General features: G+C 39.7%; 2 protein-coding genes and 2 long non-coding RNA genes across 6 annotated transcripts; 3 read left to right on the plus strand and 1 right to left on the minus strand.

The window, feature by feature from the left end:
* Window positions 1-28,904: 28,904 nt before the first annotated feature.
* LRRC8C (leucine rich repeat containing 8 VRAC subunit C) lies at window positions 28,905-113,744 on the minus strand. 3 transcript variants are annotated; one of them, XM_002810619.6, is made up of 3 exons: window positions 113,431-113,744; window positions 61,065-61,206; window positions 28,905-35,739 (listed from the first exon to the last, which is right to left on the minus strand). In XM_002810619.6, the coding sequence occupies exons 2-3, from the start codon at window positions 61,200-61,202 to the stop codon at window positions 33,466-33,468; spliced, it is 2,412 nt and encodes an 803-aa protein (XP_002810665.1). In that variant the 5' UTR covers window positions 61,203-61,206; window positions 113,431-113,744; the 3' UTR covers window positions 28,905-33,465. The 3 variants fall into 3 exon arrangements, with proteins under 3 accessions (XP_002810665.1, XP_054387445.1, XP_054387440.1); XM_054531470.2 differs by lacking the exon at window positions 61,065-61,206; XM_054531465.2 differs by lacking the exons at window positions 61,065-61,206; window positions 113,431-113,744 and adding an exon at window positions 58,711-61,051.
* On the plus strand, window positions 67,827-69,986 carry LOC129050111 (uncharacterized). Its single transcript, XR_008513589.2, has 3 exons — window positions 67,827-67,964; window positions 68,693-69,095; window positions 69,825-69,986. It is a non-coding gene; the product is annotated as an uncharacterized LOC129050111 (long non-coding RNA).
* LOC112134886 (cytochrome c oxidase subunit NDUFA4) lies at window positions 85,632-85,880 on the plus strand. Its single transcript, XM_024251946.2, has one exon. It carries the CDS (start codon window positions 85,632-85,634, stop codon window positions 85,878-85,880), a length of 249 nt encoding a protein of 82 aa, XP_024107714.2.
* Window positions 113,745-113,875: 131 nt separating the features above from the next.
* LOC100462296 (uncharacterized) lies at window positions 113,876-114,875 on the plus strand. The gene is made up of 2 exons (XR_656338.3): window positions 113,876-114,096; window positions 114,544-114,875. It is a non-coding gene; the product is annotated as an uncharacterized LOC100462296 (long non-coding RNA).
* Window positions 114,876-144,179: the final 29,304 nt, after the last annotated feature.

Genomic DNA, 144,179 nt, shown 5'->3' on the forward strand with positions numbered 1-144,179 from the left:
AACTACCATCAGAGTGAACAGGCAGCCTACAAAATGGGAGAAAATTTTTGCAACCTACTTATCTGACAAAGGGCTAATATCCAGAATCTACAATGAACTCAAACAAATTTACAAGAAAAAAACAAACAACCCCATCAAAAAGTGGGCAAAGGACATGAACAGACACTTCTCAAAAGAAGACATTTATGCAGCCAAAAAACACATGAAAAAATGCTCACCGTCACTGGCCATCAGAGAAATGCAAATCAAAACCACAATGAGATACCATCTCACACCGGTTAGAATGGCAATCATTAAATAGTCAGGAAACAACAGGTGCTGGAGAGGATGTGGAGAAATAGGAACACTTCTACACTGTTGGTGGGACTGTAAACTAGTTCAACCATTGTGGAAGTCAGTGTGGTGATTCCTCAGGGATCTAGAACTAGAAATACCATTTGACCCAGCCATCCCATTACTGGGTATATACCCAAAGGACTATAAATCATGCTGCTATAAAGACACATGCACACGTATGTTTATTGCGGCACTATTCACAATAGCAAAGACTTGGAACCAACCCAAAGGTCCAACAATGATAGACTGGATTAAGAAAATGTGGCACATATACACCATGGAATACTATGCAGCCATAAAAAATGATGAGTTCATGTCCTTTGTAGGGACATGGATGAAATTGGAAATTATCATTCTCAGTAAACTATCGCAATGACAAAAAACCAAACACCGCATGTTCTCACTGATAGGTGGGAATTGAACAATGGGAACACATGGACACAGGAAGGGGAACATCACACTCTGGGGACTGTTGTGGGGTGGGGGGAGGGGGGAGGGATAGCATTAGGAGATATACCTGATGCTAAATGACGAGTTAATGGGTGCAGCACACCAGCATGGCACATGTATACATATGTAACTAACCTGTACATTGTGCACATGTACCCTAAAACTTCAAGTATAATAATAATAAAATAATAAATAAATAAATAAATAAAATAAAATGCAAATCTGATCATATCATGACCATGCTTATAAACCTTTAGTGGATTACCATGGTTCTTGGGACTTCATGTATTTAGATTTTAACAAGGCATTTAACTAAAATATTTTTTAAATTGATAAATAAAAACTAGGCTGGGCGCAGTGGTTCACGCCTGTAATCCCAGCACTTTGGAAGGCCGAGGAGGGTGGATCATCTGAGGTCAGGAGTTTGAGACCAGCCTGGCCAACGTGGTGAAACCCCGTCTGTACTAAAAAAAAAAAAAAAAAAAAAAAAAAAATAGCTGGGCTTGGTGGCGGACGCTTGTAATCCCAGCTACTTGGGAAGCTGAGGCAGGAGAATCATCACTTGAACCTGGGAGGCAGAGGTTGAAGTGAGCTGAGATCACGCCATTGCACTCCAGCCTGGGTGACAAGAGCGAAACTCCATGTCAAAAAAAAAAACAAACCAACCAAACTATATGTATACATATATATATATAAAATATATATATACACACACACATATACATATACACACACACATACACATATGGTGTATAACATGATGTTTTGATATGTATTCATTGTGGAATGGCTAAATCAAACTAATTTGACATATTCATCATTTACCTAAATCTTTAATGATGTTTTTGGGTGGAAATGAATTTGTAGCTGATACAAATTTGAATTAACAGAATATAGTCAAATGTCTTTAATGTATTGCCACAGGCTCATGTAAGCTCCACCTACAGTTATGTCTAGAATATATGGCGTTCAAGGTCTCTGCATCAGGGGAATAGAGGAATAGAAGAATCAGATTGTCTCTTAAATGCCTTGGCCCAGAAGTGACATCAACTTTACTCACTGTCCATTGGCTGGAGGAAGTCACAAGGCTCCAACCCAATTGCAACAGCGTTTGGGTAAAGTAAGGGAGTACATGGCGTATTTGGCAAGAATTGTCTTTGCCACAGTGTGCTTATTGAGTCTATGTATATCATAAAACATGGATGGTTAGTTAATATGTTTTATAGAATTAAAATTCAAAAATATCTCAACCGGGTGGAAAGATATACTAAATTAACAAAGAGATATTTAGGAAGATTAAATATAAAGTCCTACACTTTGGTTAAATTAAAAATGAACTATTTTAGTACAAGGTGGAAAATATCTTCCTTAACACATTTCAAGTAAAAGAAAACCACACAAAACAAATGGTTTTAGTTAACCACATGCTCAGTGTGAATCACCAGGGCCTGCCAAAGAAATCTAAAGTAATCATAGCAGCATTAATGGATGTATGAAGTCTACAATAAAATCGATAACAATCCCTTTGTTCTGTTGGTTGGCTAGACCACATCTGCTGGTGGGTTCAACAAAAGGGGCTCCATTTAAAGAAGAAGACTGAGAAGCTGGAATGAATCCAGAGGAAAGTGAGTAGGATCCTGAGGTTTGTTGAAAGATATGGGGAAAACACTAGACTTCAGATGAAGAGATTCAGGTTTAAGTTTTGAAATTGCCACTTCCAGATGACATTGGGCAAAATCTGCTCCCCACCTCTACCCAAAGCTGCATTTCGTCTCTCTAAATCTTATCTTCCTCCCGGGCAAAGAGGGAGATCTGTACTTGAATTTCTGAGGCCCTTTCCAACTTGAAAGTTTGGAAGCTACAAAATTACATCATCTGAGAACAGTTGAAGGAATCAGGGGAGATGTAGCCTAGAGCAGGAAATATTGAACGGGAACATAGGATCTGCTTTAATTATTTGAAAGGTCGTCATGAGAAAAAGAAATTTAGATTTGCTTGCATGTCATGCAAGAGCAGATCTATGGCCAGAGGGAAGAGGGTGTGGAGAATATTCTGATTGTCGGCACTTCCTAATGATGGAATGGGCTACCATCTGAGAGAGGGATCATTTAGCAGAAGCAAGACAGAAGTTCCCTTCTAGACCCTCCAAAAGTACCTGGCACAGTTATATAAATCTGTGTGAGAACTATATAAAAAATTTATCATGAGAACCTGCAGAAATCCCTCCAAGTGTGCTCACCTCCAATCCACTTAGCCCATATTTGTCACCCATCAGCATCTTGGGTATCTTCTTGTTCTGGCCCTGTATACTTGATGCCCTTCTTCCAACTTGATGCTGAGATTGACAAGCTTATTTAGTGTTCTCCTTCTGGGTTGTGACCTTCACCCCTCTTTAAGACATAACTTTTTCTATCTGCTATTTGGCCCTTCAGACTGCAACTTTGGGCAATAGATGTCACAGTCGATGGCCTTCCCTAGCCAACAGAACAGTGTGCATTTAAACTGACTCCTCTGATATTTTTATGTGATATGGGAGGGACATAGGACATTAGACTCCCTGTCAGGGCCACATAGAATAATCCTACCTTGGGTGGGAGGTTGGACTTGATGACCACCGAAGTCCTCTACCACTCTCAGATTCTATGACTTTAAGATTTATATTTACTTTACCACTGTTCACAGAAATAGAAAGTTTCAATGATTCTTTATCAGTGGTGATGCTCTTCCCAGAATGCCACCATTTAATAAGTCTCATATATGTATACATACTTCTGCTCCTGGACTTTGCAACTGACCTACTTTTAAAGCTCTTGGAGCAGCTCATGGAGATGAACTAATGCTTCTTAGTTTATTTGTTTCTGGTGTCCTGAATGACCAAAGGGAGCTCACGAAGTACAGCTGGCTAGAGAAGAATGGAAAGCAGCATCAGTCGTGGAGCAGTGCTGATGAGCCATGTGGTCCAACCATGGCTTTGGACTCTTTGGCTCTTGAGTTACCAAGAATCCAAGGCTGTTTGAAGAATGGCAAGGAGGAAAATCTGGCCACAGCTGTGTTGACCCCTAGAATGGTTAGATTCCAGTGGAAAACAACAGAAGATTAAGACCCTGGTTCCACAGGTATCCTGTACAATGGCTCTTCCTCTTCACAGTGATCTTATTAAAAACCCTGAATCTGATCATCACTCCACTAATACTCTCCAACTGTGTTATAATAATATCCAAACTCCGTATCATGGCCTTAATGGTCTGATTCCTGTGTCTCTCTCCAGCCCTATTTCATATACTTATTCTAATATTTACTTCTTGAGGGCAGAAACCTTTTCTTATGTCCTGCTGCACCTGCAATATTGAGACCAGCACTTGGCACAAACCTCAATACCTGTTGGTTAAATAAATGAAACCAGGCTGGGCGCAGTGACTCATGCCTGTAATCCCAGCAGTTTGGGAGGCTGAGGCGGGTGGATCACTTGAGGCCAGGAGTTTGAGACCAGCCTGGCCATTGTGGTGAAACCCCATCTCTACTAAAATACAAAAAATTAGCCAGGTGTGGTGGCACGCACCTGTAATCTCAGCTACTCAGGAGGCTGAGGCAGGAGAATCATTTTAACCCAGGAAGCAGAGGTTGCAGTGAGCCAAGATTACGCCGCTGAACTCTAGCCTGGGTGACAGAGTGAGACTCTATCTCAAAAAATAAATAAATAAATAATAATTAAAAAAATGAAACCAGTCTTGACTTCCAAAGGACTTTACTAAGTTCGTATAATGGAACCTCTCATCACTATGTTCTTAAGAAGAAACGCTTTTTTGAACTCCCACCCCTATATTTCCATGACGCTTCAGGGATGAAAAGCACTCGTTTGATTACTGAGAGGATAGCCGGAGAAGTGAAGAATAAAGTGATGTTCAGTTCAAACTCCTGGGGGGAATTCAGTTGTGAAAATGGAATTACCCAAGTTGGATTCTGCCCAGGATGCCAAGCTTAAGTTATTGGGTAAGTGCACATTAGAAAAATGAATTTTGGCAGCTGCCAAAATATTCTCTTTATGTGAAAGTAAGTGACCTTGGATTTAGTTTCTGTTAACGGCTGGCTTTTTCTGGCAGAGGCAAGAGATGAATACTTTGAAGGAGCCATGGTTTTGCAATGACAGCAGCGGTACCAGGAAACTTGCGGGTTGTTACAGTGCATCCATTTCTCAGCATCCATTATAGTTAGGAATGTGATGGACCAAATGTGCTTTTTATTTTGCCAGTTTGGACTCTTCATTTGGAGAATAACCCATGATTGTAGCTGACTATATTCCAAGATTCATAAGCTTTGGCGCCTGAATCAGATACCTATGGAGAAAAAGAAGCAATTTATTCATTCCTTTCTTTTTTTTCCTCTCCCATTTAACTGTCCCAAATGTCAGTGAATGAGTCAAATGTTCAATATTTTTCCACAGGGGCTGCTTTGGAGAAGCCAGTACAGTCCATCATACTGTTTTCTCAACTAGTTCATCGTGACATTCTGAGATTTTGAAAGGACACCTTTTCTGTGTCAAGCCGTCCTAGGGTGGCTAATACGCCTTTGCTCATTTTTGACAAGACAGAGGGAGGACAGGGTGATAACACAGCAGGATAAAAGGGAGAGAGTGGCTGGATGCTGGCTGTTTATGCGTGGATGTTGAGAGTGGAAAATGCAGATGGAACTGAGGGTAAGATGCCAGAAGGTTGCAAGAGGGCTCCTTCTCTGAATAACCTCATATTCCAGCAAACTCATAAAATTGGAAAATAGTTTTAAACAGTGGAAGCCTTCTTTGAGGCATTTATATTCCCTGTTAATAAGGTCACAAATAATCACCTTTATTATGAATCCAAATAAAGTATATGATGCTGCTCATGGTAGGATTGGGAGAGAACCACCCCAAAATACCTCCCCGACTAGCGTAGTAAGGTGCCTACAGGTTCTACCCATACTCTTTCTTTGAGTAAAAGCACTAGCTTTCAAATATTCTGAGAAAATGCTGGTATTTTAAATGGGAGAAGAAGATCAATGGACAGGGACAGGGTTGGTTTATTTAGCTGTCTGCTAAGAGTGCAAGAGATTTGCAATGGACTGAATGTTTATGTCTCTCCCAAATTCATGTATTGAAACCCTAATCCCAAGGTGGAGTGTTAGGAGGTGGGGCCAGTGCGCAACAGCAAGTGCTCTCACAGTGGAGAGCTCTGGGAAGGCAAAAATATCCATGTGTTTGGAGGACCCAGCAAATGAGCCAGCAGATTCATGCCAACATAGACATGTGTGAGCTACTTAACGGCTGTGGCTTCACTACTTCCCTCCAACTTTCACACAATATCTCCTGTGGTCCACACTAATGGGAAACACGCAGCAAAGGGAATTCTGGGAAATGCAGTTCAGCCTCATCAAGTTGACACCCATCAAGCCACCATACCAGGTCAGTTGATTCCAGGATGTGTGGCCTTTCCATGACAACACATTGCCCCTCCTCAAACAGCTCTGTCCATTGCTCGCTCAATCTTTACACCCAAGAAAGGCATTCTTTCTAGGTCAGCTCAGTTTAAGTATTGATACCATAGGCCTGGAACAGGGCAAGGCACGGTGGAGAAGGATCAGGAGGTGAGCGTCATCCTGAGGAGACCTTACAACAATTAAACTGCAGTTGGAAAGAAAAAGAGTCTCATCCTTGGGGTGAGCACAGTAGGGGTGAGGCACTTTGTCTTCCACATATCGCTGGCCCTCCAGTACCACTTTCTCCCATAGCCAGCCACCAGGTACAGCTGTGCCATCTCTGTACTGCGCTAAAGTGTCCAGCCGAGGGGGAGGGAAGACAGTGGGCTGAATTATAGCCCTGCTTCTCTCCCTAGTCTCAGAGATGTTTCAGCCCAGAGGAATAAAAGCTTTTTTCCCAATCCATGGGCCTGAAGGAGCCACCTTTTTATAATTTGCACAAAGGCATTAGAGGTATAACTGTGCCCCTTGAATCATCTGCCTATAGCTGTCTGACATAATAAAAAATATATATTTCGTCTTTTACCCCAGTTCCTGACACATGGGTCTTAAAACCCTCATCATTTCCTGAATGATAGGAGTAAGAGGAGCACCATTTGTTATATTTGGTCTTATTCTCAGTTCCCTGGCACAAGAGCTTTTAAGAACCTTGGAATCTCCAGAGTGATGAGTGTCTTTTTTATGCTAATGAGATGACTAGTACCTGGGGTCCCTAGCCAGCTTCAGGATGAGGGCTGGTCACCAGAAAGACCAAGCCTTGATGACAGGGTTAGAACTTTCAGCCATATCTCCCTTCCCCATTCTCCACCTCAACTTCCTGGGAGGGGAGAGGGGCTGGAGAGTGAGTCAATCACTTACAGCCAGTGATTGAACCAACCATATCTACACAATGAACCCCCATAAAAACCCTAAACAATGGGGTTCAGAGAGCTCCTGGGTTGGTGGACACATTCACGTGCTGGGAGGGTGGTGCACCCCAACTCCATGGGGACAGAGCTCCTGTACTTGGTACTCTTCTGGACCTCCCTCCAGGTACTGCATTGTCTGTGTGCTCATTTGTATTCCTTATATTCTTCTTTATAATAAACTAGTAATGGTAAAATGTTTCTGAGTTCTGTGAGCCACTGCAGAAAATTATGAAAGCTTAGGGGATTGTGAGAGCCCCTGATCTGTAGGCAAGCCAGAAGTTATGGGTCACTTGGAGACCCACTACTTGCAATTGGCAAATGAAGTGGGTGCAGTCTTGTGGGACTGAGTCCTTAACCTGTGGGGCTTGTGTTAACTGTCAGCACAAGCTAACCAGTGTCATAATTGAAGTAAAGTGGACATCCAGCACCCAGTTGGTGTCCCCAGAGAATTGGAGAATTGCTCGATATGACCCACACATTTGGCATCAGAAGCGTGAGTAGAGAAAAGGGTTTGTTGTTATTGTTGTTTGTTTGTTTTTCATTTGAGAAAGCCAAGCCAGGACAGTTTGCCCAGACTTCAGAGACTGCCTTCAGGCTAGCTCAGCCGCTGGTCTACCTGGCTGAAGCCTGAGAGGACCTCCATGTGAGGAAAGTAGGAGCAGAGATGAAAAACTAAACAACTAGTTTCACACTGGTCCTCCCAAAGCATCAGGACAATGCCACCTTCGTCAGGGCTTTGAAAAGAAAATAAGTAGTCGTTAACAGGATCACATACTTGGTATTGTGCTGAGGATGTTTATGGATTATTCATTCAACAAGTGTTTATTGATGACCTACTATATGCCAGAAAATATTCCAGGTGCTGAGGATATAGAAGAAAATAGACAAAAATCTCTGCCCTCATGGAATTTACATTCCAAAGGGAGAGAGAAAAGAGAATTTAAAAAGTAAAATATATGATATGGAAATGATGATAAATGTTATATAGAAAAATAAAGAAGGGTGCTAGGAAATGCTGGTGAGAGTTGAGGAGGGGAAGGTAGCTCTTTTAAATGTGGTGACCTGGTAAAGATCTCACTTCAAACTGATCTGGGGCCAGGTGCAGCGGCTCACGCCTATAATCCCAGCACTTTGAGAGGTGTAGGCTAGAGGATCGCTTGGGTTCAGGAGTTTGAGACATAACGAGAGCCTATCTGTATTTAAAACAACAAACACAAACTGATCCAGAGGACATCACATCAGACAGATGATATTGTTATCATTTCACAGATTAGGGAACTGAAGCTTAGAATATGAAATCTTTTTCTTAGGGAAAGATCTGTTTTCAGCTATTCATATGTTAGAGTCTATCTCTTCCCTAAGTATTTGCATGGCACTTGTTCCTTAGCAGTAGAATGCAAAGAAATTTGTACATGGTTAAGGAATTTTAACACCAAAAGTTGTGATGAAGTTCTGAGAGAAGAGGAGAGCTTTCATCTCTTGGGACTCCTACAATCACAATGCCTTGGTTGGTGGGTCCTGCGTATCTAGTCTTGCTCTTGACCTAGAACACACCACTTCTGATGCTAGGCAGGGCTCTGTGGCCACAGAACAGCTTTATGTTGTTGTTTTCTCAGCCAACTTTTAATTAGACTTTGTTTTCGTTTTAGCGGTTTTAGGTGCACAACATTGAACAGGAAGTACAGAGTGTTCCCACAAACCCCCTACCCTCACATCATACAATCTCCCCAACTAATGACATATTGCCAGAACAGACTTATTTACAGGGTTAACTTTTTCCCTGTCCTGCCCCTTTCTCACAGACCAAATCTGGGCTACAGGTTCCGTTGATATTGCTCTTTGGGTCCTGAGTCCCCCATTGCCTACCTGGGCTGCCCAGGCTGTCAGGGGCCTGCCATTCTCTCCTTGCAAATGCACAGTACCTGCAGAGGATGTACAACGGTGAGCAGGGCGCATGGGCAAACAGACGTCATGGCTCCACAGTACTTTCGGGGCTGCAAGCTGTGGGGCTGAGGGCTGTTCCTGCCTCATCCTGTCAACTCAGAGAACCTTCTCCCAGCCAAAGTTATAAATTCTTTTCTAGGAATTTCTCGGCCCTGGATTTCCCCTTTTGCTTTTTAGTTTCTCATCCTGAGTTGGCTCAGCCTCTTCTTCAGACTTGCCTAAAAACTCCCCTTTTAGCGTTGAGCCTTGAATAAATTTTTGTCTGCTGCCACAGCTGAGTCACTGCCTAGGTGCTGGGTCCATGCTGTCTCTAGATGGCTGCCTGGCCCTGGGGCTGAGAGGAAGCAGCGTCCAGCCAGACACCCACACCTTCAGACAGAGCCGCTTCTGAGAAGCAGTGGGGTAGGAGTGTGTCATCTGCCAGAGGGCGGGATGGGGAGACTCAGGCTGTGGGGAGGGGGAGGAGGAACCGAGTCAGATAGGGGTGGAGGGATTGGGAGGTGGGGGGTGACATCAGGCTTGATCTTGCCTGGACTAGGGGGAGCCATGGGTGAGCTTGCTTTTTGAGGGAAAAGGAGGTGAGATCATTGACGAGCTTTCCTTACTCGAGAGTCAGGGGATGAGGTCACACCTGGGTTTGTGTTATTTGGGAGAAGAATGAGTGAGATCATGCTGTTTCCCTTACTTTGTATCATTAAGTGAGGGGAGGAGGTATACGGTGCCCAGTATACCTTATTTAAGAGGTTGAGGTAGTTTGGATGGCCTTCTGCCTCCAAACCGAGGGTTGCGCTGACCAGGCAGAGCCTGGGAGCAGCCCCTCCCAGGGCAGTTCAGTGCTTGGCTGGTTTTGCTGTATTGCTCAGGTCACCGAGGGCTGCACTATGGCTTTCATGAGCCCTGATGGCTTTTGCCTTCATGAACCTTTTCCTCCATTAAAATTTTAAAAAATTTTACAACTGTGTTGGTATAAAAATTAATATAATACAGGCCAGATTTATTATTATATAAGCAATTTGTTTTTCTTCTGATTTGAAAAGAAATTAAAATTAAAACGTTTTCGTGGGCCTCTAAAAGCCCTCTGTGCCTATTGCTCCCAATGGATGAATTAGTCCTGAGGTCACTGGGACAGTCAGGGCCCTTCTGGCCTTCAGAAAGAAATCTGGGGCTGGAGCCAGAGCAGAGAGGGCCCCACCCACTCCCTAACTTCACTTTACCTGTCTGAGACACTTTGCCAGGGAACTGGCTAAGAGAACTGCGCAGAACTGGCCTGTCTTCTTGTACAGTCACACACCACATAACGATGTTTCAGTCAGCGGCAGATCACATATACGACAGTGGTCCCATGAGATTATAATGGAGCTGAAAAATTCCTACTGCCCTCAGCCCCACGGCTCGCAGCCCCAAAAGTACTGTGGAGCCATGCCGTCACTACTGCCTAGTGATGCTGTAGCTGTTGTAACAATGTAGTGCAGCATTGTAGTGCAACACATTACTCACGTGTTTGTGGTGATGCTGGTGTAAACAAACCTATTGCTAGTCATATAAAAGCATAGCACGTAGAATTATGTACAGTACATAATGCTTGATAATAAATGACTATGCTACTGGTTTATGTGTTTACTATACTATATGTTGTTATTTTAGAGTATACTCCTTCTACTTATTAAAAAAAGTTAACTGTAAAGCAGCCTCAGGAAGGTCCTTCGGGAGGTATTCTAGAAGAAGGCATTGTTCTCATAGGAGATGACAGCTCCATGTGTGTTATTGTCCCTGAAGACCTTCCAGTGGGACAAGATGTGGAGGTGGAAGACAGTGATATTGATGATCCTGATTGTGGGGAGGCCTAGGCTGATGTGTTTGTGTTTTAGTTTAAAAAGAAAAAAAAAAAGAAAAAGCTTGAAGAACAAAGATATAAATAATATTTTTGTACAGCTGTACAATATATTTGTACTTTAAGTGTTATTATAAAAGAGACAAAATGTTAAAAAAATTAAAAAATTTTTAAAGTTAAAAAGTTACGGTAAACTAAGGCTAATTTATTATTGAAGGAATAAGAAAATATTTGTTTATAAATTGAGAGTAGCCTAAGTGTGCAGTGTTTATAAAGTCTATGGTAGTGTACAGTAATGTCCTAGGCCTTCACATTCATTCACCACTCACTCCCTGACTCACCCAGAGCAGCTTCCAGTCCTGCAAGGTTCATTCATGGTAAGTGCCTCATACAAATGTATGCTTTTTAATCTTTTATAATATATTTTACTGTACCTTTTTTCTGTTTTTAGATACGCAAATACTTACCATTGTGTACAATTGCCTACAGCATTCAGTAGAGTGACATGCTGTATAGGTTTGTACCTTGGAGCAATAGGCTATTCCACATAGTCTAGGTGTATAGCAGACCATATCACCTAGGTTTGTGTAAGTAGGTTTGTGATGTTCCCATAATGATGAAATCACCTAACGATGTATTTTTCTGAAGGTATTCCTGTCATTCAGCAACACATGACTATACTAAGAGGGTGCTGTGCAAAGGCAGGATGGTCCGTCAGGCAGCAGGCTAGCTGAGGAGAACTTGCTTAAGATGAAGTGCCCTCTTAGACTAAGTAATCCATCAAAGAGCAGATACTGGCCATTTCCCTAGGCAAAGGCAGAGACCAGTGGTTCATTCATTCATTAAATAAATATTTATTGAACCTCAACTAAGTGCTAAGTAATATTCCTTGGGGATACAGATAAGTTCTGGGTCTCATGGAACATATACACTGTACATTTAAATCCCTCAAAGTGTCTATTTACAGCCACAGATAAGTTAGAAAAAGGGGAGAGGGAAACAGAATTCAATTGTTAGAAGCCTTGTCACCTATTACTGCTAACAGCCTGACATGCATTATGTCACTCGACCCTCTTAACAACCCTATGAGGCAGGTATTATTATTTCTGTTTCATAAATGAGGAAACAGAGGCTCACAGGGGTTAGGAAACATGTTCACAATCTCACAGCTCACAAGCCTGGGTTGGAAAGCAGTTCTCATTCATTCCAAGGTCTGTGATATTCCACCTGGTTACTCTGCCTCACTAGTTATAATTTATGTTCAACAGGAATTTGATTACTAATAGTTTTCTCTGAGGGTTTTTTACAGTACAAAGTTATACATACTGCTTTTTGGCAAAGGTGAAGGTAAATCACACCAGGAAGAAGCTAAATTCAGAACGAATGGAAATAGAGCCTAGGTTAGAAATGTAGGAAAGGCAGAACCTTCTTAGTCCATCTGGGCTATAGTTTGTAAAGGATGAGGTCCTCAATGTCTGGGGAAGACCACCATAGTCAAGTGGAGAGATCACTTAGGTTTCAGGAGACATGTGTTTTCATATGAGTGAAATACTGAAGTAACGTGTCTGTTAAGGTATGTTTCTGCCATCCGGTTAAGATATGAACTGTAGTTACCATAGGTACTGAATATACCAACATACAGACAGTAACTGGTGCAGTATACAGTACAGCATGAGAAGAAAATAAACATAAAGAAGAAAATAAAGATCACCTATAATCACACTACTAGGTAATAAACAGCATTAACATTTTGGTGAATATAGCTCAAGTATTTTTTCTATTCATATCACTTAAACAAACATACAACTAAAATCTTATATTCTAATAGGGGCTTGATATTTTTCTACTAAAAAATATATCACACACATTTACCCCATAAGTATTCATATACAACATGATATTTAATGGCTACGTAGTGTTCAGTTATGTAGATGTATCATAATTTATTTAAGAAATCCCCTGTTGGGAACTACAATTAATTTGTTGTCATTTTTCTCACTGTTGTATGTAACACAGACGTGAACAGCTTTATGCATAAATCTCAAGAATCCCTAATTACTTCCTAATGGCAAATTCCCAGAAATGGAATAGCTGGCTGACAGAGCTTAAATATTTTCAAGTCTTTTGTAAATAGAAGTCAAGCTTCAAGGAACAAACCCAATTGGCATCAAAATCCTGGGATATACAGGACAGAATCTCAGATCAGCTGAGACTCCTTCAGGCAGGCACCAAGGCTCTGGGTACACATGGTTCAGAAGCCAGGAGTCAGAGACCATTGCACTGGAGACCTAGACACAGCAGGTGAATGTCATTCCTGGAGCAGGAGCTGTTGCTGTTGACTTGTATTTGCCACATGCTGGGTGTGTGTGTCTATGTGTGTTTGTGTGTGCATGCACACACACACATCAAGTGGGGGAAGGGGCAGGAAACTGGGTTCCAGGAGTTCACAGGAGCCAGAAATCTAATGGCCTCTGGATGAACCCTGCTGCCAACTGAGGCAGGGTTAGACTTGCAGTGTGATGTCTCAGACATGTGAAATTTTTCATTCATTTTATGCTGCCTCTGCCTACAGCATCTACCAATCTCAAATATTTACAATCCACTTTGAAATAATATAAGCAACTATTTCTTCACAGTTCTTTTCTACTGTCCTTGTTTTTCCTTATCTATTGAGACCTACATATAATCCAATCCTGTTCCACACAGCCTTGGCCACATAATAGTAACTCGGACAGAATAATCATCTTCTGAGACCCATAGTTGCCATCATATGTCCAACAACTGTCCTCTGTCTCTGCTTCTAAGCCCAAACCCCATTACCCACCCAAGTCGTTTTAGAAATAGAAGACATATCTGTTAGAACCAGGAGAAGAAGGGAAAGTCACTAAGTTTCCAAATGCCAAAGCACAAATAATTTCTGTAACTAAAGGCAACAGGAAGGGAAATGTCCAAGCAGAATTGTCTAGATAGTTCATCAGCTACTCCTGAAAGAGCATCCAGGGAGATTCAGAAGCAACATTGGCAGTGAAACTAAGGTAGGTGCAATGACTGATGGGCATGAGGAATGGGAATGCCATTCAATAACCATGAGCCTCCAAACCAGTTTGTGAAGGAAAAGGCCCTTTCCTTCTCTCTGGAGGAGGAGGGAGGCTGTGAGATAGCAGGACTCTCATTTTCCAGGGAAATTACCAAAGTGTGATGCTAGGCATCTGGCCAGACTGCATAGGGTGTACCTCACTCTTGGAAGCCAGATTTCTGACACAGTCTTGAGAGTTTTTGGGTGGGGCCAGTCTACATAGTCACTTTCTTTTCTTTTTTTCTTTCTTTCTTCCCTCCTCCTCCCTTCCCCTCCTTCCTCTCTATCCTTTCTCTCTCCCTCCCTCTCTTCCTTCTGCCTGGTAAGTAGAGTGTGTAGAACATGATTTAATCTATTTTCATTGATTCTGAAAATTCTCCTGGAATCTCACATTTACTGTTAGAAATTGTTTTCATTGGATAGGATGAGTATATTGACATAGAAAATCTGGAGACTAGTCTGAGTTGGTAAAGTCCTGAGAAATAGCCTGAAAATTGGTTATGGGCAAATCTCAGTTCAGAGTTGCTTTCTTGAGATCTTCCATTTTCTTCTGAAAGTCAAAGGCAGAAGAATTTCAGATTAGCTGAGGTTTCTGGTTGTTGAGTCTGGTTAAATCTTTCCTTGCTACTCTCCTCTCTCCTTTTCCAGGTACTGGGAAACTTTTCTGGGTTAAAATATTAGCAAGAACCTAACAAACAGAAAATCCCCTCTATTTTTACAAGACATCCGCATCTTTGGCTGCAAGATGAACTTCATATACATAATGATCTCTTGCTGAAAACACTTTATCTTGATTAATTAAAGCACTTCTGCTGCTACTAAAAGCAGGGAGGAATTTCTGGAAAGGACTCCAAAGGCACTTAGCCTCTTTAAAAGCTCTACTGCCTACAAGTCTAGACTAGCCAATGCCTGCTGCTACTTTAATCATTTTATCTAGTGTGGCACTTCTGCAGGTGGCGGTTGCATACTTTCCTTCTGTTACAATTTAACACTACCAACATAATCGACAAACTTAATTTTAAAAAATGCTTTTCTATTTTAAATGTCATAGATTTTCATTGTAGAAAATTTAAAAATACAGAGAAACACAAAGATGAAAATAAAAATCACCTATAATCACACCACTACGTTATAAACGACATTAACATTTTGGTGAAGATCCCTCAAGTATTTTTTCTATTCATATGATTAAAAATATACACAACTAAAATCTTATATTCTAATAGGGTTTTGATATTTTTCTACTAAACAATATATCACACATATTTCCCCCAAGCAGTTAAGTATTCATATACAACATATTTAATGGCTATGTAGCATTCAATTGTGTAGATGTATCATAATTTATTTAAGAAATCCCCTGTTGGGAACCACAAATAATTTGTTGTCATTTTTCCCACTGTTGTATGTAACACAGACACGGAACAGCCTTATGTGTAAATCTTCTCAAGAATCTCTAATTACTTCCTAATGGCGAGTTCCCAGAAATGGAATAGCTGGCTGACAAAGCTTAAACATTTTCAAGTCTTTTGCTATAATCTTGCCAAACTGGCCTCCAGAAAGGATGCACCAATTTATTCTCCTGAAGAGTTTTAAAGGGAGTAACTCTTTATCTACATTCTCAACAACATTCAGTCTTCAAAGTGAAAGTTTACCAATTTGACAGTTGAAAATGAGAATCTCATTTTTATTGAAATTTCCTAGAATCCTATTGAGGTTGAATCCTGTTTCATATGTGTAACTGGCCATTTGTATGCAGGCCCTAGGGAATGGTTCCCTAATTCTGTGTTCTCAGTTTCCTACTGGGATGGTTATCTGTTACCTTTCAGTTTTCAGGTGAGCTAATTGTTTGGTAGTTTCCACTGTCAGATTATTTCTAAAAATAATTTTTTTCAACCTTTATTTTAGAATCGGGGTACACGTGCAGGTTTGTTACAAAGCTATACTGCGTGTGCTAAGGTTTGGAATATGAATACATACATCACTCAGATAGTGAGCATGGCACCCAATAGGTGTTTTTTTCAACACTTACCCCCACCCACTTCCTGTATTTCCCAGTGTTTATTGTTCCCATTTTTATGACCATGTGTTTCCAATGTTTAGCCACCACCTATAAGTGAGAACATGCAGTATTTGGTTTTCTGATTCTGTGTTAGTTTGCTTAGGATAATGGTTTCCAGTTCCTGCAAAGGACATTATTTCATTTATTTATGGTGTATATGTACTCCATTTTCTTTATCCAGTCCAGAGTTGATGGGCATCTGGTTTGATTCTACATCTTTGCTATTGTGAAAAGCATTGTGATAAACATATGTGTGCATGTGTCTTTTTGGTAGAATGATTTATCTTCCTCTGGGCGTATACCCAGAAGACGGATTGCTGGGTCAAATGGTAATTCAACTCTCAGTTCTCTGGGAAATCTCCAAACTGCTCTCCACAGTGGCTGAACTAATTTACATTCCCACCAACAGTGTGTAAGTGTTCCCTTTTCTCCACAGCCTTGCCAATATCTATCTTTTGACTTTTAACAAAAGCCATTCTACTGGTGTGAGATGGCATCTCATGGTGGTTTTGCTTTGCATTTCTCTGATGATTAGTTATGATGAACACTTGTTCATGTTTGTTGGCTACTTTTATGTCTTCTTTTGAGAAGTATCTGTTCATACCCTTTGCCCACTATTTAATGGGGTTATTTGTGTTTTGCTTGTTGATATGTTTTAGTTCATTCTTGATTGTGGATATTAGACCTTTGTTGGATGCATAGTTTGTGAATATTTTCTCCCATTCTTTAGGTTGTCTTTTTATTTCCTTGGTAGTTTATCTTGCTGTGCAGAAGCTCTTTAGTTCAATTAGGTCCTATTTGTCCATTTTTGCTCCAAAAATGAATTTTATGGCAATATTTGTTTTATATATGCTTCATTTTTTTTAAAAAACATCTTCTCTAAGAAGGTCGTGGAAAGTGAATGCATCTTAAAAACTGTCCAAATTACTCTGCTTTCAAATTTGCAAGTAATCTTTCTTCCTAATCTACTCATGTAATTACTCTGTTTTGAAATTTTGTACTGACTCTTTTTCACTTCTCAAATGAAAACAAAACCTACTTTGAAAAACTAGGTAGAGCCACACTGTTCAAGACAGTAGCCACTGGCTACATGTGGCTATTTCCATTTAAATTTTAAAAATAAAATAATTAAAATTTCACTTCCTCACTTGCTCAACAGCCACATGTGACTAGCAGCTACCATTTGGACATCACAAGATGTAGGACTTTCATAGATAGTTCTGGACAGCACTGATCAACATTTTTAACTGTTCCCATCCCTGGACCTGCTCCCTTCCACATGTGGTAGCCTCTTCTTAGAATACCCTTCTCCCTTTCTTTGGCTAATTCTCGCTTATTCCATGTGGTGAACAGGTCTGTGCAAACCTAACTCCGAAGGCCAAGGGAGCTGACAGGCCAAAGAGAGAGATTGACAAATCTAGTTTCTTGGAAAAAAAAATTTTTTTTAGGGACTTAGGAACAGAAGCAAGGTCTCTGGTGGCCATGAGACAGTGAATTCCTACACTTGTAGCAAGATTTTAGAGTAAAACGTGCAGTTGGTCATGTTTCAGATTTTCTTGTGAAACTTGTGACTACTGGGAAGGTTGGGGAAGCATCTTTTTCAGGCTATCTACACTATAACATTGTTTAAAGACCTTGCTGCATAAAACCTTGCTATGGAGGAGTCAAATATTAGCCATCACGGCGATTTCACTTCAAGATGGCGTCACTCTTGCCATGTAACAGGCTGTTTTCCTATACCACTTGTCCTTCAACATACAGCTCAGATATCACCCACCCTGGGGAAGTCTTTCCTGACTACATGTTTCCCCACCTGGATTGCATGCCCTTCTTGGGCCCGTTAGAGGCCTGGGTATAGAGTACTCATTGTAGTCCATCTTGGATGTTTGTTCACTGGTTCTTGTCCCCTACCAGCTCACTGAGGGAATTGTATGTGCCTTTACATTCTGATTCTTTAGTTCCCAGCTAAGTTCTGAAAAATAGACAGAACTTTGTGTATGCTGAATAAATAGACTGCTCACCATTTGCCCTACCCTGTGCAGAGGCAATGGTTTATCCTTAAAAATTCTTAAGAACTAAAAACATAAAAAAAAATTCAAGGAGCAACATATTTGTATTAGGGACAATTCAATTATTAAGAATAATAAAATAATGAAATACACAGGTATATTTTATGAGCTGCCTCACAAAGGACAGTGACCACAACAGTACTATAACATTGCTCTTGTTTATATACATATATACACACATGTATTACCTTTATGCTTGAACAAGTATATATTATTGGAACAATACTAAACAATATCATTCTAATTATTCTCACCATAAATAAAAGCCTATGTGAAAGCATATCTTTTATCTTTAGTCCTCCAGAGTCTTTCTGGGTCTTCATCTAATTTCCCTTCTAATGTTACAGCATATTGCTGGCAGAATGTGCATTTGCGAGTGCCAAGCCTAGATACTTTTTTCTCTCTTAAATAAAAAAATCACAATTAACATATAATTCTTAGAGGAAAAATTCTAAAATACTGATATATATAAAGAATAAAAGAGAGCCCACTTATAATCCCACCACTGAATGACAATCTCTGTTTGCATTTGGATGCATATCTTCTTCCATTTTTTTTTTTTTTGAGACGGAGTCTCACTCTGTTGCCCAGGCTGGAGTTCAGTGGCGTGATCTTGGCCCACTGCAATCTCTGCCCCCCGGGTTCAAGTGATTCTCCTGCCTCAGTCTCCTGAGTAGCTGGGAGAACAGGCGTGCACCACCACGCCCAGCTACTTTTTGTATTTTTAGTAGAGATGGGGTTTCATCATGTTGGCCAGGATGGTCTCGATCTCTTGACCACAGGTGACCCGCCTGCCTAAGCCTCCCAAAGTACTGGGATTACAGGCGTGAGCCACAGTTCCTGGCCCCAATTTTTAAATATATATATATATTCTTTCTTGCATAAGTGAGATCACACTGTGCTTAATTTTTAAAATTTACTTTTTTCAATTAACACATAATGAATTACATGTCAATAAATATATTTGTAACATTATTTTAAATGTCTACCTAGTGCTTTATTGTAAAAATGTATCATTCTCATTTTTGGAAGCTTAGATTGTTTTCATTTCTCCCCCACATCGTGTTGGTGATGTGATGGTTCTCCCTCTGCCTAAGTGTTTTCAGGGATCTGCCAATCTGACTCTATTCTCTTCCAAGGGAGAAACAAGGAGTGACCTCCTTTTGGGGCCTTAGCGGGTGTCAGGGAAAAGTAATTATAAGCCTGCTTAGACCAACCCAGGAACAAACCAGCCAAATTAATGGGTTCGGAGTGTTATTCTGAGTTCAGTGGGCAAGGGTTAGTGGATTCTCCAAAAAAGCTTATCTGCTAATGCTTTTTTGGTAGGCGCCATGGCAGGGTTGCAAAAATAAGAGAAAAGGAAAATCCAGGCTGGGAGGAAGGAAAGTGAATATTCATCAACGAGTTGGTCACAGCTTCATGACAAAACAGCCGGTTGCTTGGTGGTATGAGACATCCCTGGCAGGACAAACCAAACCACTGAGCCTAGGAATCACCCACAGGAGGAAGGGAGGGCGTAGAATTTATTGGCAGCCCCCTCAGGTTTTTTTTTTTTTCTCTATTTGGTCAAATTTCACCCTATGGGCATAAACTGCCTCTCACTTTCAGGTTGTGTCACCTGGTCCCTCTGAAGAGCCACTGTAAGGGCCAGTCTCATATTCCAAATTGCGGCACTTCCTCTGTAACAGAAAGTGGTGGGAAGAGTCAGAGTCTCCCAGGGTGTGGTCAGGGGAGCGTGGGTGCCAGAGATGCTGTGGCTCCCTGCTATGGCAGAGAGGGTCCTGCCAGAGGCTGAGGCAGGGGTTGCAGAATAACTAAGCAATGGCACCATCAGAGGAGAAGTGTGCTCTCTACCGTTTCAACCTGTGGTCTTCCCATTAGTATCAAAGCCCTCGGTTGGGAGAACCAAGGCATTCTGCAGAGTGCTGTCCAGAAGAAACACTAAAGCCCGTGCTACCCAGAAGGGTAGGGCAGGAACACAGCATTAGAAAGAACGGGAAAATGAAACTAAATTCTGTGGGCAGGAAAGCTCCACCTTTCCTCTGGAGACAGAAAAAGAGCAAGAGTTCTAATGCGGACACTTGGCTAACCAAGCTACGTCTTCCACTGTGTCTCTCGCCCTGGGTTATCCAGCCCACAGGGCTCCAAGCAGGCAGACTGGACTTACCCGGGGAGCAGGCTTGAAGGAGGATAGGCAGATACAAACTTTTGCACATCCTCATATACCCTGAGAATGGCACCTCACAAATGAGCACACCAGTATGATAAGGGGCAGAGGGAGGAAGAGAGCTTTGCACTGAGAATGGCGCTCAGAGTTCAGGTAAACTGGGTGGTTTCCTTTTGACTTTCTAGACATGAAACAGGGCAAATTCCCTTTAATCGGCTGGAAAACAGCAGCAAAGCGAAGGAAGAAACCGGGGTGCGAAATAAGGAGGAAGAGGCAGGGACAAAGGACAATGGGCCTGCTGGATAGTTTTCCTGAGGTCTAGTGATGCCAAGAACAAGCTGAAGTAACACATTAATGTTTATGAGTCTCATGCACCATGAAATTTGATTGGGGCATTGTTAACCTGCCGACTCTTGGCTTCTCTCTGCAGCCTTTGGATTTCTAAAAAACGAGATGGTAGTTTCTTTCTTTTTACGAGAATTTGAACACAGGGAGGAGGCTCAGACAGACTGTAAGATTATCCTGCCTTTGAATTTAACTGAGGATGGGCTTAAATACCTTCCCCAGTTTCCCACTGCTGGAGGATAAAATAAAGAGCTCTCTGGCATGGGTGGCATACACAGGGCACCCTCAAGCTGATCCTCACATATTTCCATCTTTACCTCTAAACCATTCCAATGGCCGTGACCCTTCCCTGGCACCAAGCCCTCCAAATGACACCACATGATCTCTCAGGCCTCTGTCCCCACCCTAAAAGCTCTTTCCCTGACGTCCTCTCATTTCTCTTCTGGGGATCACCTGCATCAAGACTCAGTTTAGGTTCATCTCCTGAAACCTTTCCCATGGCCAGGTGACTCTGGCCCACTTTCCCCGCTGCTCCTAGTGTGAACAGACTTCTGGGTTAGCTCTTACAACACATTGTAGCTATCCGAATGCATGGATGCCTTTTCCTATCAGATTATGGACTTTTTGGGAACAAGGATCATAGTATTGATTTTTGGTCCTTAAGTATCTAGAACAGTATCTGCTACCTGGAAGGTGCCCAGAAAATGCTGGTTGGTTGAGAAAGCAGTTGTGTTGCCAGAGGACTTCACTTACACACTCACTGCATCACTCATCCTGCTGCCCAGTGGTAGCTGTTTAGTTGTGACTCCTCCATGATGCTCTAGCTCCTTGAGGACAAAGATACAAACTTGCTGCCCTTACGACAATGTCTAGCACATTCTGGGTGTTAAAAAATGTTGACTTTAGGAAAATGTGCAGTATTGTAGATAATTTTTATATTATCCAGAGCCAGAGTTCAGTCTATAGTCATCATGAGACTAGCAAGTTTTCTGAGTACAAGCATTGAGCTAGGCACATCACATACCTCAGTCCACTGATCCTCACAGAAACTTTTAAAGTGGGTTTCCATTTTACAGATGAGGAGGATGTGGCTCAAGGAGCTAAGTGATTTGCTCCAAAACACACATGCAGAAAGTGGCAGAGATGGGATGTAAACTCTGGACCGAATGTGTAATGGCCATGCATTACATCAGGGCCTCCCACGCTCAGATTCTCTGATGCAGCCAAAGTTTTGGCTGTAGCCCTTAGTGCCTACAATGCCAGCTACCTGTCAACATCTGAACTTCAGAGAAAAGGGAACAAACCACCTTCCCCAACTCCACTCAGTTCTTCTCCCAGCCCACCTAACTGCTCCATGATATAGCTAATTAGGCACTTGGCTGAGGGTGGGACCAGTATCAAGACATTTTAGTACTTTCTGGGAAGGGTCAATATATGGATATCTTCAATATAAACAGAGGCTGGAGAGTTTAAATAAACTTGCTCAAAGTCATGCATCAGGTAAATGGATAGTAAGAACTGGAACTCCTTTTGGACTCCAGGGCTTGTGCTGGAAATGCAGGTCAAGCCTATCTTGTGGTCCACCTCGAAAGTCAGGGTAAGGCCCACAGACAATATCAAGAAGACACTGGGAAGGTTTTTGAGCTGAGGAGCAAAACGGTCAGAGTTACAGTTGGGAACACTAGTCTAATGGTGGAGAAAAGGAGAGAGTCTAGCGTGGAAGGGGGAGTGGCTGATGACGAGATTATTTAGGAGGCAAATATGAGAGTTGTGCCTAGAAGAGGTTTGCTTCTAAACACATGAAGCTTGAGATGACATGCAGGAGGAAATGTCCATAAGGCAGTTGGAGGTGGGAGATGGAAAAGAGACGCTAACCAGAACTAGAAATCTGGGAGTTGCCAAAGAAAGGCTGCCGACATAGCCCTGAAGGTAAATGAGGGCACCAAGTGCTGGGGTAAGGACAAAGGGGTACAAAAGGCTGAGGGATAAGCTTGAAGATTTGGCTTATCCAGAGGGCAGAAGAGGAGGATTGTGAAAGACAGGAAAGAGGTGGAGGTCAAGCAGCGACTTGTATCAGGCTGATCAAACAACTGGACAACAGACACCAGAATCCCTCCTACAGGATGGAAGTGTGTAGAGAAACATGTGGGTAAGCCGCTAAGGGGGCCAAGGGTGAGAGTGAGGAGGTGGAGAGTGGGAGACCAGAAAACAAGAGAGAAAGTGAGAGGGCCCTCTGCCAGAAGTGAGGAACCTGAAACAGGTGTTGTGAAGCAGAGAAAAAGACGGAAGGGCTGGGAGAGGGAAGATGGGGGTGGCTTTCACAAACGTGGGGTTTTAGAGTAGCTTGCACTGATCTCATGAATGCTCTGCTGTCTCTCCAAACCTTCAATAAAGTTTCTACAATGCACAAAAACCTAGTGTGAGTGCTGGGGGAAATCCAGGAAGAGGGCAGTGGTTTGCTCAAGAACAGGGATCAAACTCTAGAATGGAGATCTAACCTAAGCAATGGTGAGCTGATGAATGGAAGACGTTCCATAGAGACAGAGGCTGAGAGTCAGTGGCCTGAAAATGTAAACACATTGGAAACTTATGAAACCTTAGGGAGGGCAGTGGACTTGGGGGTATAGCCAATTTCATCTAAATCTTAAGGGACATACAGACTCCAGTTCGACATCTGCACTACAACCTTATCATGGATGATCATAACTATTGAATATTCTTTCTGAACAAGCAAAATGTGTTGGTGGATTTTACAAGATTAAACATGAGTGACGCAAGCCCTCAATGATTTGGTTTGGAGATTCAGTAGGCTGGAGGGAGAACGCAGATCTTAATACAGCATTACATAGACACAGTTTACATCAGCCATTATAGGGCAGGCTGCCCAGCAGCGAGTCATTAGTTTAAATTGTCTGCTGAAGAACATCTCTGGGACTTTTCTGGTCCCTTTGCTCATGAGTAATTATTTCCTAGAAAACTTTTTCCAACCCCTAAATGTTCCTCCTGATCTAGAAGAATGATGTGACCCAACTGAGAAGGCTGCCACAAAGCAAGGAGGCAGAAGCCTAGAGAGCTGCCCTCACTGCCTGTCCTGCAGTCACTGGGAGGGTTTGTAACCTTCACTAGGGTCAGGCCGGGGAGGGCAGGAAGCTACAGCCCCGAGCACACTTCTGTGCTAGGATAAAAATGGAAGCTCAGGGGCTTGGCTAAGGCCCCACCCCTGGTCTCTCCACATTTTCACCACAGAGACTGATGAGACATTTCCTCTTATTCATTTGTGTAAGTCATAGACAAGGGGTGTGTGTACACACCCATCTCTGAGCATTTAGGAAATTTTGGCTTACGCTAGGAGGAGTAAGAGTGTTAACCAAAATTTGTAAAAGTGCCTCATTGAAATCCTGTCAAAAAGATAATGATTTTAAAGACACAATAAAATGAAATGATGGCTTTCTTGCAGCTATTCCGTAGTATGCATTCTGCCAGGTTTTCCCTGCTTGCCCAAAGAAAAGGAGAAATGAAAACACTAGGTTTGTCAATTTTCTGCTTTTCTACAATAATTACTGGATATGCTGAAAGATTGTACGAAATTCATGAGTGTTTCTTGGCCTCTATGCATCCTATATTTCTTATCTATAAATGTTAGCAAACATTAAAGAGTTAGAGGTCCTTACATGTAAAACATTTAAAAGTGCTCCTCCATGGTTGAAGAATTTGGTGTGAGATTGTGTGACAGATTGTATTTTTCATAGATGGCTACAACGATATCTCCTGTTCCACATATTCTTAAGATGTGACACTGGCACTTCTCCCATTGAAAGGGGTTCTATGTCTTCTCTGCCTTTGCTCCAAAACGGGGCAAGATTTATGACTGTTTTAACTAATAAGAGTATGGCAGAAGTGAGGAATGTGACTTTCGGGGACAGGCCATGGAAGATGATGCAGCATCCTTTTTGTCTTTTGGAATACTTGTTTTGGACCCTAAGCTATCGTGTAAGATGCCTGACTACCCTGCAGCTGTCATGCTGGGAGGAAGCCCAGGCTGCATGGAAAGGTTTGCTCTGGCTGATAGCCCCAGCTGAGGTTCCTGCCAACAGCTAGAATCAAACACCAGACATGGGAGTGAAGATGCCTCCAGATGATTGTAGCTCCTAGCCATTAAGTCTTGCCAACTGAGGTCCCACACATCATGGAGCATAAATAAGAGGTCTTTGCTGTGCCAGATTCCTTACCTAGAGAATCTGGGTGTCATAATGTAGTTGCTTTACACCGCTAAGTTGCTTTACACCGCTGGTTTGTTACATGGAAATATTAATTGGAACAGATATAAAACCAGGAGCCCTGTTCACTCCCTGAGTCCTTCCAAGATACTTTGTTGGAGAGTTAGAGATTCTTGGAACACTATTTGAAAACCTCTGGACTAACTACTCTTCAATGGCTCCAAAATCTCTGTTTGTAAGAAAACTAGAATTTAAGAGCCTCATCAAGAAAGAGAAGAATCTCGCCTAGTGTTATGGATTGAATTCTGTCCCCCTAAAAGATGTTGAAGCCCTACTTCTCAGGACCTGTGAATATGACCTTATTTGGAAACATGGTCTTTGCAGATTATCAAGTTAAGATGAAGTCATTAGGGTGTATGACTATGTTCTTATAAAAACGGGACATTTTGACATAGAGATAGAGACACATGGGGAGAATGCCACATGAAGATAAAGGCAGAGATGGAGATAATGCATCTACAAGTCAAGGATCATCAATGATTGCCAGCAAACTACCAGAAATGAGGACAGAGGGACAGAACAAACTCTCCCTTACAGTCCTTGGAAGGAACCAACCCTGCTGCAAACATTGTGCTTTAGAACTGAGACAATAAATTTCTGTTTAAGCCACCCAGTTTGTGGTACTTCGTCATGGTAGCCCTAAGAAACTCATGCACCTAGGAGTGAATTTGAACAGAGATGATAGTCCCTCATGTTCTAAGTCCCTCAGTTAATAGAGTTAGGCCTTTTGATTGATTCAGTGTTTTTTTTTTAGAGCCAACTGGATACAAGTCACAAGGGTAAGCACCACAGAGAAATACAGAGATAAAGAAGTCTTGGTTCCTGCACTCACTGGGCCTCCAACTTTGGAAAGAAAGATATGATAAGTCCTAAAACAACCATAATCCAAGTGGTAAGTGTCCTAAATAATGAGGCAGGTAGAAAGTGTTAAGAGAAAGTCTAAATAAGTCTTGAAAACTCTTTAAAAAGTCTCATGGATTTTAATACATGCAGGGCCCTAGATTGGATTTGGATGGACGGACTGACAACAGAAAGGGCATTTCTATGAATATCCAATACTCTGTGTGCCCCTGTCTAATCAAACTACATAAATAGAGTAAATATAACTCCTTTATTGAGCCTACTTAAAGCATTTGTAGAATCCTGGAAAAATTTTTGTATAATTTTTTTCCTCCCTCTATATATAAGAAAAAAATGATTCTAAACATTTGAAAACAACCCAGAATGCAACTTTTGTCTTACAGTTGTTTACCATAGTGTAGTGCAGTGCTATTAAGAATATCCACACAGGATATGGTTCGGCAGGTGGGGAGATGGGGAGGGGGATGGAGAATGTCATTATCAGTTTTTCCCATAAGATTTTGAAGTTAACTTTCTGGCATTTTTGATGCAAGTTCTTGATCAGATTTATAACTGAAGCACTTAATAGTCACTAGCAGTTTCTGAGTTAGGGAATGTTACCTGAAAATAATTACCTAGCTGGTTTGCTGTACTTGAGATTTGATTATTTTAAAGTTGGTAGAATTTGAAGGGCAACAAATAATTCTGAATTTTAGAAAGTGTGTTAAGCACCCCTTATCAGGAGTCTGCTTTCTAAGCTCCATTCTCCCTTTACCCCCCAACAAATGACAGCCTTATTTAATATAAACCAGGTGTTTAATCTGACATTCTTTGTATTTCCCATTTGACATGAAATCAGTTTCTTTGAGAGGTTACCTAGACTTAAGAAAATATTTACGTAGCTAAATGTTTAGATTGGAATCTCTAGTTTTTAGTTTTACATGTATGAATTTATTTTAAATACTTCATCACTTAAGGCTGTCAACATCCTGTCTTTGTTTCTAGATGCATAAAACTACTAAATCTGTTAGCATGCTGATATTGTTAAGGCTCAAAGTGTGATTACCAGGAAAGTCTATGAGTCACGCCACCAGAGGCTAGAACCTGGGGGAGAGTTCAGAAAAAATAGTCTTCTAATTTTGAACAAATTGACTTCCTGTTGGTAAGGCTCACAGAAATGCCCTGCACCCATTGAATAAAACTTGGTTTTCATTTTGAGATCATTGTTGTACATGGCCTTTTAGAATTCTGTTAAGAGCGGCAACTTTGACCACCTAGTTTTCATAAAGAAATTTAAATTACTAAGATATAATTTGTTCATACAGCTCAATAGACATGAACAGAACTCATCTCATAAGCTTGTGGACATTTATTGCTCAAATGCATAGGGAGTACATCTTTACATTTTTGCATTGGTTTTCACTATTCTTGGACTAAATCATCCTAAGAAAGATTTTTAAGCTGTCTGAATATTAGAGTATGATTTTAACAAAATTGTCACACAGTCTGTTAAATTACAATGAAATCCCAAGAACCTTCCCAATTCAAAGTGAAGAAATGCTATATTTTTTTTTTTGCCATATCAGCATCACTTCTGGGGAGTTGATTTTTTTTTTAATTAGAAGAACTGTGGAGGAGATAAAAAATGTAAAACTTAGAGGTTGCCTCTTTTGTGTCACTTTTCCTGAGATGTCTTTTACCTGAGACTAATAAAGATTGAACCAAACAGTATTTTTTTTAATGGCAAAAGTCTAGACGTAACTCGAGTTGAAATAAAATTAATTCTGTAAAGGATTAAAAAATAAGGAGAAAGCCCATTTTCTACTTCTCAAACTTTATAACAGAAAAATCCCTGGATTAAAATAATCGGAATGGCCAATTTGTTTTAGATGTTTGATATCATTGCCTACCTTGTATCTTTTATGTAAAATATTCAAACTCTGGGAATATTCTATCACTTATGATATGCCTGATCATATAACTATTTTAATAATTTGTCCCTAAATGTGTTCAAATGTGTTTAAATGTGAAACCTACAGTATAGTCTGCATTCAAATATCTATGCTAACAGAAAATTATGTAGTTAATGAACAGCTTTCACTTTTTTCCTACTTGCAAATTTAGGATGACATTCAAACTTACATTCAGAAATATGTGGGCCTTGTGCTCTGACAGTGTAAATACTCCACTGACTCTCAAATGAACTTTAATAACGTCCTTTTTATGCATTTACTTCTTCACCCAAACGAAAAGCTTATGTTGCTAGCCGATAATAACTAATAACTAAACCAATTTAAAATTTTTCAGAGTTTATCTCAATACTCTGTGTAAGTGAAAGGACTGGAAGATGGGACAGTGGAGAATGGCAGTGGGCAGTTTTTTCTGTACGTGCAGATTGCACCGAAATCGCCAGATGTCTCTAATCTATTGCATTCCCTAGCTCGTCTCTAGAATTTCTCCAGAGCTCTCACATGATCTCTTTAATTTCTGCTACTCACACTTACACAGCCTCTCCCATCACACTCACCACCCTTCCTTATCTCAACAATCCTTCTCCAGACAGCTGATGATCAGTAAAATAAACACTATTATTAATAAAAATGTGTAAAGGGACTATTTAACTTTGAAAATTACCCATCATTTCTTATGCATAAGTGGTCATAAAGTTTCCTGGTAGAGGGCTTCCCTAAGCCTGGAGTGAATGTGGTTAATCAGAGGAGGCCTCCTAGCTGTGCAGGATCATGCTGATTCCTTTAAGTAACCACAGTCATTACTATAAGACTATTTACTGAAAGCTGAGCTGGACAGCCATTGTACAATCTGATCTGGCAAATGTACAGAAATTGCACTCCAGATTACATATTAAGGCACTAATTACCCAAATGAAACTCCAGGGGCACCTTAGGTAGATACAGGAGAGTGAATTAAGGAAGGAAATAATTAGTCACAATTACAGAAACTAGCTCAACAGAAAGTGAAAGAATGCATGCAGTTTATTTCCTGCAGAGAAAAGGGAGCTTTAGTAATAGTTTAAGAAATGCAAATGATAAACATGATTTCCAAAAATGAGTAAGAGAGGGACAAATATCTATTTTAAGTTATAAAAATGACTTTATTTTTCTGTTTCTATGTACTACATATCCAAATAACATTAAGACATTTTATCATGAATTTGCACTATGACAAATCAACTTTCAAGCATTTTCTTGACAGTTTTAGAGGTTTTGCCAGCTTTTGACATACATACAGACAGAGTAAACAAGGGGCAAAAAGAAAACTTAGTGAGCACATAAGGCATGGAGTTTGAGCTCCAATAAAAATATTCATTAAAGAGGAAGAATAAGGTGGGGGGTGGAGAGAGGTATTCCGAAGAAAGAAACAAATTTACATCACATTAAAAACCATGCATAGGAACTGTTATCAAACACAGCCAAGAAATTAAGTTTTCCAAATTTATATACCCCCCTTTCAAGGTATTCTGATAAAAAAATTCCTTTGGGCAGGGGGAGATCCTCCTCCACCTTTCAAAAATGAACTTAAGGATGCCACCTTTATTGGTGAGTGACTTTGGGAAGATGGAATGAGTGGATGCTTAGTTTGGATGGCTGGCAGGAAACTTTCAGAAGCATGTCACTGAGGCCTAAATCTTATAAAATCATGGCAGGTCTGGTGAAGACTATCCAAGGTTTCTTGCAATGTTTCTAAGTAGAAAGAAAAGATGAGAAAATTTTCTTGATATTTTAGGCAGTCTCCTAAGAACCAAGCTGTTTAACTATTTGTTTTGCTAACTTGAGGTTAGTATGGAATGCTATCCTGAGTTACTAAGAGCTTAATAAAATTTGAGTGTTTGAGTCACATTATCACATTCAGAATTCATAGGAGAATGTTAATTGAATCTTAATTTAGTCTCTAAAAACAAAGTGGAATTATATTGAAATTGACCTTATCTGTTCACTACTAAGTACTGCTGACACTTTTCATAACGATGGATTAGGAATCTTTCCTGCTTAAATATATCATTTCTATTGATCAGGTATTTGGTATGAAATTAGAAGTAAAAGAAACTACTTAAAGAATGAACTTTTCTTATAATAGAAAATAAATAACAGCACAACCCTTCTTGGGGGAAGTGTTAATAAGAGATACAGATTTTGTTTTTTCTTTTTTAATATCAGAAATCCTGAAATAGCATACTGTAAGAATTTGGACTTCACTTAACCCAAGTAAATACAAGGAAGATTTTTGTCTAAGACCCTCTCCACAAAGACGACTTGAGAGCCAGGTAAATGGCTACATCTGAACAAAATACTCATAGCAGGTATGTTTTCCAGGTCTTTCTGAAAAAGCAGTACCTACTGCATACGATGCAATGTAAATTGTTGAAACTCCTTGAAATAGATGGGAAATACAATGGCAGGGGAAGGGGTGGGTGAAGGATAAGAAAAACTTACACTTGAAATAAGAGATTTCACTGTGTCAAGAATCTTTATATTAAAAGAGCTGCATCAAAAACAAAAGCAAATCAAACCCAACACATAACGAGAAAATGCAATAGTTTCTGAGGTGTGGTCTTCTTTGGTGAGTTCCACTGGGATATACTTACATGCTCTCTTTCACCCAGGCCATCACCAAACAATTGTTTGTTCTGTACTTAACAATTAAAACTGACAAAAAGACTTTTTCATCATGAGCTTCAAGCAGCCATAGGAGTTAAGAACACATATGGTGCTTTTATATTTACGCAAGCAATTTCTCATGAGTCCTATAGAGATTTGGGAAATAGAGCTATAATAGTTATTCCTTTTTAGAAACAGCACTTGTAAAATACAGAAAGTGATAAATATCCCTCTATACTGAATTGATCAGTTAAAGAACTTTAGAAAAGTCAGCAGTTCATTACCTGAGTTTCCCATTTAAGGGCTAAATAGTAATTAAATGTTTTTTTTACTTAAGAAAGTGAACAAAAACTTACAATATTAAAAAGGGCCAGCGTCAGAAAATTTAGACTCAAAATTAAGTTTGAGACTTTTGAAGGTTTATAAAATCTAATAGGAATATCTATGAATTTTCCTTCTTAGTTAAAACATGAAGTCACAGAGCTATACTGACTTACTAGATGTTATCAAAACTTAGGTTGGGGGTCAGCCTGAAAAATCATTAAAAAATAAATCAATATTTTTTTGGAATTTTGAGCAAATTTTTACAAGTGATAAAAATGAATTATTAGTGACCTCAGTTATGAACCCATATGAGATTTTTAGTTAACACCAGATAAAGACTTCAGCATAAGCGTGATTTTTAACCTGAAGAGATCCCTTTTGAAGGGTAATATAGAAAATAACTATAAATTTTATCCAGAAAAATAGTGCACCCAGTGTTGTGCCAGCAGTTACCTAAGCTTGCCTTTCGACAACGTATTTTTGTCATGCTCAACCATGGACAATCGGCCAACACATTATTTGTTTAAAACAGATAGGGCTATGTTTCTAAATACAACACATTATTCAAACTCAGGATTCCAACAATATTCTGAAATTGAATACTTTATCATACAAGAACTATAACCATGTTATTATTCTGAGCACATTATTTCAATTCCAGGTCTAAATTAATCAGCAAAATCACCATTCTAAAACATTAACATAGAGCAGAAACTTAAAGCACTTTGGTCTGTATAATTAGATTATTAAACAAATCAAAAGAATCTCTTTCCCTAATGCTTCACCCCATGATGTATCGTAAAGTTGAAAACACAACTTAGGCACACATTTCTGAGGAGCAATTCCCATCATTGGTTTCTGTATACAACTCAAAGCAGCACTGAGTAAATTCACCCAAGGAGCAATTTTATAAAACACATTTTGAAAACCCAAAGCATCTTTCTACTTTCTTTCATTGTTAAGTCACAAAACTTACTAAGATCAGTCTAGAGCTCAGAAAATGGTCAATGTGAATTTGGTACATAAAACAAAGTTCTCATAATCAGTGGTTCTGGTTCTAGGTCAAGGGCACAAATAGTATATTTCATTTTCCTGTTCTACATGCTTAATAGTCAGTGAAATATTTTGCCCAAGAGCCCATGCTATGTTGGATTTTAAGTACAAAGGTAAATAAAAGCTCTGCTGATGGTCAGGCAAAAATTATTGCTAAGCAACAACCACTTAGCAATTTATTCACACTTTAACGAACAATTTTAGATGAGATACATATTTTAAGCCAGAGAGCAGATGGAGTTCCCGTGCTTGTAGCACTAGCTCACAGCAAGGGCAGGCTTGAGGGAAATCGATTAATATCCAGTCATCCCTCGGTATCATGGGGAATTGATTCCAGGATGCCCTCGAACACCAAAATCTGAGGATGTTCAAATCCTTGACATAAAATGGCGCAGAAATTGCATATAACCTATGCACATCCTCCCATATACTTTAAATCATCTCTAGGTAATTTATAATACCTAAAACAATGTAAATCCTATTTAAATAGTTGTTACGCTGTATTGTTTAGGGAATAATGACAAGGAAAAAGTTTGTATATATTCAGTACAGACACAACTTTCTTTTTGAATATTTTCCATCTACAGTTGGTGGAATCCACAGATGCAGAACCCACAAGTATGGAAGGCTGACTGTATATATAAGTGGATTATTTTGTGCAACAGGCAAAATTTGAATAGATTACCACCGCCACACTGTGCTGAGAAAAGGAGAGGGCCTCACTGGAGCACACCAGCTCTTTAACAGGGTGCTTTAGTAAATTTTTTTCCATCTGATGCAGCCGCATATCAAGATATGAAAGATGATTAAATTACTCAAAAACCAGGCTTCTAATTCTAAGATTTTTAAATTTAATTAACTATTAGAATATTAAAATAAATCTAGGTTCTCCAAAGTTGTTCACCAGTGCTACATAGCAGTATTGAGATTAAGGTGGGAGGAGCCTCTGTATTTAGGTTTTAAATATTTTTAAAATGTTGGTAAAATGCAAATAAGTTAAATGATAAAGGCCTAATTCAAACACACCAGCCACTAAAGATTATTTTCTTCACTCATACAAAAACCTTGCCTAAGGATAACAATAACTGTCAGGTATATGAAATAATACAATTTAGGGTTTTGTTGGAGGCAGGGGAACGTTTAAAATACTCTATGACAATGCACTTATGTGAAGTTCCACTGAATGAAGGTCTTGGCCAATGGAGAAGGCAGCTGGTATTAAAATAACTAGCACAGATTCCTTGATACATACACAATGAAAACAAAAATAAGAACCCTGTACAGGTGTAAACAAGTTAAAAACGGCCTTGGCAAAATATCTTCCTCTATTTAAAAAATGGCAAAAAGCATGCAACTTATAATTCCCTCCTTTCCACAAGAATGAACTAAAAAACAAAAACAAAAAACCAAATGGAACTATCTCTTTCTGTCAGTAGATAATAGATACATTGTGTTTCAAGACAAATAAAACTTTAAAATATTAATATTGAAAAAATACAATTAAATTTTTATTAAAAATACATACTCCTTACGCAATCTTTGTGTACATTTTGTTTTGTGTGAAAAGGAAAAAAAAATAGGAAAGGCATTAAGACTACCTAATTATTCATACTGTATTTGGTAGAAGCGTGTTTCAGTCAAACTTTAACGAAAAATAAGTTATTCTGTTTTCATTTGCTCCCGGACGTCAGAAGGCAGAGTTTCAAACAGAGCATCTTCTACAACTAAACCAGCTCGCTTCAGAGCCCGACAGTCACCCAGTTCAGGAGGGAGGATTTCAAAGTGATTACCTTTTACATCTAAGTAGGAAAGAAATAGTAAATTTCCAATTTTCGGTGAAAGTACAGATAGGCTGTTTTTCCCAATCTTCAGAGTTTTAAGTTTCTTGCAGAAGTAGAGTTCATCTGGAAGGCTTTCCACTTTGTTACATGTGATGGAAAAATACTGTAAACTTTGTAGAACTCCAATTTCAGGTGGGATAAATCGAATGTCATTGTACGATAAGTCCAAGTATCGGATCTTGTTGCATAGGAAGAGGTGGGAAGGCAGCACCTCTATTTTATTGTGACTAAAGGACAGGCGTTCCAGGCTGGTGAGTTTCTTTATATGCTCTGGGATGTAGGTGATGCTGTTATGCCATAGTTTTAGCACTGTCAACTTTCTTAAGTGCTGAAAGCTAACGATTTCTTCTATAGATTTCAGATTGTTTTCCTTCAGGTCCAATTCCTGGAGGCTGAGTAGGCTGAACACAGCATGAGGAATACGCTCCAGGTCACAGTGGACCAGCTCCAGCTCTGTCAGATTGGTCATCTTCTTTAAGTTGTTGAGCATCACCAGCTTGGTGCCATCATTATGTATGCACATCTTCTGGAGATGGCTGGACACATCAACCACTGCCTGAGGGATTTTGGAAACGTTGCTTTTGATAGAGAGAATTTTAAGGCTTTTGAGATCCCGCAGAGACTCAAGGGTGACATTTCTGGAAATATCATGACTTAGAGAGCCAACTAGGTACAGCTCTTCCAGATTTCGGAGCCCATACATCCAGGGGGGGAGTTCCCTCATGTCATCAAATTTGACGCTCAAGACCTTGAGGTTTTCCTTCAGGAAAGAGAGTGCCGCACTGTGGATTTTGACAGAACACTGGTGCAGAGAGAGCTCTTGAAGATTGTCTAGCTGTGCAATGGTGGCTGGTATCATTACGTTCTTAATGATTTCAAGTTTTAGAGATTGCAACTCTGTGATTTCAAAAACAGTGTCTGGGAGGCCAGAGAGCATGATAAGAGGCAATTCCAGTCGATTATGGGCATTTGTCTGTAGCTTCTGCCTCAGTTTATCGGGAGTCCATTCGTTATTTAAGTTCAGCTGCTTTAACTTGTTTTCACTGACTTCAGACAGGAACACTGCAAATCTCTTGGAATAGAGAGGGTCATACTGATCTATCATATGAAGCATAAAAGCAAAGTCATTTTTCACATCTGGAATATCATCAATTCCAGTCTCCTGACGGACATACTCAAAGGAATATTCCCGTAGAGAACGGTAGAACAGCCAGTATAAGGTATAAAGGCACGTCAATCCATAGATACTAACAAAGCACAGATAGCAAAAGGACAGTTTTGAGAACAAGTGTGCCATGGTATGATTGCACGAAAAGTTTTTATATCCAGTCATGTCCTGAATGTCCACATTACAGTCCACTGTAAACTGGACCTTGGAAACCAGAGCACTGTTATATGCAATGATGATTAGGAATTTGATAACTTTAAGTACAGTCTGGCGAACATACATGGCATATAGAATATCACCTTCTTCCACATGCAGCCTGAACTTCTTCACCTTCTCAAATAAGGCCTTAGCCTGCTCACCTTCCTTTTTATCCAGAGCCCCTGCAGTGGATTTATCAACTACAAACTTCTCAGGAATGGACTTTAAAGACTGAGAGTTGACCAGGCTGCCTTCTGGACCAGATTGGATGGTGTTGGACCTGTTCATGTTGTTCTTCCTGTTGTCCTTTTCTTCCGAGTCCTCCCCAGACACTTCAGACAAAGCCCGTGTGGTCCAAGGAGAGTCAAAACACTTCCCCAGAATGGAGATGAAATGTTCTATTTTGGAGCTGGATCCAGGGAATTTGAACCAAAAGTTACTGCAGAGCATAAAGACCAGGGTATGGATGAGGACAAGGTAAGGGAAATACTTGGCATACCAATGGAGGGCTCGCTCATAACACATCTGGTTTATAAAGCTGTACTGCTGAAGGTCCAAATCTGTCTTCAGGCCTTTCATTTCCACAGTGATGGGGTTAGCAGGAGATGGTTTAGGTGGAGGCAGTGGAGTGGTACTGGCAACTGCTTGAGAGACATTAGAAAGGGAAGAGTGGTTGTGAGCAGGCTGCACTCTTTTTGGAAGGCAGATTATCTTGTCTTGCATGACCTGAAACACAGAAATAATATTTTCAAATTATATTACTCAAAGAGCTTTCATAATGTCATTACTGCAAAGAAAGCAGCAGTAACATCCAATAAATGTCCATTTCCTCTGCCTGGAGAATACAACATTCAATTCCAGCATCAAGATTTTATTCTTAGCTCACATATTGGAAAAATGAAATATCTGACTTTGTTCATCGTGTCTAAGTTATGACATAAAACAGTGGTTTTTCAGGTCATAGAACAACTCACAAGAAAATAAATATTTAGGGAACATTCATGTATTTTTAAAAAATTAGCAGCCAGGCGCAGTGGCTCACAACTGTAATCCAAGCACATTGGGAGGCCTAGGCGGGTGGATCACCTGAGGTCATGAGTTTGAAACCAGCCTGGCCAACATGGCGAAACCCTGTCTCTACTAAAAATACAAAAATTAGCTGGGCATGGTGGTAGGTGCCTGTAATTCCAGGTACTTGGGAGGCTGAGGCAGGAGAATCGCTTGAACCCAGGAGGTGGAGGTTGCAGTGAGCCGAGGTCATGCCATTGCACTCCAACATGGGTGACAAGAACAAAACTTTGTCTCAAAAAAAAAAAAATTATCAATTCTCTCACTGGATTCTGGGAGAATCAGTCATCGGTCTGGGAAGTATATCATCTTCTCAGACTCAATCTTGAGTTAGATGTCCTCAAAGATTGTATCAGTCTGTGTATGAGAAGCAGAAAGATAAGAAGGAGGAACTATGAAAGGAATTCCTGCCTTGTTTTCCCCTTCTTTTTCTACACATATTCTAGACTGTATGTATAGATCAATATGAATGAATTTAATGGAAATTTTGCTAAGCTTTTATAAAAACTCTTCCTTCAGAGAGAGAGAAAAAAATACAGAAGTGTTCAACAGTAAAATAATTGTTTAGATTTGCTAGTGTTACACACAAAATATTACATTGAGAACCACCATCCTTCTACCAATGTTTCAGTTTGTTGAAAAGAATATTAAGCTGTAAGAATGTCCAGCAGACTCAAAAAATTGCAATTTGGGAAAAAGAGAATGAATGCACCCTTTTTGAAGATAAGGTAGGATGTGACAGAATACACATTGAATCAACCTAGAGGAATCATCTTCAGGAGGAGGCCTATGTAAGTAGAACTCTATGAACAAAAAGTTGACATTTCAAAGGAAGAATAACCAGAGTATTCAGCAATGACATGTGGAATTAATAACACAGGGAAAGTCTATTTGTACCTTAAAATGTCAAATGGCTGGAAATCCACAATGTTTAGTGATTTTGCACCAGCAGTGGTTAGTGATTTTGCAACATCAAAGTCCTTTACCTTGATTATAGGCATAGAAACTGAACCCGTTGTAAAGTGGTCTGCTATAGCATAGTAAGGTGACCACAAGCTGGTGACAAGGGAACTAGCAGCCTACCATATAGAAGCATGAGGCTGATGACAGAGTGAAGCACCCAACACTTGGTAAAGTGTCTGGTACATGGAAGACCACCAGTGTATATTTTCTGAGAAAGGGAATTAATCCAAAATTGCCAATAGTCCTTCCAGTTCAGGGTTGTATCAGTCTGGGTGTGCAGGACACCTCTTCTAGGGATGAAGATGAAGATGGTGATTATAGTGATGACAGCAGCAAACTTCTGTTGTGCTTAATATGCAACTGACCGTCTTTTCATAAAGTCATGGACATTAATTCTATTAATTTCCATCTTAATCGGATGACAGCAAGTACTCTTATTATTTCCATTTTATAGATGAGGAGACTGAGGCATGGACTCAGGTTAAGTAACTTGCCTAATGTCATCTAGCTCAGAATCACCTAGACCCAGAGCCCATATTCGTATTTTCCTGAATGTCTAGGATTAAGCCAGAAGGATCCCAATTTGACTTTATCTTAACAAATTATTTTGCACAAACAAGTCACATTTTACAGAAAAGGCTTACTCCTTGCCATGTCCTATGCAGATAACAAGAAATGAAGCTGCGGGAAGAGAGGAGGTTTCACCACAAGATTTATAAAGTTCTGTCTTGGGAAGATAAAGCAGGGGGGCAACTATTTACTATTTAAATCAAAAGAATGCAGGTAAGAATAACAAATGTGATTGCATTTAGAGGATTTGGTGGCTACTGAGATGTGAGAATTCAGCAGTGGTCTTCAAACATTTCTATTACTTAGAGGAAAATGTTGAGTATGCCTACCCACTATATTTATGTTTTCTTATAGGTACTGCATATCCACATCAATCAATATGTCAAATAATCAAAAAGCTAACTTATTTCAAGTTTAAAATAAATATAAAGAAAAGTTTTCACTTTTATTTCACATCTCAATGGAGCATTCATCATATTTCTCGGGATTCAAGCACCATACTTTGGAAACCCCTGGAATAAAAAACAAACAAAACCACCAGGAGAAAGCCTAGACAAATACTAGACTATCTTGAAGAAACATAAAAGAGAAGGGCTTGGGATCATGTTCCAGATGCTTTCCTGTTCATGGTCTCATTTAATGCTCCAACAACTTGGGAAGTAGGCAGAGGGAGGGGGCCAGAGATCAGTAGGGAAAAGGAATGTGCTTCCTTGAGCACATTCTTCAAGAGTGACACCCTTGAACTATTGTTAATATGACATTGTTAATGATATGATGAAAATACAGGCTGGGTGCCGTGACTCACGCCTGTAATCCCAGCATTTTGGGAGGCCGAGGCAGGCGGATCACGAGGTCAGGAAATCGAGACCATCTTGGCTAACACGGTGAAACCCCGTCTCTACTAAAAATACAAAAAATTAGCCAGGCACGGTGGCGGGCGCCTGTAGTCCCAACTACTGGGGAGGCTGAGGCAGGAAAATGGCGTGAACCCGGGAGGCGGAGCTTGCAGTGAGCCGAGATCGCGCCACTGCACTACAGCCTGGGCGACAGAGCGAGACTCTGTCTCAAAAAAAAAAAAAAAAAAAAAACAAAAGCACACACACACACAAAAAACAACAACAAAAAAAAACAGAGGAATCAGGTAAAAGCAAGATTAAATAGAAGGTAAAAAGGGAGGCATCTTCTTAAGGTGCTAAGTCCCTGCTAAGCAACAAAGTGGGCCTCATTTCTGTAACCCTGCCTGACCCCTCCCCCAGGCTTGCTCCTAATGAAAGAAGATAGTGGACTTAAGGAACTTGGCTGCTGTACAGGATTTTAGGTTATGCACTGTACCAGGGTGCCCAGGTGAAGGGCAAGTGTAGGCTGAAATCTAGCTTGTGTGCCTCTCACTCAGCTGTGTGCACTTGGGGTTATGTCCACACAGTGCAACTGTGTTTTTATATTTTGCACAAAAATGTCTAATTAGCTGGAATCTGCTATGCTGGAGAAGTAGGTCACATTCTCTCCCTTCTACAGAAGAACATGAGCAAGGTTCAGAAAACTTCAGTGACCTGCACAAGTTCACGCAGCTAGGAAATGGCAGAACAGGAATTTAAACCTGTCTTTTCTTTCCAGCCTAGTGTTCTTCCACCACTCCCACATTCTTCTCATTTCACCTAGCTTCTGCTAGGATGGCTTTGTAGAGAACAGCCCAGCGTAGGAGGCTTATACCACAGGCAATCTCCATAAGTTCTGTTCACTCTTTTGACTTCATATTTCCCTTTCATTCCTTCATGAAGATATTTTTTGAAGTGTGCCTACTCAAATCTCAGGAGAATAAAGACAGTAATCTATTTTCCAAAAGCTGTTAATCACCCAGAAATGAGCCCTGAGTAGAAAAAAATACTGGAATTTAGTCACTAAGAACAGTAGCATCTCATGTTGCTGAGGGAACACATCACAAGAAGACTCCTGCAGAGAGGCAGCTCTGAGTAGAATTCCAAAAGAATGTGAGGGCTGGCTGTCAAATCCAGGACTACAAAAATAAATAGCCAGGTTAGGAGGTCCAACAGTAAACAGTATGAAGATTTAAACAGTGCAATAGCTATAAGAGAGAGGAAGTTACCCTCCATGTTAAATAGAAACTGTATTTCTGAACACTGCAATGTGGGGAAGAACTGGGAAAAGGATCAGTATTTTCAAAGAAAAAAATAAGAAAAAAAATAAGGCAGGCAGCTTCTTTTTCTTTGTCTTCTTCGTCATCATCTTCTTCTTCATCTTCTTCTTCTTCAAAAGGCTAAACGGTGTTTTTGCCATATCTTTGTAACAGCAGCCTGTGAGAATTAGGAAATTTTTGTTTTATCTTCCCTATCCTTTTGAGAAGTCTGCCTAATCAGACCTATACTTCACGTTTCTTTTTCTTTACCCAGTAATTTAAAGATCAGGGTACAAAACAAGCCTTAAAGAAAGGCTGCAAAACAAATCTCAAAAGAATAGTTGTAGGGTTCCAGGCTGTTGGTACAGGACTAAGAAAGAGTGCTTGGAGTAGGGGCAGGGAGAAAGTGCCCAACCGCATCATCCCCTTCTACAAAGCCGTGAGGCTCAGTGCATCACCAGCAGCTCATCCACACACATCATCACATGGAGCAATTCCGTCATTTTCTTTCAAGGACAACTCTCAGCTGCCTTTGGAGGAAAAAGGCTTGAGAATGGAGTTACGTGGTGTCTTTATGTAGGAAGAAGGAGAGAAAAAGGAGGAAGAAACTTGGGGGAGAAGTGAAGAAAAAAATCAAAATGAACAAGAGAACCTCATCCAAAATGCATAAAAGTGAGAAAAGTTAATATTCTAAAAGCTGCTATGAGAATTCTGAGAATTCTTAGAATGAAATCATTTATGGTAAGGAAAGTGTCTAAGTGAAGGAGAAGGAGAGGGACACAGAAGAATGAGACACTGAGAGCAAGGGTCAGATTAAGCCAAGGTACAAAGAGACAGCTAAACTGCCTACTTTACATTGGAGTGAATAGGCTTGGAAGAGTAGGAGGAGGTGAATCAGGAGAGCACGGACAGGTTAGAAGGGAAGAAGAAAATTAGGTCAAGCCATACAGCAGGTGGCTGGAGTATATGCTCATTATTTCTATTTTGAGATACAAATACCTTTCAATCTTTCTCAAATCTTTAGTAAAATCTGCTACACACACACACACATACACACACCCCAGTCACACCTTTTATGAATGTATTTTGTAGAAATCACAGTAAATTTCATGCTGGGATCAAAGTTGTACAGAGTTTACCTGGGATAGGTAAAAATCTGTAATCTAAAGATTTCCATGGAAGCAGAAACTGGGACCATGGGAACCTAATCCTTCCAGGAACCTGCCTGGGAGCATTAGACTGGGGTTTGACCCAATATCCTCTGGATCTTTTTTTTTTTTTTTTTTTTTTTTAGATGGAGTCTTGCTCTGTTGCCCAGGCTGGAGTGCAGTGGCGCGATCTCAGCTCACTGCAACCTCCACCTCCCAGGTTCAAGTGATTCTTCTGCCTCAGCCTACCAAGTAGCTGGGACTACAGGTGCGTGCCACCACACCCGACTAATTTTTGTATTTTTAGTAGAGATGGGGTTTCACTATGTTGGCCAGGCTGGTCTCGAACTCCTGACCTCATGATCCACTTGCCTCGGCCTCCCAAAGTGCTGGGATTACAGGCATGAGCCAAGGCGCCTGGCCTATCCTCTGGATCTTTAGGAATGACTGACATCCAGGAGCATAAAATACTCCTCAAGGCTTCCCAATTAAAGTCCTTGGAGAAAAAAATGTACACATAAACTTCTTCCATGACTGTGATAATATCTATGCAGTACTTATGGAAAAGAAACCCAAGGGTTGCAATAATTGGTTAAATGGATTCACTAAAATTTGGATTCTTCAATTCTGATCTGCAAATCATCATGTTGAGAAAACACAACAGCTATTTTTGAAAAGATAAAAGAGGATCTTGAAGATCCTTCCTCAATTCTAAGGTCAATGAAATAAGCTGAATTTCTTGCTTTTGCTTTCTATGGGGGAGGGGAAGGGTTTCAAGGGAAGCATAGGCCGAAATTCAAGCTTCCTTAAAAAAGAAACAACCCATCCAAACCTGCCTGAAAATGCTGTTCGAATCTAGGAAGAGAAATCAAATGTTTTAAATTGTAACAATCAGATTTAGAGATGCACTGTAAGTGGAGTATGTGCATGCTTTATCGCATACTGAAATACCTTGAATGGTCAATGTGAAATTCAGGCCTTTTAACAGGAATTTTCACTATTTTAAGTCATAATATTTATGGCTACATTTTTGTATGATGTATGTTATTTAAGTCTTAGTCCTTTGTTAGAATCATTAAGACACATCAGGATGACACTTATTTAGGCAGTTGCCAGAAAAGTATGGAAGTGAAAAGCAGAACCCACCTGTGATAACTAGTTGAAAAGGTGCCACATTTGCATGAATGAGACACTAAGGGGCTGAGGTTAAAACAAAATAAAACCACTTAGCTTCAGAGAAACTGCCTGAAATAACAAAGAACATATAAACAAAGGCAGCTTATCTATTATATGCCAGACATGTAGAACATAAATGCTGAATTCTGAGTGTGCCTCAGGAAAAGTCATTCTGGAGTAGTATCTACTATATGTCAGTTGTTATGTTTGGGATACCAGCAAGAACAAAAAGCCCTTCAAACTCAAGCACAGGAGTGAGACATATAAATCAGTAATTAGTGTGATAAGTGCTCAAATTTCTGCTTGTCTTTCACAATAAACTTTATCATCAGATTATGTAGATACAGGAAAAACAACCCCTAGTAGTATTTTTATTGGGATCACTTTACATTTATAAGTTAAGAACTGATATGATGTTGATTCTTCCTCCTTATGGTGTGTGTTTTCACTTGTTTGCATCTAATTTTGTGCCCTTCAAGAGTGTTTTATAGTTTTCTCACATATATTTTGTACATTATTATGTCTGTCTATATATTTTATTTTTTTGCTACCATAAATCTGTCTTTTAAAAAAAAATTTATTTATTTATTTTTGAGACAGGGTCTTGCTCTGTTGCCAGGCTGGGGTACAGTGGCGTGATCTTGGCTCACTGCAACCTCCACCTCCCGGGTTAAAGAATTTTCCAGTCTCAGCCTCCTGAGTGGCTGGGACCACGGGCATACACCACCATGCCTGGCTAATTTTTGTATTTTTTTGTAGAGATGGGATTTTACCATGTTGCCTAGGCTGGTCTCGAACTCCTGTGCTCAAAACGATCCGCCCGCCTCAGTCTCCCAAAGTGCTGGGATTACAGGCGTGAGCCACTGCACCCGGCCAAAACATTTATTTTTAACACAGAAGGTAGAGTCCTCCCTTTCCCTTTTCCTATCCCCATTGCCATTCCTTCGTGAGCCCTGATAAGCTTGGTGTATACCATTCCGGATCTATATCTGTGCATTTACATGTATATAATATATAAACAAATAAGATCTTACTATATGTATTGTTCCTGCACCTTGAGTTTTTCTCTTTCATGGTATGTCTTGGAGATGTTAATAGATTGGCACCTGGAGATCTACTTCATTCTAAGTGCCATGGAATTACATATTGTGGATGTGCTATAATTTACTGAAGACATTCCCATGATGACATGCATGTAGGGAGTTTTGCTACTAAAAAGTGTGTTAGTCTCAAAAGGTTACATACTATCTGATTTTACATGGCATTCTGAAAAATAGGATAGAGAGATGAGGACATAGAACAGATCAGAGGTTAAAGGCTAAGGTTCGGGGGTTCATTGCAAAGGTCAGCACCAGGAATTCTTTGGGGTGTTGAGATTCTTCTGTATCCCGTTTGTGGTGGTGGTTACAAGAACCTGTGCATATTAGAAAACTCAGATATATACCTTGTTTAGATAAAGGGTGTATTCTTGAAGATGGGAGGGCTAAATGCTATCTAATATTAACATTACTCTACCAGCTTTTTTGGGTATTTGTGTTATATTATCTTTTAATCTCTATTTTTACTCTTATAATTTTTTTAGGTTTCTGCCTTTTGAATTTTTAAAAATCCAAACTAATCACCCTTTTCTTTTTATAAGTGAACTTAATCCATTATTTTGCTCACTCATATTTAGATATTTGGACTTATTTCTAGATTTTTCGTTTTCATTTATACTTTTCCCTTCTCCTTCCTGCCTTCTGCTGCACTGCTCATTTTTTCTCTATCTCCTATTTCCCACCCAACCCCTTCTCAGCTAGTTAGGAAGATAGTGACTGTATTTCTGTTCTTCTAGAGGTTATCTATAATTTCTCAAAATGTATATTTAAAATTTTTAGTATCTCCACACCACTTCCAAGAATATGTTGTAACTAGCCACTGAACTATACCAATTTGTTGTTCCCAGAGTTTGTTTTTGCTTTCTTTTGAAACACTTTTTTTTTTTTTTACAATCTGTACTTGATTGTGTTTGTTTATATATTTATTAAATTATGAGATACTAGTTTTCTTAGATTCTATAACTTCTTCCTGGGTTCATTTTCCTTTTGGTTGAAGTATACACCTTAATAACTCTTAATACAAGTCTGTGGATGGGAAACTCATATATCCTGTAAGACTGACAATTCCTATATTGCTTTCATTCTTCAGTAATTATTTGGTAAGTTATACAATTCTGTTTTGATAGTAATTTCCTCTCAGCATTTAAAAATATTATTCCATTTTCCCTGGCTTATATTTTTTCTGATGAGAAGTTTGCTGTCAGTTTGTGTTCTTTAATGTGCAGTCTATCTTTAAGGTAGCTTTTAAAATTTTATCTTTAGTCTCAGGATTTTCTGCAGGTTCACTTTAATTTTGAATGTATGTGGATTAATCCTACTCCATATCTGGAGCTAAAGACTTGACTTTCTTTAATTTTGGGAAATTAAAGCAAATATTTCTTCAAATATTGCTCCATCCTTTCTTCCATTTTCTTCTACAATTCCTCTTGAGATGTATGTCAGTGTCTCTCAGTCTGTCTTTCGTGAGTGTGTGTTTTGATTCCTGTCTCTCTGTGCTGGTCTCTGGGTAAACTCAGAACTCTTGTTGAATTCATTACTTCTTTATGCTACTGAGTACAGTCCAGTTATTCTATCTGTTGATATTTTATAATTCATTGACTTTATTTCCAAGATTTCTAAATTTGTTATATTAGCTCTTCAGTCATATCTACCTACTTTATTGATTGATTCAGATAAGGTGTTGCTCTGTTGCCCAGGCTGGAGTGCAGTAGCATGATCATGGCTCACAGCAGCTTCAAAAATCCTGGGATCAAGTGATCCTCCCACCTCAGCCTGCCATGTAGCTGGGACTACAGGTGTGTGCCACCATGCCTGGCTAATTAAAAAAAATTTTTTTTTCTTTTTTTGTTTTAGAGATAGGGTCCTTGCCACGTTGCCCAGGCTGGTTTTGAACTCCTGGGCTCAAGTGCTCCGCCTGCCTTGGCCTCCCAAATTGCAGGGATTACAGGCGTTCACCACTGCACCCGGCCCCTACTTTTTAAATGTTATGTCTTGATCTTTTTAACCACTCTCTGTATATTTATTTTAAATTCATTGTCATCTGGTTAAAACTTAATTTCATCTTGCATGAATCTGTGTTCCAATTGTTAATTTTGTTAATAGTCTTTCTTAACATAGTTTTTTTCATGTGTTCTGGGTGGTAGATGCATCCTGAGTAGGTGTATGTTTTCCACTGCTTCTCTTGAGTGTACTTTTGTGGTTTTCTGCACCCAGCCCCCAGCCCCGCAGAGTCCACCAATAGGTCTTATCATGGTGTTTTGATGTTCCATTGTGATGTCAGGACCTCACAGAGTCAGTCTGCGAGACAGTGGACGGGCTCTCAGTTTCTGGTTGGCAGGCACCTCAGATGCACACTTTCCTCTGAAGTACCAGCTCCAGCATCCAGTTAATCGCTATATTTTTTCAGCTTCTTTTTGGGAGTGAGGACTTTTGGCTTGAAATAGTGACCAGGCTCCAGTCTCTTATCTTGCTTGGTGCATTTATGGTTCCCTTTACTAGCAGGAGCTGAGCTCCTGGCTGCTACTGCTTAGTTTTGGATAAGAGCCCAGCAATTGATTCAGACCCATTCAGCGTTCCATTTGTGCTCCACAGAAATGCTCCTCTTGCTTTGGGGTAAGTGTATGCATTTTTGTTATCTTTTTATATCTATCATGACTATACACATTGAACACAGGACTATTTTGAATTGTAACACCTGTTTTAACATCTTTTGCAATCTTTTTATATCTATCATGACTATACACATTGAACACAGGACTATTTTGAATTGTAACACCTGTTTTACCATCTTTTGCAGATGTGTATGTCTTAATACAAAAATTAGTTGAGACAAATTAACATTATGAAAAATTGTGTTGCTTGGGTAGTGCCACACAAGGTAAACTTATATGTCAAATTCCCTCCCCCACAAAAAGGCCGAATTTCTTTACACATGTTCCACCAACAGCATATGAAAATACTTACTTTCCTATATCCTCGACAACAAAGTCCATTGTTCTTTTTTTTCTTTCTTTTTTTTTTTTGAGATGGAGTCTCGCTCTGCTGCCCAGGCTGGAGTGGAGTGCAGTGGCGTGATCTCGGCTCACTGCAAGCTCCGCCTCCCAGGTTCACGCCATTCTCCTGCCTCAGTCTCCCAAGTAGCTGCGACCGGCGCCCACCACCATGCCCGGCTAATTTTTTGTAGTTTTAGTAGAGACAGGGTTTCACCGTGTTAGCCAGGATGGTCTCGATCTCCTGACCTCATGATTTGCCCGCCTCGGCCTCCCAAAGTGCTGGGATTACAGGCATGAGCCACCGCACCTGGCCCCATTGTTCTTTTTCTATGAACTATAATCCCCAAATTATTTCCCCAGCTTGAACCTGTTTTCTATTTTTATTTTTTATAGAGATGGGTTCTCACTGTATTGCCTAGGCTAGTCTTGAACTCCTGGGCTCAAGTGATCCTCCTGCCTTGGACCCCCAAAATGCTGGGATTACAGGCATGAGCTACCAGCTTGGACTTTAAAACACAGTTATGATTATATTGTTATAGGAAGAGGAAGTAAGAAAATTTGCAGTGTATGATAAAATAGGTGGTACCATTCCAATATGTTAACTTGTGATCCAGATGTAGTCTTTAGATTGTGTCTTATTCTTTTAAAAAGACAGTACTTTAACTTGGTTATGACAGATTTGATCCAAACAGGTAGAGTGGAGCCACAAAAAGGCAAGTGGCCAATATAAGGCAGTTAAGTTTATGCTTCATCCTCCCTCTACCTCACTGATTCAAATATAGGTAGTACCAAAGATTTTTACTCTGAAGTTGATCATCTAGACTTGCCCCCAGTCTGACAGAACAAACCAAGTTATCCTTGTTGACCTAAGAAGGATATAGCAAAATCACATCCCAAAGATCTATTCTCCAGGGATTGTTCAGAGATAACAAGAGCAGGCTATCCTTTACCAATAGAAACATATTGAATACCTACTATCTACTATTAGGTTGGCGTAAAAGTAATTGTGGTTTTTGCCGTTGAAAGTAATGGCAAAAAACACAATTACTTTTGTGCCAACGTAATACATGCTAAGCGTCATAGGAAAACCAAAGAGGCATAGCCAGTATTTGCTGTTCTAAAAGCACTTGCAATCTTGCTAGAGGGACATAAACAGCCACATGAAAAATCAAACGAGAGCACAAATATGGCAATATGTACAGTAAGAGCTCAGGCTTGGAGTAAGCAGGGTAGGCTTGGTAGAGTAGAAGTAACTTCATTTGGGACTTGAAGCTACTAGGTTAGAGCCTGTGGTTCCAGAGGCAGGAGCAAAAGGATGCATTTGGGGAGAGAGAGGGAGAAAGACTGAAAAGATGGTGTCACTCTTCCTTTCTGAGGTAGACCCATTTCTCCTGGGCAAACGGATAGAAATAGAAGGCAAAGGAATTAACTTTCATGTCACTAAGTTATCAGTTAATGTACAAAGTTGACTAAGCACTTTCCCCAAGATACAAGATGCTAGAGGACAAAGAAAGCACTCATTGTCCAAAGGCATGAGATTGATTCTCCTCATCAGTGATATAATTAACTCTGAAAATGTAGACCGTGTTTCAAGGCTGAACTATTGAAAATATTTTAAGTACAAAAACTGTTGGTGAGAATGAGAATGAAAAGGAACTGAAAAGGCAGAGTAGATGGCTCTGAAGGAGTGAACATTTAAATGCTTTCATTCTTAGCAAATGTCTCATTCACAACTCTTGCTGTGCATTATGTTGACTATATGCATATTTGGGGGCAATCGCCACAAGAGCACAGAAATAGACATCTGTGAGAACCACACATGCCACATCACTATCATCAGGACAAACACCGTCCTTGTCTCCAACAGAAATGGAAAAGCAAAACTGCAAGTATGTGGCATCATTTCCTGTTTGCTGTGCACATGCTCTCTTTTCTTCTACTTTTTAAAAAGACTTCTAAATTTTCTTAGAGCAGCTTTAGGTTCACAGCAAAATTGAAAGGAAGGTACAGAGATTTCCCATATGCTCCCTACCTCCACCCATGTATAGCCCTCCCCATTATCGCCAAGCTCAACCATAGTTGTACATTTGTTAGAATCGATGAACTACATTGACACATCACTAGCATCCAAAGTCTACAGTTACCTTGGGGTTCACTCTTGGTGTTGGATAAAGATTTGGACAAATGTATAACAACATGTATCCATTGTAATATCCTACAGAGTCATTTCACTGCCCTAAAAGTCTTCTGAGCTATACCTACTTATCCCTCCCCTCCTTTGTCCTTTCTAAGCAACAACTGATATTTTTACTGTCTGTAGTTTTGCCTTTTCCAGAATATAATACAGTTGGAATCATACAGCATGTATCCTTTTAAGATTAGCTTCTTTCACTTAGCAATGTACATTTAATGTTTCTCCATGTCTTTTCATGCCTTGACCGTTTTTTTTTTAATTTTTTTTTTTTTAGCACTATATAGCATTCCATTGTTTGGATCACCTCTCTCTCTCTCTGTCTCTCTTTTTTAATTTCTTTTTTTTTTCCACCTTCGGGACTTGTCTGAATCTCCCTTATTTTTAATGATGATGATGCTTAACATTTATATCATGGCCAGGAAATAACACACTGTACAGGGAGGAAGTTTACACCCATATAGTAAAGTGAGAGAAAAACCAGTCTAAGGCAAACTGCCAAAGTCTAAGATATTTACAAGAGCAGAGTAAAAAGTCTGTTTTTATTAGTTGCCTATTTCTCCAATAGCAATAGGAAAAGGAAAAAAAAAATCACACCTTGGCACATTTGCGGCATGGAGTGCTTGGAGAAAAAAATCCAAGGGATTGAAGAGATAAGTTCATTAAAACTTAGATTTCTGAACTTATGGATTTTCTCAGTGGTAAAGTATAATGGTACTTTTATACAGGTTTTATTAATACATAATTAAAAGCTAGTATCAAGCGAAACTCCTTGAATTATGCACCATGAGAAATGCCTGAGGAACATTAAATGTCACTGATAGAAAGATTAAGCACTAAAAAAGTTACATCATATCTTAAATCATTATACAGAACAAATAACAGTATAAGGACCAGTAAGCTCTTTAAAGACAGACACCATGCTTAGTTTTCATTGCCTGGCACAAAGTAGGTACGCAATAAATATGAAGTGAACAAATAAAATAAACACTGTCCCCCATATCCCTAAGGAGGAACAAACCACAGCTAAGGCAAGCATATGCATTCATATATTCAGATGCCAGAGAACATCTGGAAATATTTGACCTCTAGCTACCTTCCTCTGACATGAAACAATTCATTTTGCACACTCTCCTAACTGCCAAGTGATATCAGTCTAGTGATTCCTAAAGCCAGAGTTAAGTGCTAACTCATTTAAGAGACACAAAGAGAGTACCAGATTTGGGACACATGGTCTGTTTATTCCTAGGTAAAAAAGAAACCATCATATCCACATTAGAACCATGTCTACATTTTGAAATTTTGCTTACTAAATACAATTCTCCTATCACTGTAAACACTGACATACTAACTTTTCTGAAGGTGGGAATGACAATACATACTATTAATGTTCATTTTTTTAACCCTTCATTAAACTGAAGGTTTCCAGCCATCAAGGATGATTTTATTACCTCTATCTTGGTTGTATCCACGTTGTTTTTTTCCCTCTTCTTTTGAAGAAAGCTTCTCTAGGCCAAACAAGGAATTACAAAAAAAAATTTTCAGAAATGAAGGGGGTGGGTAAGATTTGAAGCAGCTTCTTCTCATTCTGCTTCATGGCATTTTTCCATAAGCCATAAAGACCAGTGAATTATTTGATCCATGGCAATTTAAGATCTATGTGGAAAGCATCCATTTCAAAGTAACAACCATGTAAGAAAATTCAATGGATACATAAAAACACAGAACATGTTTTGATTTATAACAGACTATTTGTCTCAGTTGTTTGAAGAATTTGAAATATTTATCTCTAATTATGCTCTTAAAATAATACAGGAAAAACTCTTTTTGAAGCAATGCCCAGGGACTGAAACCTCAGTTCTGTACTCAGCTGACTTAGCTCTAGAAACCCTGCAGTTTACTGATAAATCTGTGAGCAGGAGTAGAATAAAAGAAATTGGGAGAGTTCAAAGAGAAACATAAATCATCCAGATTATCTTCAATGTATGAACAGGACAAAGATACAGAATTCTAAATATGGGAAGCATGCAAATAAAACTGTTCTAAAAGGATATTTTTAAATGATTATTTTAGAAATTTACTATAATAATTGAAAAATAATTTGCTATTTATTTTTAGCAAATAAAAATATCTCCCCAAGTGAGATGATATCAACTGCCAGGTTGTGGTCCAATCTACATGAAGGAATAGATAGTGTCATTCTTAAAAGATAATATCCATAATTTGTTATGGCATCATAGGAGGCTTACAGCTAAGGCAAGAGTCATGGCACTTGTTAGTCATTTATGTGTGCTGGATGGCAAGTGATTTTTTTTTTCAATCATTATTATAATTTTTAGACGTTAAGATTATTTGGAGTCCATAAATATTAATTTGGATAAGACAGGTTCCACACATTTCAGACAAACAGGTCTTTTACCTATAGAGCGAGAATTTCATCTATGCACTTTTCCATTTTTCTGAATCATCCAGATAATGGCTGATCTCTGGGGAGAAAAGACTCTTCTTTGTTCCTCCTTACTTCTTTCTAGGTGAAAGAGGGCTTGATAGAGATGGTGACCTTTAAGGAAAAGTACTGAACCTTGGTATCACAAGGGGTTGTTTCTACCTTGGGACCAGTCTGTTTTGACTCTCTCTTTAGAGCTTCTAAAGGGAGTCATCATTTGGAAGTCTCCCTTTTTCCTTAAAACTGATGTGACACAATAGGTGTGAAGCTGCCTCTCTCTGGGAAGTTTATGGTAGCCTAGGAGTGCCTGAGGAGGATTGTTCAGATGAGCTTTAGGAAGAATCAATAATAAATCAATATCTCTCTCCCCTCTGTCTTCCTCCCTCTTCTCTCTTCCCCTTCCCCTCTCCCCTCTGTCCGTTCTTTACCCAGATTACCTCTCTTCGACCTGAGCACAGCAGAGATTAAGGTGTAGAAAAAGAAGCTAAGGAGTTTTTTTCAGAACTCCCTACCACACCCCCACTTTTTTTTCAGGTACACAGATTTTTCAGAGCTTAGGCAAAGAAAATGCTTGAGATTTATCTGAAGTGTGACCTAGCTCACCAGGAAACTGATAATGTGGTTTAGGGCCAGAGCCTTAGCTTTAATTAAATGTTCTTCTGCCTGATCTTGTCCTCTATGTCTGTATAGCTCCTGCAAAGTCTTCTGGGAGACGGACGTAGGTAGCTATCAGAATTAGGGCATTTGGTCCTGGATTCTAGACCTCTCTCAATCTCTGTTTGTCAAGGCTCAACTAATCACACTTATGACTATATGAAGATACCCCAAATGAAGAGAAGGCAGTTTTTTGTTTTGTTTTTCAATTGGGGAGGATCAGAGTAATTGCCCAAGAGAAGACATTTTGAGGTCTACAGTTTCTAAAGAGACTAAAAACAATACATTTCTATTTTATTACCATTTTTTTCACAATAAATCTGTAAAATGGAAGTGATGCCTATCCTGCTCATTTTATAAAACTGGGCCTCAGAAAAGCCATGTGTTTCACCTAAACTCATACTAAGAGCATATGAGAGAGCCCATGTTTTCTGTTTGAAGTTTTGGGGAAAGATTTAGTTTTTTCTCTTTAAATTAACTTGATCTAGTTGAAATTATTATTTTTTTAAATCCAGGTTTTCTATTTCCAGTGAGCATATAAGGTTTCTTACAAGGCAAAATGATGAGATAGTTGATGGCCTATTTATTAGACAAAAGATCTTTGCAGAATTCTAAAAATATAAAATTAAGTGACTAACTGATATAATCATGCATACAAGTGTTCTACAAGTGAATATCACTACAACACTGTCTCAGCTTGCATTAAGCATTTTCTGAGTCCAATATCTATCACCCATAACATTTGACATCAACATCCTAAACAGTAAGTTAACATATTGAACTTAAGGTCACAATAGCCTCAGCTTTGGATATCAGTGCAAAGAATCTCACCAGCTTTTAAGAACTAAAATAACTTGAGTAGGGAGATGCCAATTCTATTTTAAGATAGCTGACCCTACTACTGCCAGTAGTTCAAACACTTCTTAGGAAACTTAACATTTTGAACTTGTCATTACATGATGAAAAATGTCACTATGTATGTTTAAAAGCCTTTGTATAGGGCCGGGCGCAGTGGTTCATGCCTGTAATCCCAGCACTTTGGGAGCCCGAGGGGGGCAGATCACCTGAGGTCAGGAGTTTGAGACCAGCCTGGCCAACATGGTGAAACCCCATCTCTACTAAAATACAAAAATTAGCCAGGTGTGGTGGCTCACGTCTGTAGTCCCAGTTACTCGGGAGGCTGAGGCAGGAGAATTGCTTGAACCCGGGAGGTGGAGGTTGCAGTGAGCCGAGATTGAGCCACTGCACTCCAGCCTGGGCGACAGAGTGAGACTCTGTATCAAAAAAAAAAAAAAGTCTTTATACTTTTATTAGAAACAGTTAGAAACAGGAAGTGCTATTATAACAAAAAAACTGGGCATGGGCCAGGCTCCCAGCACTTTGGGAGGCTGAAGCGGGTGGATCACTTGAGGTCAGAAGTTTGAGACCATTCTGGCCAACATGGTGAAAGCCCGTCTCTACTAAAAATACAAAAATTAGCTGGGTGTGGTGGTGCACGGATGTAATCTCAACTACCAGGGAAGCTGAGGCAGAAGAACCACTTGAACCCGGGAAGTGGAGTTGCAGTGAGATCACGCCAATGCACACATTCCAGCCTGGGTGACACAGTGAAACTCCATCTCAAAAAATAAAATAAAATAAATAAAATAAAATAAAAAGAAGCTGGGCATGGTGGCACGCACCTGTAATCCCAGCTACTCAGGAGGCTGAGGCAGGAAGATCACTAGAGCCCAGGAGTTTCAAAGCAGCCTGCGCAACAGAGAACTCGTCTCCAAAATAACAAAACAAACAGAACAAAATGAAGCAGAGCTGAAAGTCCTTATTTGCTAGAAACCCCCAAGTGGACATTTGTAGAATGTTACCATGCCCCACAAGTCTTATCTTTTGTAATACCCCATATCACTTTTTTCTCTCTGGAATATAATTTATTCCTGTATTCCTATAACCACCCTGTATACAGTCCACATAAAATTGGAATTCAGTCCACATAAAATTGTCAAGGTGATAGATGACAAGAAGTAAAATTCTAGGGAAGATCAAAAGTGTCAGTTCAAATAAACCACCATAAAAAGAAGGTCCCAACTAAGGCATATTTTTGATTCTAGATGTAACAGAGGTTTTGAAATAGTGTTTCTTTCACAGCATTCACCACCATCCCCACAGAGATGACAAAGGTTGCTCTTTACAATTATTTTCACCATCTAAATAATTTTTGTTTTATATTCCCCAAAGACCCTAGTAGAACGGAGATGTAAGGTGGGTACAACTAGGCTGTAAGATGTAAGGTGGGTACAACTGGGCTGGTGCAGTAGCTCACACCTGTAATCCCAGCACTTTGGAAGGCTGAGGTGGGTGGATCACTTTAGGCCAGGAGTTCAAGACCAGCCTGGCCAACATAGTGAAACTCTGTCTCCACTAAAAATACAAAAATTAGCTGGGTATGGTGGGTGCCTGTAAACCCAGCTACTCAGGTGGCTGAGGTATGAGAATTGCTTGAACCTGGGAGGCAGAGGTTGCAGTGAGCCGAGACTGCGCCTCTGCACTCCAGCCCGGGTGACAGAGTGAGACTCTGTCTCAAAAAAAAAAAAAAAAAAAAAAGGAAGAAAAGATAAAAGAAAAGGAACATATCTGAGATGAGGTCTTGATTTTAAGCCTTCACTTCTATCTGCGATTTCATCAGTATTCTGATGTAATCAGTATTACTGATTCTAAGTAAGAATTTTTGGGCTTCTATCTATAAAATTCAAATTTGGCCAAAGAAAAAGATCTACTAGAAATCCCAGACAGTATACAGCAGATGACTGCATGGGGGGAGTAGAAGCAAGAATTCAGGGCACATTATCAAAATGAAGTCTTCTGAAATCATTCCGGAATCTATAATTCTGATTGCCTGTACTTTCCAGTGAACTGCCTGTGAGCATTTTCACCTGAAGGTCTAAATCATTTTCACCTGATGACTCTAAATCAGAGAAGTAGAAATTAATTTCAGTATACCCTAAAAATCAAAGCGGGGATCAGCTCTAACCAACAAACTCACATGTCCTAACCTTTTTGATAGTGTGACCCTGCTGGCCACTTCACTCCTAGTGATCGGGTTAAATCTTCCAGGATTTTTTTGTAGGTGGCTTTGTCATTGAAATAATTCTTTTTTTCCCCTCCAAATTCAGAAAGCAGGAAATGTCTTTTCTATGTAACAATCACAAGGCAGGTCCCCTAGGGCTTCCAGGGGGCTTGCATCTTCCAGTTCCTGTTTCTGGTTTCTAACTGCTAATTCTATATTTGGTAACGGTCTGCCCATGGGCTGTTTTGGATTTGGTCATAATAAAATAATCTGGAGTCACTGAGCAGAGATCTAAAGCAATCTTATTTTTCCAGGAAGCAACGTGTTGACCTTTCAGGATATGGTCTATTTTGTTGAATGTGTTGAGTTTTTGAATAGTGTTGTTTATAGCACAAAGTTGGGTGTTTACACTATTGGTCCTTGAGGGTGTATGACTGTACAGGAATAGGACAGACACATATACTCCTACACTCTCCTGGCTTACAGTGAGTTTATATTTGTTCTTATGTGGATTGATGTAATCTAAGGAATGCTCTTTATACATGCTTTTATTTCATGGCAGCCTTGAAAAGAGCTACTTGCTCAGAAATGAATAAATATTTGTCAGACAAGGCAAAAGTGCTGGTTCTAATCCTTTTACATAAGTGCAAGAAAGAATCAACATCCCCTTGATAGATACTAATCTCATTAATCCCCCAGTATTTTCCAAGCTGAGTAGTGTTAAACCTATATGAATACAATCTTTTAGTAGTAAACAGATGTCAACTGTTAACTTGACATGAAAAAAGCAACTTACAAAATAGTTACTCTAAAAGCTGTTGGATTACTATTTTATCATCAAAGAGTGTTCTTCTAACTTCACCTTAGATTTTGCCTTGTCAGGTATTCCAATCTAGGAGTTAACTTGCTTTGTAAATAAGATCAGAAAGAATGATACGCTTTCATTTTACAAGGGGAAAATCAAGATATAAAAATATATTTTAACAATTTTAACATCACCTTGGGAATGAGAAAGGAACTTGAGCTTCACAGAGAATCCTTTGTTTATAAAGTTATCAGTCATTAAGCCATTTTTAGTGGATTATCATAGCAGAGCTAAAATAAGAGCTTAAATTCTTCCCCTATGGAACATTAATTTGTTATATGGATCCTAGGTAGTTTTACTTTAATAATTTGTACCACGCATTCTTTCTTGTTTTGTTAATGCTTACTATAGAGTGTAAATTTTTCTTTTTAAATAGCAGGTATATAGTGAATGCCCCTTGAAATTTTAATTTGTAATTCATAAAATTGATACTTTTTGTAACTATTTTCTCTTTTTATCATTTTGTACTTGCTTTTACACTGAAAATCCTGTTTTATAAGCCAAACCTTGCCCTCACAATCTGTGCAATTGTGATGGTTCCATAAGTGTGCACAGGGGTGACAGACGCCTCATGGAGAATCAGCCTAAGATTGGAATCTCAGCTGCATCCCTCTTGGCTTTGGGGCAAGTTATCTAACCTTCTACACTTTGGAATTCTCATCTGAAAAATGGGACTAATCTACTTTCACAGGTTTGTTCTGGGAACGAAATAAAGTACATACAGATTCTAGCACAGGTTCTCTTGCCAGTGTTACTCCATGGATGTGCTATTAGCATTCTGGATAAAACAATTCTGTTGTGTGGGAATGTCCCACCGATTGCAGGATGTTTAATATCCCTGACCCCACCCCTCCGAAAACTGCCATCTGGGCCCTCCGGTCACTGTGCCAATCCATGAGGGCTTTGTAAAATGATCACACTAAATATTCTGTTAATGCTGAGTTTTCCCCTTCATGCCTCTTATTAAAATATATATTTTGGCTTTGTATATTCATTATTTGAGACTTCACTCAATTATCTTCTTGAGTCCCTAACTTCCAGTGACTGAGATGACAACATCATATTTGATGCTCTTGAGGCACCATTAAGGCATTTACACATTGGAAGACATTGCTTATGTGTTTCTATGGTCTTCAGACAATTAGCAATCTGAAGGCATGGGCTGTGCTGTTTTTCTTTTAGCATCTAGCACCTCGCAGAGTGTCTGATATATTGCTGATGCACAGGATTGTTTGTTGAGTTGAGTAGTCCACCCCATATGAATTCTGTGCCCTGCAGCCTTCATGTTCTGAAGCAATATTTCTTTTGGCATCTCATTTTTTCTCAGAACCTTGTCATCTCAGACAACACTTCTTGTACCCAGTCAACTGGCACCAGATTTCTTTTTAACGGCTGAAGAGATGAAAGAGGCCTATGTGTGAAGGGCCCAGGTTAGTTAACCTGTCTGAGCAGGAGCCACTGATTGGGTGAGGTAACAGTGGTGGTGCTGAGAAGGCTGGTCAGCGGGGAGCCCAAAAGGCTTCTGGACTGTAGAGAGACACTGTGGGGCTGTGCTGCAGGAAGATGATTCTGACCAGCACAGAGGAAAAGAGGTTTAGCTTGTGCTTGAATCCCCTCCTGAACTTACCACAGGCACATCTCCTAAATGATGCTCATTACAGACATTTTCATAGGTACACTCTTATTTTCATTCATTTCATTGCAAGTTAACTATTTATTCTAAAAGATTTTCTGTGTTCTTTCTCTTTTCATCCTGCCATGGAATATGTAAACAAGAGAAACAATTCCCTGTGCTTGTTAGGCAGATCCTGCAGCAGCGCTGTGAGCCATGGCACAGTAATAAAGACAGGTTGATAGTGCTGCTAATCTATGTCACCTTCCTCTACTATTTCCCAAGCTAGCCACTCCAAATCTAACCTTCTCCTTGAGACCCCTGCTCTACTACCTTCCTTGTTGCCAATTTCTGCTACATTCCTCACCCTCACAACCTCTCAGTAAATGTTGTTTTCTCCATCACAGAGAAACAACAAGCCATAAAGCACAGACTCCTGTCTTTCTGTCTCCCTACCAAATAAAAATGCATCTGTAGCTATCATTCCCATTCTGGTGGATGATGCCTCCTCTACCCAAATCAGGGATAATCCTTCCACCTAGATCCTGGATCTTCACCTCGTTCCTCCTGAAAATGACCATCACTAACCCCAAACTCCTGGGTTTTACATCCAACTGATTAACTTAATATCTCCACGTTGATGTTTAACATATATCACAAACCTAACATGTTTAAAAACAAAGTTTTCTAGTTGCTGAGGTCTAAAAATCTTAGTCATCCTTGATTTCTCTCTTTTTTTTTTTGAGACGGAGTCTTGCTCTGTCACCCAGGCTGCAGTGCAATGGTGCGATCTTGGCTCACTGCAACCTCTGCCTCCCGGGTTCACGCGATTCTCCTGCCCCAGCCTCCCGAGTAGCTGGGATTATAGGTGCGTGCCAACATGCCCGGCTATTTTTGTATTGTTAGTAAAGATGGGGTTTCACCATGTTGGCCAGACTGGTCTTGAACTCCTGACCCCAGGTGAGCCACCCACCTCGGTCTCCTAAAGTGTTGGGATTACAGCTGTGAGCCACCATGCCCGGCCAATTTCTCTTTTTCTCTTGTATTTCACATTTAATCTTTCAGCAAATCTTGGTGGGTTTTCCTTCAAAATACATGCAGAACAACTGCTTTCACCCTACCCACACCATTTAATTCATTTCTTGCCTGGATTATTGCACTAGCCTTCCAAATACCACCCTCACTTCCATCCTCACCCCCTACAGTATATTCTCAACAGTCTAGTGGTCTTGTTAAAACATAAATTATGCTAATCTTCTGCTCATAAATCCTTCAAACATGTTCTAACTCACTCAGAACAAAGCCAAGCCCTCCAGTGGCCTAGAAGGCCCTACATGATCTGGCATCCATTGTGTCTCCGGCCTCACCTTTTACTGCTCTTCCCCTCACTCACATTTCTCTGGCACACTGGCCTCATGGCTTTTCTTCAACATTATAGAGGTAATTCTGCTTCAGGCCTGTAAAATGTCCAGGGGACTTTCTAGGTTCACCTTAACATGCAGACTTATAAGATTATCATAAACTTCATTTGGCACCAGAATCACTTTAGAAATACACAGATTAGAGTCACCAGCAGGCAACATCAGCCTTTCCCCCTTTAGGAAAATCTTCACAACTGTCCTTGTAGCCATCCACACTGCTGTCCTCCTGAGCCTCTCCTCCCCATATCATCTCCAGTGCAAGGAAAAGGGATCCACTTTAGGTAGGTTCAGAACTTACCCTGGCTTAAACGCCTTGTGCCTCAAAGGAACCAATATCTCCAGTAACTCAATAGATCAATCTTTGATGTGTCAAGGAGCATGCTGAATCACAAGTTTCACTACAGTCACAGAAGTCCAATGATATAGCTTCCTACCGGGCATTTATCACTCTTCCAGCCCAGAAACAGTTGACCAATCAGCAGTCATTTATGCCATAATGTTGCCTAGTAACACAGTTAACATTTGACCTTTATCGGGTCTCCAGGGAAACCAAACTAGAAAACTGAGAAAGTCATAAAATCCAATTCTTCTGCAGAAAACGAAGGGACCTGTGTCTTCCTTTCACTATGTGCCTCTTGCTCTTGCTGTTCCCTCTGCCTGAAAGCCTCCTTCCAGGACATCTGCCTGGCCTGCTCCTGGACCTCTTTTAATTCCTTGGCCAAAAGTCACCTTTCCAATGAGGCCTTCCCAGGCCATCCTATTTGAAGATTGCAGCTTCTATCTTACCTGCAGGAACCTTCTACCATCTTGGCATGCTTTATTTTTTTCCCATTGCCTTTATCTTCTAACATATTTACTAATTGATTTTGCTTATTTTGCTTATTTTCCCCATAGAATTTAAAGTCCATAAAGCTGGGATTTTTGTCTTTTTTCTCCTTCGTTGATAATTCGTAGTAGAACAGTGCCTGATACACAGTAGGTTCTTCAACAACTATTTCATTTATGAATGAATTTATGCCCTTTTTTTTAGACAATAACTTCTCACTGGCACCCTTTGTTGGACAGGAGGGGGCAAGATATTTTCAGTGACCAAATAAAAGACAGCATGGTGTGAGGGACTAAGAGCAGGAACTTTGGAACCAAATCACCTGGATTGAATAAAGGCTTCAACACTCACCTTGGGAGGATCCTTAACCTCTCTGTGCCTCAGGTGTCTCATTTGTAAGTGAGGCTAGTAATAGAACCTATATATTAGAGTTGTCATGAGGATGACATTTGTTAAAATACATGTAAAGTGTTCAAAAGAGTTCCTGACACATAGGAAGCAGTATGTGTTCACTATTTTTAAGGCCAACTTTTAAAAGTACTTTATTTTCGCTCTGTACCACTTCTAGTGATTTCTCTCTCTCCCTATACCTTCTTTTCCAGCTGATCTACCCGAAAAATCACATCTACCCCATAGCTTCTATAATACATTGATTTCCATTCACTTTTCCAACCACTGACCTAAGATTTCTAATGACGTAGTTGCTACTTTCCTCTTCTTAGTCCATGAGTTAGTTGTGCTGGCTGCCATCATTGTCCATGGCTTCCTTTGGCTTCTGACCTATGCGCCTCTCTCCTGGTTTTCATCTGTCCTTATGGCTGCCCCTTCTCAGTCTTCTTCAAGGGCCCCACTTCCTTCTCCATTTACTCTTTAATGTTATTACTGACACTGTCTTCCTCGCACATTCTCCCTGGGTGAGTCCGTTTGCAAGCATGGCTTCAGCTCTTATATCAACACCCCATATGTGCCAGTTCTACTGACAGTTTCCCAAAGATGTCATGTTCTTTCTCACATCCATGACTCAGAGCTTTCTTTTCTCCTCTTGGTGTCCTCTTACTTTCAGCTAAGGAGAGGTTCTTGACTAACTTCAGCTGGTTCTCCAAGTTTTAATTCAACCATCACCTTTTCTCTTATTCCCAAACCAAAATGAGGGTTTCTCTTCAGCATTCCCTTAGTGCCTTATGGACACCTCTATCAAAGTATAACACAAGTTATTTTGATTGCTAGTTTATTTATTTCTCCCCTAGAAATGAACTACTTATATGTATCCATGTCCTCAAAGTATGGTACCTGGAACATAGCAGCTATGTAAAAAATACCTGGATTCAATACATAAATACATGGCATCTATATAAATTTTTATTGGGTTCTTTTCAAATTCAGAACTAAACATTCAGTAAAATAATGATATCTCATCAAAATTTTAGTTCTTCCAGAAAATCTTATTAGGGGTAAGGGTAAAGGATGAAGAAAAGCAAAAAGTTCCACTTTGGCAGTATCAGTGGTGCTGGACACATGCTACATTTCACTGTGAAGCCAATTTGGAAAGATAAGGGGCCCCCTTTGATGTTAGTGACATCAGACATTACTTGACTACAGTCAATTGCTCTTCCGGCTCATTGAAATCTTTCAAGTACCATATTTACCTTATTAGGAAATCCCAGTAAATAGGTGTTTCAGGCTCTCTGCTATGATTACAAATACATCCACAGAGAACAGTGACTAATACTTACATGGTTAAAAATCACACAGCCAGCTCCCTAAAGAGGTTTCATTGACTTGTGCTTTGCTCTGGCCCCCATTTTGCCAGGGATCTAGGCACCTACCTGTAAAGTACATCCAAATACGCCGATCATGAGCATGGCTACTGAGAGGTAATCGGTAAACACATCCCACCATGGCTTCAGCACTCGGAAGGCAGGCTGCTGCTCAGAGAACTGCCGGAATTCTGTCACGGGAATCATGTTTCTGAGAAAGGAGAGATTACTTGTAAATCGATTTATCTTCCAGTACAACATACTGCATTGTTACCAAATGTGGCTCCAACTCCTCACAGCAGAGGTCTGAATTAGTTCAAGAGCTGTCAAGACACATCAATGTTTTGATGAGCCATTGTATAAAAACACCAGTTGAGGAAATAAGGAGACCCACATGGAAAAGGCAAGTACTTGCCTTTTCCTGTCCAATAACAAGGTTCCCTTTGTGCTCCAGGTGGGATAGAAAGAACATGGCCAGACACTTGCCAAGTCCCAGTTATTTCCTGGACCCTCATTTCTCTTAAACAAAACATGAAGATGCCAGAAAGACTAGAGCTCATCCTTTGAAATGTTTTTGCTGCTTATCTTACCATCTTGGGTTATTGCTTAAGCTATTTTTTTTTTTTTGCTTTAAACTATTTTTAAGTGTAATTTTAGCATTCTTTTGTGTTAATTCTTTACTGAGCCCTATTTATAAAGCATTTTGCTTGTTCCATGGGAAAGGAAAAAAGTGTTTCCACGTGGTCCTTGTCTTTTAAGAAGAAAGGTCTTATTGATGGTGGTGGATTGAGGAGGCCTTGATTTTTCTTGTTTCCTTTTTGTCTCCATGCTTGTATCTTGATTTTTTTCTCTGTTTCCTGTACTTCTCACATTTCACTGTGAACCCCAAACTTATCTTAATTTTCTCCGCTGAGACAACAGTTTACTCTGGAAACTCCCTATCTTTAACCAAATGACAGAAGATAAATGAATAGGGTGCACCCACAGCTCTGGGAAAAGGGAAAAAGAGGTACATTCTTTTCTTGATCTGCCTCCTCCTTTCTTACTCATTCTCACTGCCTTTAATGTGACCCAGGACTTGAGGTTAATCATCCTGCTACTGTGAGGAGAAATATTCTTTCCTTATCTTATGGCAAACATCCTGCTACTGTGAGGAGAAATATTCTTTCTGTATCTTATGGCAATCATCCTCCTACTGTGAGAAGAAATATCCTTTCTTTATCTTATGGCAAGGAATAAGGGTGGCCAAGGAGGGCCAAAAAAATTTCACCTTCCTTCCCTAATACTGAATTAAGAACTAGATAGACAATAAACATCCCAGATAAAAGCAAAGCCTCTTCTTTGATTACAGCTTTGGCAACGATTACAATGTTATCTATTCTGTCTTGCTGCATCGTGACTTTCTTATACAATAATTTGTCTTCTTTTTGAATCTGTTAACACAGTGTTGAAAATTTCAACAGCCTGGCGATGTTCTCCTCTCTGACCTACCTACTTGACATCTATGTAGAATACAATTTCCTCATCTTACTAAAACAGAACTTTTCTTAACTCTTTTCTGTTACCACCACTGGGCTACAAGTTTCTTCAGGGTAGAATCTACATGTTCTGCCTATGTGTCTCCTTAAAACATGTGTTGCAGGCAAACTGCACAAAAGCTCAATACATTACTTTGTATATTTCTAGTGTGATTAAAATTTCAGACTAGTCCAAATTTTGATTTTCCTGACACTTTATGGCCTCTTTTTTTCTCAGTAAATTATTACAGTCCCTCTGCCCCAAATGTTTGATAGTCACAGTTGTCTCAGTGGCAGTAACAGATGGCATAAATTCATCTTGACTTCCAAGTTCCACTTCAGAAGCTACTGTCTTACTCTATTTTGCATCCCCATTACTTTCCATACTGCCTGAAAAACAAGAAGCTCTAAACAACTGTCTGTTGAATAAATTCTGATGCTTATTCGTGAAGCAGTGCTCATCCAACTCAGATTTGGGGTGACCCTAATCAGCTGCAGTGGCAGGGATAATTAGCAAACCACCTGTGTTATAGTCTATTGTTCCTTGATAGATTTGGTTGTTATCTCTTCCATAAGTTTCTTTACATCGTAGAGGAAATTGGACTTATTTATAAAAGTGAGCAACAATTTCAGAAATAAAATGCACCAATATAGAGCAGTGGCTCTCTAGCTTTTTGGTCTCAGGAACCCCTCATGCTCTAAAACAATGAGGAGAACCCTGAAGTGTTTACATGGGTTACACTTATACATATTTACCATATTAGAAGTGAAAAACCAATACATTTAATATATATATAATTTATTAAAAAGTAAACTCATCCATCAACATACATCATTATGAAAAATAACCATATTTTCCAAAACAAAATTAGTAGAACAATGAAATTGTTCTAAATTTTTGCAAATCCCTTTAATGCCTGGCTTAATGTAAAAGACAGCTGAATAGAAGATATATCTGCTTCTGCAATCTATTATGATATAATATGTTGTTTTGCCTGAAATTTCAATCTATTGTGATATGATATGTTGTTTTGTCTGAAATGTACGGACCAAACATGGCCTCACCAAAGACATGTGGTTGGAAAAGGGAGGAGTATCCTTTTTATATCATTGTAGATATTTATTTTTGATACTATACTAAACCTTGACTAACTTAGTTGTGATATGGAAACTGGAAACTCTATCAGACAACTTTTTAAACTTCATTATATTAAAATTAATTAGTGGCCAGGCTCAGTGGCTCACCTGTAATCCCAGCACTTTGGGAGGCCAAGGTTGGTGGATCATGAGGTCAGGAGATCAAGACCATCCTGGCCAACATGGTGAAACCCCAACTCTACTAAAAATACAAAAATTAGCTGGGCGTGGTGGCATGCGCTTGTAATCCCAGCTACTTGGGAGGCTGAGGCAGGAGAATCGCTTGAATTCAGGAGGTGGAGGTTGCAGTGAGCTGAGATTGCGCCACTGCACTCCAGCCTGGTGGAGAGCGAGACTCCATCTTAAAAATAAAATTAATTAGTCTATCTTGTACTTTGAATGGATCTTTTTACAATGCATGATTTTGTAACACATGCATGATTTTGTAACATCACGCATTGGTAATTTGGAAAACATCGGATCACTGAGTTATCCAGACCTTCCAAATGTTGACACATTTCATCATAATAAAATATTAAGACACATTTTAGTAATAATATTTAAAAATCACATTCATTAATATCACCACTGCTATCATCAGAAAAATGTTTAAGTATTGGGAAGCTGTCAAGCTCATAGTGGTGATCACAAGTTTTCCAAAATTCTAATTATCACTTGAAAGTTTGAATTTTATTGCTGTCCACAAATACTTTAGTTGTTCTCCTTGAAGTGTCAGGATCACTTCATTAATTTTGAGGATATATATGCCACATACTCAAGTCTCAATAATCAGTTGTTTTATTCAAGTAAAAGTAGTATGATGTGATAAAGTAGCTCATTCTACTTTCAACTCCATTACACAAGAGCTTTCTCTGGAGACAAGCGTTGTACTTTTGAATGCAGCAGAAGTGTTTTGTGTATTCTTCCCATTTCATCACATAGTGTATTAATAAAACATGCAGTCAAAGGTTGAAAGTTATTAAAACAATAATTTTTACTGCCTCAATAAGGACAGTAAGTGAACCTGGTGTTTTAATTGCAAGTGTGTACCAGTGAAGAACACAATCCCTTCAGCACAGTCTGGTGCCTCTATCTTGAGTAATGTGAAGGTGCCTTACTAACCATGGCTTTTGCACCATCAGTGAAATAGGCAAAAAACATCTTAGCATTACAAAACAGTTTTGACTTCATGGGGTCCCTTAAAAAGGTCTAGGTTGCCAGGCTTCCATGAACCATACTTTGAGAACCACTGAGGCAGGGGGTCACTGTTCCTTTATCTAAGTCTTGCTTTGAAAAAACAAAGACCTGAATACTCACAACAGGTAAGGTTCTCTGAGTCCTTGTCTGAGTTGCTTCACAGACCTCACGCTTTTAATATGGGAAATAAAGTCAAACTAAGGCATCTAAGAAATGTAAGTATTATCTACTGCTTCTTAATATTGGCACAGTCTAGATAAGATGGAATATAAGACTTGACAGGTAATCAGCTGGTCAAGATGGCAAAGTTTAGTGCTACGACACAACTATTATTGAATTTCAACTCTTTTTTTTTTTTGAGACGGAGTCTTGCTCTGTCGCCCAGGCTGGAGTGCAGTGGCGCGATCTCAGCTCACTGCAAGCTCCACCTCCCGGGTTCATGCCATTCTCCTGCCTCAGCCTCCTGAGTAGCTGGGACTATAGGCGCCCGCCACCACGCCCGGCTAATTTTTGGTATTTTTAGTAGAAATGGGGTTTCACCGTGTTAGCCAGGATGGTCTCGATCTCCTGACCTCATGATCTGCCCACCTCGGCCTCCCAAACTGCTGGGATTACAGGTGTGCCCAGCCGCATTTAAATTCTTTTGAGTAAATGCATATGTGCACGTATGTCTACATGTCCACATATGTACATGTATCCTACATATAAATATATATACAGATTGATATGGTTTGGCTGTGTCCCCACACAAATCTCATTTGAACTGTAGCTCCCATAATCCCCCTGTGTCATCAGAGGGACCTGGCGGGAGGTAATTAAATCATGGGGGCAGGTTCTTCCCATGCTGTTCTCATGAAAGTGAATGTCTCATCAGATCTGATGGTTTTATAAAGGGCAGTTCCCCTGCACACACTCTCTTGCCTGCCACCATGTAAGACATGCCTTTGCCCCTCCTTCACCTTCCACCATGATTGTGAGGCCATGTGGAACTGTGAGTCCATTAAACCTCTTTTTCTTTATAAATGACCCAGTCTCAGGCACGTCTTTATTAGCAGCGTGAGGACAGACTAATACACAGATGTATCAGATTTTATTGAATTAACATATTACAAGGCCCCAAACCAATATCTAACATAGCATTAATCCTTAATGTTTTTGATGCAAAAAGGAGAGTAAGGGAAGACTTGAATAAAAAACTACAAATCTAAAGAGAGGGTAGATAGACCCTTTGCTTGCTCAATGAAAACTTTTTTTGTACTTCTCTTTCACAACTTTCAGTTCCTCTGAAAATTCATGCATTCCAGTGACAACCACACTTGATCAATTTCTCTTTCATTCCTGCTGTCATTTCCAAGTGATTTGTGACAATTTCAAGAGTTATCATTTCAAGCTAGGGAGCTACTTCTGAATAAACTACTGGGTTTAAATAGGGAGGTAAAGATCGATCAGCATAATTTTATTTCTAGTTAAACATTTTTCTATTTTATATTTCCTCCAACCTTGATTTTCAACTTGCTACAAAGGATTTTAATTTATCTTATTAGTAATGTCTTTGGAAGTATAATATTTTTAATTAAATCAAGAGATTCTGGTATCCTAATTTTAAAAATGAAAATTATTACATCTCTGCTTCGGTAACCTTTTGCAGACATTCAGATTCATTTCCTTATTTAAAATACTTATTGTAGGCTGGGTGCAGTGGCTCATGCCTGTAATCCCAGCATTTTGGGAGGCCGAGGTGGGTGGATCACTTGAGATCAGAGGTTTAAGACCAGCCTGGCCAACACGGTAAAACCCCATCTCTACTAAAAATACAAAACTTAGCCCGATGTGGTGGTGTGTACCTATAATCCCAGCTACTCATGTGGCTGAGGCAGGAGAATTGCTTGAACCCGGGAGTCAGAGGTTGCAGTGAGCCGGAATCGTACTATTGTGCTCCAGCCTGGGAGACAGAGCGAGGCTCCATCTCAAAAACAGAAAAAAAAAAAAAAAAAAAAGCATGAAAGCATGAAACACCTGGCATTTATCAACTACCAAGTCAAATATACTGTGGTCATCTCCAGAGCAGAAAAAAAAAAAAAACTATTACAAAAAACTATTTTAGTAGATCCATATTCCACATAACTTTACTTCTCAAAGATATATATTTTGGTAAAGAATATTGGTAAAGTTGGCTGGGCGTGGTGGCTCACGCCTATAATCCCAGCACTTTGGGAGGCCGAGGTGGGCAGATCACAAGGTCAGGAGATCCAGACCATCCTGGCTAACACGGTGAAACCCCGTCTCTACTAAAAATACAAAAAATTAGCCGGGCGTGGTGGCGAGTGCCTGTAGTCCCAGCTACTCAGGAGGCTGAGGCAGGAGAATGGCGTGAACCTGGGAGGTGGAACTTGCAGATTGTGCCACTGCACTCCATCCAGCCTGGGTGACAGAGCTAGACTGCGTCTCAAAAAAAAAAAAAAAAAAAAAGAATATTGGTAAAGTTAGGTACAAACATAGAGTTTATTTTATTTATATGGCTCTTCCTAAAATAATATGTTCCCATCCTCCTCCCCAGGATAATTTTTGTGTTTCTTGCCTAGAATTAATATCCCAGAATGTATTCTGCTCTATTTATCAATCCAGGACCTAAAGAATATGAAACTTATTCTAGTGTGATTCCAACACGATTGCTAACACTGTTTTATGGCTATCAGGTGGGTAGAGTTAACATTTGTTTTGTTCCACATTTTTTCTGACTGTGGGTAAATAGTATCACCTTTAGCACAATCACATACCATTCAAGGAAACAAGAACCAATTCCAAATGATGGTAGGTAGCCTGTCAGTAACCCAGCGAATGGCCCTGATCAAAATGAATACAAAACAATTTAATAGTTCCTGAGCACATGAAATAGGAATTCAACAGAAAAGAAACCCATGTGTATTGCTCATCTATGTTGTTAAATCCAATGGTCAGTTCTCATTCCTTATCCTTTTTTTTTTGTTTTTTTGGAGACAGGATCCGGCTCTGTCACCCAGGCTGGAGTGCAGTGGCGTGATCTTGGCTCACTGTAATCTCTACCTCCCGAGTTCAAGTGATTCTCATGTCTCAGCCTCCTGGGTAGCTGGGACTACAGGTATGTACCACCACGCCTGGCTAATTTTTGTATTTTAAGTAGAGATGGGGTTTCACCATGTTGGCCAGGCTGGTCTTAAACTCCTAGTCTCAAGTAATTCACCCACCTTGGCCTCCCGAACTGCTGGGATTACAGGCGTGAGCCACTGCGCCTGGCCTTTCATTCCTCATCTTATTTATGAGCAGCATTTCATGTAATTTGACCATTTCTCCCTTGGCTTTTAAAGGACACCACAGCCTTCTGGTTTTCCTTCTACTTCCCTGGCTATTCCTTTGTTGTTTCCTCCTCTTCTCCCTGACCTCCTTGTTTGGAGCATCCCACTGCTTACTCTTAGGTCCTCTTGTCTTCCTAATGTATTCACTCCCCTTGTGATTGCATCTGGCCTCAATATTTCAATACCAACTATACTTAACACTTCACAAATTCATATCTCCATCCAGACTCACAGATCCCACTACCTACTCGACATCTCCTCTTGGATATCCACTAGACACATCAAACTCGGCCTGTCCAAAACCTACTCCTGTTCTAGTCCCCTATTCCCCATCCCTACAGCAAACCCTTCTCTACTTACAGCTCTCCTATTCGGTAAATAGCAACTCTACCTTTCCAGTTGCTTAGGCCACAAATCTTGGAGTCATCCTTGACTCCTCTCTGTCTCATAAAATCATGTGCAGTCTGTCAAAAAACCCTCATTTATTGTGTTTCTTTCTTTCTTTTTTTTTTAGACAGAGTTTCTCCCTTGTTGCCCAGGCTGGAGTGCAATGGCGTGATCTTGGCTCACTGCAACATCTGCCTCCCAGGTTCACGCGATTCTCCTGCCTCAGTCTCCTGAGTAGCTGGGATTACAGGCATGCGCCACCACGCCCAGCTAATTTTGTATTTTTAGTAGAGATGGGGTTTCTCCATGATGGTCAGGCTGGTCTTGAACTCCTGACCTCAGATGATCCACCCTCCTCGGCCTCCCAAAGTGCTGGGATTAGAGGCATGAGCCACCATGCCTGGCCTTGTGTTTCTGGATGTATTGCATCTCTACTTCCACAAGAATGCAAATTTCATGACGGCAGAACTTCACTTTTCAGCTCTATTGTGTTCATCAATGTGTTACAAGTACCTAGAAAATAATGCCTGGTATGTATTAGATACTCAACTAATGTTTGATGAATAAATGGGTGAATACATAGCAATTTTAGTTAAGAAAGTGGGATATAATTGCTTTTGCAATTTTTATTACTGAAGCTAAAAGCAAAGTATATGTCTGACACTGTCACGGTAGGAAGATCCCACACACAGGGCCAGGACATTAGCATAGCTAAAGCCAGTGTGAACAAGGGCAAAAGAGGTAACGAACAGAAATGCCATGATTTTAAATTTATGAGTTCTTTTCAGTTGTATCCAAAGGCTCCACAAATCAAAATAAAGTCATCAGAATATGCTGAAAACATCAGTTGTAAAACACATTGCTTTTCTTTTGGCAGTGCAAAGATGGAAATAAAAAGCAGGAGAAAAAAGGCAAAATTTCCCAATTACATAAAAATTATACCTTTCTCCCTTGGGAGAGCATGACTGTAGATTGTGTTTTATTGTACAGTTTTGGCATTCATGACATAATATTTCTGGAAAAATCCACTGAAGCAGAACATAATTATATGGTTCTGTAGAAATGTATTTAATTAAATGAGAAAAGCATAAATGGGTTATAAAATTTTAGAACCTGAAAAAGGTCAAAGAGATCATCCAGTCCAGACCCCTTACTTTATGGGTGAAAATCCTGAGCCAAGAGAGATTAGGTGACTTGCCCAAGGAACACAGCTAATGGTGAACTATAACTTTTAACCAAATCTTTCTCTTTCCATCTAGAGCTCTTTGCTAATACCACATGATGCTGACTGGAACTGAAAGAAGTTAAACTGTACTAAGAAACAAACAGTTTAAATAGAATTTTCCCTGTACTCAAATTTGTCTTTTCATGTTTCTTATTTGACAATATAAAAGAAAAAATAAATGAACATTAACACATTTAAATGATTCTTAAGCCATACTGTCCTCATAGCATCATAAAATGATAGAACTTTTGACTCAAAGGAATCTTAAGAGGTAAGCAGAACTTGCAACCCAATGAATACTTCTATCTTTTCCTTGGATATCTCCATGATATTGTATGTTCAATTAATGGACCAATTACATTATTTGGAAAGTCTTCAAGTTGAGCTTAACCTATTTTTCTAAGGGTGTTGGTGGGGGTGGCAAAAGTACTTCTACCTAGCAATTTTAGTTCTCTCAAACAATGACGATATTATTCCTTTCTGATTATGCTCTTCACATATTTAAAGAAAAATCCTTTTAATTGTGTGTGCTTCAGGCTGTACATTTCAAGGCTTTTGCTTTACATGATAGTTTCCACAGTTACCTATATTATTGTAGTCATAGGCCTTTGAATCCACTAAAAATCTATGATCAGTAGCTGCTTTTTCCCTCTCACAAGCATAATTCACTTTCATTCACTCACGTACTTGCTATAAATTATGAGAGGGAATTATATGTCAGGCTCTGTGCTAGGTGCTGAGAGAATCCCTCACCCACATATACACTCATGGGAGAATATTCATTGAAGAAATTCCTATAAAAACATGAATTGGAACTTCTTTGTAAATGGGGTTGATTATTGTTTCCTGTGCCAATGGTGCATTTAAAGAGGTTGTTACAGTATTTTTATTTCACCAAGGATAGAATTTATATCTCATCTCTGTATCTTCAAGAAAGCAGCACAGTGTCTTAGAAGCAGCCCTCAATACAAATTGGTTATACTGAAATCGACTTACCCATGCTTATCACCCACACAGATAAAGACACACCCAATCGAGCATTTTGTAGTAAGGACCAACTCTTTCATTACGTTATTATCCCCTTAGATAGACCCTGACATTGCAATAAATAAGAGAGAGACTATTACCAAATAGCTCCATGTTGTAAATAATGATTATTCAAAGAACATCCACCGAAGAGAATGTTTGAGATGAGGAAAGAAGTCACGAATAATTTATAATTTCAAAGTTAAATATCCTTGAATTTTTAATGCACAATGTTCTGTCACTAGTGCTAAACAGGATGTGTTGATCAGTAATGTCTTCTGAGGTCTTAGCTTGTACCCAAGAAAATGGCCAAATGTTGTGACTCCCTTGTCAGAACATGAACCTATTAAGAAACAGGTGATAGAAAACAAATCTAAACATTAAAGTATTATTAACAAAATAACGGTTTGGAATATTGCATTTCTAAATCTCACTGAGATCTTAAAAGAAAGCTTTAATTTTTTTGGGATTTTTGTCAAATAGTTTCAGCAATATGTATATGATGCTAATAATTATTTAATGCCTATTCCGCACAATTCAAGTACATTTAAATTCAGAAATCCTTTCTGAAATGAGGCTAAACTGAGATCTAATAGTCCTTCAAAAACTGTTCATAAACAATTATCCTCAAATGTCAGTCATTTCTTTCCATCTCTCTATTATTCTGAGTATACCTATAGTCTCTCTCAGAAATGGCTCAGCTCTCTGCATCTTACTGGCCTTCTTAGTCACCTCTTCATTCCAGTTTCTTTTTTTTCTTCTCTGTCTCCTTTAAACTAGAAACGCTCTTCCATGAGGTAGCGTGGATACACACCCCTTCCCAATCCCAATCGGATTCTAAACCCTTGAAAAGGCTGTGTGTTTCTCCTTGAACTCTCAATATCATTGGCTGTGGTTAAGGCCAGGTTTTCAATCACCTTATCAGTCTCAACATCCAAAAGCTAAGTCAAATTCAACTGGGGAAATCTGTAATGATTGGTTTGAAGATCATTGATCTCTTCCTTCAATGTATAGAAAGAGACTGAGGTTTACCTCCAATCCAGTTTTACCCCTTGAACAAAGAGGGCACAGGGTTCTAAGCAACAGGCACACCACAAACACACAGTGCAGCCCAGAAAACCCAGGCATGACAGGTGCTGGCGAAGCCATGTGCGGGGAATGCTGCTTTCTTTCTGATGAAGGGCAGCAAGGAGAGGAGGGTGCGGAAGGCAAGAAGACTCCTGCCCTCAAGAGCATTAAAACTAAAGTTTCTTGTTTATTTTGTAACTTCTGGAATTTACAGTTTTCTGAAAAGGCAAGGGGTCACCTTTTATTTTATATTCCTTGCTCTGGGGCCTAGAATACTCAAAAAAAGGTTTGTTTGTTTTTTTGTTTGTTTTTTTTTTTTTTTTTTGAGTTGAACTCTTAATGATGTCATAGGGAGAAAGTTGTCTTTTCTGTTCTGACAAGAAATGTAGCTTGTTTTTCAAATACCTTTCCATAAAAATAGACGGTAGACTGGTACTTATACAAACTGTCAACCAAAAAGTGTGATAGGGAAGCTAAAGCAACTTTTTGTCAAACACTTTTCCAATTGTTTTTTGTTTTTGTTAAATAGGGGTAAAATTTAAAATTTCCAGCTAGGTTAAATATAAAAAACTAGGAAACAAAGTAACACTGCACAGAAACCAAGAGACTGATGTTTAAAGTGAGAGACTGAAAGACTAACGGGTTTAGAGTATGATCATTTTTATCTTCCTTTTCAATTAAGCTAATCTTTACAGGAATCTACCTTTAAAATGTACCATCTAGAATCAGGGACCATGAAAGGTTTGATAATTGCAGAAAAACACTAATGGTTGACTAATTATCTTTGGAGCTTTTCAAGAAGGCTGCCCTCCATCTCATGCCAGCTGTTGATTGGTCTTTCCTGTTGGATGAGCTCAGTAAAGTTCGCGATGGAAGGAAAAATTTCAGGTCCTCCAGCCTCCAGGAAAAATGGCTCTTCAGGAGCATTAAAACTGAGAAGAATGTACCTAAAAATCAGAATGTTAGGTTTTGTCTGTCCAGCTAATAAATATTTAATGCAAGGCTTTGTATCTAAAGGAGAAATAATTGTTGGATTCGGCTCTATATTTAACATATTGATTTAATGGCCATCTTTTCCAAGTTAGACATTTTATGAGTTCCCTCTTCTAAGTTTTCTTTATTCACAGCAGAGCTAAATATCTAATGCAAACACATTTGATGCTCCTAGAGTCACACATTCTAGAAGCTGAGAAACGGCATGAAAAGTTTCTTTATAGGAAGGCTCTAGGTGGATATAGCCAAATGTTACTGGTCTCTCAAATCTACATTGTGCCAAACATCTATATGAAAAATATTCTCAGAAAATATGAATCATTTAATTAAAATACATTGTTTCTGAAGATAGATATGTTCTTTAATTTAAAAAGATAAAAAACCTATCCTCCCTCAAAAAGAAATAGTGAAACTAGGTAACACACATTGTATGATAGCAAAGGCCAACAGTCTATGTAGATCCTGAAAAGTCATTACAAAGAAGACATAAATAATAGTGGCAGGGGCCTTTTGGTACTAATCCTACAACTGGAATGTTCTTTCAATACCCACCCACCTTGCTTTGTTAACTCCTATGCATACTGCAGACCCAGGTTCTAGCACCACTTGCTCAGAGATCCCCAATCTCTCTGACTCCGTCACATCCAGAGTTTCAGGCTCTCATTGTGGATACCCCCTGATGACCCCTGTCAGAGAGTGCTTTCCATTCATTTGTGCTCTTGGATTTACATTGGTCTTCCCTAGGCTATAAGGTCCATGAAGGCAGCAATAATTTGTTTTGTCCACCACTGTTTTCCCAACACTTCACAGTATTTGGCATATAGTAGGTGCTCAATATATATTTATTGGGTAAACAGATGAGTAATTAAAAAGAAAGTTACAAGAATGGTCTAAGTGTAATATCTTGGATTTATTAATTTGCATCCTATGTCAGAAAAAAAAGTAGACGAAGAAATATAAAGCTCATCGGCTAACTTGGAACAAGACGAAACGCATGCCATCTTCATTGACAAACGGTACAGTATTTTGAAATCACTTGGAGTTGCTATTATCAGTAAGAAAGCTGGCTTGAAGCCAGATGAGGTCTTCCTGAGAAAATCATCTCAAAGATATCTAGAACCTTGCAAATATATTTTTTTAAACGGTTGAAAACCTAGAAGACAAGGTATGGAAGTCTAGTAATATATCAACTTGCAAGGTGACATCGAAAGCTGATTTCAGAACTGATTTTGCTCAGCAACTTCATCAGGAGGATTAAAAAGGCAGATTGCGGGTGCTTGAAAAGAGCAAAACTGGCTCAAAAGTTGTTAAATTGGGAGGTTTAAATATATTAATCACAAATGCTGAAAAATAAAAAAAATAGCATGGAAAGGTCATAGGAATTCAATTAAAACTTTAGGACAAGTAGAAAAAAGTATGGAAGAAAGAAGAAAAAACTTACTTTTAAAAGTCCAACACCTCAAAGAAGAGAGATCTTTGGAAGTTCTGAAGAAGGACTTAGAAATGAAGTAGATGATGTTTTGGGCAGTGGAAAGTAGGCTTAGGGCCAAGGGAAAGAACAGGGTTTATGAAACAACTGTGGGGATGTTTGTTTTTACTTGCTCTTGCAATGTTTGATCTTCTTTTCCAATGACCCATCTTAAAAACTTAACACAGCCTAATGTTTTAGAAACCTAAAACATTAGGTAACACAGACATAAATTAAAATTGTTTCTACAAAAATAAATAAATAAATAAATAAATAAATATCCAGTCAACAGAGAAATGGAAATTGGTGGAAAGATAAGTTGGTTCATTTCTATTCAACATCCTTGGATACAAGCACGGCCAGTCTTGGGATTATTGTGAGAAAGACATGGGATGTAGGGGAATGGGGGTGGAGAAAGTTCTAGGATCTTAATGTATCCTTGGTCTTTCTGTTTCTAGAGGCTGAATAGATTATCAATGGAGATAGCTAGTGGAGTACAACGTTTCCAAAGGACAGATGCAGTGTCTTTGAAAGCTTTATATTCCTAGGACTTACCACAATGCCTGGAACTTTATTCATTCTTTCTATAAGTATTAGAACAGCTCTATCTGCAAGGTATTGAGCTCATTAATGTGAATAAAGTGATGAGTAAGACAGACATAATCCCCGTCTTCATGAAGCATGCATTATGGTGGAAAGACAGACAGTAAACAATGACTCACAACCATTTAATCACAATTGTGACAAGCATGATGAAGTAGAAGTGTAGGACACTCTGACAGTATACATTAGGACCTGAACTACTGGGGGTTTAGGAAGTGATGCTTGCACGGAATTATGAAGTATAGTATAAGTAGTAACAGTTAGCTAGGTAAAATTGGAGGCCAGGGCCAGGAGAACATTCCAGACAGAGTGAAGGGTCTGCAATGTAATGGCTTTTTTTGCTGTTTGTTTTTCCCCTCTTAAAATGTTTCATTTTGTTATCCATTACTCATAAATGTTTTGTTTATTTTGAATAAGGTTGGACCCTGTCATTTTCTATCTGTAGAGACATAAGGATAGGGGTAGCCTAAGCCAGTCCAGATGATCTGAGACAAGAAGGGCAACACGTGACATGCTCTTAGATGGAACTGGCAAAAAGTAACAAGACTCATTCACCAAAAGTTGTTTTATACGGTATATGTGAAAATCTACCCATGCTTTCTGTAGATTCATGTAAAGCTTCACAGCTTCACCTTGCATCTGGCTGTTAAATGGAGAAAACTGCCTTCCAGAACACGCAAACTGACTCTGACCTATACTTCGTCATCCTCCACACAATGTGTCAACATTAATTCAGTGTAAACATCAATTCCATGTTAAAATCTGGCTCAACAGCCTATGTCTGTACCAAGTTCACAAAATTCTCATGACAGGCACTGAAGGCCATTAGAATCTCAGCGGGCTGGTCATCACCAGTCATGGGCTGCTCAACAATCTCCTGAGACTGAACACACGCAGCAACATGTGGGTCAACCATGTCTTTACTCTCCTGCATTTATCCAAATGTATGCCAGTCTGCCACAAGGGACCCTCACTCGAAATCTACCTAGAATTCCTCCTTACAAACTAACTTCTGAGCTATACACAGAGATTGTTTTTGCTCAGAGGATAGTCTCCTTTGATCTGTTTTTTACTTTTCTCTTTTTCTTCCCTTCCTTGAGTATGCCCTTCCTCTTTCCTTTTCTCCCTTCCTCCTTTCTAACCTTCTTCCCTCCCTAACCTTTTTCAACACATTTTACCTAACTACTAAGTGCCAAGCACTGGGGATAGAAGATAAATAAAAAAGCTGTAGTAGAACATGTGACTACTGGGGTGGCTGAGGTGGGAGAATCATTTGAGACCAGGAGTTTAAGGATGAGGTGAGCTATGATGGTACCCATGAATAGCCACTGCACTCCAGCCTGGGTGACAGAGCCAGACCCCACCTCAAAAAATAAAAAGAAAGAAAAAAAAGAGCATATGTGAGTAACAGATCTATAAACAAGGAAACCAAAAAATGTATTATCCCCTTTCTTTGCTCCTCAGCTCTTTATACTGATTCAAACCCAAGGGGCTTGCATAAGCCAGGCCAGCACTGGAAAAGATGCATACCAACTAGCTTTTTAACTCCTGCAGGTGGTTTGCCAAGAGACATGCCAGAGACAAACAGGGTATAAAACCAAGCATGGGACTGCCCTGGGATGAAGATACGAAAACAGAAATAAACAGGTACCTTTACTTTCACGATCTAAATTTAAAGATGGAATAGATTCAGATAGATTTTTTTGATAAATTCCTTGCTGTATAAACTCTTGCAACTTGCTATTCAAAATCTAAGAACCAAATAGATTTGTAAAGAGATACTTGAATAAACTTCTATATATTCAATATTTTCATTCATTATTTTTTAAACTGACATTTTTCTGAAGAGAAAGTCCACAGCTCTTTTCTAGTCTTCAGTGGGATTTGTAATCCCTCCAAATATTTAACCACTACTCCAACAGTGCATTAGCTGCTATGATTATAGGAAGAAAAGCAGAAAACATATGTTGTAAAGAAAGTAGTTACCAGAATTACACTAGAAAAAAAATGGCAAGAACATGAATGAGTCAGCATGAGGGGATAACAGGCTAAGGGCATCAACTTCAAAGAGAAAATGAAATTATTTGGGTTGCCCTGGTAACACCAAGATAAAATGCGGAAATGAAAATGCGAGGTTTAACGCTAAGAAAACCTTCTTCAGCACTAGGGTCCCTCACATCATGGAATGAGCTTTACCATGGCAACATGCAAAAAACATGTAAATGGATTAAATACAGAAAATATCCAAGGGAGTGAAAGCATGGTATTAATAATAAGAACTAAGCTGATCTAATAACTATTCTGGACCTTTCTTTTCTTTGACTCACAGAATTAAATAAGGGGAATGGGAAAGGGTTTGCAGGGATCAAATGAGATTTTCTTCAGTGATATATAATCTTAAATAATTAAAAAAGTTAAACATTATGGATTATTTCCACCCACTCACTTTTCTGCAAATGACATAGAATCTCTACTCAAAGATCTGGTTTTATTACAGGAAAAGGCAAAAGAAAAAAGAAACAAACATAAGAAATAGAAACATCCTCCTAGGCTACATTTTCCATGTCCAATCTCTACTTTTTTGGAGGAGATCTGTCATTGGTTATTAAGGCAATAAATGACTCCTCTCAAGGAAGGGCCGACAATCATATTAATATAGTACTAGAATATAAAAATAATACTTTAGAATCATAGTGGTTGGGAGCATGGCACTGAAGTCAGGGTGCCTGAGTCTGTATCCTGGCTCTGTCACTTGTAAGCTGGGTGACCACAAGAAACTTACTTAATCCTTCTGTTTCCTCATCTTGAGAATGGGGAAAAGAATAGTATCTTGCTTCACAGGATTGCTGGGGAAGCATGTAAGAGTGGCAAACACTAATCAAGGTACTGGGCAGGAATTAGCACTCAATAGATGACAGCTACTAATATTAGCAATAGAGATGACAATCAAATTTGATAACTATGATAATGACTTTATGATTTTTAAACATGTTATTTTGGTAAGAGCACAACATAAGATCTACCCGCTTAAAATTTTAAGCATACCATACAGTTTGGGTAACTATAGGTACAATGTTGTACTGCAGATCTTTAAAGCTTACTCATGTTGCAAACAGAAACTTTATGCCCATTGATTAGTATTAATAGCTCCCCATTTCCCCCTCCCCCCAGCCCCTGGCAACCACCAGTGTTCTCTTTGATTTTATTAATTTGACTATTTTAGATACTTCACATACGGAATCATATATCTTTCTGTGACTGGCTTATTTCACTTATCAGAACGTCCTCATTCATCCATGTTGTCACATATTGCAGAATTTCCTGTTTTTTAAAGGCTGAGTAGTATTCCACTGTGGGTATATACTACATTTTCTTTTTCTTTTCATCTGTCAGTGGATATTTTGGTTATTTTTACATCTTAGTTATTGTGAATAATGAAGTTTATTTTTGAGAATAAGAATTTATCGGTGTTTGGAGACTTCTGTCCTAATTTGAGGTACCACACTAAAATAGAATTATTTATAAAAACAGAAGAAACAAACTTAAAAAAATTGTGTTGGTTAAATAGGAAATAAAAGGTATATAACTGACATATAATGTTATCATGCTTACTAACTGCCAGACATTAAACATGTTATCTGTTGAACCTCCATATTAAATCCACGAGGTAGGTATTATCTTTGCTGTACAGAAGAGGAAACATACAAAGAGAGATTAAATAATTTCCCCAAGATTGGAAAGCCTGTGAAGAGCATAGCAAAAATTCCAACTCACGGCTTTCAGATTCCAATGTCCAAGGTCATTTCATTTAAAGAGGGAAATTATTTTAGTCTCTAACAATCTCCTTTACGGGAAATTCAGACTTGATATCCATTGGCAAAAGGACCTATTTGGAAATTCACCTCTTTCAGGATTGCATTCAGGGCAATCATATTTGTGACTTGAACACTGTAGCCTAAAATCTGACACTGAGAGAAATCCAGTCTGAGGAATGATCTTTTTAAAAGTTATAAAGGATTCTGCTTCTGTCCATGAAGGAGTCACTAGGGTGAAACTTACCCTTCTATAATAAATAGCTAAAAAAATAAAATTTTACCAGAGCCACTGAAGCTCTTTTGTGTTACGCTCTTGGTTATACCTGTTTTTCATTTGATGCTAAATCCTTGGGTGGAGAATGCAGTCCCCAAATATTGCACTGTTCCAGTCTCCTTTAGGGGGATCTGTATGTGATTTCCAAGAACTTGGTGCAGCAAAACAGCAAGAACCTTCTGTGCTGAGCATTTGAATACTGGGAAATGTATACCAAATCAAAACATAAGGACAGTGACTACTTACTTCTTTTTCATTGTTCAAACTAATATAATCAAGATACTTAAGTATTTAACCATCTTTTACCCCATGAAATTTATCATTTCCCTTCCCTGATGTTTCAGCTAAGTGTTTTGCTTTATTGTAGATATGCCAACAAAGAACATTCATTTTTCTACGACTGGTTCAAATGCTCACTGTTTTTTAAAATTATTATTAGGACTTTGCACTTCTGGCTTCTCCATTCAGGTCCCACAATGTTTCCAGAAGCAGGAAATGGAAAATACTTTAGGTAAACTTTATGTAAAATATTCTCATGGGTACCTAAAGACTCTTTCTAACCCATGGGTTGACAGCTTGAGTTTTGCCAACTAACTCACTCTTGATGTTAAGACATATCAAAACATAGCGAACCACTTTAAAGTTTTAGCTCTTTTAAGGGAATGTGGCTTAGGATGTGATTTCCCAGCAACCTGAGTTCCAAGGCTCAAATGCCCTCAGCTTAGATTTTCCTCATCCCATCAAACACTGCCCAGCAAGTAGCTCTATTACTGCTCTGCTTTGTATTTTACCTTAATTTCTTCCTCCCACTGCCCCAGGTTTACTCCTTTTTTAGTTTTTCCCAGTATAAGTAACTCATGCTCTAGCTGATGGATTGGGTGTGAGTTTGAGAGAGAAGAATCATTATGAGTCCAATATTTTTAAGTTGAGAAGCTGAAATAATGGAGTTGCCATTTTATAAAGGGAGTGAGAGGCTACAGAAAGTAGGTTTAGGGAGTGGGGAATAAGGAGTTTGGATAGAGACATCTGAAATCTGAGATGTCTACTAGACACCCAAGTGGAGGGGCTCCGCAAACAGCTGGATACACTGGACTAGAGATAGGAAAGATCTGGGATAGAGATAGAAGTTTGGGAGTCATCAGGGTTATAAAAAGTGATAGGATGAAACCACCTAGGGAATATATAGAGAGGGGAAAACTGTCTAAGGACTTCCTGCAGCAAGGAGCGTTCTGCCACCAGATATTGGCATGAATATTGTTTTCTCACTTCCTTCAGGTCTCTGCACATATATCATTATTGGAGACACCTTTTCTGGCTACCCTATTGAAAAGATTAATACCAACTCACCAAAAGCAAGAGCATGCCATCCCAGCACTCCCTTTTTCATTCCCTAAGTTGCTTTCCTCAATAGCATTATCTTTATCAGATGTACTATACAGGTATTACTCACTTAGTTGTACTTCTGTCTCTCTGCTGCATCATAAGGTAAGCTCCCTAAGAAATGGGGACTTTGTTTTGTTCATTCCTGTCTCCCAGAGCCTAGAACAGTATCTGGCACATAAAAAGTACTCAATAAGTAATTGCTGAACCAATGAAATGAGAAATGAGCATCTACTTAATCTGAAATTCTTCCAGTTATTAAAATGAATAACAGAAATGTTTATGTGACTACCAGAAATTAGAGTAAGGTGCACTTGGTTTTGGGGAAGAGAACACCAGATTTCTTTTGTACTACTCTGCATTTTCTCATGATACCTGCACCCTGTTTAGGGGCAAAGAGGAAGCAAAGAAGTCATAAGAGGCCACCTGAGAGATCCGCATGAAGCTGGAAAAGGACAATTCTATCTTATTTAGAGAGTTGGGAGAAGGAACGAAGGAGAGGAGTGGGACAAGAACTGTCCTGGGCCTCATTTGTTTTGAATCATGGGCTTCTTTATATACATATATTTTTTTGTTATACTTAAAAGTTCTAGGGTACATGTGCACAACGTGCAGGTTTGTTACATATGTATACGTGTGCCATGTTGGTGTGCTGCACCCGTTAACTCGTCTCCTTTATATTATTAACAGTATCATGTTTTTTCCTCTACTCACATTGCCGGCCTCTGTCAACTTCCAGGGACCTACCATGGAATAAGGTAAAGACTGCAAGAAGGGAATGTACATGTTTATTAAGCAACAGCAGTGCAATAGCAATCATTGATCATTTGGGTCAAAATGCAGTCATATGTTGCTGAACAATAGGGATACGTTCTGAGAAACGCATCATTAGGCAATTTTGTCGTGTGGATGTCATAGAGTGTACTTATACAATCCTAGACGGTATAGCCTACTACACACTTTGGCTATAGGGTTTGGCCTCTTGCTCCTAGGCTATAAGTCTGTACAGCATTTTCCTGTACTGAATCCTGTAGGTAACTGCAACACAATAGTAAGTATTTGTGTATCGAAACATAGGAAAGGTACAATAAAAAATGTATAAAAGATTAAAAATAGTATACCTGTATAGGGTACTTACCATGAATGGAGTTGGCAGGACTGGAAGTTGCTCTGGATGGGTCAGCAAGTGAGTGGTGAGTGAATGTGAGGGTCTAGGATGTTACTCTGCACTGCCGTAGACTTTATAATAAACACTGTACACCTAGGCTACACTAAATTTATAAAAAAATATTTTTCTTTCTTCAACAGTAAGCTGTAGGTTACTGCAACTTTTTTACTTTTTAAACTTTAAACATTCTTTTTAACTTTTTGACACTTATAATAACATTTGGCTTAAAACACAAACACATTTTATAGCTGCACAAAAATATATTTTATTCCTTATTCAATAAGTTTTTTGCTATTAAATTATTATATTTTGCTTTTTAAACTTTTTAACTAAAAATGAAGACACCAACATGTATATTAACCTAGGCCTACACATACACAAATCAATAAACATAATCCATCACATAAACAGAACCAATGACAAAAACCACATGATTATCTCAATAGATGCAGAATAGGCCTTCAACAAAATTCAACACCCTTTCATGCTAAAAACTCTCAATAGACTAGGTATTAATGGAATGTATCTCAAAATAATAAGAGCTATTTATGACAAACCCACAGCCAATATCATAATGAATGGGCAAAAGCTAGAAGCATTCCCTTTGAAAACCGGCACAAGACAAGGATGCCCTCTCTCACCACTCCTATTTAATGTAGTATCGGAAGTTCTGGCCAGGGCAATCAGGCAAGAGAAAGAAATAAAGGATATTCAGATAGGAAGAGAGGAAGTCAAATTGTCTCTCTTTGCAGATGACATGGTTGTATATTTAGAAAACCCCATCATCATCTCCTTAAGCTGATAAGCAACTTCAGCAAAGTCTCAAGACTTTGATTTTTACAAAATCAAAGTGTAAAAATCACAAGCATTCCTATACAGCAATAACAGACAAACAGCCAAATCATGAGTGAACTCCCTTTCACAATTACTACAAAGGGAATAAAATACCTAGGAACACAACTTGCAAGGGATGTGAAGGACCTCTTCAAGAACTACAAACCACTGCTCAAGGAAATAAGAGAGAACACAAACAAATGGAAAAACATTCCATGCTCATGGACAGAAAGAATCAATATCGTGAAAATGGCCATACTGCCCAAAGTAATTTATAAATTCAATGCTATCACTGTCAAGCTACCATTGACTTTCTTCACATAATTAGAAAAAACTACTTTAAATTTTATATGGAACCAAAAAAGAGCTCACATAGCCAAGACAATCCTAAGCCAAAAGAACAAAGCTGGAGGCATTATGCTACCTGACTTCAAACTATACTACAAGGCTACAGTAATCAAAACAGCATGGTACTGGTACCAAAACAGATATATAGACCAATGGAACAGAACAGAGGCCTCAGAAATACCACCACACTTCTACGACCATCTGATCTTTGACAAACCTGACAAAAACAAGAAATGGGGAAAGGGTTCCCTATTTAGTAAATGGTGTTGGGAAAACTGGCTAGCCATATGCAGAAAACTGAAACTGCACCCCTTCCTTACACCTTATACAAAAATTAACTCAAGATGGATTAAAGACTTAAATGTAAGACCTAAAACCATAAAAACCCTAGAAGAAAATCTAGACAATACCATTCAGGACATAGGCATGGGCAAAGGCTTCGTGACTAAAACACCAAAAGCAATGGCAAAAGCCAAAATTGACAAATGGGATCTAATTAAACTAAAGAGCTTCTGCACAGCAAAAAACAAACAAACAAACAAACAAAAAAACCTGTTATCAGGGTGAACAGGCAACCTACAGAATGGGAGAAACTTTTTGCAATCTATTCATCTGACAAAGGGCTAATATCCAGAATCTACAAAGAACTTAAACAAGTTTACAAGAAAAAAATCAACACCATCAAAAAGTGGGCGAAGGATATGAACAGACACTTCTCAAAAGAAGACATTTATGCAGCCAACAAACATGAAAAAAAGCTCATCATCACTGGTCATCAGAGAAATGCAAATCAAAACCACAATGAGATACCATCTCACACCAGTTAGAATGGCGATCATTAAAAAGTCAGGAAACAACAGATGCTGGAGAGGATGTGGAGAAATAGGAACGCTTTTACACTGTTGGTGGGAGTGTAAATTAGTTCAACCATTGTGGAAGACAGTGTGGCAATTCCTCAAGGATCTAGAACCGGAAACACCATTTGACCCAGCAATCCCATTACTAGGTCTATGCCCAAAGGATTATAAATCATTCTACTATAAAGACACATGCACATGTATGTTTATTGCAGCACTCTTCACAATAGCAAAGACTTAGAACCAACCGAAATGCCCATCAATGATAGACTGGATAAAGAAAATGTGGCACATATGCACCATGCACTATGTAGCCATAAAAAAGGATGAGTTCATGTCCTTTGCAGGGACATGGATGAAGCTAGAAACCATAATTCTCAGCAAACTAACACAAGAACAGAAAACCAAACACTGCATGTTCTCACTCATAAATGGGAGTTGAACAATGAGAACACATGGACACAGGGAGGGGAACATCACACACTGGGGCCTGTCGGGGGATGGGAGGCTGGGGGAGGGATACCATTAGGAGAAATACCTAATGTAGACGATGGGTTGATGGGCACAGCAAACCACCACGGCACATGTATACCTATGTAACAAACCTGCAGGTTCTGCACATGTATCCCAGAACTTAAAGTATAATAATAAAAAAAAGAAACATAGGAAAATAATATCTACCCCATGGCGGGGGCAGAAAACACAACACTAAATTTATGGTATTCAAGAGTCAGACAGTTAACCTTTTGCTATAACTAACATTATTCAGGTCCCTTACTGGAGTTTAGGGCTCTATTTTAAGAGGAATATCGAAAAATATTACATAGACATAAGGGCAAAAAATTTTACCTACAAAAATATATTCAGATTCCAATGATTTCTGACCCATCTTAGCTACTACCCCGATCCAAGACACCATCATCTCTCAATTAGATTATTGAAATATCTTCCTGATTAGTCTCTCCACTTCTACCAATGACCCCTAGAGAGTCGTCTCAAGTGAGCAACCAGAATGATCCTGGGTTCCTTCTCCATTCAAAATCCTCTAATAATTCTCCATCTCACTCAGTGAAAAAGCCAAAATCTTTACAAAAGTCCTAAAAGGCCCTCTGCAATCTCACTTCCACCCCACACCAGTCTCATAGCCCTCTCCTGCACACTCGCTTTGCTCCAGCCACACTGGGCCTTCTAGCACAAGCTTGTCCAATCTGTGGCCTGCAGACCGCTTGTGGCCCAGGATGGCTTTGAATATGACCCAACAGAAATTTGCAAGCTTTCCTAAAATATTATGAGATTTTGTGATTTTTTTTCTTTTAGCTCATCAGCTATCATTAATGTATTTTATGTGTGGCCCAAGACAATTCTTCTTCTTCCAATGTGTCCCAGGGAGGCCAAAAGATCGGATGCCCCTGTTATAGTCGTTTCTTGGCACCCCACGTTCACTCCTGCTTTTGCATTTGCAACAGCTCTGTCTGGAATTCTCATCTTCCTGGTATCTGCAGGGCTCAATCCTTCACCTTCTTTAGGCCTTGCTGAAACGTACCCAGATTGCAACCACTTTTCACCATTTCTATCACTACTCCTCTGGTCCAAGCCTTCACCCTCCTCTTGTTTAAATAATACTGCAAAGCCGATTTAATATCACACCATATCTCAGCCATAGCACTCCCTTTCCCCCTGCCCTGCCTTATTTTTCTCCATAGCACTTAACACCTTTGAACATACTATATATATTTTAGCTAATTATTCATTTTCTTTTCTCTCTCCTCCCACTTGAATGCAAGTCCCAGGAGGGCAGAAATTTTTGCCCAATTTGCAAAATGTTTTGTCCCTAATGCCCAGAAGAGTGTCTGGCCTATATTTGTCATTCACTAGATATCTGTTAATTAAAAGAGTAAAGTGGTAGAAACAGAATCTATAAAGAAACACTATGGAGATACTACTTAGCCCAGAGCCTGGTGGCTAGGCTGGTTCTCTCCTTTCCAGTTGGAGGCCTCTTCAGCAAACATGCTCCGCCAGATCATCACTCAGTCCAAGAAGCATCTAAGCTTGATCTCCCTCTTTGTATTCATTGGAGCTGGAGGTACTGGAGCAGCACTGTATCTCTTGTGTCTGGCATTGTTCAATCCAGATGTTAGTTGGGACAGAAAGAACAATCCAGAGCCCTGGGACAAACTGACTCCCAATGATCAATACAAGTTCTACTCAGTACATGTGGATTACAGCAAACTGAAGAAAGAAGGTCCAGATTTCTAACAAATGTTTCACTATAAAGCTGCTTTAGAATGAAGGTCTTCCAGAAGCCATCCACACAATTTTCCGCTTAACCAGGAAATACTTCTCTAAATGCATGAAATCATGTTGATGCAATCTATTGGCGATTGCACTGATTAGTAAATAACTGAAACTTGGAAAACAAAACAAAACAAAAAGAAACACTATGTAAATTGAGACAAGCAAAGGAATACAAAAGGCTACCAGAGGAGTCCAGAGCCTGGATGTCCACGGATAGACTTCAGTGCCAAATACAAAATGCTTCAACTTTGCACATTACAGGCTTTAAACTGCTGCATGAGAGATTTAGGAAGAAACAACCCATTGTTAAATGACCAAATAAATGGTTACAGGATGAAATCTGAGGGTTGGTCATGCCAAGGAGATGTGAAAAATAGGACAGTGAATCATGTTTTGATGGTGAGCTTGCTGTCCGGAGGCAGGGTGCTAGATGAGAAAGGTTCTTTTGCTCCACTAGGAGCTTAAGATGAATATTTCTCCAGGAGCCAATATTACTTACCGAAACGCAGAAAGTGCACATGTTTTCAAAGGGAAAACACATGGACTGGTATTAAATTAATAACTTCTGATTCGAAAACTTGTTGACAGAATTTGGCTGAGCTAGTCTCCTGAAATTTATTAGGGAACATCTGGGGGGAAATAAAACCTAAGATAGGGAGGAAGAGTGGCTCTCAACCTTGGCTGCACATTGGAATCATCTGGAGAGTTTTAAAAACACTGATGCCTGGGTGCAGTTAAATCAGAACCCCTGGAGTGGGGCACAGGCATGAGGTTTTTGTTTTGTTTTGTTTTAAAAGTCCTCAAGTGATTCCAACATGTAGGTGAGGTTGAGACCTATTCTCCCCAAAACATCTGTTTCTTCTGTTTGTGATAAAAAGTACAGCTACGCACTAAGTGCAGTCTTAGGGAAAAACCAGAGCTTTATCTGGGCCTACCAAAGGCAGGGTTTACTCATTTAAAATGATTTCAGTACTCCATGAATTTATATTTTAATATCACATCTTTGGTTAATACTTACCTGGACACCACCCATTCCCAGATCACCACATCAGGACTGTCAGGCTTCCCCACACAGCCCACCCTCTCTCAAGAAGAGCACGATGCTTGGATAATATTTGAAGGGGTCTCAGACCACAGCTGCAGTGTCCTATTTTGGAAGCCCGTGGCTGAGTATTTTCATAAGCAGTCCAAGATCAACACTTTCCTACTTGCTCTGTTCACCCCTTCACTCCCCTGGGTTATTTATATTCTCAACTATCTCCACTCCCACACTGTAAATTCTGTAAGGGCAGAGACCAGGTTGCTCATTTTGGCATGCCCAGCCCTTGACCTAGTTGTCTGAGCAGTAACACTTTTGTATGACACAGAGCTATTCCACATGTACAGCAATGATTTACCTCTCAAAACAGTTTCTCAATGTAGATGATGCTTTGAACATTAAAACTGTAGTTCTGATGGGGTCCATATTTATAAGTGTTTTATTTTAGAGTAACAGTTCATTACCATTTTATTGACAGTTTTATTAACAGTAACAGTTAATTACTGTTACCGTAAAATGAAGTTCTCTTTATCTATAAAGGAAAACCCCACCTCCATCATAACACGAGCTAAGGTTTACTGTGTACTTAGAAGTGTCAGGCGCATCATACATATTACATTACTTAACGCCGAAATATCTCTGGGCTCCGGGTACTATAAGCCTACTCTTACTCAAGAAATGGAGGCTTAGGAAGGTCAATATCTTGCCTGGGGTTACAGAGCAGTAAGCAGAGGGGCCTGCATACAACCCCTCTGCTTACTGTTTTTAGAATTGGTTAATCTAAGTCACTAAACCTAACATTCTGTAGACAACAGAACAAAACAATTGAAAACTGAGTTGAATTCCTTCTTGAATGAATATAGGAATTAGTTAACAGGAAAGGTTATTTTCCTTTACAGAAGTGTTTCATAAAAACTGGGATAGCTGGGCTGACACAGTCTAGCTACTTGGGAGGCTAAGGTGGGAGGACTGCTTGAGCCCCAGAGTTTGAGACCAGCCTGGGCAACATAGTAAGACTTCATCACAGACACACACACACACACACACACACACACACACACTAACAAAACTAGAGAAGACACAACCTAAAATTTCCTATTAACTCTCATTATAATATCAGAGACACTTTTAAATATATATCATACTTAGAGTGTAATATACACATACTCAGATACGTTTTCTTTTAAATTTGTTTGCTTTTCCATTAGCAGTGGCTCCTAATTCTTTGCCTATAAATCTTTTAGCTCTATAGCCTCTTGGTCAGGCACTTATAAACTTTAAAGAATTTAAACACTGGAATCTACACTTCACCCAATAGCTAAATGAGAGTACAGGCAGTTCATTTCCCTGTCAGAAATGTGCCTGTTTTCAGCATATGGTACATACATATTTTCAAGAAACATTTTATAGTTTATCACTCAGAATGAAAAATAATGACACAAATGTTAAATTTTATATCAATTGTGTAGTTTTGGAAAGATAATGAGGATTTCCTTAATCCTGTTCATAGATGATCCTGATATAAAAATAGAAATGGTATTTAGGTATAATCTTCCTTAAAATGAGGACATAGCTGCATATTTTTAAAACGTAGTGATTCTACCACCTTCCTCATTTCCACTACATAAAACGCCTTGGTGTCTGAGATGTTGAGATATGAATAATTACTATTTTAAAACTTTACTGAGCCTCAGAATTTTTAAAGCCTTTTTCAGATTATATTCTAAAAACAAATATATTTTCAAACAGTCTTCATTCCAGGTTTCCAAGCAAACACACCCGAATAGGTTAATATTTCAGACCCTTAGACTGTTTTCAAATGCTATATTTAACAATGCTTATGATGATCACTCAAATAATTTTGATTCAGTTCAAATATGTCAACAGGAAGAGGTCGGGCAGAAATATAAAAATTCTAAGCAAAGTCATTCTGAGACTCAAACAACTCCAATACCAGAAACGCTAGTTAAACCAAACAGTAGTGTGGCCAAAGAACATCAAGGAAAACTGCTGTTTTCAAGATTTGCGGTTTCCTTATATAAGGAACCTATTCTGCTCTTGGATGTGGCACAAGGGGGCTTTTTGAAAGCATGGTATATTTCAACAACAAAAAAAATCTTAGTTCAGCTGAGTAAATGTAAAGTTACACACAGTCATACACTTAATTCCTGAGATCCTCTGGAAGTAAATCTGCTGCTTAACATTAATGACACATCTTATCAACTATGTTTTTGTTTATAAAATATTCTAATATGTACATGACTCCAGTTCAGGTTTAAAATTTTTTCCCTTCTTTTGAAGAATAGGTCCCCTGAAAATTTTTCAGAAATTCTTAGTAATTTTTCATTATACTAAGCATCTTTTTTTTTTTTTTGATACGTAGTCTTGCTCTGTCACCCAGGCTGGAGTAAGTGGTGCGATCTCAGCTCACTGCAACCTCTGCCTCCTGGGTTCAAGCGATTCTCTTGCCTCAGTCTCCCAAGTAGCTGGGACTATAGGCATGTGCTACCACGCCCAGATAATTTTTGTATTTTTAGTAGAGACGGGGTTTCACCATATTGGCCAGGCTGGTCTCGAACTCCTGACCTCGTGATCCGCCTGCCTTGGCCTCCCAAAGTGTTGGGTATACAGGTGTGAGACACCATGCCCAGCCATACTAAGCATCTTCTAAACCACAACGGTCACTACTTCCTGGGCCCACTACCACGTTAGGCAAACCATTCATAAAGACAGGATATGCTCCTATTTAGGATACCAACAATATAGTAATAGCACCTTAATGCAAAATTTTAATTTTGTACAAATTCTTTTCCTATGAACTGATTACAGTTTTGTACACTTAGGGTGATATGAAGTCCTTAGTCCAAGGCAATATATGACAACAGTAAAACAAACAAAAAAGACTCCTGTTATTGCCTTAGATGTATATACTACTACCTCATTGGACATCTGCATTTTCAGAATTCTAAGTTTAGTCATAAGTGGCCACATTAATCTAAAAAATAAAAATAAAAGGAAGCCATCTCTACTCACCATTTTGTATAATATAATGAAATAGTTACAATGTATGTTTTATAGCCAGAAAGACCTAGGTTTGAAATCTAGCTCTATGGCTACTAGCTAGTGACTTTGGGCAGGTTATTTAACCCCTCTGAATCACGCACACTTGGATAAGTAGCTGGCAGTAAATGTGAAAATTGTCAACTACATTATTTAATTAAGAAAATATTTCCTGACTTCTTGCTTTTTAGAACAATGTTTGTATTGTTTAATAAACTTTGAATAAAAAAATAGCTAGGCTTCTCTCTTGGGAATCTTCTGGATTCTAAAAAATCCAATTTACTGTATGTTCCACTACATCTGCTGTTCATGGAAAGTGCCAAACAGTACCCCCAAATTGTGGTGTCCTCTTGAAAACATTTGCTATTTTTTCCATTGCCTCAAGACAGGCCAATTCCTCCCAATCAATTATCTCTAACTCCATGTGTTACCTATGCTTGTTGCATGGATATATAGAAACCAAACTCTGTGAAATGCCAACTCTGCCCCAATTCTTGAATTACATGCCTGGAAACCCAGAGGTCTCAAATGTGCATTTCTACTAGATTCCCCACTGACTATGTGACTCTTTGAGCTTACTCAGTACCTAGCATCTCTGGAGCATAACCCGAAGTTTTAAGAAAGCCTCGATAGCTAAGACCAATAATGATAAAGTTAATGAACAGGTGCTTAAGAGTAAGGGCCCATCCCCACCCCACACCTGACAGGCAGTTAGACCCGATGATGTGAAGATCGCCAGCTTACGGAAGGCCTGTTCCTCTGACCACTGCCATCCAGAAACACAGCTGCCTTTATAGGGTCTACAGGATGGTTAGCAGCTGAGGCTAAGGAAACTAGCTGCAATCTGTGGGATCAACACGTCCCCTCAAGGGAGAGTTCTTGGAAGGTGAGTCATACAATCTTCAGGAAAGGTCACTGAAAGAGCCCTCATGTTGAATCTTTGTTGTGAGCTACTACAATGTCCCTGTGCTCTTTGTACCTCTAGCTGTAAGATGGCAGCATCACAGTCAGAGACACAGCTGCTTGTTTTCCAGTATTTACCCTCTACTTTTTACGTAATAATAAAGTGCATGTTCCAGTCCCCTTGAAGGCAGGTATGGTGTGGGACTTCGTCCTAGCCAATGGCATATAAACAGAAAAGATGAACTCAACTTGGAGTTGTGTCCTTAAAAGAGCCCTCCATATACCTTCCTCTCCACCTCTGAGATGGGATGCAGGCTTAGTATTCATCATCTTCAACAGACAAGTAAGGGATACATGTTAGCAAGGGCAGTAAAGAGATCTTTAAGAGTTGTTTAGGTCATGAGGGCTCTGCCCTCATGCATGCATTAGTGTTATCATGGGAGTGGATTTGCCCCCTCTGGCTCTTGCTCTCTCTAGCTTTTTGCTATTCCACCATGTGATGACTTCTGCCATATGATAATGCTACAAGAAGGCCCTCACCAGATGCCTGCAACTTGATATTGGGATCCCAGCCTTCAGAACTGTAAGCCCAAAATTTTATATTCATTATAAATTATCCAGTCTTAGTATTCTGTTATAGCAGCACAAAACAAACTAAGACATTTGAAGATACAGATACAGATCATCAGTCATTTGAGGAATGCCTCCAACTGAAAGACAGATATAAATAAGACAAATATACAATCAAAGGAACAAATAAAGACACATTAAAACCAAAAGTAAAGCAGAGAGCAGGAGTTCACATTTAAAAAATTCCTAACTATAATTAATATTCTCAGAGAGCTAGCAGGAGATACTGTATTTATAAAATAAACACACTGAAAAAAAACTTGGAAATTAAAAATAAGATAGTGAAAAAATCAGCATAAGGTTAGATAATGTTGATGAAATTCATCTTAAAGTAGAAAAAAAACAGACGGGGAAAAATAATATACAGACACCAGATTCAATGTTTGAATAATGGAAATTAACTAAAGAGTGAAAGGAGAAAATGACACAGAGGTATCAAGAAGAGAGTGCAAGAAAATTTTCCCAAACTGTAGGACATGAGACTTCATATTAAAAAGGTCGACTAGCTGGGCATGGTGGCTCATGCCTGTAATCCCAGCTATTCGAGAGGCTGAGAAAGGAGGATCACTTGGGCCTAGGAGTTCAAATCCAGTCTGGGCAACACAGCAAGACCTTGTCTTAAAAAAAAAAAAAAAAAAAGGCTTACTAAAGTGCTAGCACACAATGAATTAATAAAGACCCATACTGTCATGAACATTGGGGATAATGAGAAGATCCTAAAAGCTTGGAGGAGGCAGCAAATAGAGAGGGTAAAAGGGTGCATACAAAGAAACAAACATCAGATCAGTATTACACTTTTCGCCAACAATATTGTATGCCAGAAAATAGTTGTAAAAAGCCTTCAAATTCTTAGTGAAAGTCGTTGTCAATGTAGAGTTTAGTACTCAACCAAACTAACTTTCAAATTTGAGAGTAGAATAAACAGTGTATTTCAGACATAGAAGGACACAGAAAATTTATTTTTATGTATTCTCTCCTTAAAAAGTATTGAGGAATATAAAGAGAGTAAGACATCCATCCCCTGAATTGAGACTTAAATATCCAGCTGCTGACTTGACATTTCCAACTGGATGTTTAGTAGACATTTCTCTTTTTTTGTATAAATTTAAAGGGTACAAGTGCAATTTTGCTACATGGCTATACTGGGTAGTGGTGAAGTCTGGGATTTTAGTGTAATCATCACCTGAATAATGTTCATTGTATTTATTAAGTAATTTCTCATCCCTTACCTGCCTCCTCACTTCTACCCTTCCAAGTCTCCAATGTCTATTATTCCACTCTATGTCCATGTGTTCACATTATTTAGCTCCTACTTCTCAATGAAAACATGCACTATTTGTTTCTGAGCTGTTTCACTTAAGAAAATGGCCTCCAGTTCTATCCATGTTCTATCATGTCTATCCATCAAAAGACATGATTTCATCCTTTTCCATGGCTGAATAATATTCCATTGTGTATATATACCACATTTTCTTTATCCAGTCATCCATTGATGGACACTTAGATTGATTTCATATCTTTGCTGTTACGAATGATGCTGCGATAAACACACAAGTGCAGGTAGCTTTTTGATATAATGATTTATTTTCCTTTGGGTAGATACCTAGTAGTGATACTGCTGGACTGAAATTAACGAGTCCAAAATAATTCTTCATTTCACCCCAAATCTGCTATTTCCACAACCATCCATATTTCAGTACATAGGAAATCCATTTTTGCAGTTCCTCTGGGTCAAAACCTCGGAGTCAATTTTTAATTTTTTTCTCTTACATTCAGGTCTATTCTGTTAGCAAAATCTGTAGGCTCAATCTTTAAAATCTATCTAGAATCTAACCAGTTCTCCCTACCTCTCCTGCTATAACCCAAGGCACCAGCATGTCTCATTTGGTTTATTACAATAGGTTCCATCCTTGTCTCTTACAGTTAGTCTACTCTTTACCATTGTTTCTCACAGTGTGCCTTTTTGGGGAATCAGTGAAGTCAAAACTATTTTCACAAGACTATTAAACATTATTGGCCTTTTAAATTCATTGTCTTGTGAATGCACAGTGAAGCTTTCTAGAGGCTACATGATACATGACAGTGAACAGACTGATTGCCAGACATTAAAGACATTTGCAAAAACTTAAACACTGACATCTTTTTGTTCTTTTGTTTTGGAAAATATAATTTCAAAACATATGTTACTTGTGTTAACATTCAGTGGCATTATTGTTATTTTAAAATAAATAAATAAATAATCAAATTTACATTTCTGAGCTCTTAGGGGTTAGAGCTCTTTGGAATTTTCAATAATTGAGTACAAATGCCCTGAGACCAAAAGGTTGGCTAATGATTGCTCTATACCACAGCCAGAGTGATCCTTTGAAAACTCAAGTCAGATTAAGAACTCTCTAATGGTTCCTCATCTCATTCAGAGTAGAGGTGGACAAGACACTTCATGAGCCTACAGCACCCTCTCTTAACGACCACTCTCCCCATTGCTCAGAGCTGTGCACCCACACTGGCCTTCTTGCTGTTCCTCCATCATGCCAGGGGAACATATTTATATTTGCTGTCCCCTCTTCTCAGACCTCTCCTCCGCAGATATCTGTGTCTCCCCACCTCCTCCAGATCTTTGCCTTATGAGCTGTATTTTTAATTGTGTCCCTTTTCAGATGTTTATATATTGCAACAATTTCCCCCTTCTCCTGTGATACTTCGACCCCATAACTTGCCACTTGTATATTTGTTTACCCTATCCTTCTGTCATAGAGTAAGTCCTCTGGGACAGTGGCTTTCTTTTTAATCCCCTAGAAAGCCAGTGGATCTGGTGATCTGCACCCAGTGTGGTCCTCTTTTATTTTCCCTTTGATCCACCACTGAGAACCTCGTACCTAGTGTGGTCTTAAATGATAATGCAAGACTGATCATAAGGGGTTATCTGACTAAACCTTCAGGCAAGACTACACTTTTCAGAAGAGATACAAAATTGCTCCTCAGATTCAGAGACCTTTTCATACCCCTGGAAATAATTACTAACTTTTTCCTGGACCCCATCTTAGCAGCAATATCTCAATTCCTTTCATCTTTCCTACATAGATCCTGTTTTCAATGCTCTAACCCACTCTGTGATGGTCTTCTGATTCTTTTCCCAGTGTTTTATCTTCATATTTTATTGTGTATCTAAATTCCAACAAAGTATGAGTTAGTGTGGCATCAAAAGATTCCTACAGTTTTACTTTTCTTTTACTGCACCCCAGCACTCCAGTGTATGCTTTTAAAAATATACTACATTGCCTTGAAAAAGAAAAATAGTCCCAAACCTGTTTGTGTGATATCACTTACAAACTCCTCTCAGAAAGAAATGAGTGTTCCTGACAAAATGCTTCTGTAATTGATTCTCATGAACTTTAATGACACTAGGACTTATTTTGGGAAATTACATATGACCCATGCAGTTGACCAGCTGTCAACCAAGAATTTAGTGACCTTTAACAAAATATTGTTTTATTTTGATGTCAAATCTAGTAATTTTTCTAACCATTCTCTTTTGCTACAAAATGTCCCTATCAAGAGCAAATCTCTGAATTAGCCTACTAACAAACTCCTCCCTTACAGCAAGTTTATTATAAAGCTTTAACACACATTAACAAGTCAATTGTCAATCTTTTTTAAAATGCAAGGATCCATGAACTTTTTCCTATAAAGGGAGCGAAAGCAAATACTTAGGGTTTATAAATCATATGTGGTCTACGTTGCTTTTTTTTTTTTTTTTTGAGACAGAGTCTTGCTCTGTCACCCAGACTGGAGTGCAGTGGCACAATCTCAGCTCACTGCAAGCTCCACCTCCTGGGTTCATGCCATTCTCCTGCCTCAGCCTCCCAAGTAGCTGGGACGAGAGGCGCCTGCCACCATGCCCAGCTAATTTTTTGTACTTTCAGCAGAGACAGGGTTTCACCGTGTTAGCCAGGGTGGTCTCAATCTCCTGACCTCGTGATCTGCCCGCCTTGGCCTCCCAAAGTGTTGGGATTACAGGCTTGAGCCACTACGCCTGGCCTATGTTGCATATTCTTTTTTAAAAATTTAAACAATCCTTTAAAATTAGAAAAGCCAATCTCAGTGAGTGGGCCATACCAAAACAGGTTGCACTAACTCAAACTGCATGGGCCACGGCTTGTCAATTCCTGTTGCAATGGTTCTCAGAACTCCCTTGGAGACCTGCTCACCTCAAGAGAAACAGAGTTATTGTCAGCCTCTGGATCAAGGTACTTCATGGCATATATGCTATTGTTACCCATTGTGTTATGCTTCTTGATTGCTGGATTTTTTTTTTCTGAGATATGGCAATTTGAGCACTTGAATGTCAATGTCTAATGGCCATCTGAAGGGACTCCCATTCTACTGTGCTTAAAATGACTTGCCATCTAAGTTGAGAGCTTGGAGAGCTGTTTGAGCTCTAAGAAGTGGTTGAACTTGGGGTTGGAGTTAAAACAGGACTCCTCCCCCAGGGTGAAATCAGAGCAGTATTTGATATTGGAGGGATGTAAATGTGGAAGTGTAGAACCCAAAACTTCTGTTCCTAGAACCCATGTTCTAAGTTTGAAGATTTCCGCCACCAGTGTTTTGTATTTGACACATTCTATGGCTTAATGTTTATTATATTACTAAGAAACAACCAAAGCCCTTAAAAAGAACATTTAGGATGAGTAAGTGTACATTGTTTCAAAAAGTATTCAAAACTTGCAAATGAGGGAAAGGTAGAGCAATATATCCTTTCAATGTAATACTGAATAATTATTTAATTGGCCCACCCATGGATTACTTGGGAAAATATACCTTCTTTTTTTTACTTGCTAATTTCTACTGATTAAATTCCAGTCTTGTAGATTTTTGGCTGGGAGAAAAGAAAACTCAAAACATTATGAGTTTTATTTCCCTGAAGGACATTACCTAGTTTTATATCTAGCAATGTTATTCTAACATTCCTTTCAAAAATAATTCCTTGAACACTCTTTGCACCAGTTTTGCCATCCTGCTGGCTCCCTCATTTATGAGTTAAATAAATCTTTGACTGTTCATTCTATATTTAAGAGTCATGTTTAACTTTTTGAAAATTATCCTATGACAACATTCACAGAAATCTTAAGTTATTTTGTGTTTTGCCTGCAGTGGGTTTGTGTATATATTTGTATCAGTATTTACATTTGTCGAACAGTTAAAATTGTATCCTATAGGAATGGGTTCAGAGGTTTCCTGTACAATTGTCTGTGTCTGTAAACAGTTATTTATAGTGTTCTATATTTTTGGTCAGTGAGTCCTTTGAGTACCTAGGACTCAACTACTAGAATGAGAGCTTCTCATTTGCTTAGAATGCCTCTAAGAATGAAAGTTAAAGGGGTCACAAAAGTTTGTCCTGTGTTTTGAAGAACATCTCATTAAACAAATGAATTCACTTTGAAACGAAGAGAGGAGGGGAAATCTGCCTGGGTGATTTCACAGGTGTGTGACAAGAAAGAGTTAAAGGAAATTTCTGCCAAGTCTGGGTGACAGTGAATTAAAAGAACATCTCTAAATAGACCAAAACAGATAGAATCTACAGCCTGTCAAGATAGCTCCTCCACCACCCTGGGCAAAAGAGTACTGCCTGAAAGAATGTTTCAAGGAAAGGTGTTTTATTTACCTCCAGGAGGTAAAATAACTTTACTTCTTTCCAGAGATAAATTAGCATGACTGTGAAGTTTTTCAAATAGATGGAGTTCACATTTTCTAGACAGAAACTAATAGCAGTTATTTATATCTAGAATAAGAAAATCTTAAAAAAAACTTTTCCTGGACACACAACAAAAAGAGGGGAAAAATGCACAGAAGGAATGTTTGGAGTTAATGGATGGCGTACAGGTCACTAAGGATAAGGAACAAGAACAACAAAAATGCAACTAGCTACCCTGTCAGCTTTCAGCAGCTCTTTCCATATTTAACTAGAACTTTTAATCCAAAATGTAAAGAGATTTACTGGTGCTTTAATAGTACTTTGCAAACAACTATGAATTAATTATATAAAATTTGAAGTTCAATTGATATTCCAGTAATGATTAATGCTTAGGCAAATGAGTTTGTTAAACATCATTAAAAAGACAGTTAAATGCCTTAGCATTGATTTTATTTTAGTTAGGGATAGGATGCAAAAATTATACCTCATTTACATCACCATGTCAAACACAGTTATCATATTACCCAGAAATTCTATTCCTAGGGGAATATCCACAGGAATTTAAAACAGGTACTCAAATACATATACATGAATGTTCATAAAAGAATGATTTACAAAAGCTAAAAGGTGAAAACAACCAAAATGCCCATTAACTGATGGATGGATAAACAAAATGTGGTATGTTGAGACTATGAAATATTATTTGACAAAGAAGTGGGTCATTGATATATGCCACAACATTAATGAACCTTAAATATAAGCTAAGTGAAAGAAGCTAGTCACAAAAAACACGTATTTTTGATACCACTTACATGAGCTGTCCAGAATAGGCAAATCTATTGTGACAAAAATAGAGTAATGGCTGTTTAGAGGTTGGGAGAAGTAGAGGATGGCGAGCAGGGGTAATAGCTAATGCATAGATGTTACTTTTTGGGGTGATAAAAATATTTTAAAATTAGATTATGGTGATAGTTACACAATTCTATAATTATGCTAAAAGCTATTGAATTGTATACTGTAAACAAATATGTGGTTTGTATATTATATCTCAATAAAGCTGTTAAAAAACTTATTTTAGTTTGTGCAATTCATTCACGTATTTTGGTTCACCCTGTCTGTTCTCTGATACAATGTGTATTAAACTAGAAGATATTAACTTCCTTATATTTGTCTCATAGGTCAGATGGTTGGTTATTATTTATACTAAAAATTTAAGACTGTAGATGTACCCAACAACAATGAATTATAACTAGTGTCTGTTCTTTAATGGTTGTAAATTTTAGGCAATGTTGCAGTAATGTTGAATCATGGGATGTTGTATTTCTCTTATAGGCTTTGAATACGAACAGTAATTGTATTATTTTAAATGGTAATTTAAATTGTAATTTAAGATAATTAATTTTAAGCAGGGGCTAATATTAAAATTAGGAATTCAATGAATAATCTTTGGCAAAATACTTACACAATAGTTTTAACCTATGTATTAGATTTATAAACATATTTTGTTCTTCATAATATTCAAATAAGACTATAATCTTATTTCATAACATGCTTTATAAAATTAATTTTATTTATTTTTGAGACAGGGTCTTGCTCTGTCACCCAGGTTGGAATGCAGTGTTGCAAACATAGTTCACCACAGCCTCAGTCTCCTGGGCTCAAGCCATCCTCCCGCCTCAACCTCCAGAGTAGCTGGAACCACAGGCATGAGCCACCGTGCCAGGCTAATTTTTTTAATTTTTATTTTTTGTAGAGATGGGTCTCACCATGTTGCCCAGGCTGGTTTTGAACTCCTGTGCTCAAGTGATCCTCCCACTTTAGTAATTTTATTTTAAAAACTAATGTTTAACACTACAAATTGTCACACACCATTGTTTGACCTGTGTGATTTGTATGAAAAATAACACATTTTGAGATAAAATTAAGTTTTTTGAAGTAGCTAAGTAGGATAGATAACTGGTAACTCAAAAAGAAAAATTATTTTCGAGATGGCCTTTTCTAGAAATAAATCTGTGAAGTTATTTACTTACCGTATATTGTACCCAGAGAGTAAAAGTTATATATTTTTTCTCACCCAACCCAAATGTGTTCTTTCAGAAGCGGCAAGTCGATTTCATGCTTTTGTGCTGCTTTTTAGTATTTCAAAATACCGAAATGAAACAAGAATAATAAAGATTCCTGGCCTCTAGAGAAATTAAAATTCTAACATTTCTTATGTACTTTCTGATATAGTTATTAGTAAATAAGCTAGGCAACATTATGACCTTCTCAATTCCCTGGGCATCTGCATTCTTATCTGACAACATTTTAAAATGCTGCCTTCCTTTAAGATCATGTTCCTAATTTGGAGCTATATAAAAAGGAGGAGATGCTTTGATACCCCAATCCATGTTTGATACATAATAGCATCTAGGTAGCACCAAAGATTTGCTTTGTCTCCTATAATCCAGGATACGGTACTTACAAGAAAGAGAGGCTAGAAATAATTACTTTTAATTGATTTGTTCCTTAATCTTTAATTAGGTCAACGGTAGGCAGTTCTGTTTATTGCACTCACATTATGGGGAAAGCTGTCAGGTAAAGATAAATTAACAGGTAAAATATTATTGTTATCATGTTATTAAATACCCTTTCAGAGTAAGTAAAATCATATTCATGTTCACATACAAGGGCTGACTGACACGGTGATTGTCAACAGATTTACTGGTAAGTTTTTTGGTAAATTTTACATATCTGCACGTCGATTACAAGTTAGTGTGGCACTTACTATTTTTAGTTGTTGCTTTGTAGATTCCTTAGAAAATGGAATCCCAATTTCTAACCACAAAGCTTATAAAGAAAGGTAGTTCTACTTCTTTCTTTTAATCTTTAATTTTTTTCATCCTTATCGCACTGGCCAGCCTCCTGTATAATGCTGAATGGAAGTGATGAGAGAAGGTATAATTGCTTAGTTCTGATCTCAAGGGGAAGGCATTCAAAACTTCACCATTAAGTATGATGCTAGCTATAGGTTATTTTAAAATAAAACGTGTATGAGATTGATAGAAAATCTTTGAAAATCTTTATCATTAATAGATACTGAAAATATTGAATGCATCTACTGAAATAATAAAGGAGAAAAACCATATGATCATTTAATATGATGAATTACAGTGATTGATTTTTGAATGTTAAACCAACCTTGCATTCTTGGGATTAAATCCCCTTTGAAGTTTTCCTTATGGGAAAGTTTTTGGTTATAAATAAAATTTCTGTCAGGCTTTGTAATTGTGCATTTCAAGAAATTTTTTTCCATTTAAGTTGTCAAACGTATTGGCATATAGTTTTCACGATATTTCCTTGCTATCCTTTTAATGTCAGTAGGGTCTGTAGTGATACCCCTCTTCCATTCCTGATATTGGTAATTTGGGTTCTCCATCTCCCACTCTCCCTCACCTCTTTAATGGTTTGGCTAGATTCATTAATCTTTTCAAACTACCAACATTTGTCTTATTTAATATTTTTCTGTCACTCATCTGATTTCGATTTCAGTTATTCTGTTCTTAAATCTAGTATTTCTTTCTATGTTTTTGGGAATCTAATCCAGCTTCTTGTGGTGGAAATTAAGATGATTGATATTAAATGTTTCATAATATAGAATATCAAGTTCTAAGTAACCATATCTATCTATCTATCTATCTATCTATCTATCTATCTATCTATCTATCTAATCATCTTCCTGCCAAACTACCTATGCCCTGCTTTAGCTATGTCTCATTATTTTTTCCCATTAATTTCAATGTTATATTTTTATCATTCAGTCTGAAATATTTTTAACCTTTTTGAATTTTTCTTTGGCCCATAAGATATGTAGAAGTTTCTTATTTTATTTACAAATATTTGAGGCTCTTCTAAACATCTTATTGTTCCTATTTTCTAATTTAATTCTATTGGGTTCAGAGAAAACACTCTAATATTTCAATAATAATATTTTGTCCTTTTTTGAGAAAAAACTCACTCATCATCCATATTGTTATACTGTATAACATATATTTTAATTTTCTCTAGCTGCTTCTATAGTTTTCTCCTTATCTTTGGTTTTCAGTAGTTAGACTGTGGTAATATACCCAGGAATGGTATTGTTGTATTTAACCTGCTTGTGGTATAATGTGCTTTTCAGATTGGTAAGTTGATGTGTTTTCACCATAATTGCGAAGTGTACAGCCATTCTTTCTTCACTTTTTTTCTCTCTTTTTTTCTTCCATTTTTTCCTCTCTTCTCTTTCCAGGACATTCTTATCTTGACATTTTCCCACATGCCATTATGGCTCTGTGCAATTTTTTTCAATCATTTTCTCTCTATTGTTCAGATTATTTCTATCGATACATGTTCAAATTCTCTACTCTTTACTTTGCTACCTCCAGTTGTTGTTAAGCTCATCCAGTGGATTTTTCATTCTGGAATTCCTATTTTACTGTTTTTTATAATTTCCATTTCTTTGCTGAGAGTTCTCATCTGTTAATTCATTATGACTATATTTTCTTTTCACAATACTATAATAGCAGTTTTAAAATTTATTATTTACTAACTTTAACATTTGGATCACCTTAGAGTTAATTTCTATTGACTGTATTTTGTCTTGATAATGAGTTATATTTCCTGTGCATTTTCATGCCTACTAGTCTGATTTTATCCTGGATATTCTGGATGACATATTATGGAAGCTCTGTAGTCTATTATTTCCCTTTGAAAAGTACTGATTTTTAGCTTTAGCAGGCCATTGACTTGGCTATACTGAAACTAAACTGTCTTCTCTAAGGTGGGCAGCAGCTAAAATGTCTGCTCAAGCATTTTAGGCTTCCTGCTGTTCACGGGTTTAGGTTTACATGGAGCCTAACTCCTCTCATGAGCACTTCTGGGGTCAGGCAAAGATTTGGTAAGAGTTTATATGCAGATTTGGGGGCAATCTCTTTTATGTGACTTTTTTCCCCCTAGGATTTCCCCTTCACTTTCCAACCACAGAGCAAGGCTCAAACTCCACCTTCGGACTATGTATGACTGCAGTGTCAGGTATGAGCGTTAGTAGCTGTAGACCATATGGACTGGGTACTGGTTTCAGGAGAAAAGTCATAATTCAAATCTCACCCAGTGGAGTCTCTTTCTGTCAAGGATCAGTTCCCCTCCATTTCTACTTGCTTTGGTTGCATTCCCATGCCTTTAAATAGTGGGGTTTCGTCTGGGCACTGTGGCTCACACCTGTAATCTCAGCAGTTTGGGAGGCCACAGCAGGCAGCAAGTGTAGGCAACATGGTAAACCCCGTCTCTACTAAATATACAAAACATTAGCCGGGTGCGGTGGCACGTGCCTGTAGTCCCAGCTGCTCAGGAAGCTGAGGTGGGAGAACTGCCTGAGCCTGGGAGGCGAAGGCTACAGTGGGCCGAGATTGTGCCCCTGCACTCCAGCCTGGGCAATAGAGCGAGACCCTGTCTCAACTAAATAAATAAAGTAAATAAAAAATAGTGGGGTTTTATATTTTGGTCAGTTTATAATTGTTATAAACTCAACAGTTAAATGATACAAAGCTATCCTACCATTGATGTTTTATTTTTTGAAAGGTATTTGATAAGCCCCTGTTTTTCTTCTTAGATTATTATCTCTAACCCTTAATTTAGTAGGTTATTTCAGTGCATTTGTAGGTTATCTTTTTTAAAAACTTGAAACAAAAAAATTGTAACTTAAACATCTCTGATTATTGGTTATGCCTACAGCTATATCAAAATTCAAATGTTTGATTGGTATGTTATCAAATAGTACCGTATATGTCAGAAGCCCAGTTTTAGAGGGTTGAGGGACTATATTCTTCAGAATACTACACAGCATGAGCACATGCTTTAGAATTCTGGAACTCACAAAATTTCTAGTATTCTATCACTATGAACGAAAACATCCTGTATGAAATAACAGGAAAAGCTGTGACAATAAACTAGTGAATACCCAGGAGAACCTAAAAATCCCTTCAAAATTGAATTTTAAAGAGGTAAACTTATAAAAACACAACTCATTTTTGTTAATGATCATTTACATAAACTTTACTTATTCTTACCATACTTAAAAGCAACACAACTTTTTGTATATAACTCCACTATCATGGAATCTACAATTATCTATAAAATGTGACATAAATAGGTTTGCCTAGTCCACAAAACTATGCAGAATGGCAGTCATTACTATACACATTGAGACCCTTTACTGCTCCTGGTAATGTAGCTATTTGTATTGGTTCATTAAGAATATGTCCTCCCAGCTGGACATGGTGGCTTATGCCTGTAACTCCAGCACTTTGTGAGGCAGGGCAGGTGGATCACTTGAGCTCCGGAGTTTGAGAACAGCTTGGGCAACATGGTGAAACCCTGTCTCCACAAAAAATAGCTGGGTGTGGTGGTGTGTGCCTGTGCTCCCAGCTACTCTGGACAGTGAGGTAGAAGGACGGCTTGAGTCTTAGAGGTGGAGGTTGTAGTGAGCCAAGACTGTGCCATTGCACTCTGACCAGGATGACAGAGCAAGGCCCCGTCTCAAAAACAAACAAACAAGAAAAAAGAATAGAATATATCCTCCTTCCTATATACTCCTATATAATTGAATAAACCTTTTATTATTATTTTTTTTGAGACAGAGTCTCACTCTGTTACCCAGGTTAGAGTGCAGTGGTGTGATCTCGGCTCACTGCAACCTCCACCTCCCGGGTTCAAGTGATTTTCATGTCTCAGCCTCCTGCGTAGCTGGGATTACAGATGTGTGCCACTATGCCTGGCTAATTTTTGTATTTTTAGTGGAGATGGGGTTTCACTATCTTGGCCAGGCTGGTCTTGAACTCCTGACCTCGTGATCCACCCACCTCGGCCTCTCAAAGTGCTCGGATTACAGGCGTGAGCCACCGTGCCCGGCCAATTTTTGTATTTTTAGTAGAGGTGGGATTTCACCAGCCAGGCTGGTCTCGAACTCCTGACCTCAGGTGATCCGCTTGCCTAGGCCTCCCAAAGTGCTGGGATTACAGGCAGGAGCCACTGCACCCAGCCATGAATAAACCTAATTTCTAACATGCTGTGCCCAAAGTGTCACATTTAGAGATAAATTTAGTTTGACATGAAAATCCTATTAAGGTACTAATGCTACACTACATAAATTGTAGCAATGCACAGAACATCCTCCCTGGATACCAGTCTGGTATCTACTCTATGGCCAAAAGAATCTCAACTTTTTAGGCTGTACAGAATATAACTATCTAGCAGGATAAGAATCTGAGGAGGGAAAAAAGCGTCCTCAAGAAAATAGGGTTACCACAGTTACAAGGACTAGAGGCAAAATCTGATGGAGATAAACTAGATACTCTCTGAGTTCTGGCCTTGAAGTAGACAAGCTGAGAGGAAAGTACTATCAAAATTACTTCTAGTGTGAAAGAAGCAATAAAAAACATCACTTCAAGGATTTCATAAAGCTTCCACAAAGATGTTAACTCATTGGCCTTACTGGTTGTGCAATATCATATGGCAGCGAATGCCTTGATCACACAAAAAGATCGTTTAAACGGATTAATAAGCTCCTCTTGTGGTACCTTTTAAAACAAAGCATGCTAAGTAGAACAGAACACAGAAATATAGAAGCCCAGGACCATAAATTATATGAAGTAGATAACACTGAATCTATGTTACTTTAGATTATGCTTTGAAAATCTTCCCTGGTATAGAAAACCAGTTCAAAGTATTATCAGTGTTTATATAAATAGTGCTTGTAACTGTGACTCTAGATGTAAAGTGTAAATAAAGAAACCTAAAAGTTAATGAGTAGGTAACAAATTCAATGACCCTAATGCAAAAATGCAATGAGATGGATAGACTTTTCCTTGACCAAGACAGACCTGCAAAGACTGTCTAAATTGAGAGACTATTAAAAAAAAAAAAAAGTTTCTAACTTGATCAGGAACAGAACCTATTTGTGAAGTAGAATTCACAATCTCCTTCTATGAAGAAACACATATTCCTAATAATTAAGCAATTTTCTGATTAAGTTTAATAGGGAAACACTTGTTCTTAGAAACCAGCTCCCTAGCCATCCAGTTAAATTGTTAGGTGTCAGTGAAAAGTCTAGTGACCTTGAACTCACATATTTTTTAATCTAGGTTAGCTATATCTGACCATTCACTTTTCTTATCAAATGTCCCTAAGAATGAATTTTTGAATCCATCTACCAGAAACATTTTACATATAAGACAAATAAAATTTTAACACATGCTCAGAAATCATTTGTCCAAAAAGCTTTTCTAACAGTTTAGTAGTTACGCATTTCCATCCCCTTAGGAATAATCTTAATTTTGCTCTAATCGCACGTTGTCTTCCTCCATCTTATATTTTATTCATATATTTATTCAGCAAATATTTATTAAACGTTTGCTTCATATCATACACTATTCTAAATACTGGAAACTACAGTAACAAATTTAACAAAACAAATACAAATCTAGTATATTTATGTCATTTGCTTGGTTTTATTCAATGTACCACCCTGTACTTTCCTTAAATGAATTTAATTGCTTATCTTCGATTATTTCCTTTCACTTTAATTTTATATATTTTATTTTGCCAAACTCATTTCAAATTCTTGCTTCAAAATCAAGGCACTCTATACACCACAAAGTCACTTACATAAATATCACCTGCATGTTTTCTATTATGCCATCCAGATCCTCAGATAAAATTCTAAAACACCCAACTCAGATCCAAACCCTGGACATACCTCCAGCTGCTACTTCCTCAGTTGATAATCACTTTCTGGTCACAGTTATCCACATGGCAGTGCACTAACTAGAAAGTTATGTGTGCTAGATAGTATCTCCTAACTTTACTGATAAGCATATTATACTGAACCTTGCTAATATCAAGAGATAATATAAATTAGCCTGACAATGTTTTGCGAATGAAGCCATTCTCATAGTAATTTCTCTACAGTATTTTCCCAGAAGTTAGATTTATAGGGTATATCTTTCATATTAAAAAGATATTGAGCCAGTTTCTAGTTTTCATAAATCTCTAAGATATTTGAAAAAGACTAGTTAGTAATTTTTGTTGATTTTGATAAGTTCTTAAAATACATAAGGAGAGGCTGGGTGCGGTGGCTCATGCCTGTAATCCCAGCACTTTGGGAAGCTGAGGTGGGTGGATCATGGGGTCAGGAGTTCAAGATCAGCCTGGCCAGGATGGTGAAACCGTGTCTCTACTAAAAATACAAAAATTGGCTGGGTGTGGTGGCAGGCGCCTGTAATCCCAGCTACCTGGGAGGCTGAGGCAGGACAATCACTTGAACCCAGGAGGCAGAGGTTGCAGTGAGCTAAGATTGTGCCACTGCACTCTAGCCTGGGCAACAGAGCAAGATTCCATCTCAAACAAAACAAAACAAAACAAAACAAAACATGAGAACTGACAAGATGCATGAGTTTTCATATTTTTAGTTTATTTAGTGACTGTTACCTAGGATTTACTCTGATGTCTTAACTCATGTTTTATATGCTTACTCCTAATTTATAATTATTTATATACTTTCTCCTGCTTTTCAATCACATATAGAAATATTTACGTCTCTTAATGTCCCTATTAAGAAGTATGACTTCTAAGTATACTTTCAAATTTCATCATCAGAATCTCAAATAGTAGAAAAGACAATGGACATACTCCAAATAGGTAAGAAATGTTACTGTAAATTATGTCATTAAATATTTATAACATGATTATTTATTGAGCAGCTATGCCCCAGACACTTTGCAAGTGCTGTAGATACAGCAGTGAACAAGACAGATATGGCCTCTGCCCTTGTGGCAGTTTCAGTGTAGCTCCAAAAATCAAACAGAGAAAATATGTGGAAAAACAAATATACTTCTGGAGGTTTGAGGGTAAAGGAAAAGAATATGGTTTAAATAAAAGCTGGAGGAGATGAGGGATGAGTTGTTTTGAGGCAAGGAAGCATGCCAGGCTCCAGATGCTGAAAGCAGCCAATATATAAAGGAGACAAGCTCCTCTAGTCCTCACAGCTGCCATGATAGGCTCATGCTACCTAAAGAATCTGAGCAAGGCACTAAACATGAGAAAGCCAAGAATTGCTTCAGGGGCCATCTCCTCCCACCAGATCTACTTGTTGTGAACTGAAATCTCTTAGTTATGGAACACAGTGTTTCATAATTATAAGTAAGTAGGCCAGGCGCGGTGGCTCACGCCTGTAATCCCAGCACTTTGGGAGGCTGAGGCAGGTGGATCATGATGTCAAGAGATCGAGACCATCCTGGCCAACATGGTGAAACCCTATCTCTACTAAAAAGACAAAAAAATTAGCCAGATGTGGTGACGCGTGCCTGTAGTCCCAGCTACTCCGGAGGCTGAGGCAGGAGAATCGCTTGGACCCAGGAGGCAGAGGTTGCAGTGAGCCAAGATTGCGTCACTGCACTCCAGCCTGGAGACAGAGACAGAGTAACACTCCATCTCAAAATAAATAAATAAGTAAAATAAAATAAAAATAATAAGTAAACAAAAAAATTATAGTTTAAAACATAAATTCTCTAATAGAGACAAACCAATTTATACTCATACAATTGATTAGTCAAAAGAATGAATAATACCACAGCATTCCAGCATAACAGAAATATATAAAGGATGTTGAATGTCTGAAGTTTGGGGAGGGCTTCCCTTCCAGGAAAGAAAAGGATGCAGGTAGGGGAGGCTTTGAGAGACAACTTTATGAATTTAATAATTTTGTCAATGTAAAATTGGGACTAGAAACCTTACATTTTTACATATAAATTTCAGTTGAAGGGTCAATAAAGTATGCTTTATTTGCAAAAAAAGTAATCTAATTCCAGAGGATGTGTAAATTAAGGTATTGTATATATTCGTACAAAAATATATAGATATGTTGACTATTTTTCATGTCTTTAAGTTTTATATGGCTCTTTTGTGATTTTAAACATGATATAGAATCATGCTACACCATGTGTTCTCAATGCGGGGGACAATCTTGCCCCTAGGAAAAATTGATTGAGGTGAAGGCAGGGTAACAAAACCTTAAATAATGGTTTGTGATCCACTGAAGAGTCACAGTACATAAACAGATACACAGCGTATCTGTGTTATTACAACTTATGGAAAAAAGGTTCACAGACTGAGGTTAATAATCAAAAAAAGGTTGAGAAATGAAATTAGCTCCACTATGTTCTCTCTAGTGTTTCCGGCCCTTGGATGGATTTTTGTTTTAGACAAACTAATTTCCTTCTTGTTTTACCTTCACAACCTCTTCTGGTATGGAAAGAGCTTTTATTCTCCTGAGTCCTTAGAAAGGTTCTTTAAAGAACATATAGCTCTTCTGGATTTCTTTGACTCAAAATACTTTGGTCATCTGGAACATTTTCAGTTACTTCCCTAAGCTTTAACATATTTTTCTTAAAATTGATTTTTGAATTTTGCCAATTCTTCCTTTTTTTTCTGAATTCTATTTTCTGAACCCATATCACCTTGTCTCTATCAATTAACATTCGGTTAGATACACCGAATGTTAGACTTAGACTTAGAACCATATTTTAAAATAACACCCATCCAATACCAGAAAATGATCCTAAATTCACTCCTCAAACTTGTGATGGTATGTTACACTCCTAAGTAGACAGTCTAAGGTTTTGCTTGTCTTATGCCTGATACTGGAAAAGAGCTTAGACATTCTCTATCTTGTAATCATTAGGAAATTTTCAATATATTCCTGCCAAACTATGTATTTCAAACAAAGTTCTGAGATTACACTCTTGTCGCTCTGTGCTGGCCCTGGAGCAAGTGGAAGTCTATTGCTGTGCTAGATGTCCAAGGCGACATTAGTTTCTCTTTCTTGCCCATCTTGACCCCACAGTCTCTTTCCTACTTTTACAGTCCAAGAATGACCAATATCTAGCAGGCCTCAGTCATAAGGTATTATACTTATGCTTCCTTTATTTTACCTCTTCCATTTTATTTTTCTACCCCTCATATTTATAGTGAGTCATATTTATAGTGGGTCTTCTGCTTGTGCTAATTCTCTCTCTGAAGGCCACTTCTGGTTGTAGCCTCCACACTGTGCCATGATGAGTTTTATTTTCAATGAAAGCGGTCTGAAATCCTCCTTGCTCATTATCTCAACCTCTTCTCTGAGGTAGGTGTTCCTTCCTCTCAAATAAATTCTATTCTTAAAGAAATACATTTGGACCATTACCCATCTAAACTACCAAACTACTCAAATACGGTTGACATGCTCGGTATATTTGCAACCTAATGAGGCTATTATATCACCATGGAAGCAATTTATTAATGAAACATAGCTATCTTACATGGTACCTAATGTTCAAGGCTTTGTTTAAGAATGATAGCTTTCCAGCAAATGTAATACCAGTTAAACCAGTGGAGAAGCCTCGGTTGAACAAGTCTCAAGATAACAAAGAAGGTGACACCAACAATTTGGGTGTCTTTCCTAATTATTGTAAGGATCTCAGAATATCCGATTTGTCTCTCATTCAGGAAATAGAAACCATCTGTGTATTATACCAAGCAAAAATATAAAGAAATTTTTAAAAAATCCTTGACGTCAAAGAGTTTATAGTCTTTCAAATATATTACCTGGAAAAATAAGAATTTTTTTAAAAATTTTAAAATAGCATTAGGAGTGGGCCGGGTGCTGTGGCTCACGCCTGTAATCCCAGCACTTTTGGAGGGGTACGTGTTGTCTGAATTATAAGTGAACTGACAAGGATCTGGAGGGAAACAAGCAGGCTCATGAAGGAGGTAGCTTTTATGCTGAGCCTTGTAGGAGATGCAGAATTTCAGCTGGTGGAGGCTTGGTCAAGGGTGAGGTGTGTGGTGGGGAGAGACTGGCATTGTCATGGTACCCTGAGTGATATACAAGGCTAAGAGATCAGGAGAGGCAGAAAACAGGAAAGTATGTTTGCCAAAAAATACAAATTCCGATCCATCGACATATTGTTAGTAAAGTAAAAATAAAATAAAATAAAAGAGTAAGAGCAAAGGAAAAACTATAGAATGTGAGTACATGTTTCTGACTCAAGACAACAAAGAAGGATGTGATTCAAAAGTTAAAGATGCTCAGAATCAGATTAGACCTTTGTATAATTACATAAAGAGTGAATCACTGATAGCAATGACTAATCACTACATGCATGTAAAATATACATAAAGTGAAATACAGCAGAAATTTCTACCAGTGCTAGGATACACTGGTGTTAATCCTTACTGAGCACCTACTAGGTGACAAGAGCTGTCCTTTACATGCACTATTACAAGTAATCTGCACAGTGATCCAGCTAGGAAGGCTTTATTAACCCCATTATACAAGAGGAAACCAGGGTTCAAAGAAGTTGAATAATCTGAGCTCATTTGCACTCCTACTGCGCGGTAGAGTCCAAATTTGACAGCAGCTTTTTCTGGAGGCCATTCTCTTTACCCCATGCCAAACCAGAATGATTTATAGTTCAAAAGGAACCAAGCAGATTCAAGGATGCCTCCATGGTTGTGTAACCCTCATTAGTTGTAATATGCTTTTATGAGTGATCTGGAACTGGAGATACAGTCAACACTCCAGAAATGAAGTATAAAATCTTGGGAGTGTGTTACAGCCCATGAGACCATCATTGTCATGTCAGTGATAATAGCTGATGGACAGGAGTAAATTGTCCATAAGGTTAAGCTCTAGATCAGTCGTTTAAGAGAAATCAGTGGTAAGAACATGGGTTTTAGAAACAGATGGCCTTGATTCAAAATTGGAATTCTGTTATATGGAAAACGCTGGGCAGAAAACTTTACAATCTCTGTTTCCTCATATAGTCATTATGGTGAGTTAACGACAAATTTATATAGAAAAAATAAATAATCAGCTTTGGATAATAAAAAAAAGTATATCATTAAGACTAAGGAGGCTTGGCTTCATTCAGGCACTAACTTAGCTGTATAGTCTTCAGCCAAATCAGAAACTCTGAACTTCCTTCTTGTGTAAAATGTGGATGGCACCATCTACCTTAGGGATTCATTGTAAGAACCTGAGATAATGTGTATTAGGTATCTAGCATGCAGCTAGATTATGTTATAGAAATGTACCATATTAGATCATTAACACAATTCTTGGCAAAATAAATATAGTTTCCACCTTATTTCATTTTAAACTTAGGCTCGCTCTATTATAATGTCATAGGTGACTATAACTTAATAATACTATAGAGTATTAAAAAATCATAACAATTTGGTAAAAATTGAACACTTGGGAGTTAAACATATTTCTAACTTTGTATTTTTTTTAAAAGATAAACTTCATGGAAATAAAGTGCAACATTTGCATTCATTTATCTTACAGCTCCTAATGCATTATTTTCACTAAAAGCATTCCCTTTTAAAAACACATTTCATTAAAGTGCTTAATCTGAGAAATAATAGATTAGTACTATTAATAAAGGCTTGATTTTATTAATAAGAAAATTGTTAAATATGCTTGGTATCTCTGATACAATTGTTGGGTTGATGGGTCCTGTCTGTGGCCAATCTATTATGTGAACCACGGCAAATATCCATCTTTGCAAAACTGCCCTACATCCCCCTCAAAGGAAACAAACTGACCCCAAGACAGAATTTAATCACTCCAAAGTAAAGCAAATCAATTATAGCCTTGGCCTTCCCTGTTAAAGGAAGTCACAAGAAATGCAAATATCCTAGACTAGAGCTGTATACATTGAATGTTTGTTTACACACTCAACACATCGTTTATGAATTGAGCGAGTTTTGTGCAGCTCAGACTACGTTTTGGGTTTTCAACAAATTATTTAAAAATAAACAGAATGTATAAATGTATAAAAATGATTGGCTCTGGCAATTTTGCAGCGTTATGCTAACCAAGAGGACTACTCCACTTTTACTCCTTTTTCGTCTAAATGGCATCTTAATGACCTGCCCACGCTGAAGCCTCATCCATGCTTTGGGAAACCATCACATACCTGTCGGGAAATATGACTGTTGGTTAAGGCTACGTTTCTCACACTACAGCGAAAGAACTATGTGACTTAAATACGGCTGCGATTTCCTTTACCTATTCCTTCCCTCAAAGGCTGCTTTAAATGGAGATAATTCAAGCCTCCCCGTGCCAAACACCGGCACTCCCACAAAGATGGATTGGTTCTTATTTTTTACTTTAAGGAGGATGGGAACCTGAAAATGTTTCCTAATGTTTGCTGAGGCTTTAACACGCTTAAGGAATTTGAAACCAAGGGAAGTTTAGCCGTAACACTCTGAAATATCCGCATTAGGATGCGGGCTAGGTTGTCCGGCTATTGCAAAACAACGGAGGATGCGAGGTTTGGAAGAAACTGGACTTTGCTGTATACCGGGCAGGCTGGGGGCTGGGGAGGGAAGAACCGGCTGAGGGAGAAAAGAAAGGCATTCGTGTCCACAGAACACATCTTAATGCTCCTGAGTTGCTAACTCCATCCCTAATCATCTCGTTGGTGGGAACCAGCTGGAAAGGGAAAGATCAGCGAGCCTCGGCGTGGGATGAAGGCAGCGGTTTTGGCCTCAACCGCTGGCCTAGACACCTGGCTTCTGGGGCCCGCCCGATCAAGCTGAACCCCTCCCCTCCTGTCCTGCAGGTGAGCACACGGTGCTCTCACGTTTCTTCGAGAAACCTTCCAATTCCTTTCCCTTCCCAAAAGTGCTAACTTCAAGGGTTCGGAGGTGGCAGGGGGGTGATAGACCGGGAAGGACTGGCCCCGGGGTCTCAGGGATTTTCGAGGTAGGAAAGAACAATGAGCGCCCCGGCCACGGACGCATTTTCCCTCGCGGACCGCCCCCCCACCCCTGCGCCCAGTCCGTAGGACCTGCCGCGGCCGCGCGGCGTTGGGCGCCAGGCTGAGGTCCTCGCGCGGCCGCTGGGGCTAGCGTGGATTGGGTGCGGTAGGGGTTGGCGGGCTCCTGAGCCGCAGTAGCGGAAGGTTCCCGGCACCACACGCCGGGCGGGCAACCACTTTCTGCATGTCTGAGAGCCGGGGGGAGGCAGGGACGCGAGTGAGGCGAGGCGAGGCGAGTCCCGGTCCGGCGCGCCCAGCGGACCCAGCGGGTGGCCCCTCTCCATCCCTCCGCGGATCCCCCGCCCTTACCTCCGGGCGCGAGAGTGTCGACTGGAGAAGGTGCTAGGGAGCGGCGAGCTGCCTGGGGGTCGGGCTCAGCGGCTGCGAGGGACGGCGGGGTCGCCCGCGGAGTCGCTGCTCATGGCTTGTCGCGCCGGAGCACTGCGGCCGCGGCCACGGCGGCGCCCTCCTCCTCGTTCTCTTCGCGGGCTTCCAGCCGGGACGCAGTTAACGCCCCAGCCCCGCAAGCCCTCCTCTCCTCCGCCTCCCCGGCCGCGGACGGAGCCGCCTCCAGCGCCGCCCCGCGCGCAGCCGGGCTAGCGGCAGCCAGCGCCGCCCAGCGCCCGGCCCCGGGGTCGCCACCGCCCGCCGAGTCGACTCCGCGGTGCCAGCCCCGCTGTGACGCAGGCCGCGCTGCCCGGGAACTTCCTCCCCTGCAGAGACCACCTCGCTCCCGGGACTTGCCAGCGAGGGATGCCGCCAGCCGCCGGGGGCCTTCTCCAGGACCAGGAGAGAAATCCTTTCTCGGCTTCACGACGCGGCCACTCCCACCCCTGAGACGCCCACCTGGCGGACTCTGAGGGGGGATTCGGCTGCGTGTAATACCACCTCCACCCATCATCCCTCACAATGCGCGGAAAACCACAGGCGGCTGTGCGCGCAGCGTCGGCTCAGCCACCGCAGCTCCTCCCCTGGGTAAGTTAGAGGGGAGCAGCCACCACTAAAAATAGCCCTTCTGGGAACTCCTCCGAAGGCCGGGGTCAGGATGAAGATAACCCCTCCACAGGAGAAGCGAAGGCCTCCTAAGAGAAGGGTGGGGAGGGGACGGTGGGATACAATGAGGAAGATGGAGAAGGAGAAAAGCAAAACCCAGTATCCTTGGATCATGAAGCCCTTGAGCCCCTTGGCAACCAAGTCTCCTTTCAGGCCGGAATACCCAACTGCACCGCCCCTGCAAGACGGGCTAAGCGGCAGATTCCAGGGAGACTCAGTTGGAATGCCCCGCCTACAGCTCCCGCATAAAGGAGTTGACGATGCACAGCAAAACCACCTGTTGTTTAACGAGTATGGGGGGAGGGGTTCTCCCTCATTGATTTATCTGAACCGTGCTTTTCTTCTCCCCATTTTCCCACCCAATTTCAGGATGAAAAAGCAAACTCTGACGTCTTGAAAGCTGGCAGCTCTCTGTATGGAAAATCTCTGCCCAGTGAAAAAATGTACCGACAAGATTACTAAGTAACACAGTCTTCTGGGAATGCCTTATCAATGCCAGCTATTTGAAGAGCACCCAAAGTCAAACTAGTGCTCCGCGCTGGCAGTCTGGAAAAGGCAGATGTGTGTGAGTAGAGAAACTGATAGACAACTAGTCGCTGGCCAGTTGGCCTGTTTTCATGCTACAAGCCTTCAGAAAGCAGTCGCCTCCTTTTACCACGTTTCTATTTCTAAACCAAAATGAAAAGGACGTTTGTTCAAAAGATATTCTCTTGGGCTTTACATTGCTTTCCGCCTGCTCACTCAGCAAAATCCTACACTTTTTTCCAATTCCAGTGCTGCTGTTGGGTGTCCTTCCCAGAAGACAACCTTAAATTCTCTTAGGCCTTAGGAGCTGAATCTAACACCAGTCTTAATTAACCTACAACAAGACAAAAATTTAGGTCGGGGCTTACCTCCTAGTCAGCAGATGGGAAAAATTCCTAGAGAGTCTCTGGGAAAAAAGCAAAGGCTAACTTTAGCAGTTTGCTAAAAAAAAAAAAAAAAAAAAAAAAAAAAAAAAAAAAAAAATTCAAGTACCTTGTAAGTCACCAGGGTAGATGCAGCAATACTCTTTAAGGTAGCTTTACCTCTTCAATTCTCTTACCTTACCTGAATTTAAACACAGTGAGGCAAGTACCAAGGCCACAACCCTCCTGTGGAGGGCCTTATTCTGCAAGGGCTCTCTGATACACTTCTATCTTTGTACTGTTGGCACCTGACCACAAGCTTAGGCATCCCTGAAATGCTCCCTTGCTACCCAGTGTCAAGGAATCGTTGAACCTTAGACTTTGTACTCAGGTGAACCAGGATTAAATCCCTATTCTTCCAGTTTAAACTTAGGAAATTTACTGTTCTTTGTATCTGCCCCCTCCCCCCGACCCACATCCCCTTATCATCCCTATAGGTATAGTACTACAGGGTGCTGTGAGAATTAGCTAATATGCTCAAAGCACCAAGAACAGTGCCAATCACTTTGTAAGTAGTCAGTAAATGAGAGCTACTATTGTACTTAATTACTCTTCATTGAAAGCAAAAGAACCAGGAATAGCAAAAAGGTTTGGAAACCTGGGATCTGAATCCCCTGCAAGTTGAGTCCACCCCAAGTTGCTTTATTGCAATACTTTTGGCTACTCTTGTGTCTGCCTTCTAATTGGATCAACTGGGTAGTTCTTCACGTGTAGGCAGGTGATTCACATGCACATTAATGCTTGAAAGCCACTAGTTTAAAAACTATGCTACACTGCTTAGTTCACCTTTTCTTATTTTATAGCATGTAAACCTTAAATCTAGTGATCTCACCTCAGTCCACCTAATTCACATTAACATCCACACTTAGCAAACTCTCTGTAAAGGACTGGTAGAATTAGCAATCAGTCAACTTGAGTGAGGGTCTTAAAGAAGTACAAGGCTTACTCTCTGACTTCAGGGTGTTCATAGTTCATGGGAATCATGCATACACACAAACCAGAATAAACCATTTTGAAGCAAATGTGCTTGAAGTTCAGCACATCTCCAGAAAGGAGAGGGTACTGTGAGCTAGATGAACTGGGTGCAGACTCTGTCTTGAACTTTCACTTTATACCCAATTCTTCAGGCTAAATTTTGACATTCTAATTGGACTTCCAGAGTTAGTAGTTCCCACACTAAACACTACGTAATTACAAGTTAACCATGTACAGGTTGGTGATAGAAGCAGAAGTAGATATTTCTGGGCTGTGCAGGGCTGTGGTAAGGGATTTGGAATGAAATAGTCTGGGCTTAAATCTTGTATCTCTAGCTATGAACTTCAGTTTCCTCATCCGTCTATTGGAATATAACTACCTTTTAGGGTTGTGGTGAGACTTAGAATATCTGTAACCCCTCTAGTGGGTTGTATGGTAACAGCAATTATGTTACATTGTTGTTTTGTTGTTAGCTGTAAGAAAACTCAGGCTGGGCTAAGTTGTTCCTTGAAGGCATAATTAATTAATTTTTTCTGAGACAGAGTCTCACTCTGTGTGATCTCTGCTGAGTGCAACCTCTACCTTCCAGGTTCAAGCAATTCTCCTTGCCTCATCCTCCTGACTAGCTGGGATTACAGGCGCCCGCCACCACGCCCAGCTAATTTTTGTATTTATTTATTTTTTTTTTTGGTAGAGATGGGTTTTCACCATGTTGGCCAGGCTGGTCTCAAACTCCTGACCTCAGGTGATCCACCCGCCTTGGCCTCCCAAAGTGCTGGGATTATAGGCATGAGCCACCACGCCTGGCCTGAAGGCATAATTTAAAAGTCACCTTCTCTATGAAGCCTCCACAGTTTCTAGGCAAGTATAACCCTTCCTTGTGTGACCACAGCACTTACCATGGCATGCTCTCATTTGTCTCTTTACATGCCTCTTCACTACAGAGTCTGGGAGCCTCTCCAGGGCAGAGCTGTATCTTGATTCACTTTTATGTCCATTATCAATGCCTTGCACAGGACCTGATATTAAATATTGAAATAATGAGTTTTTCAATGTTTCAATTTCTTGTATTGGTTCTGACTTTCAGTATAACTCTTATTATACTACAGGCTCTAAAACCTGAACCCTTTAGCTCATAAATAATTCATACTAAATTTATGTATTATGTATATGTATCTGCTTAAACCTTCATGATGTCAATGCTGGGATTGTTCTTTCAGACCAACCTGCTATTCTTGTTTTGTTTTGCATTCGATTTCAGTTGATCCTGCCTGGTAAGAGTGCAAGTAAAATCTACATTCTAAACCAAAACCACCAGCAGGATCTTACGCTGCATTCTCTATCCACCCTGTGCACATCTGCTCCCCAGACCATTTCTGAGCTTTGTGGGAAGAGGCTGAGCTAAAAGAAAACGTTGTTGTTTTAAGTTTCAGTTGCTTAGACTGCTGCAACCATTAGCACTTTCTGAATTAATACCTGAAAGATAAATGCTACCTTTAGCAACAGTTTTGAAATCCTTGACTCTGTGCCATTAAAAATGCTAAGACAGGGAAAAATAAAACCTTCCCTAGAAAATTCTTTTGCCCAGAAAGTTGCCTGAGAGGTAATGTCAAATGTGGACTTGATCCCAAAATGGCAGTTGAATTTGTACCAGAGGAGATGGTGGTCTATTGGGGCTAAAAGTGATACCCCAAGGTGAAGGAATAAAAAGCAGCCTCAGAAGCAAAGTCTCTGTCTAGCTTTCTCCTGCCCTCCTGTCTCTCACTCTCTTATTCTCCCTTGAAGCAAGCCATAGAAACTGGAATCCTTCTTCCCCGAGGTGGGTCGTATAAACCAGAACCTTTTCCCCAAAACCAGCCTTAAAGCCTAAACATTTTACTCTAATCTTCTCCCTCCCTTCCCTTTCTCTTTCTTGCTAACTGCTGGCCATAAAGAAATTAAGACCCTCATTCCAGGGGGGTCCTACCCCATACCTGGGAGGAAGGAATGTCATACCGAAAAGCCAAGAAGAAATCTGAACAGACAGGCTTTGCTGGGTTTCCCCATTCAGCCTATTAGCACTGGATCATACCCCTTTTGTCCAATCATATTTCTACACAGCTTTCCATACTTCATTGAACCCAAGCATAAAAATGGGCCAAGAGCAGGTGGCTCATACCTATAACCCCAGCATTTTGGGAGGCCGAGGTGGAACATCACTTGAGCCCAGAAGTTACAGGTTACAGTGATCAGGACATTGCACTCCAGCCTGAGCTACAGAGTGAGACCCTAAATCAAAAATAAAAATAATAATAAAGGTATCGTTGCCACTATATCTTGGGGTCTTCATTCTGAAGGCTCCTGTGTCACATAAAAATGTGATCAAATAAATTCGTTATGCTTTTCTCTTGTTAATTTGCCTTTGTTAGAGAGGTGTCAGCTGTTACTCTTATGATAGGAAGGAAAGGAATCACCCCTTTTTGCTCCCTACAGTACCAAGGACCTAAAAATAGGATTCTATAAAACTTTGAATCGGATTCTTCTAAAACAAACCTTATTTATTTTACCACCCCAAGACAGAATTGTTTGATCCCACTAACTTGTGAAATTTTCTTTGGAAATAGTAAAGAATAAACACTTATGAGGTACACACTATGTGCTAAATGCAGGTTGAATATCTGTTACCCAAATTCCTTGGGACCAGAAGTGTTCTGGATTTCAGATTTTGAATATTTGCACTATACTTACTTACCAGTTGAGCATACCAAATTCAAAAGTCTAAAATGCTCCAATGAGAATTTCCTATAAGCCTCATGTCAGTGTTCAGAAAATTTGGAGCGCCTCAGATTTAGGATGCTCAATGTTTACTAGCTTTATATGCATTGTCTCATTTATTCACCATAGCTATCCATTACACAGGCGGTATTATTTTCTCATTTTGACAGACGAGAAAACAGAGGCCGATTGTAATCCAGTAGCTAGCTGAAAGTCACATAATCAGTGAGTAGAAGAGTTGGGATTTGGGCCTAGGCAAGTCAATTTCAGGGTTCTCATGCTTACTCACTACTTAATCCTATAGGAAAGGAGTATTTATTTTTAAATGGAACCCATCAGTTATTTCAGTAAGGTTAATAATGTACTTTTTCAGTATTTCAAAATTGCATTGTTTTGTGCTTTTTCCACTAGTGTACTCATATCCCATATGAGCTTTCATGAGCTGGTTTTACAGCTTACTCTTTAATTGAAAAGCACTTTATGACTGAAAGCAAACTTCTTAATGAAAGATCATAATGTGTCTGTAGCTCCGAGTTAAGGCAACATGAACTATAATCAGACAGAGAGTCTCATTCTTAGAATTATTGTTCAGATGGGTTGATAGATAAGTAACTTTCACATGAGAAATATTATTATATTGTGATATAATAAGAAATATATATATATTGGTCATTGTCTATGGTTCCTGGCTTACAGCTTCTAAAACTCTTGTAATTTCCTCAGCGATTAGAGCTATAGGATCATTTTTGATTATATTTGGGTTTTGTCTTTAGTTCCTGAAATAGCTCCAGATAAAGGTGAAAAAAGTGTCTTTTATTACTCATAAGATGTCTTCTTCAACCACACCTGGGTTTATGTTAATGAAGCAATTTTTGGAAAGCCCCTAGATAACTGCAGGATGGGAGCTGGTTGCTATGGAAACTTAAACGTGTGTGTGTGTGTGTGTGTGTGTGTGTGTGTGTGTGTGTGTGTGTGTGTGTGTGTGTGTGTGTGTGTGTGTGTGTGTGTGTGTGTGTGTGTGTGTGTGTGTGTGTGTCTAGACTAGAGGGTTGGAATTTTCAGCCCCACCTGGACCTTTGACCTTTTGTGAGTGGAGAGGAACTGGAAACTCACTTAATTACCAACGCTAATGATTTAATCAATCAGGCCTATGTAATGATGCCTTTATAGAAACCCAAAAGGACGGAGTTCAGAGACCTTTCATGTTGATGAACAAGAACACATTCACCTGCTGTAGGGGTGGGTGTACCCCAAAACTCCACTGATACAGAAGCTTCTGTACTCAAGACCCTTCTGGATCTTACCCTATGTATCTCTTCATCTGGCTATTTATTTGCATCTTTTAATATATCCTTTGTAATAAACTAGTAATCTAGAAAGTAAACTTTTCCTGAGCTCTGTAGGCCATTCTAGTAAATGATTAAACCTGAGGAGGAGTTATGGGAACCTTTGATTTATAGACAAGTTGGACAGAAGTGGTATATATCCTAATACAACATGGGAACCTGCCGCTTATGATTGGCGTGTGAAATTGGGGAATGGGGAAGCAGTCTTGTGGGACTAAGCCCTTAGCCTGTGGGGTCTGATGCTATCTTCAGGTAATATCAGAACTGAGTTAAATTATAGGATACCAGTCAGTGTCCATTGGAGAATTGAATTATTGTGAGGAAAAACCCACACATTTGGTGGCTAAAAGTATTAATGTGAGTAGTAGCATATAGGAGTTTTTTCCTATATACATATGTAGTGTAAGTTTAAAGTAAAAAGTTTTGTATTGCCAGGAGTGACTTCTTTGCACCTAAATATCACTGCTATAACTGCGTTACTAAGGAATAGTTGCTTGCTTTTATGTATTTGGCACCTGCAGCTACTGTTCTAAAAAGTTTGCATGTGTTAACCTATTAATTAAATCTACAAATGACTGGCTGTACCCATGAAGTGAGTTATTCTAAAGACAATGGAACATTTAAATGGTTTAGAAATTTTTTGATTAAAAATATATTAATAATATCTCCTAAAGAATGTGACTGATTTTTTTCCAGGGCTCAAATTTTTCAGTCTTTTCATAACACCGTATTTTATTATGCATACACAATATGCCATAGAGCCTGTCAGATCACAATTTAACATTGAATTGCCTCAAATTTCAGTGGCATCAGCCCTGGCAAAGCATCTAATTTTAAGCCTAAGCAATTGTTTCTTTGTTTTGAATGAGAAGCTGTCCTCTCTTTGAGGCATGAAGATCCGTGGCTCAGGAAACCTTATCACGGTAGTGAAATTGAAGATGCTCTTGTTACTCACGTAAACATGATTCTCTCTTTGGAAAATTATTGTAGACGGTGCTTTGTATGTTTAGGAAATGCCGTAGCCATGCCCACATGCTCTCTCCATGAAAGCCACCACGCATCCTGAGGTATGATGCGTTTTTTTTTTTTTTTTGAGCATTTTTGGAGCTTCTTAGTTTCCTGAATCCACTCATATTTTTGTCTCTTTAGGAAACAACATCAGCAACAACAAAGCCTGATTTCCCTTCTCAGCATCGGTGATAGTATTAATGACACTTTTGCTGTTAGTGAAAAGAACATAAGCTGGAATTGATGAGACCTGGATTCCAGTCATATTTCTTTCATTGACCAACTTTGTGACTTGGGACAAATTTAATATCTTTGTATCCTCAGTCCTCATCTGAAAATGAGAGGATTGGGAAAGATGTCTTCTTAGGGCTTGTTTGGTGTGAGAATTTTATACATAGATATTAAAATTATACATGTTTATCCTCCTTAGATTTCAGTCAGTAATGGATATTACCACCAGCATTTAATCAAGGAAGCAGGAAGTGATCCATCACTGCTAGCTGCTATCTACAGGAATTCTGTCTACAGGCAGGGCAGACCAGTCAGCCAGTATCTTCCCGAAGTACCTTGGTCTTCCACTCTCCATCCCACTGAGAGAGCCGTTCCTCTAGTGAGGCATTTCTAAGCAGCTGTCCATTGAACTCTACCCCTTGAGATATCCTGAGAAATAGGAATCTATGGTCAAATTTGTTTGGAAAGTAGTATATCTTCCTTGAAGATTCACAATGCATATTAATATGCTTAGGGCTCTGAGAAGTCCTGTATTAAAAATGCTTGTTAAACTTTGCTGAACCTAGCATTTCTTTAACTTCACTTGGCCATGGAGCTATTTCCTTTATTACACCTATCAACACTCCAAAAGAATAAAATTCCTCAGAATAGAATATTTTGTTATTTTTGAGTAAAGACTGCAGAGCCTTCATAAGACTTTTCTTGTTGGAAAGAGAAGGGAATTGTGGGCTCTATAACTCATTTAATGAATATCTGTCAAGATAAGCCCTCTTGGTAGATGTTTTCTTCAGCTATTTTCCTTACAAACATCAGTCATAATAGAGTGCCTGTCATCTTTAATAGGACAAAGAGTATCCATTCTCATTGGTAATAGTACAGCTTTGTTCTGTTACACTGAGGAATAGTTCCCTGGCTGTTACATACTCTTGTTAGCCTCTGAGTTCCATGACATCCTTTCAGAAATAGCTGAAACTGATATAGAACACGCACATATTCTGAGCACAAAAAAGATGACATAGAATAGTCTATTATTGGTGACTGTTGGAAGACAGTTCTCTATGGGTCTCTAGTGTTTTTGTACTCTTTCTTCCAAAATAAATGTTCAAGGATATTTGTACAGTGAACAGCCTTGAAAGATAGAGAGAATGTCTTTCTCTGGAGCAAAAGCCAGACATGTTTACTGTCCAGTATAATAAAGATAATGTTTTTCTCCAAAGCAAATGGGAAGCATACTTACTGCTCATAAAAGGTTGATATTCCCTAAGCTCAGGATTTCTCTTCTATAACACAATCCACTTGGGAGTTAGGTGCTTTCTTGCTCTCTTTGCATCTCCCTGTGGGAAGTGGGTCTCCAGGAAATGATATAAAAATGCTGATACTTTGGATACTGCTATTGAAGTGAGTAGCAAACTTTCTTTTGTCTCTGACACAGGACATTTCACATCTTATACCACCATCCAAGAAAGTGTAGCAGGCTAATATTTTAGTTTCCAAGGATAAGAAAATTTCAGACCTTCCACATTTCTTTACAACAACTAGCTTTTTCCTCTCTACTAGGTGGAAATTGATGGGATAACTTGATATACTTATCTGCCCTCCCTCTCTGAATCATTCCTGGCCTAATGAATATTCTCTCCTATGAATGCTTTTCTAGGCCTGTTGTGGCATTTTTTTTTTTTTTTTTGAGATGGAGTCTAGCTCTGTTGCCCAGGCTGGAGTGCAGTGGCACGATCTCGGCTCACTGTAACCTCTGCCTCCTAGGTTCAAGCAATTCTCTTGCCTCAGCCTTCCCAGTAGCTGGGACTACAGGCACATGCCACCATGCCCGGCTAATTTTTTGTATTTTTAGTAGAGACGGGGTTTCACCGTGTTAGCCAGGATGGTCTCGATCTCCTGACCTTGTGATCTGCCCACTTCAGCCTCTCAAAGTGCTGGTATTACAGGCGTGAGCCACTGTGCCCAGCCTCTCTTGTGGCATTTATGATAGCCTTCCATCCTTGTTTCTGAGGAAGATTCAATAGAGAGCTATTAGAAGTGATGTACTCTGATTAAGGAATTTCAAGAAAAGACACCATTAATTTAAAGTCCAGCTTGATAACATTTCATTACAATGATGAGACAATATTTTATATTCTATTTTATTTTTAAAAATTATTTAAAAAAAACAATTCTCAGTGAAAAGGAATTACCATGTTACATTAAAGAATGTGTGTGTGTGTGTGTGTGTGTGTGCGCGTGTGTCTGAGTTAGTTGCATTGATAGCTTCCAAAAGAAAAATAGATGAAAACACTAGGGTTCAGATAAGATGAACTGCTTCCAGTGACCAAAAGGAGGAGCATTTAACCACAACATGAAAACAGCTTATGGTCTCACTTAGGAGACTGAAAACATCTCTGATCTCTTAAGTGTCTCGAATATTCTTTAGCTTGTAAAATGCTCCAGATAATAGCTATTTACATCTGATCTGATACCATTTTATATTAATTGTTCATTTTATTGGCTTAACCAAAATTCAGAATGATACCTTCTATAATAATATATCTGATCATTTGCTTTGAAACAAACACTTTCTGATTGAAAAATTGTCAGAGACTTTAAAGTATAACAGTATTGATTTGAGAGCAACCAGATCTGCACATTTATAAGAGGTAGGCTGACAACTTGCTGCAGTGATTTGAATGATACAGACAAGGTAGCTGATTAACATTTGTTGAGGATTTACTCTATGTCAGGCATGATGTTAAAGATTTCACATGTAGGTCAGGCACGGTGGCTCACGCCTGTAATCCCAGCACTTTGGGAGGCCGAGGCAGGCGGATCGCAAGGTCAGGAGATCTAGACTATCCTGGCTAACACGGTGAAACCCCGTCTCTACTAAAAATACAAAAAAATTAGCCGGGCGTGGTGGCGGGCGCCTGTAGTCCCAGCTACTCGGGAGGCTGAGGCAGGAGAATGGCGTGAACCCAGGAGGCGGAGCTTGCAGCGAGCCAAGATCGCACCACTGCACTCCAGCCTGGGCAACAGAGCGAGACTCCGTCTCAAAAAAAAAAAAAAAAATTTTACATGTATGATTTCATTTCATCCATGTAACAACAGGATAACAGAGGTAATCTTACTATTCCCATTTCACAGACAGGGAGTCTGAGGCACATACAGGTAATGTCACTTGCCCAGCTTCATGCTGCTAGTAAGTGGTACAGCCAGGAGTATAACCCAGACAGCTTGACTTGAAAGCCCACACTCTTATCACACCCTTTCTATCTTAAAACATCACAGTATTTTAAACTGCTGGAAAATGTCATTTTTTCCCCCAGAGTACTAAACAAAAATAAACAGTCTTGCTTATCTGGAGTTTCATATCTAATTATCTTCGCATACACAATGTGTTTGATCTTCATTTCTCTACAGTGAATATATTTCAGGACCATTAAGGGTGAATTGGTATGCATCAGCCCATGTCGACTGAGAAAAAAGATACTGTATAGCCGGTTTTGAGTAGGGAGACATTCTAGTTATGCCACTTGGAAATGTTTCACATAAGGTTTTGGTGTATCCCAGACTCCTAACATAGATGCATTTGAAAAATCATTTAGTAACCTAAAACAAATACCAAGAGATGTTGAGTGTCTTTAAGTCTATATCCAAAGAGGGAGGAAAGAGCAACAATATTTTAAAAGTTACTATTTCTCTACCTGGAGATGTTTCCATTTTTCATGATTGTAAAGACTATTACTGCCAGCCCCAAATTGCCCAATTTCCAGGTTCCCCAGATGGGCACATTGTGGTGCTGCCTAGGCTATAAGTCACATCGCAATACTTTTCCTCAGATCAGACTGGCAGCTCAGCCTCTCCAGTTTCCCAAGGAGGGTGAGGTGGGGAGTGGTGCAAGACTTCTGAGTGCTTTAAGGGGAAAGGAATTTTTTATGTTTTTTTGTTTGTTTGTTTGTTTGAGACAGGGTCTCACTCTGTCACCCAGGCTGGAATGCAGTGGCGCAATCTTGGCTCACTGCAAGCTCTGCCTCCCGGGTTCACGCCATTCTCCTGCCTCAGCCTCCTGAGTAGCTGGGACTACAGGCGCCCGCCACCAGGCCTGGCTAATTTTTTTTTTTTTTTTAGTAGAGACAGGGTTTCACCATGTTAGCCAGGATGGTCTCTATCTCCTGACCTCGTGATCTGCCCGCCTCGGCCTCCCAAAGTGCTGGGATCACAGGTGTGAGCCACCGTGCCTGGCCGAAAGGAATTTTTAAACTCTTGTATGATTATTTCTTAGGATTATGAGGAAATCATTTAATATGCAACCTTTATAGATTGCTGCCTAGCCTCTCAAAACTCCAAAATGATTTCTAAAAAATAGCAATAAAAAGGCTTCATGCAAAATTCTCTGCAACGTTAGATCTACTCAGTGTCCTGGCTACCGAAGACAAATAGTATGATACACATTTCAGATGCAAAAGCAAGTTTCACTTCTAGCATCCCATGCCACCATTTTCACAAGAAAATGAGGAGTCGTCATGGTTTTGCTGAAAAACTTTTGTGAAGATTGGTGGATATTTTTCTGTCTTTCTGTTAAGACCCTGAAGAACAGAGTTGAGTGGAACTTACTTTCTGATTCTGTTATCTAGAGTGAATTAAGAAGTTTAAGAGAAGCAAGTATGAATCTCTTGATCTTGTGAAATCTCAGGTAGCTAAAAGGAAGTATTGACATTTTGTAACTGGAAGTATTTGAATTTACCTGGATTTAAACCTGCATTAGCATTTTTTGTAATATATATGATGACTGAATTTCTGTAGACCCAGTAGGAAATCGCCTATTTTTTTTTTTTTGAAAAATCATCTTCCCGAACTTTGCAGTTCTTTAATCAAATTTGCACATGGCTCTGATGGGTTTATAGTTCTTTACTGCCTCCCTGATTTTGCATGTGTCTTTATACCACCTTCTAATTTCATACTTCCTTTTTCTCCTTATCACTATACTCTCTTTCTCTCCAAATTCCATCGGTCTTTAAATGTTCACTTCAAATTCTATCTTCATAAAGTTTTTCTCACACTTTCTTTTTTGTAAATGCTTTCCTATGGTTTGAATGTTTGTGTCCCCTCAAAATTCATATGTTGAAACCTAATTCCCAGTGTGATAGTATTAAGAAGTGGGGCCTTTGGGAAGTGATTAGGCTATGAGATTTCCAGCGTCATGAATGGGATTAATGCCCTCATGATAGAGGCTTTAGGGAGCTTATCCCTTTTGCCATATGAAGATGCAGCAAAGAGACAGCAAAAAGGTACCATCTGTGAAGCAGAGAATAAGCCCTTACCAGCCACCAGATCTGCTGGTGGCTTGACCCGAACTTCTCAGCCTCCAAAACTATGAGGAATAAATGTTTATAAATTATTCAGTCTAAGGTATTTTTTCACAGCAGTCCAAAGGGACTAAACCACTCTATAGTCATTAATCATCACTCTTACCTTCCATACCTATGAGAACTTAAATAAGCTGCTTAACTTCTCTGAGCCTCAGTTTCCTGAGAAATAAATGGGGGTAATTATAGTGTCTACTTTATAGTCTGGTTGTGAGGGTTAGATTATTTAATACATATAAAATATTAGAACAGAGCCTGACACATTGTAAGCATGTGACAAACATTAATTTTTATTAATATTTAACAGCTAATTGCATCCTTATTTTAAAGTTTTCCATTTTTTTCTATTTTCCACATGGTAGAGATTAAAATTTGTTGATTTGATTTAATTATGTATAGTATAATGCCAAAGGGAATCTTTCTTCAAATTTTTAATTATATTGTAAAGAGTTACTAATTGACAGTTTTCTTATAAGTTAGCTTAGTTATAATAAAATGTTTAAAAAGTAAACATAATGAATACTTATTACCTGAATTAATATTATATATAATATACATATAATTATATATTTATTATATAAAAAGTTTATTTGATTATTTAAATTTGTATTCATTTATGTAAATAGTTATTTTTATTTATTATAATTGATAAATTTTATATAAATATAAAACTAATATAACTTAAAATGTTTCTACATTTTTATTTCAATTTAATATATCACCCATGATACACTAAAATCATTTCTTTCCCCCGCCCCAAATTTAAACACAGGAAATTGTATTTTTGAGAAATTCTTAACTAAAGTATCTGTCATATTGTAGAACTTCTGTGGATATGAATGAGTCAATGTCCTAGTTACTGATATAGAAAAATGGCTACACACCAATAATTTTGAAAAAATACTTTCATTGTTTACTGAAATCGCATGCAGGAAGAAATAGCTAGTTTTAACATACCAGTGTTATGTGTTCTTTTTTACATGATCTATAAAGGTATACATCTCAAGATCTCTTCAAATCCCTCATAAATTTGTGATCTACAGAGTAGGGAGGGCCTCGTACTCTAATGCAAACAAACTTCAAAAGGCTGTTTGAAATGTAAAATTGGGCAATATTAATTTTAAAACAGAAACAGTTCAGCCATTTGAAAACCAGAGGTGTCAATATTTCTGTCCAGAAACCAATGGGAGTATGCCACCAAAAATTAAGACACGGGTCCTGAAGTTGGTTCGAGATAAAATACTAAGGTCTCATAAATCACAGAGGAGCCACTTTATCTGTATTACTTGGCTATCTTTAGAAAGTAGTTTTAACTCTTCAAGCAGTTTTAACTACTCTAACCATTGTTTAGTATTTTGTAATGGTGACAAAACTTTAGATAAGATGCAATCTTACTTCAAAATATCTCACAAACCCTTCCTTTCCTCCCTTTGCATTTCCACGTCTCTCCTCTAATTTTGCTCTCATCACTTTATGCCTACCTAGTGGCCACTGTCTCCTTCCCAGTCTTCCCATTTTAGTTTTATCCAGCTCAATCTCCATGAAATCATCTGATTTATCTTCCCAAAGTGCTGCTTTCAACACTTATATAATGAATGGCTGGCCCAGAGTAGCTGCTCAGTAACAATTTCCCCTTGCTTTAAGTAACTCCCCACTGTCCAAAGGGAAAAACTTAAACTCGAATTCTGCATGGTTTGTAAATCTCAGTAGGAGACTGCGGTATAATAAAGATTATATTGGTCTTCTTCCCTGGTTCCTACTCCAGAGCTTTTAAAACCCTCTGTATTCCCTAAGTGATAGAGGTCTCTTCGTTATGCAAATGAAGTGTCTGACCATAGCCTCCTATGTAGTTCCAGGACAGAGGCTGGTTACCAGAAAGACCAACCATGGGATTAGCGTGCTCAAACTTTGGGCCAGCCTGACCTGAGTTAAAAACTCAACTAGTCAGGAGGGGAAGGGGGCTGGAGACTGAGTTTAATCATTTGACCAATAATTTAATCACTCATATATATATAATGAAAGCCCAATAAAAACTGTGGACTCTAAGGCTCAGGAGAGCTCCTGATTGGTGAACATATAGTTATACCAAGAGAGTGTGTGCGCTGGGTCCATGGGGTGAGAGTGTGGAAGCTGCATGGTCTCTCACTGACCTTGCCCTATGTATGTCTTCATTTGGCTCCTCTTGAGATATAGTCTTTATGAAAAGTCTGTAATCAAATCTGTGCTTTCTTGAGTTCTGTGAGTTGTTCTAGTGAGTGACTGAACCTGAGAGGGTCATAGGAGTCACTAAATTTGAAGCCAGTTGGGCAGAAGTGTGAGTGGCCTTGGGACCTCCTGAGACTCATGACTGGCATCCTAAGTGAGGGCAGTCTCATGAAGGACACTGCCCCTTAATCTGTGCCAATTCTGGTAGTTAGTGTCAGAATTCAGTTGAGGTGGAAACAGAACACAGACAGTATTAAATAGCTATTACTGGAATCTGTAGAAGTAGATCAAGCCACTGGAGCATGATTGCATAGCATAGCTGCAATGGAAAAACTGATTTACTAATGGCCTGCCCAGGACCACAAAATGATTAAACTGCTTCCTCTAATTTGGCGTACCTAGAACATGTTAGGATAGCCTCATGCTAAGGAATCATGCCCATGAATCATCTGAAGACAGGAGGAGTCAACATATTTTTGACTAGCTTAGGGCAAGGCATTTGGACTGAATTGTGAACCATGGTTTTAATTTCACAGGGTCCTGCTAATGGTTTATTTAGGCAGAAGACAACATGAGTGTCCTTCATCACTTAGTTTCTCTGAAAAATATTCTACCTAGGCAAAAAAAAACCCCGAGCCTAGATGATAAGTTATAAGTAAGTGGGTATGTTATGTGTGAAGATTTGGATTTCTCTGCTCTGTCTATATCCTAGATAGTAATTCTGAGAAAAATCAAGTTGCTGGTACGGGTGATAGTGGTGTATGGGAGAGGGAGGGCCCTGCCTATTTATTGCTCAGTAAGCTACCTATTTCCAATTTTGGCAGTAAAACATAGCAACAGAGGGAAAGAAAAGAGAAGGCACAAGGCATTGAGTATCCACTGCCTAGCAGGCTCAGAACAAATGCTTTTACTTATGTTAGCTTATTTAACATAAGCTTATGAAGACACATATAAGTTATGAAGACATAACCTCCCTGAGGAGTAGGTATTCATATCCTCACTTTGTAGGCACTCATAGTGGCTCAGAATTCCCTGAGATCTCATAGTAAGTTAAAGAACAAGCATTAGCATTCAGGGTTGTCTGAATCCAAATTTAAACTTTATGCTGTCCTTTACTGCCTAGTTTCCATCTTTGAGCCTCCTTATGGCATGCCCAAGTCACACTCTGGTTTAATAAAGCCAAGAAAGTTTGTCTTTTCCCCCTAAATTTGCAGGAGGTGGGATGAGATTTATCAACACTCAAGTTAGACTAGAGTCAGCTCCTGAACCAATTTTCCCCAGACAAATCAGAGATTTTCACTGTCAGGACAACAATGAAATCCTTTGCAACCTCCTCCCTCAATGTTATCTCTTTCAGGCAAATTGGAGCTAATTCTGGGGCAAGCAGGAACAAGTAATCATCACAGCCTCCTAGAGATATCCTTGGCATAGTTGCCTGGGGCACACTTGGCTGTGTTTTACAGAACACTGTTCCCACGCCCCTGAATTAACTTTGTCTAGTTGTAGATGGCCAGAAGTGACCCTTCTAGCAAGAATCCTTGATAGTACATCCCCCCTGTCTTCCAGAAGACCTGCTAGTGGGCTCAAAATATGCTGAACTCACACTGGGTTGATGAGGCTGGGGCCCCTGCATTACTATCTGTCATTAGTAAATCTTCCTGGCACCACTGGCTGGGACCTAACATGAAGGACCTGGCATATAGTGCCCAGCCCCCTGGTGGTGGAGGTACGAGGGAGTAGGACAGGGCACAATGATCTCCACAGTCGTCTCACTTGGCCACCAGCAGGGCAGGCAGCTCAGGATGGTGTCTCACCTGGGCCAAAATTTTGAACAGTCTGTGGACTGGTACCTGGGTTGCAAGCAGAGTGCATGTTCTCACTAGCAAACAGCTTCAGCTGAACACACTCTTCTTCTCATTTCCTGAGGGTTCCCAGCAGTTGATTTCCCATGGAAACAAGCAGAAATCTGTTTTAATCATCTGGCATTTTTAGTTTCCTAATTTGTATGGGAACCTGGAGATAGAGACATATGGTACATTCATTATCTGAGAAAGCTACAGCTGAAAGAAAAATAATGAAAGCCAGTCTTAAAACTGGAAAGTTTCAACAGATGCCCTCAAATTACTTTCCTTCATCTCAGGGACTGTCAACAATGCTGCCAAAAGTGTTGTTCTGTTTTAGCTTAGTATTTCTAGCAGGATTTACACTTGAACCTTGGTGTGTGCTTCCCCCATGGCCCTTTACAGCCTGTCAGCTCTCGTAGTTGGAAATTAGAGCCCCCCTATTATCTCCTGAACCAGACAGAGAGTTGGAATGAGCACAGGCTCAGGAGTCAGTCAGACCTGAGTTCTAATCCTCAGGAGTCAATCTGACCTTACTAGTCCATTGGTGTTGGGCTAAAACTGAACTTCCCTATGTCATTTCTTTCTCTTTTTTTTTTTTTTTTTTTTTTTTGAGACAGGGTCTCACTCTGTCACCCAGGCTGGAGTGCAGTGTCGTGATCTCAGCTCACTGCAACCTCTGCCTCCCGGGTTCAAACGATTCTCCTGCCTCAGCCTCCTGAGTAGCTGGGATTACAGGTGCATGCCATCATGCCTGGCTAATATTTGTATTTTTAGTAGAGACGGGGTTTTCCTGTGTTGGCCAGGCTGGTCTCGAACTCCTAATCTCCAGTGATCTGCCCGCCTTGGTCTCCCAAAGTGCTGTGATTACAGGCATAAGCCACCAGGCCCTGCCCATTTTTCCTCATCTGAAAATTTCATTCATTCATTTAACAAATATTTATTGAGCATATATTTTGGGCCAGGTACTGTTTTAGGAACTAGAAAGATAGCAATAAATAAATAAAATCCTCACCTTTGTGGGGTTTATATTCTATTTCAGAGGACACAAATAATAAAACATGAGTAGAAGACATAATATGTCAGCTGGTGATAAGTGCTATAAAGAATAATAATGCAGAGAAAGGGAGTATTTGGACAAGGCAATGACAAATTTTTAAAAGGCTGAGCAGGGAAGTGTCCTCGCTGTGAAGAGGCAGTCAAAGAAAGACCTGAAGGAGGTGTGAGGGTGGGCCTGTGGCTACTGGAGAAAGAACATTTTGGGAGAGGCCCTAAGGTTGGGAGACTCCCTGGTGTTTTTGAGGAACAGCAAGGAGCCCGGTATGGCTGGAGTCAATGAGTACAGAGCTTTGGGCAACACCAAAGAGAATTTGGCTGTAGTCACTGTCACTCTCATACTGGAAAGTTTTGAGCAGAGGTGACGTGATCTAAGTTGTGTCAGGGTTACTCTGGCTGCTGTGGTGAGAGCAGACTGCATGGGACAAAGTTAGGATGTTATAAGTCATCAAAGGGAGACTCCATAATGGTTTGCACCAGGGTAATCGATGTCAGGTAGTGAGAAGTGGCCGAATTCTGGTCAACATATTCGTTTGAAAGTAGAGCTTTAAGAATATGTGACAGATTGAATGTGGGTTAAGAGAGGGAGAGGAGTCAGAAATAACTCCAAAGCTTTTAGCCTGGTTACTAGGAAGAAAGGAATGTTAATTTTCTGAGATGCAAAATAGTTTAAGAGGAACAGGTGGAAGGGATGGAAAATCTGGAATTCTGCTTTGAACATGTTAAGTTTGAGGTGCCAATTAGAAATCCAGACTGGGTGCAATGGTTCATGCCTGTGATCCCAACACTTTGGGAGGCCGAGGCAGGCGGAATGCTTGAGCTCAGCAGTTGGAGAGCAGCTGGGCAACATGGCAAAACCCTGTCTTTCCTAAATATATGAAAGATTAGCCAGGTGTGGTGGCACATGCCTGTAGTCCCAGGGGCTGAGGTGGGAGAATCACCTGAGCCTGGGAAGCTGAGGCTGGAGTGAGCTGTGATCATGCCACTGCAGCCTGGGTGACAGGAGTGAGACTCTGCTTTTGTCTTCAAGAAAAATAAGAGTAATCTCTCCTGATGCTTTATGGTGAGAAGCTGAGCTGATTGAGAAGTAAATAACTCAGTTTCTGTGCTTTTCTAGCATGGACACTATTATTTCCTTGCAGTCGATCTAACGGAATTTCAAAGGTTCACAAATTTAAATTTAAAGATAAAAAAAAGTCCTGGCACTAGAATAAATAATGTAGAAAGTACACATCCCTCACCCCTCTTCCCACTTTTTTTTTTTTTTTTTTTTACGGTAGTTACAGGCTGGAGTTGGAAAAGGGGTAATGGGGAAGAGAATGCTTGTGCTCATATCAGTTTCAGGAAGATTTCTGGGTCCTGAATGGAGATTTCTGAGTCCTAAATGAAATTATAATACTAACCTGCAGGGATGCTCAGATCCTGGCTCAAAGTAGAGTTCAATGAATCGCAGTTCACTTTTTCTTAAAGACAAGAACTCTGCATTATTAATCTTTGTACTCTTAGTAGGCACGTAATAAATGTCCCTATTTCCAGACTTGAATTTAGTGATTTTATGTCTTAATGTTTCTAAGGTACTGAAGACTTAAGGGTCAGGTCAAGGTAAAGTTTAGACTTTCTTCTAGAGCAGTAATGCCTGGTAGAAATAAGATGCAAGCCATAGAGGTAATTTAAAATTTTCTAGTATCCACGTTTTAAAAAGTAAAAAGAAATCAATGAAATTAATTTTAATAATATATATTATTTAACCTAATATAGCCAAAATATCCTTTTAACATGTAATCAGAATAAAAATATTGATCTATTTTATTTTGTTTTTAACCAATTTTTGAAGTCTAGTGTGTATTTTATGCTTATAGAACATCTTCATTCAAACAAACCACATTCCAAGACCTGAATAGCCACATGTGGCTAGCGGTGATCACATTGGACAGGGCAGTTCTACAGGCAATTGGGGGGTATTTTTCTTTCTTGCTTTATATTTTTGAGTCTGATATTTGACTGCTGACACATGGTGTGTTTTCTGTCCATCAGGTTCAGATACTACTTGTTCTTTTGCTTTATATAGCAAGCCGTTATGTGGCTACTAGTCCTGAACATGTTGGAGACAGAGGATCAAAAACTTCTTTAGTGCTCCACTTGCTCTTACCTCCCACAGGTAGAAACATCACTCAGTAAAAACCACCAATGAAAGATTCAATAATACCAACAATATTGTACCTACAAACGGTTGCTTGAATGGGTAGTCATTCTAATGGCTATGTTTAAAAATGTCATTTTATTTTATTTTTTTTCTGAGACAGAGTCTTACACTGTTGCCCAGGCTGGCTTGCAATGATGTGATCTTGGCTCACTGGAACTTCTGCTGCCCGGGTTCAAGTGATTCTCCTGCCTCAGCCTCCTGATTAGCTGGGATTACAGGGGCGTGCCACCACACTCGGCTAATTTTTGTATTTTTAGTAGAGACAGGGTTTCAGCATCTTGGCCAGGTTTTGAACTCCTGACCTCATGATCCACCCATCTTGGCCTCTCAAAGTGCTGGGATTACAGGCATGAGCCACCGCGCCCGGCCAAAAATGTTATCTTTCTCTGATTTTTATGTTAAAAATCTCTCTGTGATGAAAAACATAAAAAAGCTGAGAGTAGGACACAGACAACTTGGAATTGGTGGCAGGATGTCTTCTAGGAAATGGCACACATAGAAAATAAAAACAAGGGGAAAACTATCTTGAAAAATGTCTGGCCTTTATCACAGAATACATGGAACCTTAATTTATATTTTAGTTGATTAAAATTACCTCTTGGTACTTTCACTGACTCAATTATGTTTCTAATTTACAAAGTCCCTCCCTGACTCCAGAAATGTTAATGCTGGCCCTTAATAGGGAGGGCACCACAGCCAATGCTTTTCCAAGCACTTCATATGTATGAATTTATTTAGCTTTAATAACAGCCCATGTCTGTTATAACAAACCTATACAGTAACAGCTCTTAATCTCAGCTCTGTCACTTGCCAGATAGGAGACTCTCTGAGACTCAACGTTTAAAAATATAAAATATAGAATAAAAATACAACTCACCTCACAAGGTTGCTGTGATAATTAACTTGAGGTAATTGTGAAGCTACACAGAACAGTGCTTGACATACAGTAAGCTCTCAGTATAGATCACTACTGTTATTGATGACAAATAACAAGATTTACTTAGCAAATCTTGAGGGAAGAGGTTACAAACATTCTATGGCAAGGAAGCCACAACGTAAGAACCTCCTCTCCTAGCTCAGACAGTGGTTTTCAGCTTGAAGAACTACAACTTTTCTTCTCTGTATACTAGAAAGTTTTGGAGCCTATATTAACAGGCTCCAGGTCATTAGGAGCCTGTCACTACAATGCCTAGCAAAAACGTACTCCAACATCACTAGCATTTCAAAAGTAATTGAATTTTGAATAGGAATACATGCACATGGTACAAAATTAGAAAAAATACAAAAAGATATGCAGAGAAAATATACACGGTGTTACCAGGTTTTTTTTGTTTGTTTGTTTTTTTTTTTTTTTTTTTTTGTGCATCTACTGGAGACTTTCTGTGACTATCCAAGCTCACATACATGCACCTTAAGATATTAAATTAGCAAATATGTCTAGTAGGAGTCTATTGTTTTTACTGAAATATCCCAAAACCCCAAGTGTTTATAAGACCTGGAACAAGAATTTTAGTTTAGAAATATTGTTTCCCCAGGGACACTTTCTTACAGGCTCCATTAGCCATTGATTCTGTTAGCGATCATCTCACCAAGGGCCCCAGAGAGGGCTCAATAATCAGGCATGGGGAGTGAGAAGTGGGTAAGAAGAAGATTCAAGGGAAGGAAGATAAGGTGATAGGTACCTATTGGGTGTCAGATATGACTAAGAATTTTATATATGTTGTTTCAATTTTCTTAATCACCTTGAAACATGGTTATTATTCTTCCCCAGTTTGCAGATGAGAAAACTGAGCTGTAGAAAGGTTGCCTGACTTGTCTAAGATAACACAGCTGGGAAGTTGAGGAGGCAGGTCTGACTGGTATCAAAAACTCCAGCCCAGTGACTTCCATGCTACAAAATGGACAAAAGGGATCAGGTACCCAGAAGGGCAGAAAGTAGCTGAATTGCTAGTTGTTTTGAATGCACTAGGAAGGGAAGGGAGATACAATCTGAAAAGACTCACATTTACCACATCAAAACAACACCCAGCAGGCAAGTTGACAGCCCTTTTCTCTTACCGCTGATGGCAGTGGTGGGCCATCCAGAGCAGCCGCTGCCATTGCACTGGCTGCAGCCAGGCGGGACCCACTCTCAGGCCCAGAGCCTCTGCCACTCTGTACCCTGGCCCCGTGTCATCGCTCTTGCCTACCGCCGCTGTGGGGAGGTGTGGGGAGGAGGTGGATAGTCCCCGAAGGAGCCTGCCCCTGGGAGCCCCCTGGAGCCTGCTGCCCTGGGAGCCTCCACGATGGCGCCAGGCTGAATTACCCCTTGGTGTGGGGGCAGCATGGCTGGGCACAGAAGGGCACGCAGAGAGGAGCCCCGCGGTGGAGCTGGGCCAGGAGTGGTGCAGTGTTCCACGGATCCTGCAGGAGGGAGGAGCAGGCAGGGGCCCCACCCTCCCAGGCGCCTCTATGGCCGCCGTGGTTGCAGCTGCAGATCCGGGCATCTCTGCACTCTCAGGGGACCTGGGAATCCCCATTGTTAGCCCCGGTAGGCTTGAAGGTGTCTGCTTCCACTGCCTGGCCTCTCCCTGCTGTCGGCTCCAATCACAGAGTGGAGTTGAGGCCAAGTGTGGGCGATGTCACAGCCCGGCTGGGTGTACACACACACGGGGCAGTGCTGACATTTCAGGCCCCTGCCGCCTCAGCCCCCTCTGGACTTTGAGCACTGACAAGCACAGTGGGGAGGGATGCCGAGGTGGGTGCTGAGCACAACCCGGTGCTGGCCTGCAGGTGTCCCTTGGCATGAACAGCCTGGGTGTCATGAACAGTAGTAGGAGGCCGACTGGCTCCTGGGTGGAAGGGGACTGGTCCCTAGTGAAGCCCCACCCTCAAACCAGGGAGGACTCGAAGCCTGAGGGCTGGGCTGCCAGTCCCAAGGACTGGAGGGAGGACTTGTAGTGCTTTTCCTGGGCCCGCTCATGGCCACCCATGGACCAATCAGCACACACTTCCTCCCCTCTGAGGCCCATAAAAACCCTGGATTCAGCCAGACTCCAGCAGAGGACACAGAGAGGATAGAGAGAGGACGGGAAAATGGTGGGATGACCTGCTACAGAGAGGAGCTGCCCACCTCAGGGTCTCCCGTCTGCTGAGAGCTGAGAAGACAATGGGATGACCAGCTGCAGAGAGGAACTACCCTCTCTGCTGACAGCTAGACACTCATCAGGATGACCTGCCTAGAAGAGAGGAGCTACCCTCTCTGATGAGAGCTGAACACTGGCTGAGATGCCCACTGCAGGTCTCCTCTGAGCTGTTCCATCGCTCAAAAAAGCTCCTCTTTGTCTTGCTCACCCTCCACTTGTCTGTGCACCTCATTCTTCCTGGTCGCAGGTCAAGAACTCAGGGCCTGCCAAATGGCGAAGCTAAAAGATCTATAACCCAAACACGGCTGAAACATACCCCTTGCTCGCCACGTTGTGGGTGAAAAGGAGAGAAGAGCTGTGGCCCTTCGGGAAGCCCAGACCTGGGAGCTCCCAGAGCCAGGTGCTTTGACTCCCTCTTTGGGGCTCTGCGGTTCCTGATGTTTCCAAGTTTCTGGGTGCCACTACATTCCCTGGTGCCAGCCGAGGAAGCTGCTTGTGGTGCACCTGGTCCAGCTGCAACCTCACAGAGAACCAGTGCCTGTGCTGGCACATGGAGCTGCCTGCCCTGTGGTAGCAGCTGGCATGTCTGACTGCACAGTGGCCAGACCCCACGCTTGCTTACACACCCCTTGCCACTCCACACCTGACTCGCAGTCTCCCTTAGAGGCATGGGATCCAGACCGGTATTGTGAGCTGAGTGCAGCCTGCCAGGCTGAGTGGGTGGAACAAGCCTAGCGGGCCCAGCAAAACTCAGACAAAGGCACCACCAGCCAGAGGTTTCCAGCCAGAAAAGTGACACCCCAAAGATCCTGTAACACTACCTCTTCAGATACATTGGCAGTTGACCAGGACAAGTTTTTAAAATTTTTCTCTTAATTTCTTATTTTTTCCTGACCCATCACCAACAGAAAGGACACAGTTTAAACATTCACAGAGACCAGGTCTAAGGTGAGTACACAGTGATGACAAAGTTTTGTTGGGAAAGGCAGACGTTCTGCACCTGATGCTACCTTAGTCCATGCAAAGAGTCCTCACTTCCCTGACTAAGTGGAAATCAGCTACAATTACTTGAGCACGTCACTAAGGTTTTTGTAAATAAACATTTCTGAATAAGAAAATTTGATACATTCTTCAGTTCTGGTGTTGTTACCAACGGTCTTAGTCGGTTTGAGCTGTGATAACAAGTATCCTAGACTGGGTGGCTTAAGCAACAGACACTTTGTTTCTCACAGTTCCAGAGGCTAGGAAGTCCAAGATCAAGGTGTTGGCAGATTCAGTTCTTGGTGGGGGCCCTCTTCCTGGCTTGCAGGCGGCTGACTTTTTGCTGCGTCCTCACATGACACACACAGACAAAGAGCGAGCTGTTAGTCACTTCTTGTAAGGATACTAATTCTAACATGGGGCTCCACCCTCATGACCTCATCTAAACCTAACTACCCCTCAAAACCCCACCTCCTAATACCATCACATTGTGGGTTAGAGATTCAATGTATAAATTCTGGGGGAAGACACAAACATTCAGGCCATAACACTAACAATCACCAAGGAACTCATCTGTACAGAGTTTAGAAGTTGGCAAAGGAAATTCACATAAATTACCTTATTTGAACCTCACAGTTGTTATCTGTGAGATAGCTATTTTTATTTTCCCTGTTTTACAGATGAGGAAGCTAAGTTGAGAAGCATTCAGTGATTTCCCCAGGGTCATCTGACTAGTCAGTGGCAATGGTAGAGTACAAAATCAGATTTTCTGATTCCAAATCCCGTGTTCATTCAGCTGCATCAGGAATCAGGCCATTCTGCTCCTAGTATTAACAGCAGCAGTAACAAAACAGGAACAGCAGCTGATGTTTATTTGGTGATGTACCATGTGCCAATCTCTTTAAAAATATTATCTCTCAGGGTAGATGCTAGCATTCTATTTTACATCCCTGAGAAAACTTAAAATTATCAGGGTTAAATAACTTTCCAAGATCACACAGCCAGTATATCCACAGAGCAAGTATTTGAACCAGGTTTGGCTGAGTCTAGAGATGATGTTCTTAATACGCCACTTTGTTAGAGTGGCCTTTGAAGTGCTCTTTGAAAGACAGTTTGTAAGATGAAAATATTCTTTTAGATATATTTATTGAGATTTTAGTCAGAAATGGATTTCTTGCCCATTAGAAGCACTAGTGCCCTACAAAGTGCTCTATTGAAAGTCCTATTTTTCAGGCATGACAGATGGAGGACAGATGTTTCTTTATGCTCTGAAAGGTCCACTTTATGTAGCTGACTATAATAAGATTGTATCTGGTTCTGAATGTTTCAGAAAAACGGTATCAGGCAGATCATTCCAAATGAAAGCCAAATCAAAGGCATTATTGCACAGATTTGATAGAAAAAAAAAGCCAAAACAACAGGATGTTATTTAATGGTATGGGTGGGAACTTTTTCAGAGTTCATTCTGAACCACACAGACATTTTCAGATGTGTTCCACCCTAAGATTCAGCCTAATGTCAGAGAAGTGCGTGTATGCTTGATTGAGACTTGTGTGATGGGGTGAGGTGGCGGGGGCCTGGGGGTTGGGTGCCATAGGTGTGGGTAATGCAATACTGAACTTTATTTCAGTGTGATTTGGAATAACATGGAAAGCCTGGAGAATGAGTGCAAACTGCTGTGACTTAAGTAGACTTTGGATAAACAGGAACTTTCTATGAGTTCAGAAAACTTAGATGCCTGAGTGTATTTTGAATACTCATTTGGGACAAATGATTAGACCTCTAGATAATAGTTCATAGCTTTTTGTGTGTATTGGAATCATGACTGCAACACCTGAGAAGGATGTTCAGGCCCAATACACAAGTACGCTTATGTTTTGACCGAGCTGACTTCCAGGTTAGAAAGTCCATTTGTATTCTACAGAGAATCATAGCATCTCAGAGCCTAAAAGTGGCCTTAGAGTCACTTAGCCCAACTCTCCTCATTTACTGAAGAGGAAACTGAGGCCCCATGAGGGCTGGTGATATTCTGGCATCAAACTTAACACAGTTGGGAGGGGAATACCCTGAAGATCTAAAGGACACTAGTTCAAGGTAGTGTATGCAGATGTGGTTGAGTTTTCACATACTGTTTAAGAACACAAACTTTGAAACCAGATCTAGATTCTAAACCAGTTTCCTTTGCTTACTAGCTGTGTGTCCTTTGGCAAATCACTTAACTTCCCCAAGCCTCAGTTCCCCCATCTATAGAATAAATGTAAGTTTTCTTCCTTTAACATCATTGTACCCATGCCCTCAAAGAGTGTATCCAAAGTACTACTTCCTTATGCCATTTCCTTACCCACAAGGATTTAACAACTTCTCACTGTCTCAACAATTTGTCCACAAAAGTCTCCACTAGTAGTTTCTGGCACTGCCCTTAGGCATCCTGGCTGATCCACTGGCCAGCACACACCTTGCAAATGCCCGGCTTTCAGCTATTCATTCATTATGCACCTACAGTGTAGAATACTATAACAAATTATAGGTACAGATACTATATTAGTGGAAGGGGACACAAATACGAACAAGATTTGGTTTCTGCCTTCAGATGACTGAGCGGGAAATCCATAAATAACCTCACTACATTGGTATAAGGGTTCAGAATAACTAACTCCAATTTGGGGGAAAGAGGGTGGTCAGAGGAGTTATAGAGTGATACCATCTTAGTCTTGAAGAATGAATTGAGCTTTATTCATATGTGTATGTATGGAAAAAAGGAACTTCTGGTTGAGGGAACAGCCTGGACAAAGGCATAGAGGTTAGAAAGGCTTGGCACAGAGGACTGCCCTGTAGTTCCATATAGTGGGCTGGCAGGAATGCATGTGGGAAGTCCAGCACTGCCTGGAGGACTTGGATTCTGGCCAAAAGAAAACCACTGGGGTCAGGTCACATTGCTGCTTTGTTAAATCCCACAGGGCACAAAAGGGCAAGAACATTCACATTTCTGGTGAGTCACATGTAAACAGCTGTATTTTTGCCAAGGTCTCTTCCAAAAGGTACTGAGGCTGGGGGCATCTTTCACACAAGGTGACAGAGACATTTCTGCTGCTGACACCATTCCAGTCTTATGACCTTAGATTTCATTTTATCAAGCTTCTATTATCTATAGTTACAAGAAACAAGACCTCCTTTAAGTCATACTGCCTGGCTGTGGTGAGAACGCACAAGGATGTGGCTGTGGAAGATGGTATCAAAGAAGACCCTTACTGCCCCATTCCCAGTAGGTCCTTGAATGGGTGCTAGGTAAGTTCCTGTGAACAATGGGGAACCCAACTCCCCATCCTACGTTCCCTGACTACCTGCTGCTTCTAGATGTGGGTACAGCCCTGGGAATGGCCTTTCTTCAGCCATTTCTTGGCTGTCCCTCCTCTTCATGGTAGGAGAGAGAAAACAGGGAAGAAAGGACCCATGTGCTCCTGGTGGGCCAGATTCTTCTTTTCTGGTCCAATGTAATTTTCTCATGCAAAGGGGAAGATTTCCTTCAAATATCAGCAAGATGGTCAGATGTTTATGCAGAATCTCAAAGCTCGGCATCAAGATTTCTGGTGAACATGGATGCTGTTTACACTAGCTTTACAGTCTAGTCAGGGAAACAGACACTAAACAAGTCATAGTTATCAAGAGGATGGATACCTCAAAGTATAGTACCAGTTGCCCTGGGAACAAACAACAGGGGGATCTAAGGATGGACTCGTCACTTGAAGAAGTGACCATTTATACTGAGAACTGGATGAACAGGAGTTAGCTAGGCATAGGAATTAAGGAAGAGCCTTTTTGGCAGAAATGCATGTGCACAGACCAAGGCAGGAAAGGACATGCTTTGAAATATTTTCTATCATCTTTGGAGGAAAACTCATTAAAGCTAACGTAGAAAGCACCCACTAGGGTCAGACAAGATGCTAACATTTTACACACATTACCTCGTGGAATCCTCCTAAGATCTTACGAGGTTTGTTTCTATGAGGAGCAGGTCTTATTTGTCCCTGCTGTCCCCCACTGTATTCACAATATCTTAGACAGCATCTGGGTAAGTAGCAGACACTCAATATTTATAGAATAAAGCTTACATTTTACAGACAAGGAAGCTGAGGCTCAGAGATACAAGATGACTCAAGAGTTACTGATTAAAATAGGGCTCTGATCCAGGTTGCAGATGAGTACCTTCTGGGCTGTCAGTCCAGGACAATGATCTTGTCTTCTTCCAGATAAAGCAGAGACTAGGCCGGGCCTTGGACAGTCTTAGACTGGGCATGAGGGCACAGAGCAGGTGAACAGCACATAGCTATGTCTGCCCACTGCATATCAGATGAGCCTGTTGAGTGCATAATCTGCCCTTGGAGCTGGCACCCAGGTGGGGCTGTACCCTAAGACCAGGCAGAAGTTAACATCTCTCAGTGCACTGAAACCTAGAGCCATGTTTCTCCAACGGGGAGCCTGTTAGCTGACCTGACACTCAGGTCTCAGCTGAAAAGAAACTGGAGAACTTAAAACTGTCAGGCATCTGTTTGCCCCAGGTCAGACACTGGGAGGAAAGCCAGTGATAAAGGGTCAGCCTCAGCTTTCAAATTTTGGTGTTAGAGCCCAAGAGAGCCAAGTACCTCACAGGTCACCTTTATACCTGTGCAACCTCAGGACATTTCTCTTAACTGGGAATTGTAACCTGAGCATTGTGAAGGCCCTGCTAGGAAAGTTTCTATCTGTCCCGCCCTAAATAGCTTATCTTCACTGACTACTTGGCTCTCCTGATGGGGAGGCACTGCAGAACAGCCCTTTAAGATAATTCCATCCTCCTTCACTTGCTATTATGCTTGAGGTTCTTTAGTGAATAAACGTCTTATTCATGTGTCATAAAAGTGAATCATTTCCAAAGCTGAAAAAAGAAATGTATGACATACTCAAGTTCTTAAGAAAATTACTCAGTATTAAACGTGATCAACACTTCCTACTCACTCAGCATTTTACGTAGATCAGAATATTGGAGTTGGAAGGCCAGCTAGCGAGCATCCAAGCCCACCCACTCACGAGGCTCAGTTAGGCTGGGACCCTGTGCATGCTGACATAAGGCAGATCACACTGAAAATGGCAGGATCACAAGGGCTGGTGCTGAAGCCCAGAAGTCACAAGAACCCTATTTTCTCTCCCTCTATCAGACAGCCTCCAGCCTCCTCACCATCGCCAACTTCCCCAAGCCACAGCTTACTCTGAGAAGCATGTTAATTTCTTCCAGGCCCTTCTAGTCATTAACTTAGCTGGGGCCTTTACTGATGATCTGAGACAACACCCAAGCCATCTGCCTTATTTCCAGCATGAAAAAATTCTCTGTGGACACTCTGTTCATCAGGAGAAATTACTATACTCACTATCAGAAAGAAAGAAAAAGGGAGAAGGGCTAATGTCTTTCATCTTCTAGAAGAAAATTTAAAAATAGTGCAAAGTCCCAGTAAGGTCGTTTGGTAAGTCATCTTCCTTTCATAGAAGAGCTCAGTGGAGAGGGCCTGGGACCCCTTAGAGCCACAGTCCCACTGTGTAATGGGCCTTGGGGACACCTGAGCAGGTGACTCACGTGGACCTGACATGACAAACATTTCAAAGGGCTAGCGTTTTGAAGAACCTCAGGGGAAATGCCAAGTGAACCAGTGCTAAATGGCAGTGGATTGTTAGAGCTGGGGTTGAAGCTTTCTTCCTGCTTCATAGTGCATTCAGCCAGAAGGCAAAGCCAGGGTCACAGCATCTTCCAGGGCAAGGAAGGCAGCTTCTTATCTGGAACATGGCATGAATTCAATAAAGACAGCATAACTTGTCCCTCCTCCTCACTCTTCTCACTCTCCAACATTCTAAATCAGCAGAAGAACGAATTTAGTCTGAACTGTGATTAGAAGTCATTTTGCAAGTCTAAAATGTTTGCCAGCATTTTCCTATAATAAATCAGCACTCTCA

Source organism: Pongo abelii, chromosome 1 (genome assembly GCF_028885655.2).
Source record: "Pongo abelii isolate AG06213 chromosome 1, NHGRI_mPonAbe1-v2.0_pri, whole genome shotgun sequence".
Taxonomy (NCBI): domain Eukaryota; kingdom Metazoa; phylum Chordata; class Mammalia; order Primates; family Hominidae; genus Pongo; species Pongo abelii.

Coding starts and splice junctions, on each gene's coding strand:
- LOC112134886 (XM_024251946.2), top strand. CDS start 85,632: ATGCTCCGCCAGATCATCACTCAGTCCAAGAAGCATCTAAGCTTGATC.
- LRRC8C (XM_002810619.6), bottom strand. CDS start 61,202: ATGATTCCCGTGACAGAATTCCGGCAGTTCTCTGAGCAGCAGCCTGCC. Junction 35,740..61,064: donor TATTTGGATGTACTTTACAG/GTAGGTGCCTAG, acceptor TCTGTGTTTCAG/GTCATGCAAGACAAGATAAT.